Source organism: Sciurus vulgaris, assembly GCF_902686455.1.
Source record: "Sciurus vulgaris genome assembly, chromosome: 8".
NCBI classification, from domain to species: Eukaryota; Metazoa; Chordata; class Mammalia; order Rodentia; family Sciuridae; genus Sciurus; species Sciurus vulgaris.
In genome coordinates, this window is record NC_136468.1 from 16,208,171 (window position 1) to 16,332,469 (window position 124,299).

Sequence of the window (124,299 nt, forward strand, 5' to 3'; positions counted from 1 at the left end):
AGGTACTCACTGACTACAAAATGGAGACATGGAGGAAAGACTGAGAAGCAGAAATAGTACATTATGAGGAAATTAAACAAAAACCACAAATAGCCAGTTTCAAGCAAATGGTCCTTATGGAGTATGTGAGGGAAATGTATCTAACATTAAGTTATAGAAAGAAATTCTCACTAAACTTCTAGGGAGTCTGCCTGCACCCTCTGCTGGGATGTCAACAGTTGCTTGCATTGTGTTACAGCTCAACGGGGACATAGGACACAGCACCACAGTGAGAGAAAAGATGATGTGAGGGAAGTTTGACCTTTCCTCCCCAAACTCCTAACAATACGCCACTGGAGCTGTGGTGGAGCTACTGGTTGATGACATGGCTAATTTAAGAACTCACAGCAAAGGACAGAAGAACAAAGGGTAAAGGAAATGAAGAAAGAATAACTCCACATTACTAGTCAAAGCTATTTTTAATTGGAGTCTGATCACCTGTTCAGCTCTATAAACCTGAACACTGTATCACAGAATCCACACACTCCAGAATGGAACACTGGGACAATTTCATCCTAACAAACCAGACATTCCACAACACTAACTACACTTCCACACCAGTGAAAGGGTCTGTAGTTAGTATTTGAATATTAAGTTCACATTTTAGGATAAACACACAAAACATGTCTATTTTATACTTCTGTTAGTTTTCCCTGGAGGAACAAACACACATTCAACAAAACCCTTATGTCTTAGTTCTTTGGGTAAAAGTCTTAACATCTGTTATTTGAAGAATGGAGTAGGGAAATGTGAAATATAAAGAGTAGGGTTATCTGCATAGTCGATATTTAGAGGCTACTAACTAAGGCCTTATCTGGAAAGAGCAACAGAAGTCAAAAATGTGATTCAGAACAAAACCAAATCGTATCACTAGACATTAATGGGGTCTTGGCTGATTCTGGAATTAACCAGATGCTTCATCTGTGTGGGCCTGGTGCTTTCTCCTATACTCCCTTGAGTTGGAGCTGTTCCTCGCCCCCCCTGCATTCTCTTTCCTGACCCTGAATATATGCTACACTTTAAATTCACACACATCCTAACATTTAGCCCTAACCCAAAATGCAGCATCCATTTTTTTTCCTGTTGTTTTAAATGACAAAAGGAAAATTCTATGTTATTACTAGTACACAGGGATGGAAAGTGGGATGAAATGATCTTTATTTCCAACTGGAGTTGGGGAAGCCATGTTTCCTTCTCCCCTGACCATCCCCGCCCATGACCCAGCTGGGAAGCAAATCCTGCCTTCCCCGTCCCATTTTCCTACAACCTGAGCAGCTGATGGCTCCAACCCTTGTGTAGGCTGGAGAAGCCTGAACCACAAAGGTAGAACTGGCTGAAAATGTATGTCGCTGGCTACGTATGTGTAGTGCCTGCAGAGCTGGATAAACCTACAGCTTGTAGGTATTGCATGTTGTCTCTGATTTACAAGCATAAGGAGACTCCCCTTCATTCTTAGAAAGTCAAAACTTGGTTATCCATCACCAAACAAGTAATATAAGGAAATTAGATTGAGAAGATGGAAAAGTTATGCAGATAAAACTTTCATCCAAACTTAACTTTAGCTCCATAAAGACCTTTGCAAAAATCACATAAGCAATAACACCATAAAAAGCTTAAAAAAAAACCCTACTTATATTTAAGAAATTTAGTGTCATCATTTCGTTAATCTGAAACTAATCATTTTTTTTTTCCTGGCCACAAATATATTATGCTTGAATAGCAAATATGTATCTAAATTAGAGTTCCAGGGATATTTTTTAAAACTTAAAAATCATAGGGTGCTCACTATACCCATCGTAAGGAAATTTTCGGCCTCTGCAAGATGATAATAGTATTTTTAACTATATAGGACATTTTAGAAAAACTTAAAATATTTTTGAAAGAGTAAAGTCTCTGATATCCCTGGGAGGTAGGTGAATATTATTATACCCAATTGTTTCATGGGTAATCTGAGGCACAAAGGTTAAATGATGTCCCCGTCGACATAGTAATTTAGGAATTAACACTCACTACTGAACTCCGGCTGCCTGACAATAGTTTTGCTACCAGAAGCCTCTGCTTTCTCTTTTCAGCCACCAGTCTCCCTCTTCTCAATTAAAATTTCACTTAAAAGGGGGAACTTATTAGATACGTTGTACTGTTTTTGAGGATTGGTTCAATTTAGTCTCCCTTAACATGTCACATCTATATATTTTTCACAAGAAACAGATGAATCTTAGATACTGAAAATTAGATTATTTTGCTCAAGGGAGAAATCTAAACGACCAGAAGATCAGACAGAGCTAAATGAAATGTAGTTATCTGACTAAAAAAATAGACTGAAGAGCGCTCAAGAAGGCTATAGATTATATGAGTGTTGTCCTCAGTATCTGAAGTCTTTCTACTTCTATGTTTATTAGTTATAATAAATATGTAGCTATGATTTCTTAAAAAATCAGTTTTCCAGAAGAAAATATGATACATTTCCAATGTTGACAGTTGCTAACTTCCTTCCAGATGCACTCCGAGAGCACCTGCGGTTCTCCTCCAGCCCTCCAGGTCTGAGCCTTGCCTGTCACAGTGCACTCACCAGCACGACACACAAGATACTCTGCTCATTCCAGCACTTTCTCCTAATTACACATGCCAAGTCTGAACCGCATGGAGCAGTTGGCGACATCCAGGAATAGTCAATGAATCTGCTAAATTTATTTTACTTGTAAAACTATATATTTTTATATATATGTATATATTTATATATCTGTTACATCTACAAACAGATATTCAAAGGGGGAAGACAGCATCTTGTGAAAAGACAATTTCCCAATCCACCCATTTTGATCAACTCGACTAAAAGCAACAATAAACAAGGCAGAAGTTTTGCAGATGTTGAAAGGGAGTGTTCAGAGAGGGTGCAATGATACAGCAGCCACTAGATTTATCCACAAGTCTGAAAGTATCTTTCAGTATAGCCACAGACACATAAAGAAAAGGAAGAACATTACAGCATGACACAACATTGGCAAGTTTGACATTCTTCCTCCTGAATCCCCTGATTTATCAGTCTGCACTTTAGGAGATCTGAGAACACTTTTGAAAGAGGGGAAAAAAGAAAGAAAAAAAAAAAAGGCACTTAACAAAGACAAAGGCCTGAATTGAGCATGTTTTAGAGGAGTAATATAAGCATTTATCAGAGCTAAGAAATTATTTACAGTTAAACTTTTCCCTTAAAATTTTATAAAATAAAATTGCATAACATGTTTGTGATCAATCATTTATCTACTACTGCACTTTTCGTCTGCTTCATTTTTTACAAAACTGAAACGCCCCCCCACCAAAGCAAAAATAACAAAAAACAATCATACATGCAAAATAGAAAGTAAAAGTGCCCCTTCTGAGAACATTAGGTCAGCAGAAATCATGGTGCTGAAGCACAGGGAAAGTTCTCAAGTTTGGCCTGATTATAGATTTTTCTCATTCTTCTATTTTCAACTTGAAAAACAAAAGCCAACAAATGAAGCAAACAAATTCAAAACTAAATGATAAAAACAACATAGGGACCAGTGTGCTTTTTAATGGTACACTCCTAAAATAAAGTATCCTAATTCTATACATGGGTCAAATTACATGACAAAAATCCTAGAAATAAAGAAGTGTAAATTAAAGTCAACCAAATACAAAGTTCATTTTACAAATGTAGCAGCAAATATGATAGATAACTGGAGTTTGATAGATGATCCCAAAGGACATAAGAGTTCTCAATATCAATGGCAGTTTGAATAACAGTAGAATTTTCATTTCAGAAAATGTCTTGAACCAAGTTGAGGTGGAAAGGGGTATGGGAGAGGGCAACCAGAGGAGAGAGACTAGAGGTGCCTGCCCTTTCCATCCCTGGGTAGTAAACAATTTAGATCTGCTTTGGGAAACAAATATCCTGGGTTAAAAATCAGTTCCAATAACTTGTTTTCAAACAGGTGTCAAACCCACAGTATTCAAACTTGTCTGTGCCCGGTTCTTCCCCTTATGTTGGTGATCCAATAAATCCTATACAGTGTCTATGATACAAAATCATATAATTTGGGCTAACAACATCCATCAAAGGGGTGGTGGGCATAAAAGAATGAACTAGCACAATGCTCTTGATTTTCTCAAGATATCAGGATTTTGTGACTACAGATCAACCTCACTTCTTTTCCCAAAAACCTTTTCTTCAGGTTGTTTTAAAATCCTGTTTTCTAAATCTCTGATCTCAAAAGCATATGAGAAAGAATTATAATTAACTTATACTGGAAATTATTGCTTGCATTTACTTTGGAGGCTCTGAATGAGCGTGACACTTTGCTCCCAAACAGTCTCCAACTGAGGCCCAGCACTCTATCTCTGAGGACAGCTCTGCTGACCGTTATTGCTTGTGAATACTGAGGATTACCTAGTATGTACAGTAACAGCTTATATATCAGTGAAGGCAATTTCAAACATAAGACAGTTGGAAATAAACAGTTTAATCTTCCTGAATCAAGAATCCCGCTGAGTGGGATATAATTAAGTGTGCTGATTACTTTTGCATTTGGATGTTGCTAATGCTCTTTAGAAATACACATTGTTCTATAGATACCCTTTCCAATCACTCATCATTTTAAAAAATAACATAATTTGATTTTAAGTGCAAAAATACAGTATGAGTCACAAGTCTCTGTGTTAAAAAATAACCCATTTATATGTTTGTTTTTTAGTAATAAAAACTGTAAAGACAGGTGACCATGAAGCCTGGACACCATTTTCAATGTTATGATCTAGAAAAGAAATAAGTTTGTATTTACATGTAGAAATCTCTGATCATACTTTATGGAGAAGGATAAGGATCTTGACCCATTTGTACAACATAAAAGAGGGATCTTGATTGAAATGGATAAAAATTGATCAGTAAAATGGGGAAGGGGGTTGCTGAGGTTGGGATCCAATATAATTGTCAAGGATTCAAGACTGAATAGAATAGAACATAATCTTTATGTCATAGTCTCAGAGCTGAAGGCCTTCAAGTATTTGATTGGTTAGTGTAAAATGACACAGGATAGAATTAATCCTGATCTTTTCTAATGAAGGCAGAATCTTCAGGATCCTCATATAGCATGATTCAGAACTGGTGGATTTAAGAAATTACAATTATTATTCTTTGACTTATACTAGCAATTTATAAGAAGATGCGTGTGTCTATATGCACACACATACACACATGAACACATGTACAGCTATTGGCAGGAAGCGAGGTTAATATGCTCTCTAAATTCTCTCCAGGCAGAGGAAGTGAAGTAAAGTTCCCTTTGGGAAGGAAAACTCCCATCACCAACTGAGGGAGCATATGCAAAGGCAAAAGCAAGAGGTCTGCTACACTGGAATAAATCACAAGTTGAGTAAGCTTCCTTAATTAAAAAACCAAATGAGTCTTCATCAAACTTCTTGAATTCAAATCAAACCTCTCTACAACATCCCAGCATCCCTCCAAAATATCTACTGGGATTCATCCACATTTGTTTTATCGGTAAACTAGATTCTGAAGAGTTGAAATATTTTATCAATGATTCTTCTGAAATAATCATTTCTTCTTACTGTAACAAGTTCTTGGAACTAAAGTGTTCAGTTATTTATTAACCCTTTAGCTATGAAGCAAGCCAATGTGACTTTGAAGTCAAAATATAGGCATATAGATCTGAACAGATCTGTGGTTATTTATTTATAGTCCTGTAGGCTACTTGGGACTTCTGCTTATTAAAGGAAAAAAGGGCCTGGTTAATACTCTTAATTGAATAAACTTACTGGTATAGGGTAATGGAAACATGAAAAAAAGCTTGCTACCACCAGTTTAGTGCTGATTTTTTTGGTCAGTCTGTAATAAACTGACCAAGGTTACACCATGTAGAGATTACACCATTCTTGGGTATAGTTTGAAAATACTCATAAGTTACAACTCAAGAGATACCAGAATGATGAGGAGGCAAAATAAAAGGTATGCAAAGAGAACTACCCATTTCCCCTTCACATCCTTTGTTGACTATGCAATTTGCATAAGGAAGCTACAATAACTAAGGAGTCTTCTCTGCAGGCTTACTCGCTATCAACACTGAGAAATATTAGTAAAGCTTTAAAATTCCAAATGTTTGAACGATTTCACTACATTGGATAAAGTGAGTAAAACCACACTGTGATTGTTAAAAAGAGAATCCCTTGTACATAAAGATCCCTATGCAATTCCTCCCCTTAAAAATTAAAAAACAAAACCAAACAACTATATATGTGCTATTTGGATGACCAGTGAAGAAACACAGGTAGTGCTCACTGCCACCTGTTTGTATCCACAGCCAACAATCACCTGAAGAACCACTAGCTGAAAGAGGAGAAAGGGAAGCTGTGAGGTGGACTTGGGGGAGTTGACAGTTTTATTGGGAGGCCTGCAAGGGTGAAGAGCAGAAAAGCAGCAGCGCTGTGACCAAGATTCCCATTACTCAAGTGAAACTGAGTCACATTTTAACAGCAAGACTAGAAACAAAAATGAACCAGTCAATACCAGATGCACAAATCACCTGAAGAAAAGAGTTAAGTACCTACTTCTAAATGGAAGATGAAATTGACCCTTTTACAAAAAGGGGACATGTAGGTTTTTGTCTGTTAAGAGCAACAGGCTCAATTTCTTGACTTTTAAAAATCTAAATGATTTAGTAATATACATCACTGTGCTAAAATAACTTTCCTGAAGCATCTTCAGTCCACTGATTTACATGGGGAGTTGCTACATACTGGAGAAGATTCAAGTTTGCTCAGGATGTCTGAGGGTACAGTATTTCTTCAGCTAGTGTTTATATCAGACATAGGGTCAATCGTTTCGTGGCAAATTTGCTAATCGTCCACTTAAACAGGCATGATTACTACTCCTGACAAACTAGCCTAATTCCAGATCTATTGCTTTTATTATGCAATTATGTCTACAAGTGTTCAGATCCAACCCCAGGATGGATGGTGTTTACCCAAATTCTCTCAACTTCCTTCTTCCTTCCCCGGGGAAAAATAAAATTTGTACTTCTGTGGGTTTGACAACTGAGTCTCTTTCAAGTCAGGTAACATGGTAACTTTGTCTTTCTTTAGAAGAGACCAAAGGTCACTAACTTTGCACAAACGCATTTCTTCCTCCTGCACCTGGCTTTGCTCAAGTAACATTTTCTTTCCTTTGCCTCCTCACCACAGTGCTTGGGACGAGAATGTAAACATCGACAGAAACAGCAGCCCTGTGACCACATAAGGACTTTCCCATCAGGTAGATCCCGTCAGCCAGTTAAATGTCTCATCTCTCTGCTTGCTGGGAAGTCACTGAGATTTCCGTGGTAACTTAGTGTCCCCTTTACTTTGGCCTCCATCTGAGAAAAAGAGATGTTAAACTGGTATAGTTTGGCATGTTATAAAAAGCACATAAGAGAAACAGAACAAAAAGACAATTCACTTTAAAATTTTTATGTGGATGACCTCTCTCAAAAGATAACCTTTAATATTTCACATAGTGTAAAGCACTGTAGTGGCTGATTTTGTCCAATGCTGGAGGATTATAGAGGAACAAGATTATTCCCACCTTCTATCACAGCTTTTGATTCCTCTGGAAGAGAAAGTGAATTTCACTTTCTTGTAAGTGAAATTAATTTTTTGCTATGATACAGTATTTGATAATTAATTCCCAATTATTATGTAAATGAATGCAGTACATTGGAAGTGAAAAATTCAGCTGTATTTTTGTTTTGGTCCTAACCTAGCAAAAGTCTAGGTTACTGGGAACCTAGTCTGCCACTGGGAACAACGGTTTCTATTTCTACATTGTTTTACTGTTTATGTGTTGATTACTTTATTTAAATCTGAGCTAAACTACCTACAAATGCTGGGAGAGGATAGAAAAAGGGGATACCTGGGCAAGAGTAGGACCCAATGACCCGGAGAGCCAACGGAATATAGAGAAAGTCTCTAACAGGTTAAAGCCTTAGGCAAGGAAAACGAAGGCCCCAAGACAACCCAGGCCTGAGAGAGAAAGACGGGAAGGAAAGCTTTACTTCAGGGAAGAGGCATGAATGGCAGAAACACACAGGCGAAAAGGAACAAATCATTACAGACAGTAAAGAAATCTTAAGGCTAGAGAGGCCATAAATGCTACATGGCCAGGTCCACTCATGTGATACATAAATTACTTTGGAAAAACATAAAACCAAAAAACTGCCTCTCTTGAAGAAAAGCTGTTATCAATGAAATACATATCTATTTCAAAAGCTGTATTAACAGAATACTACAAAATGACCTTGGTGATAACACCTAAGTTTTTCTCATTTTTAATAGGCTATATTTACATTTGTAGAGATAAATGGTTCGCTCTGTGGTATAACTGAATTCATAAAATGGTATGGTAGGGTTTTTTTTTTTGGGGGGGGGCAGTATAGGGGATTGAACTCAGGGACCACCGAACCACATTCCCAGTCCTATTTTGTATTTTATTTAGAGTCAGGGCCTCACTTTTGCTGAGGTTGGCTTTCAACTCCCGATCCTCCTGCCTCAGCCTCCCTAGCAGCTGGGATTACAGACGTGTGTCACCACACCCGGCAGTATGGCAGTTCTTAAATGAGATTGAGCAAAGTAAAATACTCAGGAGTTAACTGGACTGATTTTTTTTTTTCCCCTCCTGTAATGGGGATTGAACGCAAGGTCTCATTCCATGTGCTAGGCAGGCACTCTACCACTGAGCTACATTCCCAGCCCTTTTTGTTTTATTTTGAGATAGGGTCTTGCTAAGTTGCAGAGGCTGGCCTTAAACTTGCAATCCACCTGCCTCAGCAACTTACAGCTGGAATCACAGGAGTGATTCACGGACCCAGCTTTGAACTATGAGATTCTTTACCTGGCCTACCACTGTTTTTGTAAATAAAATTTTGTTGGAACGAACCCCGTCAAACTTATTTGTTTACATACTGTCCATGGTTGTTTTTGTCCTGTAATGGTAGGGTCGAATAGTAGCAACAGACAACATGTACCTGAAAGTGTTTCTGTTTAGTCCTTTATAGAAAAAGTTTACTGATCTCTTGTTTTAAAAAAGAGAATTAACATTAATTGGGCTCTTACTATATATACAAGTTTCATGCTAGAAGCTTTAATCAGTTATTTTTATTACAGTCCTGTAAGAAGTGTATTTAAAACATCTTGTCCTGAGTTTATAAGCAAGAGAAATGATGGTCAAACAAGTTAAGAATCTTGCTCAAATCTGTGGTTCTGGAATTAAAAAATCCAAGTCTGATTCTCAAGTTCAAGTTTTTATAGTAAAAAGTATTTTTAAAAGAAATTTTTTAAACTTTTTAACTTCAGTTATTTGGAAACTACAGACAGTCATGTTTTCCTTCTGACTCTGGAGTGGTGGTATTGAGCAGATAATGATTCACGAGGAGTTGAATACTGAGGTCTTCTTGAGTCACAAGAATCCTGTCTAATTCCTCACAGTGATTACACTTGTGCCAGTTTGCCCCAGGAGCAGGCAGATGGTCTTCATCTGAATCATGACACTAAGCAGTTGTCCACACTCAGGGAGGAACCAGTTCAGTCACAGAGCAGTCCCACTTGTGAATTTAAGCCTTATCCAGTTCAGCAAGATCAGGAGTGCTGATATTTGTGACTACGTTGTATTGCCCATTTTGTACAAACTGGATGTGGTTGGAGCAGCATACCATTGGCTTTATTTATTCATTGATGGATATTTATTTATTTGGTACTGTGGATTGAATCCAGTGATGCTTCACCATTGAGGAACACCGCCAGTCTTTTTTTAAAATTTTTATTTTGAGACAGGGTCTAAGTTGCCAAGGATAGCCTCAAACTTGTGATCCTCCTGCCTCAGTCTCCTATTTCGCTGGGATTACAGATGTGTGCCACTGTGACCAGTTATTTTTTATTTTTAACTGATATACAAAAACACAAAAGATATATACATTAATGGGACAGCATGGAAGGTTTGATATACGTGTACAGTGTAATGCTCAAATCTGGTTTTTAAAAAATGAATTCTTGATAGGGAAAACCCTCAAAATTCTTTCTTCTAGGTTTTTGAAATATACAACATATAATTGTTATCTATGGTCACCAAATTGTACAACAGTACATCAGAGCTTCTTGCTTCCATCTACCTTCCATCTTTTATAGGATTAATGACAACTTGTTGCCTCAAGATTGCTATGCAGCTCCCATTTCTGCACTGTGGTCAATGGGAAACCGGTTCAAAGATCATTTTTAATGTAGTGGCCAAAAAGAAAAGTGAGGCTTTTCTTCATTTCCAAAGTAAAGAGGCAGGTAAGTAATTAATTCTCCTCAAAAGATCTTGAAAATTGGGTGTGGTAACAGAAGCCTGTAATCCCAGTGGTTCTAGAGGCTGAGGCAGGAGGATTGAAAGTCGCAAGGCCAGCACCAGCAATTTAGCGAGGCCATGAACAACTTAGGGGGAACTTGTCTCAAAATAAAAACATGAAAAAGGGCTGGGGATGTGTCTCAGTGGTTGAACATCCCTGGTACCAAAAAGAAAAAAAAAAAAAAGAATCTGGAGGCTGATGTTTTATACACAGGGCCTGCTATCCAATCTCAGATTTCAGAGTGGGCTAGTTGGGCAGCAATCAAGTATGCAATGCATAGTGTGGACCACATTAACTTAATGAAAGCTAAGATGCAGGAAAGTTTAATGCTTAAGAATACAAGCTGGCTGAGAGTGTAGTTCAGTGGCAGAGTATGTAGTTTGTATGCATGAGATGCTGGGTTCGATCTTTAACACTATTAAAAAAAGAAAAAGGAAAAAGAATATAGGCTCCTGGGTTTGTATCTCAGATTGCTTACTGGTGAGTTACCTTGGGCAAGTAGCTTATCTCTGATTATTTTCTGATCTGTAAAATGGGGATCATTATTTATCATTCATGGGCTTGTTCTAAAGATTAAATTAGCTAATCATATAAACAGACATAAGACTAAATGGCATTTAGTGAGCTTTTGACAAATATAAACTACTATAATTACTGCATGTGACTTCTGTTAACTATCTTAAGAATCTTCCTAGCTATCACTTCCATATAATAAATACCTTCTAAAAGGCTCTTTTCATAACAGAAGATCTCATTTAGTTATTTTCTTTCTTTTAAAATGAGTTTGTTGCCAATGAGCAGTCATATAAAAATTTTTCCTTTTATCATTCCATTTACATCATTTTTTGAAAAATATAATCTGTATCTATAAACCTATATAAATAATAAAGAGATGAAGAAATAGGCAGTTTTCTTACCATTAAATGTTTGCTGTAAATGTGTAGGCAGAGGTGAGTGGGAAAGTGTTGCTGCATGCTGAGCTCCTGGCTGTAAACCCTTTAGTAAATCTAAGAGGAAAACAGACTTGTCAGTGATCTTTCAACAAAGATTTAAGCCCTCTTAAAAATCAAACCTAAAAATAGTTCAATTTATCTAATGTCATCATAGCCCTGACTTCAAAGGTCTTCTAAAACTAGAGTATATACATTTTTTAGAAGCTTCCATATAGAAATATAGATAGGTATATGCAAAGAACCCAACAAATTTGAATTCCTCTTATAATTTCACTATGACAGAAGTATGATATAGAAGGTTCATCTTAAAATTGTAAATAAATCCCAGAGCCCAGTAAGTTGACTTATAGATGAAATCAACTGTATTTCTTTTTTAAAAACCTAGACTCTCCCAGAACTCCAACAAGTTCCCTGTTCTCTCACACTAGACAGCCAAGGAAAAGAAGGCCCCACTTACTCTGAGTGAGGCTATGGTGGAAAGCGGCTGAGGTAGTTCCCGAGGTGGCTGTCACTCCAGCTGTGTCCGTTCCAAAGCCAAGTAGCTCCAAGGGAAACTGGAAGGGCATGGTCACTGGAACAAGGCCACCCAGCATCCCAAAAGGAGTCACATTTTGATTTGTTACAGACAAAGGTGATGTCATGAGAGTCAGAGGTGAGGCATTAGCCAATAATGATGCTCCTGCTGTGGACTGTGCAGAAACCAGGGGTCAAAATAGATAAGAAATAGAGCAGTCAACCTAAATTGATTTATTGTATTTAATATCCTCATGGATGCAAGACTGTGTCTTGTATCTGTTCTAATAAACTCTGTGAGACAGAAATTAAGATTCAGGTGAAAAATATATTTTAAAGAGCTACCAATATTGGTTTTGAAAATCTGCAAACTGCATTTGGAATTTCTGTATACTCAGCTATTCACCACCTTAGACGCCCTATTAACTGGTCATCAAGGACTCTCCTAATCTAATTTCTACCCTTATGTTTCCACTTCTTCACTTCTGCTCCAGGCCCACAGACATGAATCACTACAAAAATAATTCCATGCAATTTCATACGGAACTCTGAGATGTTCCGTCATTTTCCAGCTTGTTACTCTCTCCTGGCACAAGGCCTGCAACTGCTGTTCTGCCACTGCCCTTTCCAGCCCTTAACCTATAGACTTGACTTCTACCACAACGCCTTTAAAGAGATGCGTCATCTGGATATTCTTCCTCTCCTTTACCTCACCGCCCTTCCCCCTATGGATGACTAACAACCACCTGACCTGCGCCACAAATTCACCTTGCAGAGCTTCCTATAGGAGTCTCTCCAGGTCCACCTTTTCCATGTTTCCTCTGCCTTCTCAGAAAGAGATTTCTAATTCATTTTCACAGTCACAGTTATTCCTGACTTATCTCCAACTCCTATTAAACTTGCTGAACTCACAGCTTCCTTTTCTACATCATCTAGTTTCTCCTTACCCTATGAAAGCTGATTTCCATATCACTGCTTTACTGAACTTAAGATTCCCTAAGGTAAAAAAGTAAATTAGTGTTTTCATGCTCTTTCGCCTGATCTTTGAGGCACTGTTTGTGAATAAAGGCATTTAGATCAGACATATGCTAACACTGATGAGCTTTCATTGGGAAATTACTTAAATATACCCCTTAAGCTAATTTAATTCTTTCAGCAATTTTGTATGCAGCAATTTAATGATTTTTCCCATTTTGACTCTTTTCTGTGTGTAATTATCAACATATATAAGATACCATCAAGTTTCTGCCACTGAATTTTCTTTTGCAATCTTATTTTATAGAATATAAACTTCACTAGTCAGAAATTTTACAGTTATAAATGTGGTCAGGAAAATAGAATTCCTTAATTTTTTTTAGTCAATAATAAATGTTAGCTACTTCAGTTTTATTTTGGATGCTATTTCTAGCAAAAAACCCATACTAATAAAGAGTGGTGGTTTTATTACATAGTTAACTATAAGGAAAATGTACACAATTTTTCTGTATGTGTATGGCACACTGCATGGATTTGTACACTTTAAAGACAAAACATGGAGAAGTAGTGGTCTTCTGCTTTGGTCACTGCACTCACCAATCTCCTCCCTTCTCTCATCTCCTTTACTAATGCTGACATAACCACAGTTGTGGCCTCTCATGCCAACTCTGATCCTGTGTATATGTGAGTTTAGTGACCAGTCACACTTGTGTATCTGACACTCACTGACATGATGAATCCAGAAGTGAAGTGAAATCATCTTCTCCAATCAGCCCCACCTTCTGCCTACCTGTGACCAAGTCTCCTTTCCAGCCACTCAGGCTGGGAACCTTATTTTTCAGGCCTCATAAAATGAAGGACAAGCTGAGCTCATAGTGAACAAACCCATTCTTTCTTTTTACCAGAACTACTTCTTAGATTTTAGTACAAATCTTCATCATTTTATGCTTGGACTTGACAGTTTTGTAAATTTGACAATTTTTTCCCTCTACTGTGCCAACTACCATACATAGTGGTACATTTAAGAATAAATTACCCAGTTAGAGATAACAATGTCTTCAAACAACTAGGATAAAAAGGATCCCTGTATCCATTTAAGAATCAGTAAGAGTTGTTTCTTCATTTTAATCATGATTTTATCATAGAAGGAAATGATAAGGATGATACGGAGTCTGCAAGGCTGTGTGCCCCAACTGGTGACCCCTAGTGAAGAACACTAAATCCTGCTAATAAGGAGAATCTTTGAAATTTTTTCTGGGGGAGTCTAATTGAAGTGCTAAAATAGATGGAAAATGTAAATCAGGGCAAATTCCAAAATTAAATAACTTTAGTATTAGCAACAACAACAAAATACCATGCTATAACTAACACTTTACACTTTCTAAGGAACTTCCATGTCCACCTTTGTTTATAAATCTAAATTGAAGCACCAAATAATTTAAATGTTACATGGGCAATTATAAACTTCTTGAAGACAGAGCTCTTTAGAGGTGAGGGGCCCACTGCTAACATTCAACATGAAGTAACTGAACAGTTCAGGATGATGCCCCATAGCCAGGGAAGATAGGAAAGGAAAGCTTTTTCGTTCCATGGGGGGCATGAAAGCTTTTTAAAGCATGCACTGTTTTGGTAAGTGCATCTGTCCTCTGTTCTCTACACCACCTACAGCGATCTTTCAAAACATAAATTAGACCACATCACTCCCTTGTTTAAGACCACCCTCCAAAAGCCTCCTGCTGCACACAGAATAAAATCCAAAAGCCTTCCTATAGTCAGTGCAGCCTGACACCATGACAGCCAGAGGTCTCTCCCCACAGTCCAGTCATGCAGGCCTTCAACCCAGGCTCTTTTCCACCTCAGTGTCTTCACAGTGCTATGCCTTCTCACCTGGACTTACTTCGACAAGACTAGCTCCTGTCATTTGCTCCTTAGTTTAAATGCAACCTCCTCAAAGAGGTCTCCCCAATCCCTTTCTATGTTAGCAGCAATCACTCTTTATCACACTTTTTTTTTCACAGTACTTGCCATTTTTTAAAAAACTTGTGTTTAGCTCATCTTTCTACCCAGAATACATGCAGCATGAGAAAGGAACAGTGTTCCCCAGTATCTAGAAGAATACTCGGCACATAGTACATATTCAATAAACATTTACTTAATGAATAAATGGGTTTTGGAATATAAAGTGGCAATGACAGGATTCATAGAAAATCTGTACATTGAAGGCCAGAAAGAAGAGAAAATCTCTGAGTGGAACATTGTTAAACAGAAATAGGCAGAGCTAATGACTTGAACCCAGAAAGATTTTAACTCATGTCCTTTTTTAAATGGTTTGTCATTTTCACTGCAAATGAGTAGACAGCTTCAGATGACTTTCAAACAGGAGGTGAATGCTTCATAGGCATAGATAAGAAGGCTGCTTTCAGGTAGGGTGCTATGACAGATCTGGAGGCTACAAGGTAGCTGATGAGACTTTAATGGGATGCTATGTCAAGAAAACCACTTCAGGTTCACAAAGAGTAGAAATGACCTTTTCTTCAGTCAAATCAGTAAGAGAAAAAAACAGATCAGATATGAAGGCAGGAACATTGGATTCTCCACATTATAAAGCCATTTGGAAAAGGAAGAAAACGAGGAGGGAGTAGTTACTTGTCAGAAACACAAATCCTGGCATACAGAGTTCTTGCTGGCAAACCAATTATTTCTTAGACAGTATCTGGGTTCTTTTGAAATACATGATCAAATACAGGAAGCTCTCTGGAGAACATATAGAACTGACAGATTCTGGCGATGACAAAGGATAAAATTTTAAACTTAAGCTCAAAGGAAAAGAAACAAGTAAAAAAAATTTTTTAGCTCTAGGAAACCTCCCCCCCCCCATTTATAAAGCAAGAAATAAAATCACAATTATGATATTTAATTCAAGAGAGACAATATTTACAGTCAAGAATTTGACCAAAAATTGAATTCCTCTTTGAGAAGAACAAGGCAGGTATAAGAGAACTATGAGTCTTATTTTTCATAATGAAAAGACAGAAGATAATATAGTACTAAAATTGATAAATTAAGAGTTTTCTAATCATTACTGTTATTTAGAAATACCTAGAAGAAAACAGTTAAATGTAATTGATGCTATGGGGTAGGGAAATGTTTTTTCTAAAGAATTATTCTACTGATTACCTTTGATAAAATTAAAAGTTAATTTTTTCAAAGTGTCAACTTTTTAGCAAAGGTAACACAAAAGTAATGAAGAATAATTCCCAGGCCTTACCTATAATTAAAAATTTAACATACAATCTCTAATAGTGATTTTATTGTCATTATTTCCTTTCTTTTCTTTTTCTTTTTTGTAGTGCTGGGGAACAAACCTAGGGCCTTGCTCATGCTAGCCAACTAAGCAACTACTGAGCTGCATCTAAAGCCTCTTCTCTTTTTGAGACAGGATCTCACAATGTCGCCCATGCTGGCCTTGATCCTGGACTCAAGTGATCCTTCTGCCTCAGGTTCCTAAGCAGCTGGAACTATAGGTACATGCCACCCCGGCTCAGCTTTATTTTCTTATTTTTGATTTAAGTAAAATTATACAGATAAAATAAGTTTCAATTACTGAAACACCAGTCAACTGAATTTGTTCTATATTAGAATTTTGGGAGTCACTGCTAAACTTACTTAAGGGGCACAATGATAACTTGGGTATTAAATGTGGATTGAACACAAACCCTCATATAACACTGAAGAGCAGGGTACCTCTACAAACAGCAGAGGGAAATTTGTTCATTACATGTTCCTAGTCAACATAAGTAGGAGGCAATACAAAGTTAAGAGTACTTTCTTAGACAACACAATTTCATACATCAATAAAAGTAATGTTTTCTAAGAATGATTATGAACCTAAGAACTTGCACATCATAAAATGGTACATTTTTTAAAAAAGCTGGTTATGAAACACAATATTATGTGAAACATACTTTCTTGAAGATTAAAAAAAATTACCTACAGAGCAAAAACATTTGGGATAATGGGTGATTTTTATTTTCTCTAAATTTGACAACAGTGAATGCATATTCCTTTCAGGGGGTAAGGTGGGCGGGGGCTGGGGAAGAATGTTAAAGAAACTGAGTCATTAAAGTGAAGGACAATCTGAGAAAGTCTCAGAATACAAACAAAGCAGAGATGAAAACAATAAAAGAAAATGATATAGAAGGCAGCAATGAAATATATAAATAAAGAGTTCTCAAAAAATGTAGGATAAATGAAACAAACAAAAATCAGACATAAAATAAGTGAAAATATTCTTGAGCTGAGCCAGGTCTGAGTTTAAAAGGTGTTACTATTTTAGGGCAATATTAATGAAAACTAGGCAAACCTGGCCATAGCCTACCAACACTTGGATATCAAGGAAAAAGAGAAAAATCTTACTAGCATTTAGCAGAGAAAACACATTACTTACAAAAGGGAATTAAAAAATCAGTATGGTTTCAGACTTTTCTATAATCTTAACACTAAGCAAGGGTCAGTGGAGCAATACTTATAAAATTTAGAGTGAAACAGTTAATGACCCAAGATGTACATATGTGACAACACAGAAAAGTGACTGTATGCAAAAGCTACAGTGAAGGGCCCTTCGCACAAAGATTCCTATGTAAGGCACTCTAGCTAACTTGAGAGGCAAGTTTAAGTTAAAACTCATGACCGGGGAAAGTGTAGTATAAAAGAACTATTAACACTATTTGACAGAGAAAACTACATATAAATAACTATAAAATTAAAAAAAAATATCAAGACAATAAATGCTTAAAGAAAAAAAAATAGAAATAAATAAATTTAACTAAAAATTTAAAAGTTGGCAGGAGAAAAGAGGAGAAAAGTGTATGTATGTTAAATTAATAAGCTACTGCTTTTTCTTAACTTTTTAAATCAGAGTTCTAAATATGTACTTTAGTTGTATTTGTCAACAAATGTTAAGGTAAACATGATACTTTGCAAGGAAAAAAAAAATCCACATGCTTCGAAAAAACCTTATCCACAGTGTGTTTATCATTGTGCTATCAACACCAGGAATATTCCATGGCCATTCTGTAATCAGCTTATAATAAACAGTGTATATATTACAGTAAGCTCATAAAAGTGACTCAAGAAAATTTGAGGAATCTTACATTTTATCAGATGAATATCCAGAGCATACATACCTGCACACTGGCTGTTACCACTGAAGACCCTGAGGCTGAGGATGGTCTATGTGGAGTAGACAACGGTTTAGTAGCACCCTGTGTTCCACTTCCTGTTCCCCCAGATAGACTAGTCCTATTAGTTCCGCTTGAGTTAAGGTTGCTACCTCTGCTGGCAGGTACATTCATTGCAATTCCACTCAAGCTGTTCTTCCCAACAGTTCCAGTGGATGATGAGTTTGTTAGCTTTGAAGGGGCCTGAAGATTTTTTGTAGATGGAAGGCCTGAAGTGCGATTAGAGGGCAATAAATTCAAGGTGGGAGACTGCCTGCTGATGCTGACTCCACTGGGCTGTTTATGGACTGGGTTACTAGAGGAGTGGCTACTCTGGGCTACTAGTGCACTTGGACTGGAAGAACTTGGGGATACAGTAGGCTTGGGAGTGGGGTTGGATTTAGAAATAAGTTTAGTTGATACTGAAGGCTTAGCTGAAAGAGAGGGCTTGGGTGAGGCAGAAGGCTTGGGTGAGGGCAAGGGTTTAGGAGATGTAGCAGGTTTGGGAGATGCGGCAAGTTTGGGGGATGCAGCCATTGAGAAGGGAGATTTGAAACCCTGCGTGGAGATTTGTGACACCATAGCCTTGGCTAAATAGTTACTAGAGGTAGTGGTGCTTGGTGCTGTCCTAGAAACCAGGGGGTGGGACCCCTGAGAACCATTTCCAGGCGAGGGGGTAGATAAGGGAAGGCGGTACATAAGTGGCTTATCTGAAGTCTTAATGAGAGGGGATGAACAGGTAAGCTGAGGATTATTACTTAATTTCACCACTGGGTTGGTCTGTGATTTGCTAATGGTTGCTTGCAATGGAGACACATAATTCTGTTGGACAGCTGAATGCTGGTGCACCTTTGTTACTTGTGTTAACGAAGAAGCATCTTGGGCCTCGGATGTTCCCAGAGCATGAGAGGAGGCAGCAACTTGGGCTTGGGAAGAGGAGGCATGAGTCTGTGAGGAGGAAGAAGCATGAATCTGGCTTGACCTTTGTAGTCCTTGTTGAAGGAGCCTGGCTGGCAAAGGTTCTAAGGAAACTTTAGGGTTCTGAATTGAAGAACCAGCAATAAGGCCTGAAGAGATGCCAGTATGAGCTAAATCCTGGGGTTTCTTTGGTACTGGCCCAGTGTGACCAGCAATAAGACTTGATGAATGTGCAGTCTGAGTAGAATCTAATTTTTTGGGAGTAGTCAGTGGCAGCTTACTCATGATACTTGCTAATTTTTCTTCTCTCAGTCCTGGACGAGGTTTTGTAGTTGGCATGCTTATTCTTGGACCAACTGTAGGACCCTTGTTCCCATTGTTGATGACAGCTAAAGCTTCAGAAACAAGATCCAGTGAAGGTGAGTGGTAAGAAAGGTCTTCGTCTAGGGAGTCGTCGAGGCAGATGGTTTCCTGGGCTGGTGTTGAGCTGGAGCTGGTTGAGGCAACAACAGAGGTGCTGGAGCTTGTGGAAGGACCACTGACTGAAGCCACCAAGGATGAAGGAGCTTTCTGGTCCTTTTTTGGACTACACTCCTAGCATAAGCAGCATTGTATTGGAAAGAAAAAATATGAACAGTTTAAAAAAAATTAGTGTTAGTTTTTAAAGGACCAAGAAATTCTCATGATGACTAAAAATTATTTTTCTATTAGAAATCTTGTGAAACTGTCAAACTCAAAATAAATTTCAAGAGGAAGGAGCTCCTGCCTGAGCTGTCCTCACTGGACAAAGAATCAGATATACTGCACTGCCATGCCCTTGACAGCCATTCTAAGACAACAGCTAAAAATGAGACTAATACATACCAGTGACTGAGGAACTCCCTTTCTACAGCCCACTTGTATCAGATCTTCAAATCCTACTGTAAATCCATCTGCTTAGAGATTCTTCTCTTTTTATTCTCCTAGTACTCAGGAGAAACTGTGCCTTAATTATATTAAGACTCTACCCTTCTCGTCTAGTGAAGTTTTTGAGGATGTCGACACTCTCTGCCTTCTATGTCCTTTCCTGCCGCTACCCACTAACAGTACATAGGGAAAATGGCACATCAATTGACAGATGAATCTTTCTGAGCATATTTAAATCACATTTTATACTCATCTGGTACAAGTCATTACATATAGTAATTTTTTTCAACATGTATTTACTGAGTGTCCACTATGAGCAAGGACCTATGCTAAGAAAATAAGGGTATATTAGAAGTTAAAACTCTGAATACCCAAAAGAATACTAATTTCCCCAAAAAATCAACTTTCTTAAAGATTTGAGGAAGAGATAAGAGAATTAGAATTCAGTTTAGAATATTCAAAGAGCAAAAGAAAAAAAATTAAAAAGCAACAATTTCTTTAAGAGGATTTGATTCATTTCATTTTTAAGATCGATAAAAATAAAATTATTACAAAAGTCATTTCAAACTCTCTCCACTTCCTTAAAAACATTCAAACCCAAAACCCGACCCAGAGTGTATAACAAACGTAACTGATTATTACAACCATACTACTTACCTTAAGCATAGTGGGGAAAGAATGGAGAGGAAGGGTCTTTCCCATCACCTCCTAAGGTATTACAGTAAGTAAGTTGTTAAGAATGCTGTTATACTCAATAATTTCCTTAGCATTTTTTTTCTAAGGCTCACAACTAAAAACCTCATTGCTTATCAGAAGCACTGCATAAAGTCACAAGCAGCTGCTGAGATGAATGGGTCATATAGATAAGACAGTCATCTGATTAAGTGATTAGTGAAAATTTCATCATTATAGCTTTTTTTTTTTCTTCCTTTATGGTGCTGAGGATTGAATCTAGGGCCTTAAATGTGCTAGGTAAGAGCTCTACCACTAAACTATCTCCCCAGTTCTAAATTCCATCATTATAAATGAATACAGAATTGAGGTGGGGGAATGTATCAGAATAATATTTAAGGTGTTTCCAGTATAAAATTACTGTTTTAAATAACTTTTTAAATTAATAGTTTTATAAAATACATTAAACCTAACTGTGTAGACTTATACTGTCAGAGAAAACTGTTTAGGATACCTGAGTCAAAACACAGGTTATCATACTTTGAATAAAAGAAGGATTGAAGGGTGGATGGGAAGAAATACAGAAGAAAGATCCAGAAGAAAGGGAGGGCAGATATAGACCAGGAAGTTTTTGCTTTTCCCTGTTACAAGAAATTTCTTGTACACTTTTTCTCCGGCAAGCATTTCCTTATACTACCTTTATAACTAAAAAAGGTATGAAGAAGATGGTTTGTAGCTCGGTGTAGAGTGCTTGCCTAGCATTTGTGAGGCCTGGGTGCCATCCCCAGTGCTGGAAGAAAAACAGAAGTTACTGGGATGGGGGTGTAGTAGGAAAAATCCAAACCAGCAATACAGCCTTTTTACTTTGGGAAAATGAAAAAAATTAATTTCATCAAAGAGCAAGGAAAACAAACCAGCCCCTCTCCAATAATTTCATATCATTCTAACACATCTTTATTAGAAGCCTGATCAATTTCTTGCCCTATTATTTCATTATCAATATTTTAATAGATGTGTCAAAATTTAAACATTTAAATAGGGCATGGGCATTAAGAGTTTAGTATTCTAATAAAAATAAAGTCATGTGTCAAAACAAAGCCCCAACAGGAAATTTAATGAAAGAGAAGTTTAACATTATTTGGATTAGGAGGCAAATAAGTTAAGAAAAAGAGGACTATTTACTGAATATTCAAAGCTCTAGCAACAACAGTTGAGAAGGCCACAGGCTGACATTCTCTCTGGCCATCACCTGATAAATAAACTCATCTGTTCAAAGAGATATGGAGAAAATCCAAAATCTAAGAGCAGCACAAAGATACTTTCATTAAAATTAAATTTCAAACGGCTGTAGGTTTTAATTTTAGGTGTTATACTTGCTTCTTTTTCAAATCTGGTTTGTCTGTTTTGATAGGAAATATTTTTACTCCATCTTCTACTTTATTTAAAAATCAAGGGGCTGGGGAGATAGCTCAGTCGGTAGAGTGCTTGCCTTGCAAGCAAAAGGCCCTCGGTTCGATCCCCAGCACCCAAAAAAAAAAAATAATAATAATAATAATAAATCAAGTGAAATTATTTTATGTTCTGAACCCACCACTTGCTCTTCTTGCTCTAACCCATGTAGCAGTCCCTCACAGACTCTGCATCTCGGACTGGAAGCTCATGCCGTTCTTGTTTGTTTTTTGTTGGTGGTGCTGTTGGGGATGGCACCAGGGCCTCTCCAAAGCCCAGCACAAGCTCGCTGGCAAAGCTTCACCTAAAGCTCATGTTTGACATAATTTTTAAGTAGTAAGCCTCTGAGACCAAGGGTGAGGACACATTATTCCAGAGAGAATTTTTGCTTTTGCCAGCTGACCCGGGTTTTTATTAACCAAATGATTTTAAGCTATTCTGTCAGTTTGGGGTTTTCCCGGATTATTCAGGTAATGTAAAACAAACTCCTAAACCAGGGAAAGTTTTAAAGGAAGACTTTCTTCCTCTAATCTAGAATCCACGCCAAGACAGAAAATGTTCCTAAATCTGCTAATGGTAAACTTTTCTTCTGGCTTTTTTTTTTTCCTTTATCTTTTTTTTAACTAAAGATGCTACTTTTGAAGGCCCAGCTTTATGCAGGTCTCATTCTAACTTCTGATCTGTACAAGCCTGAGAACACCCCATCTGCTGTATTCTGAGAAGAAATGTAAAAAGAAACCATAAGGTGATAGGCAGAAGCTCCAAGGGCAACCAAGATTTCAGTGATAGGTATCACCCCCAGCAGTTTCTTATCTCTTGTTTTTTTTTTTTTTTTTTGGCTGGGGGGTGGGTATTGGAGATTAACCCATGAGGCTTTATCACTTAGCTACATCCTTAGACTATTTTTTCTTTTGATAGGGTCTTGTTAAATTGCTGAAGCTGGCCTCAAATTTAAATCTTCTTGCCTTAGCCTCCTGAGTTGCTGACATAAGCCACCATACCCAACTTCTCCTTATTATTTAAAAATTTTTATTTTTTTATTTTTTTATTTTTGCGGTGTTGAGGATTGAACCCAGGGCCTTGTGCTTGTGAGGCAAGCACTCTATCAACTGAGCTATATCCCCAGCCCTATTTTTAAAAATTTTTTATTACTATTTTTTGATTTATTATACACAAATGAAGTACAACTTTTCATTTTTCTGGTTGTACACGAAGTAGAGTCACTGTGTAATCACACATGTACATAGGGTAATGACGTTTGTCTCATTCCATTATCTTTCCTCCCTACTGCCACCCCCCATTCTTTTTTTTTTTTCTCCATTTTTAAAAATTAAAAATCATAAATTTACATAGGGCAATGTTGTTTGATTCATTCTGCTATTTTTTCCTTTCCCCCACCCCCCATTCTTCTCCACACAATCCATCCTTCCTCCATTCTTCCCTTACCCTCTCCCTTTATTATGTATCATCATCCACTTATCAGAGAAAACATCTGACCTTTGGTTTTTTTGGGATTGGCCTATCTCACTTATCTCCCCTTTACTTCCTCCTTTTTTCTTTATTTCTTTTTAACTTTGGAACTTCTCTTGTATACTTGCACTTTTTTTTTTTTTTTTTTTTTTGATTGAACAACTGAGCCACAATCCCAGCTTTTTTAATTTTTGATTTTGAGACAGGGTCTCACTAAGTTGCTAAGTCTATCCTCAAGTGTGCAATCCACCTGCCTTAGCCTCCCAAGTTGCTAGGATGACAGACATGGGCCACCACGCCCAAATTGAAGGATATTTGAAAACAGTATTATATCCAGTATTTCTAAGAATTGTTAAACTTTACAATTTAATTAATATGTGTAAATTCCTACTGCTACATGGTCTTATGTTCTCCCAAATACAAAGGTTCCAAGATTTTTACAAAGTTGAAAATAACCAGGCTGGGACTGTAGCTTAGTGGTAAAGCGCTTGCCTAGTACGTGTGAGGTACTGGGTTCGATCCTCAGCACCATATATAAATAAATAAAATAATGGAATTGTGACCAATCTACAACTAAAAAAAAAAAGTTGAAAATAACCAACTAAAGGTTATTTTATTGATGATCTTTATTAAACACCATACATATTTTCCATCTTAAAAATGTATTTTAATATTCACTAATCATGACTATGATTTGTCAGATACTCACCTTGACTTTGGGTTTGGGTGCAGGAATCACCTTTTTCTTTGCCCTGAGATAAAAGATTAAAATAAAAGCCATTACAGTAGCAGTTATATCACTCACTAGGAAATGATGACAATTCTTATAATTAAGTAAATTTCTTCCAATATTTGGGAAGCTCTTTGAAAGAAGTAACAATATATAAGTACTTGGTGTAGATGCGAATATTCAGCAACACAATTTTCCCAATTCAGATTAACAAGAAGAAAAGGCCAATTAGTAAAATATGAAAAGTAGATGATACAGTTAAAGCAAATATAAAACATAAAACAATTCAAAAGTTTATTTAACAAAGCTGCCTAGGAAACTTATTTCAAATAACTTCTGAGAATTTACAATTATTTGTAGGAAAACAGCATCAAGAAACTTTAAACTAAAATTGGACAATAACAAGGAGCTGTGAATTGCATTTTACTTAAAAACAACAACAAACTATTAAGTTTTTGTATAGAATTACTTTTTAAATGTAAAAATTCAAATAAAAAATGTCAGAATAACAACAAAAAAAGGGCAAAATAAATACTATGGAACTTGAGAACCTTTGGAAATTGTGTGAAAAGTTTAAAGATTAAAACAATCTTATAGGTTCCATAGAAGAAGCACTCAAATGTTTTTGAATAATTAATGACTGACAAACTTAAATACCTCACCTCATCTGAGTGTTTTTATTTCATTAGGGTAAAATGTCATCAATTAGACTAAGAAGTATCTTGATTTAAGCTGTGAATCTACAGTTTCATAAAGGCAATGGTAATTTTCAAAGTTTTTTGGTAAAGGCCACTAGAGCAAAAAGACCTCCTTGTTTACTTATCTTATAGATTCCTGCTTACGAAACACAAAACTAGCAATAATAATTAACCTACTTTAACATAGTGAGGGGAGCTGGTGGGCAGTGCTATGTGCTTGCAGTTCGAGCTACTCAGAAGGCTGAGGCAGGAGAATTATTTGAGCTCAGGAGTCCCAGGATAGCCTGGGCCACATCAGAAGACCTCAGCTAAAAACGAATACAAAAACAAAAACCTGAGGGAGAGGAAATACACAAACACCTTTAGAATGAAAACATGAGTTAGTTTGTATTTTTTGTTTAGGGATGTCCTTTTTCAAAAATTTTGTTCTTTTTAGTTACACATGACAGCAGAATCTATTTTGATATATTTATATAAGCACGGAGCATATCTTATTCTAATTGGGATCCCAGTCTTGTGGATGTATAGGATGGACAGAACTTCTATTCTTTCCTTCCCTACCCCCACTTATTGTGGGTTAACATCCACATATTTGTTTTTTGGGGATTTGTTTATTTCACTTAGCATGATAGTCTTCAGATCCATCCATTTCCTGGCAAATGTCATAAAGTCATTCTTCTTTATGGCTGAATAATATTCAGTTGTGTGTATACACCACAATTTCTTTATGCATTCATCTGCTGGTGGGCATCTAGGTTGCTTCCATAGCTTAGTTATTATGAACCGTGTTGCTAGAAACATTGATGTGGCTGTGTCACTGTAGTGTATGCTGATTTTAAATCCTTTGGACATATCCCAAGGAGTGAGATTACTGGGTCACATAGTGGTTCCGTTTCTATTTTTTTGAGGTATCTCCACACTGCTTTACAGAGTGGTTGCACCAATTTGCAGTCTCACCAACAACGTATCAGTATTCCCCTTTCTTCGCATCCTCGCCAACATTTATTGTCATTTGCATTCTTGATAATTGCCATTCTGGTTGGAGTGAGCTGAAATATCAGTGTAGTTTTAATTTGCATTTCTCTAATTGCTGGTGATATTGAATATTTTTTCATATATTTGTTGACTGTAGTTTTTTGAGAAGTATCTAATTCCTTTGTCCATTTATTGATTAGGTTATTTTTTATTTTTTTGGTGCTAAGCTTTTTGAATTCTTTATGTATCCTGGAAATTAACATCTTATCAGAGGTATGGGTGGCAAAGATTTCCTTCCCCTTTTCTAGGTTCTCTCTTCACACTCTTGATTATTTCCTTTGCTGTGAAGCAGCTTTTTAGTTTGATACCATTCCATTTACTGATTTTTAAAATTTGTTCTTTTAAGTTATACATGAGAGTAGAGTCTATTTCGATATATTCCATTTATTGATTTTTGATTTTACTCCTTGTACTTCCTAGTCTTGTTGAGGAAGTTGGTTCCTAAGCTGACATGCTGCAGTGTTATCCTATATTTTCTTTTAGTAGGTCAGGATTTCGGGTCTAATACCTAGGTCTTTGATCCACTTTTTGAGTTGAGTTTTGTGCAGGGTGAGAGAGAGGGGTTAAATTTTATTCTACTACATATGGATTTCCAGTTATCTCAGCACTATTTGTCAAAGAGGCTTTCTTTTCTCCAATGTACATTCTTGGTGCCTTTGTCTAATATAAGATAAGTGTATTTATGTGGGTTTGTCTGTTTCTTCTATTCTAGTCCATCGGTCTTCATGTCTGTTTTGGTGCCAATACAAAGCTGTTTTTGTTACTATACCTCTGCAGTATAATTTAAGATTGGTATTGTGATGCCTCCACTTTGCTTTTCTCACTAAGGATTGTTTTGGCTATTCTGGGCCTCTTATTTTTCCAAATAAATTTCATGACCACTTTTTCTATTTTTATGAAGAACATTATTGGAATTTTAATGGGAATTGCATTAAATTTGAATAGTGCTTTTGATAGTATGGTCATTTTGCCTATATTAATTCTGCCTGTTTAAGAGCATAGGAGACCCATTCCATCTTCTAAGGTCTTCTTCAATTTCTTTCTTTAGTGTATTTTCATTATAGAGGTCTTTTCACCTCTTTTGTTAGACTGATTTCCGAGTATATAATTATTATTATTATTTTTTTGAGGCTATTGTGAATGGGACAGTTTTCCTAATTTCTCTTTCAGTTGATTCATTGTTGGTGTATAGGAACACAATTGCTTTATGGGTGTTAATTTTTTATCTTGCTACTTTGCTGAATTTGTACCTGAGCTGTAATGCATATGTGGTTTTAGAACAATAGGGAAACTAAAGGCCATATATACTATTGACATAAATTTATGTGTGTGTTTATTTACTTATAAATTTAAGTTACTGCAACAAAGTAAACCTGTAATGTACTCAAAAAACAAAAGCAAGGGACCAAGCTGGATGATGCATGCCTATCTATAGCCCCAACTACTTGGCAGGCTGAGGTGGGAGGATCACTTGAGCCCAGGAGTTCAAGACCAGCCTGAGAACAAAGCTAGAACTCATCTCAACATAAACACAAACAAACAACAACAAAACAACCAAGAAAAATAAGAACTTAAAACCACAACTCAATAGATCCCTGATAGTATACAAAGTGTTCTTCCTAAAAACTTCCATCTACTACAATGATATACAAGGAAAGGAAGAATTTTATAATGCTGTCCAGACAATATCAATCAGATATCTTAGCAAAATATTGAATAGAATGCTCAGTAAATTCTTAATAACTTGCTAATTTTATATTTTAATAACTCTTTAGGACTACACTTGCAAGCTACAGAAAAGTAGCCCTATGTTGTAGATACAAAAAGTTGTGGAGCTGACTAATATTCACTCAAACAGCAACAAAAGACAAAATGTGCCCTTTTACTCTATATAAGGTGGATAAGAGATCTTTACTAATCCTTTCACTGGGCTGGGGATGTAGCTCAGTGCATGGGCACTTGTCTACCATGTGCAAGGCCCTGGGTTTGAACCCACAGCATGTGCTTTAAGTAAGGCAGGGAACATTTGTATATGGAACTATCCTGGCACTCTAAGGGCAGCAGAAGGCCATAGGTTTCTATGCAGCTGGTTAGTAAGAGGGGAGGAAAAGGAACACAAGACTGCAGGATAAAAATCCAGGAACAAAGGGAACCCCGCGACCCCCTGTCCTGAGCTTGTCTGTTTTCATCATTCTCTATACAAGAATCCCAGGCAGTCTGTGTCACATCTGGATTCAGGAGGTCTTGAAAAACAGCCTGAGAACTATTTTAATAGACTCTGAGGTCCAAACAGGCAACAAGCCAATGATTTATTTTTAAGATAGTGGTAAATGGAAATTGCTTAAATAAGTCCTATTTCAACAGCATTTAATAAATGAAACATTTGCTTACTAAAGTTATAATGAGAATAAAAAAAAAAAATCAAGAAATCTGGAATCTGCATTTACTCACGGAGCAGAAGTAAGGTGATTATGTACACTCCGGCTTTCCTTAAAAAGCATTCTGGAAAAATTTAAAGAACACAATTTTTTTTTAATAGCAGATAATAACATAATCGCTCTTTTTTTTTTTTTTTTTTACAATTTAACTTTCAATAGGTTATCACTTGCATGTTTACCAAGTAAAGGTAATGGTATTAGTGTGCTCAATTATGGAGAGTTTTATCACCTCTACTTGTTAAAAATCTTTAATAAATGGAGCAATTTGAGATAGTGGGTAAGGTAGCCAGGTTTACGATGTTTCACACTCTTAAAACTCTTGAGGCTAGGGCTATTCTTAAGTTTCTCAAGACACGTCACCATAGAACCTACCATTGCCTGTATTTTTTTATGCTCTACTTCCTGTATTTGATTCCTTAACTACACGTTACCCATAGGCAGTTCCCCTCCTGAAGTTTATAACAATCATTCCTTTTCCCTTTTTTTCTACTAGCAAATTCAGGTACAGAAAAGAAAAATGATAGTAAAAAAATCACCTTGATGCCTATCTCTTTATATGCCCACAGACCTAACTGTTTTGGATTTTAAGGGTTTAAAAATTTCAAAGGAGAAACTACCTGAGATACTGTATAGGATGTTGAACACATTAAGTTCTTAGCAAAACCAATGTCAGGTATGACTGTGTGCATGAGTGCCCTTAATAATAATAATAGTAATAGTAAGAAAGTAAATCAGAATCCAGGAAGTCATTCTCTTACCTTGCCTGCATCCAGCCCTTAGGCCACAAGGGCTTCACCTCTGTCTCCATGAAGGATTTCAGATAATCCTCAGCAGACTGGCTTTTATTTGGCTCTAACTCATAGCATCCCAATTTGATCTCAACGAGGTTACATAATAAAGTTCTAAATAGATAAAAAAAAATTTACATATAGTCAGATAATAAACTATAGAAAATTAAGTTTGAAACAGAATTATCTTTATTCAAAGAACTCCTTGCCAGGCATGGTGGTGTATACCTGTAATCCCAGCAGCTCAGGAGGCAGGCAGGAGGATTACAAATTCAAAGCTAGCCTCAGCAACTTAGTGAGGACTTAAACAACTTAGATCCTGTCCCTAAATAAAATGTTTAAAAGGGCTGGGGATATGGCTCAGTGGTTAAGCACCACTGGGTTCAATCCCCGATACCAAAGAGAGAGAGAGAGAGAGAGAGAGAGAGAGAGAGAGAGAGAGAGAGAGAGAGAGAGAGAGAGAGAGAGAGAGAGAGAGGGAATTCCTTTAGGCTCACTTGACTAGGTTCCATTGTTTTTATACAAGTATTACTCATAAATTAAAAAAAAAAAAAAAGAAAAGAAAAAAAGAAAAAGCAAGCAAAATAAATTAACTGATTTGTTCAGGTATTCCTAAAACCTCTTCCTATTTACAGTCCAGAATGAGTCACTTGACCACACTGTATCATCCTCTGTTCCTTCTAAGGCAATGGTGATTCAGTCATTCTTAAGAGTTCTCCACTATTATTTCTGGAGTTTTCTTCTAAGGCACTGATGATACACTTTTTTTTTAGTTGTAGATGGACACAATACCTTTATTTTGTTTATGTATATTTATGTGGTGCTGAGAATCAAACCCAGTGCCTCACACATGCTAGGCAAGTGCTCTACCACTGAGCCACAACCCCAGAACCAGAGATGTTTTGTTAAAAGCAAAAAAAATCTGACAGTTGTAATATAGAATATTATCTGAAGAATTCAGACTATAGCAAGAAGATAATTTTTAAAATTTGTCATTCACTGCACTAGTCAAACCCCTAACATGAAGCAATTTCCTTTGATAAGTACCAAAGATAGGTAAAAGAGCTGTCTCTGTGGGGTATACAAATACTAGTAAGAAAGGTGGTTGAGTTATGCAAGTATATTGCATAGTTCACCTTCTGAATCCAGTGTAACTTATTCCATTCTTAGATCAGGTTATAAAAAGAATTACATGAAAATGAAAGTGATAAAAATCTAAGGATATCAGGACCAGAATAATGTTCTCTTAAATATATACACACTAAGCTTTGGTTGTTTCCAGTCTAGTCTTTCATTTACTGCATTTTTCTCATGGTGTTGGGGATTGAACTCGGGGTTTAACACATGCTAGGCAAGTGCTCTACCACTGAGTTACATTCCCATTCTCACTCCCTACAGATTGCTTTTATGAGTAACCTTACTTCTCCACTGTATATTTGGTTAAGAGTGAAGACTAGCTAAATCCTACCTAATGGTGTCATCCCAGTGGAATTTCTTTCTTGGTCCTATGACACGCTTCCCTGGTTTCTCATCATCATCTTCCTCGGATCCATTTTTTTCTCGTTCTTCATCTGTTTGCAACCTAAAAATTGGAAAACCTTTTATGAAGCAAAGTTTTAACACAAAATTGCCTGCAATATGTTCTATAAACACTTCCTAAATCACTAAATTAAACTTTTACTCAAACAACAGAGTAAATAGGGGATCTATCTTTTTACATAATACTTTAAGTAAGTTATAAAGTACTTGGCAAATTAAAGTATCCAAACTATAATAAAGGCATATTTGTCTTTCAGATCAGAAAATATCTGTGTCCAGAACCAGCTAGTCAAATTAGTCAATTTGTGAAATGTCTGACCAGCCAGCTCTTGCTTTGATCACATTCATACAGTAAATCAACAAAGCCTTTTTGCCTTTGACACCAAAGCAATTGGGGTAGCAACCTATCATTTAGAAAACATTCAACTTATCATTTCAGTGGTGTATGTGGATTTGTACTTGATGATGAGATCCAGTTAAGACCACACCTAACACCTAAAAGTGTTTCTCAAATGCCAAAGCCCGCCATCCAATCAGGAAGAGGTACATACTTGGCACACTTAGCTTGACTACGAGCCTGGCAGTCCTCCTGGTATTTAAATAGCTGTTCAGGCATAACATTGCTAACAGCCAGTTTCAGTTTTTGCAGAGGTTCTCTTAAACGATCATCCTGAGAAAAAAACATATTGAAAGTTTTTCAAACATCTTAACAAAATTTATTCAAAGAGTAGATTCTCAAAAGGTGTAATTTATGTTTAAGATATTGATTACAGATTTGAAATGTTAGCATATCTAAATATGGACATTTCTTCTACAGCACTGACTTCCCTTAATTAACACTGGTTATAAAATTAGAATGATAAAATTTCCTAGTTTGCCAAGGAGAGTCCCAGTTTTTATCTTCTGCCCTTCCAAAATGATCAATAGTATTCCTTTACATTATTAAAAGTGCCCCATATTCTAGGCGCAGTGGCACATGCTTGTAATCCCAGTGACTCAGGAGGCTGAGGTAGAGGATCTAGAGTTTGTAACCAGCCTCAGCAACTTAGTGATGCTCTAAGCAACTCAGTGAGACCCTGTCTCTAAATAAAATATAAAGCACCCCTGGGTTCAATCCCTGGAACCAAAAAAAAAAAAAAGCCCCATGTTTTAACCAATAAATTATATATACTTTATAATAAAAATGATGAAAGAGAGAATGAAATCTACATTGTGCAGATTACTATATAGTCCCTATTACAATGGGAAAGCATTCCCAAAAGAAGGCAGTTCTCTGGAATATGGAACATATGATCCACTTCATCTTGTTTGGGTAGTTACCAACAGGATGTTGGCATCCTGTTCTCTTGGTTATTGTTAGTAATTGTGACTTATGCTGCAAGCAGAAATGCAAACTCAAGGCCAAAGTGAAAGAGGAAACTGGGAGAGACTTATCCATATGTGTTCTGGGTAAAAAGGAAAGCAAGTAGGTTTGTATCTGACAGCTCTAATCAACCAACTTATTATTTTCATTCTTGCAAAATAACATAGGTATGGAAATATTTTAAGACTTGGTTTTTCCACTACAACAATAGGGTTTTTTGTTTTGTTTGTTCTTTTTGCAGTGCTGGGGGACTGAACCCAGGGCTTAATACATGCTAGGCAAGTACTCCACTACTGAGTTACATCCATAGCACTAAATCAACTGTTTATAAAATATACTTTTTTGTAGAGAGATCACTTTTTACAGTACAAATTTATTACTAATAATCAATTTAACCTATCCCATATGTATCAATTAATAAATATTAAGCCATGACTATCTGCTATAATATCCCATTTTGCTATAAAATCCCATTTTTAAATGTTGACATTCAGTATCATGGTTCCTGGATGATCACTTTTGAAGAATTATGTAGCTGAGACCATCTGCCTGGAATGAACTGGAATATACTCATACAATAGAACACTATATATGGTATTCTGTTTACATGCAGTAAAAATGAATAGATTTCCATTACATATACACATACATAAATCTGAAGCACATAATGTTCATTGTTAAACAGCAAGCTGCAGAAAAAAAAAAAAAAAACAGACAATACACCTCCATTTATATGAAGCTCAAAAAATGTAAAACAAAATAATGTTCAGGGATACAAACTATGTGATAAAACTACATTTAAAAAAGGATAAATATCTTCTATAATTAAAGGAAAAGAGCTTTAAATAACTTCAAACATCAAACTTTAAATGTTCCTTAGAGAATATTTTACAATGTGAAAAAAGCTATTTTCCTACTTCTAGTATCCCCACCCCCTCCCTTTGGTAACCATTTCTGCCATTTCAATTTATGACAGCAAGCTCCCTCCAACTGCCAATGTGTGAAAGAGTCAGGCAAAAGCACAAAATCTGAGCTATCAATAAATTTCATTCATTCATTAATTTGCTCTGAATTGAGAAAGAACTAATGCCTCTCAATTTACCTGTATGAAGAATTCTATGCTTGTTAAGATCATGCCTGCTATACACTGACTTATCAGCCTTAGGAAATATTCACATTTAGACCTATTGATTATTGAGAAGTAACTATTTTTCAAGGAATCCAAATGCCTTCAATTATTTCCAATGATTATTACATACATTCAATCTGAGTATAAAGCAATTAATGTACAAAGGCCCTAACTAGTATAAATTCTTATTTTGTAGGTTGTGAAACCTTAGAGGCAGATATTGTTCTTCCTCTTACCTGGACATTGAGATGTAACTTCCTTAGACGTTTTACCAGTGTTTCTTTATTGCATGGCACAAAAGCTTCAAGGTGGGAGTAGACACCACTACGAATGACAGGGCCTAGTTCTTGTAGCTGTAACTCAATGCTGATCAAAAAAAAAAAAAAAAAAAAAAAACAATCAACAACAAACAGTATGGGATTTCTTTTAGGTGGCATTACTCAAGCAAGAAACAAAGATAGCTGATTGTTTTTCTCAATTTATATTCCCATGATTTCCCAGACAGTATTTTTCATAGAATTTACCTCCTTATCAATAAATAGCATACTATAGAAGATAGTTTGAGTTCAGAGTAGAATTTATATGACCACAATGAGCTGACAATACTTTTTTGATGACAGGAGCCAAGTATTTTCGGGTCAGCCAAAAGTTCATTTCTTCAGAGATACTGTGCCAGACTTCCACACTCTGGCAATCTCTATAGTAGCCAGTGACACAGTTTTATTTAATTCCTACAATATTTTTCTCAAAGATAGTTGAAAAAAGTAGAGATTCAGAAAAAATACCCCACGCCCAGCTATAGACATGAAATAATTTATCCTTCTTTGTTTCCCTTTTTGTGCTGGTATTACAAGATAAATATTTAGTAGTTTGTTCAATATTAAGATTTCCCAGTTTCCACTTCTACTATTAAATTAGTTAAGATGGAGGGAGAAGAGGAGGAGTAGTGTGAGGAAGAAGAGGAGGAGGGGAAGGGGGGAAGGAGAAGAGAAAGAGAAAGAGGAAGAGAAGGGAAGGAAGAAGAGGAAGAAGGAAGAGGAGGAGGAGGAAGAAAAGAGAAAGAAGTTTTCAATAGTTCCATTTTTGGCAGGCAGGACAAACCAATAACAGAAATGTCTCCCCAAATGGAAGATTTAATTACCTAGCCACTAGCACTATAGAAAGATAACAATAGATAAATTTGAAGGCCATGATCAAATTTGGGTTCTTGGCAACAATCTATGACCAAATCATCACATTCTATTATAGAAGGTAAAGACAGACTTTGTTAAAAAAAAAAAAAAAAAAAAAAAAAAAGTACTTTTAGTTGCAGATGGACACAATACCCTTATTTGTTTCTTTTTATGTGGGGCTGAAGATTGAACCCAATGCCACATACATGTGAGGCAAGCACTTTACCACTGAGCCACAACTCCAGCCCCTAAAGAAAGACTTTGAAATACTTCTCACAAATGTAAGACGCACCCAAAGATTAAATTAATAGTTTTTTTGGGGGGGAGAAAAGAAACCATATCATATCAAGTACATCCATCACTTACAACACAGACATATTGCAATTTCATTGAAGATGAGATGTGGAAAATTATACTCCTTGGAATTGGTAATAGAAAATTCATGGTATTGGAGGTCTTCTAGGCTTGCCCTGTCAATGAAAGTTCTTTGAGGCTGAAAATTAAAATAGAAACTCTAAGTACTAAGAGATTCCAGATAAGGATAGACTGACTCAATGACCTATGTATATAAGTCAGTGGTTTCCAAAGAGGTTAACTAAGATATAAGAAGAGTTGACTCCCTGAAGAGAAACTCTTTATACTGAGATTCAAATCACTACTCATTGATGCCTCCTTAAAAGAGCATCTAACAAAGAGATGGCAGATAAGTTTCATTTTAAGTGTATAAAAGGATTGATGGTACAAACCCAGAACAATTTGTTAAACAGAATGTTTATGCAAAGAGTATCATGATTTATTAGCAATTTCTGCTTCAGGTAATTGGGAACAAAATCAAGTCAGCATGTTATGTATTTGTAGATTCAGGTCAAATTCAATTATGCAAAAGGAAAAGGGTTCCCCATTCTAACGAGCTGATCTCCTTTCCTCCCAGGCAGTAAGCAATAGTGAGGCAGAGCCAATACACCTGGATAATTTCATGGGGATGACTACCCACCAAAATCATTGTATGTCTCTCTTAGAAGCAACTCAGGCTGGGCATGATGGCATGCATCTGTAATCCCAGCACCTCAGCAGGTTGAGGCAGGAGGATCACAAGTTCAAGACCAGCCTCTGCAACTTATGAGACCCTAAGTAACTCAGTGAGAACTTACCTCAAAATAAATAAATAAAAGGGGAGGGCTGGGGATTTAACTCACTGGTTAAGCACCTCTGGGTTCAATACCCAGCACCCCCAAAAAATAAAAATAAAAAGAGAGCAACTCAGTCCATAGAATTAAGGCATGTTTGTTTAGGAAAGTGGAAAAAGAGGGCAGAGAGAATAATATAACTAAAAGGAAGAAATCAACTCTGAACCTAAGGGCTTAAAGAAATGGAAGCACATTTTCTGTGAAGACAAAAAAAAAAAAAAAAAAAAAGTAGCTGGCTCCCTAAAACTTCAAGATTTGTTTCCTGATAGACATGGAAGGACTGAACAAAGAAGCCTAATGGTGAAATGTTGCTAGTCTGCTTATTTGAGATGCCATGTCCCAAGGATAGTCTCTTGACCCTCTCAGGGGAGAAATAGTTATTCCCTCTCACCGAAGAGTAAAACAAAAAGAAGTCTCAGTCACAAGAGCTGATCTAACACTTGGGGCTTTCAGGTGGAAAGAAAAAGAAGAGTCAGTCAGATCCCTGATTATGGAATCTGGGACAGCTCTGAGGACTAATGGCAACACTGTATAGTGAATCTGGTGTTTGAAAAGGAGGGACATAAAAGGCAGAGGCTCAGATAGAAAGCATTTGTTTGCCTGTTTTTCCAGGCAGACACATCAACATAGCTAACCTAAAGGACATAAAAAAGAAGCTCCTCTGCCCAAATACTAGCAGAACACTGGGTTACATATTTTCTGAGTTCATTTTTAAGCAATATAGGATAAAAATATTTCAATTAATTACAAATAGTAATCAGAACTAATCAACCAATTGATCCTTCTTTAGATCTCACAAGAAACTGTCTCAAAGACAGACTCATAGTACTTAAAAGACAGAATCATAGTATTTTACGTTGTTGTCCTGAATCTTTCTGTATGGTGCTATAAACCATCAGAATACGAATACATCATTATCATTGTTGTGATCATTATCACCATCATCACTGAAGTACTTAGGATTGAACCCAGGGGCACTATACCACTAAGCTGCATATCCCCAGTCCTTTTTATTTCTTAACTTGAGATAAACTTGCCAAGTTACAGAGATTGGTCTGGAACTTGTGATTCTCTTGCCTTAGCTGCCAGAGTGACAGGGATTACAGGTGTGTACCACTACAACTGGTCATGTTATTTTTCATCAGAGGAGCTAGATTTGTTGCTTTCCTTATGATCACTATTTGCCTACTTCTCCCTGAAGTCAATTATATACTTGATTCTTGTTATCAATGGTTAAAATGTGAGCTAACAGCTTTAAAGCACGGCTTATTTGACCATAACCTCAGAACATACAGATTCATTACTATCAAAAAATTTTGCACTCAAAGTGCAAAATTAGTTAAGTATAAAACCTAATGTAAATACAATCTAAGATGGGCATGGTGGCACACACCTGCTACTCTGGAGGCTGAGGCAGGAGGATCAAAAGTTCCAGGCCAGCCTTGGTAACCTGCCCAGACCCTACCTCAAAATAAAAAAATATAAAGGGACTGCAAGGTAGCTCAATGGTAGAGTACCTTGATTTCAATCTCCAATACTGTAATCAGTATCAATAATTTATATCAGTCTTTACCTTCCCTTTTCCAAACTAACCTGTTGCCTTCACATTACTTCCATCCTATCCTACAACCAGGATTTCTTTATTGAACCATAATTTTCATTTGGCTGCAAAAATTTGTATTAATTATAATTAATCTCAATAGATATCAATAGAAGTGTTTTTCTCAAGTTTAAGTAATGAAAATAAGAGGAAAATTAAGCCAATTTGTATAAACACTAAATTTCAGAAAGATATTTTCATATAAACTAGTATGTAATACTTTTAAGTCCAGGTTAATATCCATCCTGCACAATGGTCATTTGCAGAGAACCAATACCTGTAGATGAATAATTCTGCTAAGAGACAAAGGTAAACTGCATGCTACAGGATTAAAGGGAAGAGTAAATGTCTGAGACCAACCATCATTCAGTTTCTGTATCTCACAGGCCTAATGTGTGTGGGGTGTGTGTATGTATCTGTCTCAAAGTTTTAAAAAAAATATGTGTGTGTGTGTATATATATATACACACACATATTTATATATATATATATATTTATTTATTTATTTATATTTATATTGTACTGGGGACCGAACACGGGGGCGCTTAATCACTGAGCAACATCCCCAGTCCTTTTTATTTTGAGACAGGATCTCACTAAGTTGCTCAGGCTGGCCTCAAATTTATGATCCTCTTGCCTCAGCCTCCCTCCTGCTATATTTTAAAATGAATAATTCTTAAGATTTTTTAGTAATTAAAATAGAGAAATACTTACTCCAAAAGAATATTATTCATATCCTGTGTAAAGAATTTTTTTCTTCCTTCTTCATCAAAAAGTTTGGCAGCCTAGAGAAACATAAGAAAGACTGTCAATATACTCACAATACAAAAGAACTCTGAGAAGAACTGCCTAATGCGGGGGAAGAAAGGAACTTAACAGCAGAGTACACATACCAAATGAGTTAAGATACACAATGAGGTAAAGTCATTTGAGAGATCCAAATTTAACTGGATATGTGCACAGAAAGTTTGCTACAGTTACTACAACACATTACCACTAACTAGGTGACTAAATAGAAATAAACAGGAATTTTTTCTTGTAATCCAAAGCCCAAAGTCACGTCACTGGGCTGAAATCGGGGTGTGAGCAGGGCTGTGCCTCTGGAGTGCAGCCCTGCTTCCACCTGAATTTCAGTCTACTGATTTGGACTTGGGACTGAGACTAAATTTGGATTTTGTTTTGTTTTGTTTTGTTTTTGGTACTGAGGATAGAACTCATGGGTGCTTTACCACTAAACTACACTCCCAGTTCTTATATTTTTTATTTTGAGACAGGGTCTTGCTGAGTTGCTGAGGCTGGCCTCAAACCTGCAATCCTCCTGCCTCAGTCTCTTGAGTCACTGGGATGACAGGTGTATGCCACTGTGCCCAGTTAAATTTCTATTGTAATCTCCCCACCTCTAGACACTTAACTTCATATCTTCAGAACCCTGTCTCCTTTTTAACATAAATGGTAATATTCACAGGTTCAAGGGATCAGAATATGGATCTCTTTTGGGACTCATTTTTCAGACTACTACAGATTAAATTCATGTGAGTGTTAAGAATATCAAAGAATGAAAGATCAATTTCCTTTGGTGCAAGGTATTCAGAATCAAAAAAAGACACTTAGAAATATTATATTAAAGGTTATTTCAAAGAAATATAAAGGCTAATCATGTGATAAACTCAACATAAAGCTGCAGACTTCTATGAGTAGACAAAAGTATTTGGTAATCCATCTAACTTGAATCCAAGATACAGACTCTATATGACCACTATGCTTTTAAGTTATAGAGTCAATGACAATAGAGGTTCACAGAATTCTGTCAAGATTTCTGATTAGAATACAACCAATGATCCAGATCAAATGGGTGGTTGGGGGCACCCAAATGGGTGGTTCATATATATAGGAACAAATTAACTTTATATGTCAATAAAAGAATTAGTAGAGTTGGAATGTCCAATAAATGCCAAACAGGTAGTGAATAAATAAAGTAATATGGAACTGATGGTATGAATGTTGGGAAAAAATTAAAGAATTTTTTAAAAACTCATTTAAAATGATGGTTCAGCAAAGGGAAATACAATATTCAAAAAGAAGCAATGTAGGGCTGGGGTTGTGGCTCAGTGATAGAGTGCTTGCCTAGCACATGGGAGGCACTGGGTTCAATCTCCAGCACCACATTAAAACAAAATAAAAAATCCCTAAATGAACAAAATAAAGATATTATGCCATCTACAACTAAAAAAAAATTTTTTTTTTTTTTTTTTTTTTTTTTTGTGGTGCTGGGGATTGAACCCAGGGCCTTGTGCTTGTGAGGCAGGCACTCTACCAACTGAGCCACATCCCCAGCCCTAAAAAATATTTTTTTAAAAAAAGAAGCAACGCAATAATAAATCAGCATTGCCTATTTATAGATTCAATGATCATCCCAGTTCATAAAATGTATGAAACTGGAAGTTAATAAACTCTTCATGCCAATTTGGTGGTGTACACCTGTAATCCCACTGACTTGGGAGGCTGAGCCAGGAGGCATGTTCAAGGTCAGCCTCAGCAACTTAGCAAGACCCTGTCTCAAAAAATAAAAAGGGCTGGGGATTTAGCTCAGTGGAAAAGTGTTGCTGGGTTCAATCCCCATACTTAAAAAAAATAACAACAATATAAAAAAGCATCTCTTCATGACGTACTTAAAAAAAAAAAAAACCTACAGTGAATAGACATATTTCCTTTGAGTAAAAGTAGATATAAGAATTTTTGATGAAAAGTTAAACTTTAAGAATTTCTGAAAAAATTTAAACTTTATAACCTTAAAAAGTTAATATAGTTTTAGAAAATTAGATATAGTCACCTGGTAGTCACAATGTGTATGTTTATTAAACAAAACTGTCATGCATGCATCAGTACTTATTGGCCCTACTTTTAATGTATAAGTATTTCCATTTTATTTCAAGTTTTTAAAATACTGGTCTTTATTAAATGATTTAACAACTAACTGATAATCTTATGCTTTAAACTGTAGGTTTACATCTATTTGTTTCTGTTTTTACTTATTAAAGAATAAACTCTTTGAGGGTGCAGCTATAGTTATTTAAGCTTGTATTCTCCAGTTCTATTACATACTTAATAATTATTACCATGTTTAATCCTCATAATGGTCAAAGACTTTGGTATTATAACTCTCATCTTACACACAAAGACCTTAAACCTTAAAGAGGTTTCATGCAATGGCCAAGACCATTGGTTTGGAAAAGCCAGTTTGGGTTTTACCCCTTTAACAACAATGAAAAACTAGATGAGATTATTATCAAGGGATAAGCTCTTAAGGATATTTTCATCACTACAATTCCCATCGTAACCAGATGACCAAATAAAAAGGCTTTTTAAACCTGAACACTCTGTCACAATCTTTGGGACAAAATTTCCAAGGAAATTAGACATATTCCTTTTTTTCTTTTTTTTTTCTTTTTTTTTTTTGGTACTGGGGATTGAACTCAGGGGCACTCAACCACTGAGCCACATCCCAGCCCTATTTTGTATTTTATTTAGAGATGAGGTCTCACTGAGTTGCTTAGTGCCTCATTTTTCCTAAGGCTGGCTTTGAACTTGTGTTCCTCCTGCCTCAGTCTCCAGAGTTAAGATTAGAGGCATGTGCCACTATGCCCAGCAACACAGTCCATCTTAAAATTCAAAAGATATAATTAAAGAAAACCTTAGAAGATGGAAAGATCTCCCATGTTCTTGGATAGGCAGAATTAATAGTCAAAATGGCCATACTACCAAAAGTGCTATACAGATTCAATGCAATTCCAATTAAAATCCCAATGACGTACCTTACAGAAATAGAGCAAACAATTATGAAATTCATCTGGAAGAATAAGCTAAAGCAAGAATAGCTAAAGCAATCCTTAGCAGAAAGAGTGAAGCAGGGGGTATCGCAATACCAGATCTTCAACTCTACTACAAAGCAATAGTAACAAAAACGGCATGGTATTGGTACCAAAATAGAAAGACAGATCAATGGTATAGAATAGAGGACACGGACACAAACCCAAATAAATACAATTTTCTCATACTAGAGAAAGGGGCCAAAAATATGCAATGGAGAAAAGATAGCCTCTTCAACAAATGGTGCTGGGAGAATTGGAAATCCATACGCAACAGAATGAAACTAAACCCATATCTCTCACCATGCACAAAACTAAACTCAAAATGGATTAAGGACCTCAGAATCAGACCAGAGACCCTGCAGATTATAGAAGAAAAAGTAGGTCCAGATCTTCAACATGTTGGCTTAGGACCAGACTTCCTCAACAGGACTCCCATAGCACAAGAAATAAAAGCAAGAATCAAAAACTGGGATAGATTCAAACTAAAAAGCTTTCTCTCAGCAAAGGAAACTATCAGCAATGCGAAGAAAGAGCCTACAGAGTGGGAGAAAATCTTTGCCAATCATACTTCAGATAGAGCACTAATCTCCAGAATCTATAAAGAACTCAAAAAACTCTACACCAAGAATGCAAATAATCCAATCAACAAATGGGCTAAGAAAATGAATAGACACTTCACAGAAGATCTACAAGCAATCAACAAACATATGGAAAAATGTTCAACATCTCTAGTAATAAGAGAAATGCAAATCAAAACCACCCTAAGATTCCATCTCACCCCAATTAGAATGGTGATTATCAAGAATACAAGCACCAACAGGTGTTGGTGAGGATGTGGGGAGAAAGGTACACTCATACGTTGCTGGTGGGGCTGCAAATTAGTGCAGCCATTCTGGAAAGCAGTGTGGAGATTCCTTAGAAAACTTGGAATGGAACCATTTGACCCAGCTATCCCACTCCTTGGCCTATACCCAAAGGACTTAAAATCAGCATACTACAGAGATACAGCCACATCAATGTTCATAGCTGCTCAATTCACAATAGCCAGATTGTGGAACCAACCTAGATGTCCTTCAATTGATGAATGGATAAAGAAACTGTGAAATACACACACACACACACACACACACACACACACACACACACACACACACACGTAATGGAATATTACTCAGCCATAAAGAATGATAAAATTATGGCATTTGCAGGCAAATGGATGAAATTGGAGAATATCATGCTAAGTGACATAAGCCAATCTCAAAAAACCAAAGGACAAATGATATCACTAATAAGTGGATGATGACACATAATGGGGGGTGGGAGGGGTTAGTGTTAGGGTTAGAGTTAGGGTTAGGGAGGGGGGCAAGAATGGAGGAAGGAAGGACTGTATAGAGGGAAAAGAGGGGTGGGAGGGGTAGGGGGTAAGGGAAAAAATAACAATGAATCAAACAACATTACCCTATGTAAATTTATGATTACACAAATGTTATGCCTTTACGCCATGTACAAACAGAGAAACAACATGTATCCCATTTGTTTACAATAAAAAAAATTCAAAAGATATAAAACATTAAGAGAACTGATCCAATAACTTGAGCAAACCATGTGTTGACTGTCCATCTACCAAATCATTTGACAATTTTACATGCTATGAGTAGAAGAGATAAATTTCTGAGACATACTTCTTAAGATAGAATGAAGATTGGATGTGTATGGGGCAAAAATATAGGAAGAAAGTCAAAGTAAAAGTCAAATTTCAAGAAATGAAATTAAAAAGTCAAGAGGTTGAACTTGGAAGAATATCACGAAGTGAGAAAAAAATAAGAACAAACTGCTTATCAGACAGGAGCATGTGAGTTGAAGATGAATGTTCATCTCCTGAAAAAAAGCATCATTCAAAAAAATATGGAGAATTTTTTCAGTAAGTAAAATGAATCTTTTTTATTGATAATTTCCTAATAAGGGCTTAGGAAGAAGCCATGTTAATCCTGGCATGGCTATTACAGAGACAGATATTTTTTCCTATAAGATATGACAGAGCCTTTGATGACTGACCAGTTAGTTTATGAAGTGAGATAAATGATGCATAACCTGGTAGACAACACATAAGCTAGGAAGTGCAATGATCCTGACTTTAAAGCTGAAGTCTGAATTTTGGCTTGGTACTTAAAAATTATGTGTCTTCAGAAAATTTCTTAACCATCTCGAACCTTAGTTTCTTCATCTATTAAATGGGAAAAACACTGCCAACATGTTGCTCTCATGTTTCTTGGGAGGACTGTATTATGCAATAAGTAAAGAACAGCAAACCCAGTCAGGGACTGCTGTCTCCTGAGAGGCAAAAGGGACATTGTGAAGAGCGGTACAGCAGCACCATACTCAGTACACAGTGTTGAATCTTGCTCAATAAACAGTAGTTATTATTTATTTATTTATTTTTGCAATACTGGGGATTGAACTGAGGAACACTGAGCTGCATCCCCAGCCCTTTTCACTTTTTATTTGGAGACAGTGTCTCACTGAATTACCCAGGCTGGCCTGGAACATACAATTCTCCTGCCTTAGCCTCCCAAGCTACTGGGATTATAAGCAAGTGCTACGATGCACAGCCCAGTAGCTATTATTAATAATTATATCTTGAAAAACCTGAGTCATATCACTTGTACTTTTGAAAACCTAGGGAGGGGGGAATGAAGAATTCAGTAATAGGGGAGAGTAGGGGAAAAAGAAAGCATGTATTTTGGAGTCAGGCAAATCCCACTGCTTAAACTCTGGCTTTACCACTAACAAATTGTATGGCCTTGATCAAGTTTTTTGACCTATCCCCACTTACATTTCTTAAAAAGGAAACAGTGCCTACACTTCACACATAGAAATGTTGAGAAGATTAATGGAAAAAAGCTCAGATTAGGTCAATGAGCAAATTTTTAAATTGCTAAAATAAAGGAACTCAAAAAGGTTAAAGGCAATCAATGAGAAAAGCCATACCATGCAACAATAAACAAAGAGGACTAAGTAAAATCATACAAAATTAAACTGAAGTTAAAAGCATTAATAGGACAAGGATTACCTTCTCATGATAATCATCACACTGAAGGTACAGCCATCACAATCTTATGAATAATACAGCAAAAGTGATGGCAAACTCAAGTTGTAACTAAAAGAAATACTGGCAATGAGGAATTTTAACGTACTTCCTCTAAATCCTGAACTGATGATGGAGAATAAAATAAATTAAAAGTACAAAGGAAGTAATTAAAAAGTCATGACCTTGGAAGAAACAATATAGGAAAATAGAATTGATTAATAAAATCCAAGAGCCAGTTGTTGGAAAAATTAGGTAAATCTCTTGCTTCCCTAACTCAGATATTCAGAAAGAGTTATAAATATATATATTCAGAAAGAGACAGAAATAAATGGAGAAATGGATAATGGAGAAATTCTAGGGGGAAGAAGTAGGGTGTAAAATAATCAAAATATTATAATCCCATTAATAATAATTTTTAGAAATAATATTTGAGGATGTATGGATTAAAATGCAGAAAAATAGCAGTTTTATAGTGGTTATTTCTGCTGTGGGTAGAGAATGTCAGGTAATGTGGGTCTTTTACTAAGTATATAATATATTCTGTATTTTGTTACTTTGTAATCAGGAAAAAAAATTCTGAAATGACTAAAATATGGCATAGGCTCAACAAATACACATGACGAAATAATCAGAAGCATTTTAAGCTAGGTTTGGCACATTTTTAATAAAAAAATTATCTCTCTCTTTGTACAATATAACTGGATTAGAAGCTAATTAATGAAGATTATGAATCCAAGCTGATGAGGAAAGAAATCTATCATGACAGACCAGTCTCAGCTCTCAGCTTTTTCTTTGGTACCAGGGATTGAATCCAGGGGCACTTAACCACGGAAGCACATATTCAGGCCTTTTTATGTTTTCTTGAGGGTAGGTTGTTGAGGCTGACTTTGAATTTGCGATCCTCCTGCCTCATTCTTCCAAGTTGCTGGGATTATAGGCAGGCGCCACCAGGCCTGGTCAAGCTCTTAGCTTTGTTTTACTGGGAACACAATGCATGTGTACTGATCAGCTGGGAAAATAGGTCATAAAAACTGGATGTCAATACAGTGTGGACCAAGTTCAGGTACACTTCTGCAACTTCTTATTTGTTCCTTTCTTTGATCTATTTTTTTGGAGGAAGGAAGGAGTACTGGGGATTTAACCCAGGGGCAAATTACCACTGATATACATCCCCCACCCTTTTTACTTTTTGAGACAGGGTCTCACTAAGTTGCTGGGGCCTCACTAAGTTGTTGAGGCTGGTCTTGAACTTGCAATCCTCCTGTCTCAGCCTCTGGAGTTGCTGTGATTACAGGTGTGCACCACTGCATCTGGCTGCCCTATTTTCTTTCATAACTATGTAGCTAATAAAAATCATAAAATCTATATGAAAAAATTCTTATAGGTGAGCTGAAATAATAAAAGAATCACATATATCCATGTTGTAACTATAATTATTTCAATTTAAAAGAAAAAGTCTATGCAGATAACCAATGTCTAAAAGGGAATATGGAAAATAAAAAGTTGTTGCTACAAGAGCATTGGGATTATGGGTAACAATTTTTGTCTTTAAAAAAATGAAGCATTTATTGCTATGTTTGTGCCAGCAAATAAAAACCAAGAGAATTATTATACTTACTACACGGAGGTCCTCGATGCGTTTTTCAAGAAGTACAGGTAGACCCTCTGGGAGTGTAGGTACCACCTTAGGCATAACCTGAGAGGTGAAGGTTGGCAGGGTGGTGTTTCCATTTTCTCCCCCTGACTCAGACAGGGGGCTACCATCAGAAGCAGCATCCAGTAATCTGTCAAAATCGAAATCATCCAGTATCTCTAGGGCATTTTCAGCTTCCTGAAACAATTCGTGTTCATTTGTGCTAACAAAAATGGGGAGTTCTGGATCAGTGCTGTTCAGATTTAATTCTGGGACATCATTCCCCAATGCTGTAGCAGGACAGGAAGGCTTGGTAAGAGAGGAGGTCGATAAGGTCACAGGAACTTTGGGATTAGACTCTGTCTTTAATGCATCCTTCTCTTTCTGAAATTTTCGTATCATGGCAGCTAGAGAAAGAGAATCTTTATATCGTTTCTTCTTTTTTTCAGATTTGTGTGAATTTAGAGCCACAACTCTGTGAAGAAAAAGTGATCAGTGAGGCTAGGTATAACTTTAAAGGTTAATGCCACATGTAAATATAAAGATATGATACTAAAATAATCATCTGATAGTTGACAGAGTAGTTTTCTTAATTTTGCATTAAATTATACTCTTACAACACATCATCATTGTACATTCAACATCATCTGGATTATCACCCATGAAAAGCAAATAGATAAACAGTCAATACAATAAAGAAAAAGAAAGAAATAAAGACAGCAGAAAGAAGTAAACCTGTAGCTCGGGTTTATTAAAGTAAATAAAGTTAAATTTCTATTCTTTTTGGAAGGTTCACATTCTTTAATCCATCTATAAAGTAGTCACCTAAAGAATTAATGCAGTAAAGAAATGCACTTTTGCTGAAAAAGAGCTGCCTTACAAGCAAAAGTTCATTATCGTCCCCCTTCACCTATGGGAGCAGAGGTAGTCTGTGTTACAAACCATCAAAGAAATAGAAAGTCCACCGTCTTGATCTATGAGCCTTTATCCACCATGTTGTCTGCTTAGATCCTCTTCTAACTGCTACTATCTTCTGATCACCTTTCACTTTCCATTCTAGGACGAGTTATGTGAGGCAACCAGATATGTGTAGTTCTCCATGATAACCTTTTGCTTACATGAACTATGGGGAAAGGTCTCAATTTAGCTATCACTTCCTCTAGAAATCGTCTCCAAATCCCATGGCTTAGGTGTTTCCACATGTGCTACAAAACCTAAAGATTATTAGTACTCAAAGAGAGGTCAATGTTTCAGTTTCATATACCCCAAACTTACAACAGTGCCTAGTGTATAGGGAACAATATTTACTAAATAATTTATAATTAGAAAATAAATTCAATCAAAGGTATTACTCATACCTTATGTTTCACAAGAAGTTTACTTGTAAATAAAGAATATTTAAGATAACCATTAGTAGGCTGGGGTTGTAGCTCAGTGGGGTTGTAGCTAGTGCTTATCTAGCATGTGAGACACTGGGTTTGATCCTCAGCACCACATAAAAATAAATAAAGGTATTGTGTCCATCTACAACTAAAAAAAAATATTAAAAAAAAAAATCTGTAAAGACAATTGTTAGCAAGGCACACATTTTTTTTTCTAATCTCTTAATGACTCCAGGTCATGATTACAACTGAAATCCCAAGTTCACATGAGGAGAAATACTACTATACATCAATCTTTTGGATACAGACAGCCTCAAATGAAGATATTCCTCCCTGCTAAGGAGGGACAGAAAACCCAGCCTTTCATAAGTCTTTCCCTTAGATCTACAAAAAATACTACTGAGAAGTAGAGACAATGACAATTTTTTAATTGTATCACACAAATATTTTATTCTTTGGATGTAAGACTTACTTGTTTTTGGGACAGAGGATTGAACCCAGGGGTGTTTTAATACTGAGCTACATTCCCAGATCCTCAGCCCTTTTTATTTTTTATTTTGAGACAGGGTCTGTCTAAGTTGTCCTGGCTGCTCTCAAACTTTCAACCTTCCTGCCTTAGCCTCTGGAGTCACTAGGATTATAGGTGTGCGCCACCACACCCAGTTGATTTAGGCTTTCGAAAAAATTCTATTTGGTTTTTAGTAGCAATATGTCACCTAAAATCATAAGCATTAATAATAGCTAAACAGGGCTGAGGATGTAGCTCAGTGTTAGAGTGGATTCAATTGCTAGTATTGCCCCCCCCCAAAAAAAAAAAATCAATGACCTTTTTTTCTCCTTTTACTCTTTTTTTGTTTTTGTTTTTTTGTGGTGCCAGGGATTAGACCCACAGCCTCCCACATGCTAGGCAAGTGTTCTACCACTAAGCCACACACACATGCCATTTTTTTTTTTAAGATTAAAACAACCTAAATTGTTCACACACAGGCTACTAGTAATCCTTAATCCCTAAGCATCACAGCTTAGTGTCAGCACCAAAAGATTAAAAAAAGTAATTTGATCTTTATACCATCTTCTTAAACTGGCTCTTGCTGGTTTAAAAAAAAACAAAAAAACAAACAAACAAAAAAATCCAAAACTATAATGAGAAAAATGCTCAATGTACCACTCTAAAAATCTGATTTTTAAAAAAATATTATTAGATGTTGATAGACCTTTATTTTATTCATTTATTTATATGTGATGCTAAGAATCGAACCCAGTGCCTCACATATGCCAGGCAAGCACTCTACCACTGAGTCCCAACCCCAACCCATAAAAATCTTGAAACCACAAGTCTCTTAGATGACAAAGCCTTCTACTTATTAATATATAATAAAATATTATTAAAAAATAACTAAGTTAACAGTATTTGAAAATATTTTATTAAATTAGACTTAGCTACTCTTAATTAATTAGTGGGGAATATGTCTAAAAGGAGAAACAGACTATAACACTAGTTCCCTTATTAGGTTCAACTTACCCCAGTTGTTTGGGTACTTTTTTCCTTGGTTTCTTCTCCTTTTCCCCTTCCTCTTTCCGTTTTCGCTTCTTCATTTCAATATCATCTTCTTTTATTTTGGGAACCTACAAAATGATTAAAAAGAGGAATGCATTATTTATATATTTATTTTAAAATTTATTTTAAGAAGGCATCATTTACTTAAATATCAATATTCTCCTCTTTGATGTTAGCAGTGGTTTTTCTCAACTGTCAGAGCGCAATAGAATTACTTGCTTCATGGGCAGATTCTTGCGGTCCATGAGCTCTTTTAGTTCTGTAGAATAGGGCTTTCAAATATGGATTTTTTTTTTTTTTTTCTCTGTACTGGGGATTGAACTTAAGGGGCACCTGACCACCGAACCACATCCCCAGACCTATTTTGTAATTTTTAAAAAACTTTGTATGTGGACACGATATCTTTGTTTTATCTATTTATTTTTATGTGGAGCTGAGGATCAAACCCAGTGCCCCACATGTGCCAAGCAAGCACTCCACCACTGAGCTACAACCCCAGACCCCTATATTTTGTATTTTATTTAGAGGCAGGGTCTCACTGAGTTGCTTAGCACCTTGTTTTTGCTGAGGCTGGCTTTGAATTCACAATCCTTCTACCTCAGCCTCCGAAGCCACTGGGATTACAGGTGTGCATTACTGCACCTGGCTTTGAATATGGATTTTTGACAAGCATTTTGGTGATTCTGATACAAATAAGTCTTTGGCTCTCACATCAGCAAACATTTACCTATGTATATTACTCATTTCCCAAATGCAGTGTATCTGATTCTATAGAATTTGTTACAAATTAGACCTCAGGAATGGTAACAGTTATAAATAGTCATTTCTATAGCAAGTCTGAATCTATCCTAGAAATTTAACTTTATCCCCAAAACAATAGACTATTAAACCACATCATAGAGAGTAACAGTAAACGAAAACAGTTCTGTGATATAAATACCAATTTCCCCATATCCACATACTTTTGTTTTAAAGCATGTAATTAAATATAGAATCACTGAGCAATGGTTAGTACTTTATTTTTCCTTATATTCACAGTTGTTGATCAAGTAAGATTCAAAAAGTATATCCTGTTAATTTAACGTTGTCCTTATCAGTGCAATGCTGGAGAAACTCACCTTGGATGGCTTGTGCTTTTGGTTGTCTGTGATATCATCTTCTTCAGTATCTGAAGCTTGGCGAAACTGCAGAGTGCCAGTGTTGATATAAAAGCCTCCATATTTTGTTGTTAAAGAAGCAGGAACTAATTCATCATACTAAATTTAAAAAAAAAGTTTAAGATATCCTATTGTCTATAAATGTCAAAGAAATTAATTCATCATGAAAACATTTTCCTTATATACTGACTGCAAAACTGACTGCAGACCTAGCAATCCCACTGCTGGGTACATGCCAAAGGCATCATGTTTAATCACGTTTAATTAAAAAGAAATGAGTGGAGAAAAAAAAAGAAATTAGGATATCAAATTAGGCTATCAACTGGAATGCCGGCACTCTTATGTTCAAGGTAGCATTATTCACAATAGCCGAGATACAAAACAATCTAAGTGTTTATTAATGAATGAATGAATTTTTAAAATGTGGTCCATCTATATAGTAGAATACTATTTGGCCTTAAAAAAACAGGAAATTCTGTCATGCAATAACACAGATGAACCTAAAAAATACCATAAAATCACCCTTACATGTGCAATCTAAATGAACTAAACTCAGATGTAGAGAGTAGAATGATTGATAGATGCTTGGGGGAGTGGAAGAAAAGGAAATGAGAGATGCTGGTCAACAAGTTCAAAGTTATAGGCAGACAGGAAGAATATGTTCTGGTATTCTATTGCATTGTAGGTTGTTTATAGGTTATGTATATTTCAAAATAAATGGAAGAGATAAGTTTGAATATTCTCACTGAAAATAAATGATGTTTGAAGAGACAGATATTACTCTGATCATTGCAAAATGTATATGAGCGTCAAAGCATTATGTTGCACTCCATAAATATGTGCAACTATTATTTGTAAATTAAAAATAAAAGTAAAAAGATAATGAAACAAGGACTGCAATGAGGATGCTAATGGAATACGTACAAAAAAAGTTCACTATCTGGAATAAAAGTTGGTTCTGACTGTGTGGCATACTTAAGACTGGGGATGGCCTGATGAGGAATGTTAAGGAGCACTGCCACCGTTTCCTTTCTCATTCCCATTGCTACTGTTCTTAGGGACAAAGGTTTTTGATGAGAAGTTGAAACACAATAAAACAGATGACTGAATGACCAGATGATTAAATTTCCTAACATATCAATAGGTTAATTTTATAAATAAGGAGATTATAATCATATAATTATCCTTACTGCTGTATTTTAAATGGGAACATTAAAAAAATGTTTAGAAGAAAAAATAACATGTAATGTTTTAAAGGGAAGCAGAAAAACTGCCCAGTCTACAAGCATATACTGGAGGACCTGGAATGAACCAGGCGCTCTCCTTGGAGCAAAAAGACTCAAACTGCCTAAATCAGACTGTGCCCTCAAAGCTCAGGTTGTAAGTCGTTATCTCACACATTAGAAATGGACAGAAAGTAAACATGATGAAAGCCAATCTTAACCAAATGAAGGTGTTTACATGGGAATGAAAAAGGGAAATACATATCTAACAGTGCAAAGATACTCCAGAACTCTGCTTCTGGAATTTTTTTTATATTATATAACTAGGTTTTAAGTGAGTTTTTTTTTTTTTTTTTTTTTTTTTTTTAGGAAGAAGTCTTTTCATGGGCAAGGAATATACATGTTCTACCGATTATTGAAAGAATATTATGACTAAATATAAAAGTTGTGACAACTTTATACCTGTGATCCTAGTGATTTGCAAGGCTGAGGGAGGAGCATCACAAGTCCAAGGCCAGCCTGTGCAACTTAAATGAGGCCCTGGCTCAAATACAGTGGTAGAGTACTCGCCTAACTTAAATGAGACCCTGGGTTCAATCCCTAATACCATAAAAACAATAAAGAAATAAATTGTGATTTTAAATTGTATTACTTCAAATTGTATGGAAAATGGGAAAAAAGAACCCAGTTCAGCAGGCAGAATTAGAAAGAAATGAGTAAAAGAAAAAAATGAACCATTTTATTGCTTTACTTGATACCACTATTTTAAAGATCCCTACAGATCCTACAGAAAACAACCAGTATATCTGCAAGTATAGAAGTGGTGTGAGAAGAATTAAAAAACTTTGTAGCAATTAGTTTGAAAATGTATAAATGCAAAAAGATAAATACACCTATATCCTCTGTTTACATAAGCTTGTATAAGGTTTTCTAGTTTTCAATGCTTCTTCATATAGATGATTTCTATTTAAAAAAAAGTTTTTTTGGTTGTCAATGAATCTTTTATTTATTTATAAGTGGTGCTGAGTATTGAACCCAGGGCCTCACACATGCCAAGCATGCACTCTACTGCTGAACCACAACCCCAGCCCCTATAAATGATTTCTTTTGGTCCTTATGATACTCTTGTGAGGCAAGGAAGGAAAATATTATTTGCAAACCAGGTAATTACCTTATTAAGGAATTTTTTGTTTATGACAAAGTCACTAACTGACTCTTAAGTCATGCACTGCACCAAGGAGGAAACATATTCGTCACTAGGTATTCACAGTAATTTTGATGTGCTCCAAGACTGTCTTCCTATGTAGAATTCTGCTGAGCTTTCTCTATCGTAACACTTCAGGAGTATAAACTCCTTATGAATATTTAATTTAGCCACTTAAAAGTGTTAAGAGGCAATGAATACTGAACTTGAGAAACCAGAAGTTCTGCATCTAGACCCTTTGCCAGTGACTAGCTATTACAACCCCAGGCAAATCAACATCAATTTTGGGGAGGAGGGATTATCAAACAAGGACAATATTACTTACCTCACAAAGTTCTAGGGAAATTTAAAAGGGACAACCTGCGGGGTTACGGTTGTAGATCAGTGGTAGAGCACTTGCCTAGCACGTGTGAAGTACTGGGTTTGACCCTCAGCACCACATAAAAATAAATAAAATAAAAGGTACTGTGTCCATCTACAAGTAAAAATGTTAAAAACAAAAACAGAAAAAGGACAACTTAAATATAAAAGTGCTGCTCATACCTGGTATTATTTATTAATAATAAATAAAAAACATTTTTTTTCATTCCTTTTTCAATTTGTCAGGCTAAATGTGAAATTTTTAATGCTTCAAAAGCATTTATTTCCAGATATTTTTAGTAATAAGTAGCACGTGACTCTAAAAATTAATTAGAACCAGTTTTTTTTTTTTGTTTTTGTTTTTGGGGTGCTGAGGATCAAACCAGGGCTTTGTGCTTACAAGGCAAGCACTCTCATGACTGATCTATCTCCCCAGCCCCACCAGATTATTTTTATTGTTTATGAAATAATTTGTAAATGTGGAAAGTTTACTGACTGTACAATCAATAAGAAAAACAGGGAACATCTGATTAGATTGTAATTGTTTATTATCTAAATTAGCGCATAAAAAGAAGAAAATAATTTTTTAAGGGTAATGATAGTAAATTACTCTGCAAATCAACCTGTATTATAGTTTGATTTTTCCCTTCAAAAATAGGGACCTACATTGTCTTATAAGTGTTAGTAACTAACTATATAACTATACCTGCAAAAATTATCTTTAGGGGCTGGGGTTGTGTTTCAGTGGTAGAACACTTGCCTAGCATGTGTGAGGCACTGGGTTCAATTCTCAGCACCACATATAAATAAATGAATAAAATAAAGTTCTATCAACACCTAAAATTTTTTTTTAAGTTATCTTTATTAGAGCAATAGCTTTCAAATTTTCTTCCCCATAACTCAGTGGAAAATGCATTGCACATCAACACCAAGCATATGGGGCTGTGGTTGTGGCTCAGTGGTAGAGTGCTCACCTAGAACACGTGAGGCACTAGGTTCGAGCCTCAGCCACACAAAAATAAATAATCAGCATACTACAGTGATGCAGCCACATCAATGTTTGTAGCAGCTCAATTCACAACAGCCAAACTACGGAACCAATCTAGATGCCCTTCAAAAGATGAATGGATAAAGAAAATGTGGAATATATACACAATGGAATATTACTCAGTCTTAAAGAAGAATGAAATTATAGCATTTGCTGGTAAATGGATGGAGCTGGAAAAGATCATGCTAAGCAAAATAAGCCAATCCCCCAAAACCAAAAGCTGAATGTTTTCTCTGATACGCAGATACTAATTCACAATAAGTGGGGGTGGCTAAAGATAGATGTACTTTGGATTAGGCAGAGGGAAGTAAAGGGAGGGGAGGGGTATGGACGTAGGAAGGATAGCAGAATGAATCAGACATTATTACCCTACGTACATACATTACATGACCTATGTGATTCTACATCATGTATAACCAGAAGAACGAGAAGTTATCTCTAGTTATGTATGATGTGTCAAAATGCATTCTACTGTCATGTATAACTAATTAGAACACATTTTTTAAAAAAAGTATTATGTCCATCTATAACTAAAACAAATTTTTAAAAACAAGCATATACAGACACAACAAAAATTACATAATCTATGATAACTCCTAATCTATTTGATTTCATTTTCTTTGAAAATACTAGTCATACTCTTAAATAGACCTATAATCCAATTATAGCTTGCAAAAGTCAGTTTGTAAATACTTTATTTAAAAATATTCTAAATGCTACAAAAGAAGTTATTAAAATTAAGATTATATATGAAAGTCTATATACTTTAGATTTCAACTATTAAGGAAAAGGCAAACCTGTGAAGACAGTTAAATGGTTGCATAGGCTGGGAGAGAAGGGGGGGGGATGAATGGGCAGAACACAGGATTTTTAGGAAAGTATAACTACTATAATATCATACTATATATTGTATATACTATAACGGTGGATACACATCACTATACATTTGTTCAAACTCACAGACTGTACCTCAGGTGGGAACACTAATGTGAAGTATGGATTTTGGTGATACTGGTGGATCAATGTTGGGTTCCTCAATTACAACAAATGAATGACTGTGATGTAGAATACTGATAAGGGAGGGAGGGTGTGGGGTGGGCAGGGTATATATGGATGTTCTCTGTACTTTCTGCTCAAGTTGTCTGTGACTCTATAACTGCGCTAAAACATAAAGCTTATTATTTTTTCTTAAAAAGTTATTTATGTAAGCATGCATACATGTTTAACCATGAGTAAGTTCCTTTATGGGTTATTCAGAATTTAAAATCTGCATATAATGTTAACACTATAACTTTATAATATAAAGCTAATGCTTTATATTTGCTTTCTGTTTCAGCATGTTTACATTCTTTACCTTATGTGGGCCTCAGAATAATTCTGGGCAAATCATGGCAGAGAAAACCAAGTGATGCTCTAAGACCTGCTCCTGGTTACATGGTGAGTTAGAAACTGATGGAGAACTAGAATCTAGGACTTCTGTCTTGAGTTCCAAATCATAGTCAAGACTCTTGAAACCCACACCCACACTGGCTGTCGACCTTTTTGGTAATAGAAAGGAATCCCTAGTCCAAAGGGCACTACTGATATGTTATATTTAGTCAGGACACCAGAAAAGACTTGTAAGTATGACAGGGTATTCAGTGTGCATCATGCTGGACAACTTTCCTATCACTCTCTTACCTATATAAGATTTGTCATCGACTATACAAGAAAGCACCGTAACCACAGGCAAAAGACATGCTAATTTGTGAGTAGTGTAGAAATTAAATAGTGTCACTCTGTATACCCTAAGTAATTACTGTACCCTGTATAGGATATTATAGTCCCAGAGATTAGATTACTCTAATACACAGACAAGAACAGAAGAACATATTCCCTAAGGCAAAACGGGAATGCCCTCATTCATTTGCTACAAGATCAAGAGACTACGAAAATCCTTATGAAATGTTCCAAATCCCTCTTCCTTTTAGTAGAGAAAGAGAATTTCAGTAGAAAAGCTATAGGATTTGATCAAAACCGACTGGCAATAAAGGCTGAAACCACTGTTGTAGTAAGGCATACAGCAATTTAAACATTAAGTGTATTTTATAAATGTCTGCCAAATTAACTTCAATCAAGTAGCACCAAGATTGCTTGGTCTCATCTTCAAAGTCATTTCAAAATATACCTGCCCAAAGTTTGGGAATATCAATAAAAATTCAAGATGAAAATACCATTGGACCAATAAATTCCACTGCTAGAAAGTTAACCTACCCACATAGTTGTACTCTATAAATACACTGCATACACATTTACTTAAGCAGATAAATGCAAATAATATGCTCAACTATTTGTAAACACATGACACCAGAAACAATTTAGATACACATTGACTAGGACTGGTTAAATAATTATGCAATTTAGGTATATCGCCAACAATGATTAAAAGGAATATATCTCAATTCTAATATGAAAATATTAAAGTATGCTATATTGTAATAGAAAAACAAAATTTAAAATATGATATATATAATGATCTTAATTCTGTTATTTACCTTAAAGGATATATAGGTTGTATGTTTACTTTCATGGAAATTTACAGACAGCTATACATAAGCTTAAAACAGTGTTTGACCTCTTGGGAGAGAAGTTTTTTAGATATTTTCTACTTTATAATCATCTTGTGTTTGTTATTTTATCATAATGAATAGTAATAAATTGGTGGTAATCAATATACCAATGTACCATATATTTGTTTTACTAAAAAGATAACAAAAAATACCAAAAATCTCTGAAGCCTCACCTCTAGAAATTCTAATTCATTAAGTCTGAGTTAAGACAAGAATCCCAAAATTTTTACCCCTGATTAGGAACCATTTGTTTAATATGAAGGTCTTCAGTATTAAACCATTGTTTTTTCCTTTTCTTTATTTTTAAAAAAGATTTTTTTTTTTTTTTTTTTGTAGTTGTAGGTGGACAACATGCCTTAATTTTTGTGTGGTGCTGAGGATGGAACCCAGTGCCCCACACATGCTAGGCAAGCACTCTGCCACTGAGCCCAGTCCCAGCCCTCATTTTCCCTTCTTTTAAACTTGTTTTCTTTCTTAGATTGGGCAAGGGGCAATGACAGAATTAATGCTCACTACACATGTATGGAAACAAGCATCTACTAAATAATCCACAAGATTCTTGCAGGACCTGAGAATAAGCATACCTTATCAAAAACATCAATCTAGTACAAGGTCAACAAACCATGATTGCCCACCAAATATAGCTGCCAATAAAAAGAATTTTAGATTTTTTAAATGGTTGAAGAAAAAAGTGAGAAGATTCTATGACACATGAAAATTTGGGAGTGCTCTTGCCTGACCTACGTGAAGACCTTGGTGTGAGCCCCAGCACAAAAGAGACAAAGAGAAAGAGAGAAAGATATAAAATAATAAATAAATTACATGAATTTAAATTGCAGACTTCATCGATAAAATTTTATTACAAATGCCAAACTCATTTGCTTAAATATTGTCTGTGGCTGCTCTCACACTATAATGGCAGAGTAGCTGTTACAGCACCGTATGACCCAAAGTCTATAACACTTACCAAGTGGCTTTTACAGAAAAAGATGTTTGCCAAAACCTGGTCTAGTACAGTAGTATAACGACCCATTGTGAGTCAACCCAACGTTACAAAATTTTAAATTTGCAGTATTCTTTAAAAAGTTTTAAATCTTTAAGCAGTAAACATGGTTTTAAAAAGCACAAAAGAACACATTTGTTGAGCTAGTTAAGTTACCCTTGACTTCTACTATCCCAATAAATTAGCTACTATATTAAAAGACATATTACTAAATAAAAACCAAAACTACCCTAAGATTTCATCTCACTCCAATGAGAATGGCTATTATCAAGAATACAAGCAACAATAGGTGTTGGTGAGGATGTGGGGAAAAAGGTGCACTCATACATTTGCTGGTGGGGCTGCAAATTAGTGCAGCCTCTCTGGAAAGCAGTGTGGAGATTCCTTAGAAAACTTGGAATGGACCCACCTTTTGACCCAGCTATCCTATTCCTTGGCCTATACCCAAAGGACTTAAAATCAGCACACTACAGAGATACAGCCACATCAATGTTTATAGCAGCTCAACTCACAACAGATTGTGGAACCAACATAGATACCCTTCAACTGATGAATGGATAAAGAAAATGTGGTATATGTACACAAAGGAAAAAGAAGAAAACATCCTGGCATTTGCAAGTAAATGGATAGAGTTGGAGAAAATCATGCCAAGTAAGACAAGCCAATCCAAAAAACCCAAAGGCCAAATGTTTTCTCTGACAAGTGGATGATGATACATAATAGGGGATGGTGGGGAGAGTAAGGGAAGAATGGAGGAACTTTGGATTGAGTACAGGGAAATGTGGGGTGGGGAGAGGGTGGGGAGAAGGAGAGATAATAGAATGAGACAAATGTCATTACCCTATGTACATGTGTGATTATACAAACAGTGTGACTCTACTTCATGTACAACCAGAGAAATGAAACCCATGTACCCCATTTGTGTACAATAAATTTAAAAAAATTAAATAAAAAAAGAAATTATCTCACTTTAAGGCAGTATCAGGGGAATGAATGTGTATAGCTTGCTATATTTAAGTATAAGTTTCTTTTCTCTAAGACATTTCCTAGAGAGTCCAGTACAGGTTGGTCCCTCATTTTCTAAACTCAGAGGGCAGTTTTCACCTCTGCTCTTTAATTTCTGCATTTATTCATATACTCTTCTACTTCTCTTAACAGTTTTACGCATGGACATTTGGCCTAACTAAAGTATAGATCTTCTGTTGTATGTATTTAATATTTAATAAATATTAAATTGATTGGGGAAAAAAAAGACATATTACTCACAGCCTCTGAATTATCGATAAATGGATCAGTTTCATCATAGCCAAAGCCTATGTCAATTAAATCTTGTAGTCGATCCTTCCGGTGCTTACGGGATTTCCCACCCTGCAAAGAAAAGACATATTAGACTAATTTAGTACTCATGCTGTTTCCATAAAGTTTTAAAAGATCTATTAGAAGAATTCAGATAATTTTTGTAGATAAGTCCCTACAGAAGGTTGAAGTTAAGTTTCCCTATACCTTGCATAATAAGCTGTGCTTAGTGACTTGCTTTCACAGCTCAGAGTCAGAAGAGAACAAAGTAACTTTGCAATAGAAAACCTGCCCAACTTTATCTCAGTCAGGTGACATCAACAGGAATAATGATACGTCATACTGATGACATGTCCTTGATATAGTCTTGATACATGATAAAAACTGCATTTCACCTCTGTGTGTCTTCCTCTCAAATGCCTATAACACTAGCCCTGCCATGAGAAAAACATCAAACAGACCAAAGTGAAAGTCTACAAAAAAAGTTCTTCAAAGCTGTCAAGATTTTCAAAAATAAGGGAAAAATCTGAAAACCTGTCATAGTCCACACCAGCCTAAAGATGCAATGAGTAAATGAGTTGTGGTATGATGGATAGGATCTAGAAACTGAAAAAGTACATTAGGGGAAAATAGTAAAGTCCAAATAAAGTTTGGAGTTTAATTATTGATAACATACCAATGTCAGTTCCTCATTATAACAAACATACTACATGAATGTAAGATATTAACTGGGGTTAGTGGGTGAGGACTATATGAGAACTCTTTGTATTATCTTGTTTAATTTTACTTCTTTTGGAATTTGAAATTGAACCCAGGGATGCTTTACAACTGAGCTACATCCCCAGCACTTTTTATTTTTTATTTTGAGACATGTCTCACCAAGTTGCAGAGGTTTGAGATCCCCTTGCCTCAGCCTCCCAGATCACTGGGATTACAAAGGTGTGCATTGCTGTGCCCAGTTCTATATTGTAACTTTTCTGTAATTCTAAAACTATGCTTAAAATTATTTTTAACTGTACATAATTACACACGTAAACAGAAAAAATGATAAATGAGTGCATACAAAAGCTGGTGAAATCAGCCAGGCATGGTGGCTCATGCCTGTAATCCCAGGGGCTCAGGAGGCTGAGGCAGAAGGATTACAAGTTCAAAGCCAGCCTCAGTAATGTAGCAAGACCCTCAGCAACTGAGCAAGAGCCTGTCTCAAAATAAACAGGTTGTGGATATGACTCAGTAGTAAAGCAACTCTGGAATCAAAAACAAAAACACAAAACAAAAACGCTGGTATCAAAAACTGGTGAAATCTGCTGAATAAGGTCTGTTGTCTGGTTAGGTGTATTGTGTAAATGTGTATTTCCTAGTTTTGTAACTGCAGTGTATAAGATATTACCACTGGAGAAGTTGGGTGGTAGGCAGAAGGGTCTTCTTTACTATATTTGCAACTTCTTGTGAGGTCTTACTCCTTTTTAAATAAATCCTTTTAAAAGAGTAAAACAATGTCAAAACAAACTAGTTCCTGTAGATTCCATTATTCAGATGATACCTTATGGAGCCTTTTGACTGACTGATCACTCTATAAAGAACTCATATTTCAGATATAAATTTACATGGATTCTAAAGTTCTTATATAAGCTTGGCATGAGTGATTTAAATAAGCTGGGGATGTGGCTCAATGATAGATGTGTGAGGCTCTGGGTTCAACTGTCAGAACCATTAAAAAAAAAAAAAATTTGTGCCAGGCATGGTGGCACACCATAATTCCAGTGGCTCAGGAGGCTGAGGCAGGAGGATCATGAGTTCAAAGACAGCCTCAGCAAAAGCAAGGCACTAAGCAATTCAGTGAGACCTTGTCTCTAAATAAAATACAAAATAGGGCTGGGGATGTGGCTCAGTGGTGGAGTGCCCCTGAGTAACTGGTATACCCTACCCCCTGCAAAAAAGTTTAAAAAAATTGTGTGTGTGTGTGCACACATGAACATATATTAGCTAAGCCTTTAAGTCTCATTTTGGACTTTTAAATTTACTCACTTATATTCAGTTACACCTTATAAGCATCCTTCTAATGCCTCCCTACCGCATTTCTTTCAGTGTGGTAGTCAGGGATGAAGAAAAGGCTCAAAGAGAGAGAAAGGTGGGGTAAGGGGTTGGGAAGAGAAAAAACAGTGCTAAGGACTCCGCCTACCAACATGCCCCTGGGCTACAGCAGGCTTGTGGCGAGCATGAGGTATAAGGTGTGAACTTCTATGAACTCATTTGGTTTCAGTCCTCACAGTGAATACCTCTCAATGCAAGTGTAATTCTAAATGTTAAAGAGGGACATTTTAATGCCACATGGCCCTTAAATAAAAGCTAACTGCTTGTTTCCATGTAAAGAAACAGTGATCTACTCTAGTGCTTGGGAGAAAAAATGATGATGCTAGATTTACTGAGATCGAGGACAGGGTGCCATCCCTTTCTATGTGATTTGCAAATAAGCAAATGCTGTTTGCATTCCATACTATTGCTGAAAACCCTAATCCCAACATAAGCTACGACTCTACTCTTGACTTTCCAGTGGTCAAAACACTATTACTATCCCATCACTACCAAGAAATTACTAAGGTGTGAGGTGAAGTGGTAGTTCCCTTATTTATTAATTATTATTATTTTAATGAGATAAGGTCTTGCTAATCTGCCCAGGCTGGCCTTGAACTCATTACCTGAAGCAATCCTCTAGACTAGCCTCCTTAGTAGCTGCGATTAAAGGTGCATACCACTTTGGTTCCCATATATATAAATTTTACAATTTAGTAAGTTTCAAAAGTAATTCTGGATCTAACACATGGTGGCAAACTTTTTATTATGCTAAATAAAGCAAGTTGAAAGCATCATTTCAGAACAACAATCTCAAGAATAACCGTTGGCATTCTTAAGCACAAACATGCATATGTATTAAACATACATAGAAACACACAACATACATACTAAATTGTCCCTATTTTTCCCATTTTGCCAGATCTGCAAACTGGGACCTTCACTCCAGGTTATAGAATTACAGTAAGAATCAGATGTCAGGCAAGGTAAAGAGTTATTTCTAGGACAGGAGTTATTCTACTGAGGAGATGTTACATAGGAATAGTGTTGGTACACTTGTCTGATATCTTTTTTTTTTTTTTTTTTTTTACAATAAGATGAGGGAATTAGAGTTGACATGTATGGGATTACTCAAATGTGTTTGTTAGAGACATGTGATTAATTTACAAAGTTAAAATGCTAATTATTAAATAACATCAAGTACTCTCAACTCCTTAAATTCCATGGAACAACATACTTAAACATTATTGGTGTTTCCATAATTGGTAAAATTTAATATGTCTGTTAAGTTCTATTCCTCAGAACAACTAGTCTTAAAAAAGGTACTGTACTATGTTACAGATACTAAATGTGTTCATATTTTCCACGTATACAAGCCTTTAAAGCAGAAAATTTATCAAGCAGCTATTCTCCAAATTAAATTTGTCTGTAATAATAATTTTAATCTTATAAGAGTAAATGTTATTGGGGATTTATTTCTATCATTTAATGTTCTATTATAGGACCTGTCATCAATAGGGTATATGTAAAATTTGTTACTTTTTACATTGAGATAAAAAATTTAAATGTAAATGTATTTCTAAAACTTAGTGAGAGCCTGATTTGTTTAAAGGTTAATATCGTAAAACATGAAAGCATTTTGCCACTTTGCCACACAAAAGCAAAGTTAAAAGCTCTCTCAGCCTTTCTTTAATTCATGTTTTAGATATAATGTTAAACTGTGTTAACTAATGTTCATATAGACTCAGGAATCAATATATGTAAACTTCTTAAAATGACATTTAAGAAAGGAGTAAAGATCAACATCAGAATTAGAACACTTAAGATTTGTAAAGAGCCCCGCCTTACCTGAGATAAGGCTCTGCCTCCCCTCTCACCCTGCTGCATGTTAGAATGACTCCAAAGTAAGCCAGACTTTAACCTATTTAAAGTTGTGTTCAAAAGTTTAATGTTTGTTGTAAAGATTACTGTGATCTCAAACAGGGGATATAATTAATAACTCAGCCAAAATTCAGGATAGCTATTGCATAAACTGAATGTTTTACTGTTGGTGATTCCATTTTGTATTTTCCTTGTAAACTCTAGCTGTTGCCTGATTTAATATTTTGCATAAGTACTGCTTCAAGAGCAAACACCATAAATTCACTTGAAATAGTAAGGCATCACCTATAGTACACATAATGTAGACTCCAATTAGATAAAAGGGGGTAAATAACTGTAAAGTCATAGACATTGAAATTAAAGCCCAGCACTCTTACTTTATGACTGGTGAGACTGGCTTGCTGGATGGGTTAAAATCAAACTTAGAGATTGAGATTAGAGGCCAAGAAGAAACCAGTATCTTGCCCTCAAAGTCAGCCTGAACCCAGGGAACAAGAGGACTTCTCTAAGGAGCTTTGAAACTCTGGGTCACCTGACCTCCCGATCAAGGAGATTGATGAGGCCACTAGAGGATGAAAAGCCAATCAGTCTTGCTGTAGAGGAGGGTCATGGAAAAAGGGAGACATCCCTGGTGCTTACAAGGAAAGCTACCTCATCCAGGAGACACTGCCTAACAGATGGCACAAAAGCTAAGAAGCTGCTCTCAAGTTCTCTATGAGTGACCCCTGTGGGAACTCAGCTGACTCTTTGACAGGAACAGGTCACTTTGACCAGTTTGATCTTAGACACCTAGCAAACAGTTAAAACCATAATATAGCCATTCTTGGACATTTAAAAGAAATAAGTTAAATGTAACTCAAGATGTACACTTGTGTTCCCCCACTAGAATAAAGACTAAAAGCTACAAAAGAGAGATGTGCCTTATAATTATCAAGAGAACTGCCAGAGTCAGAAGTTTTTAGTCAGTTTAAGGCCGACAGACACAGGAAAGCTTAATCTATGTTTGCTAGTAACAGAAATATAGAGATCTCTACTAAATGTTGGGTTTAAAGTTCCCAAATAAAGGCCTTGTCCTCTCCAGCCTTTGCTAGGCCTTGTTATGGGAACAACATCTCAGTTCTTCCACCCCCTGGTGAGGGATTATTGACTTCTGTCACCTTCATGATATTCATTGGCATATTCCAGATTCTGCAACATTTATCTTGTACTAATCTCATTTCAGTACTCATATCTTTTTGTTGTTCTCTTATAGAAGCACCCATCCTCAGATGCCTTTACAACCTGTTCTTCCCCAACCAGACTTCTACCATGGACCCCTCAATGACCCGATTTCTAGAAAGGGAAATCCAAACTGCTTGCCCCACACTTCCCCCTTCCAGCTCGAAGAAGCCAGAGCAGTCATCGCCCCCCTTTTGCTACAGCAATAAAGGAGTTCCTAAAACTAGAGGGGGGAATGAAGCCAGAATTGGGGACAGGCAGTTAGTGTAGAAATAGGGGATTAGTCAAATCGAGGAAATGAAGTCCATGAAAGTCATCTGCCTCTGGAAGTCTGGAAGTTGAAGACTGCCCCTGGGAGAATGGACTTTTTACATCTCACCTGCAAAACCAGGTCTAGTCACGTAGGTAGGAAGGAGAAATAAGGGGGTTAAAAAGATCTTATAAAAACAGAAACAGGAGAATGTAACATAATATAAAGCTGATCCCCCGCCCTTTCTGCTGAAGTCATTTCCCCACCTCCCAACTACTTGTCAGTCTGTGAACATCCTAGCTAGCTATTGGTTCATCAGTCAGCTTGCAAGTATACTTCTCCATTATTGATCCTGTTAACCCGCGGAATCTGACTGCTTAAGGGTAGCTCCCCGCCATTTTTCTCTTCTCCTCCTCGCTTTCATGCCTCTCTCTCTCCTCCTCGCTTTCATGCTGTCTCCTCCATTTCTCTCTCTCCTGCGTGTGCGTTCTCTCTTTTCCTCTCATTTTCTCACTTACCCTGCAGAGAGACACTCTGTGTGTTTAATAAACTCCCTTATGTGAGTTCCCGTGTCCGGCGTGGTTTTCTGGGTTCTTACAAATAGTCTATGAATATGTGAGGGATAGTTTCACCCTCATAGTAGGGATTTGCAGAGGGAGAGAGAGAACTGGAAAGTATATAAAAACTCATAGACAAATCTAATGAAGTCTAGGCTTCCCACATATGAAGTACATTCAAGGTACAAAAGAAAAATAGTTATGGCAGGAATATAAGAGTAAATATCTGAGTGGATGCATTGAATAGAAATGGAAAAAAGCAATATCAAAATTCAGAGGGGGAAATGATTAACAAATCAAAAAGAATTTAAATAAGATAGCAATTTTACCTATTAAATTATAAATTCATACAGATGAGAATAGAACTGCTTAAACACTACTAAGAACATACCAATTAAATATCTTTAAAAAGCAATCTGAAAGCCTCTGCCAAAATCATAAAACACTTTTTTTTTGAGTACCTCCTTTCATTTCTCTGGTTGTACATGATGTAGTCACACAATTCGTGTAATCATACATACACATAGGGTAATGATGTTGTCTCATTCCATCATCTTTCCTATCCCTTGCCCCCTCCCTTCCCCTCAATTCCCTCCACACAATCCAGAGTTCCTCCATTCTTCCATTATCGCCCCCCACCCATCTGTATCATCATCCACTTGTCAGAGAAAACATTTGGCCTTTGGTTTATTGGAATTGGCTTATCTTGCTTAGCGTGATTTTCTCCAGCTCCATCCATTTACCAGCAAATCCAGGATTTTCTTCTTTATGGTTGAGTAATATTCCATTGTGTATATATACCACATTTTCTTTATCCATTCATCTATTGAAGGGTATCTTAGGTGGTTCCACAATCTAGCTATTGTGAACTGAGTTGCTATAAACACTGATGTGGCTGCACCACTGTAGTATGCTGATTTTAAGTCCTTTAGGTATAGGCCAAGGAATGGGATAGCTGGATCAAATGGTGATTCTATTTCAAGTTTTCTAAGGAATCTCCATACTGCTTTCCAGAGTAGCTGCACTAATTTCAATCCCACAAGAAATATGAGTGTATCATTTCCCCCACATTCTCACCAACACCTATTGTTGCTTATATTCTTGATAAAAGCCATTCTCATTGGAGTGAGATGAAATCTTAGGGTAGTTTTGATTTGCATTTCTCTAATTACTAGAGATGTTGAACATTTTTTCATATATTTATCAATTGTGTATCTTCTGTGCAGTGTCTGCTCAGTTCGTTAGCCCATTTATTGATTGGGTTATTTGAATTTCTGGTGTTAAGTTTTTTGAGTTCTTTATATATTCTGGAGATTAGTGCTCTATCTGAAGTGTATGTGGTAAAGATTTTCTCTCACTATGTAGTTCTCTCTTGATGTTTTTGTTTCCTTTGCTGAGAGAAAGCTTTTTAGTTTGAATCCATCCCATTTATTGATTCTTGTTTTTTTCTTGCACTTGGGGACTCTTGTTAAGGAAGTCAGGTCCTAAGCTAAAATGATGAAGATTTGGGCCCACTTTTTCTTCTATTAAGTGCAGGGTCTCTGGTCTAATTCATAGGTCCTTGATCCATTTTGATTTGAGTTTTGTGCAGAGTGAGATAGGGGTTTCATTTCATTTTACTGCATGTGGATTTCCAGTTTTCCCAGCACCATTTGTGGAAGAGGCTATCTTTTCTCCACTGTATGTTTTTGACTACTTTGTCTAGTATGAGAGAACTGTACTTATGTGGTTTTGTCTCTGTCTTCTATTCTGTACCATTGGTCCACCTGCCCATTTTCGTGCCAATACCATGCCGTTTTGTTACTACTGGTGTACAGCATACTTTAAGGTCTGGTACTGTGATACCTCCTGCTACATTCTTCCTGCTAAGGATTGCTTTGGCTATTCTGGGTCTCTTATTTTTCCAAATGAATTTCATGATTGCTTTCTCTATTTCTATGAGGTATGTAATTGGGATTTTAATTGGAATTGCATTGAATCTGTATAGCACTTTCAGTAGTATGGTCATTTTGACAATATTAATTCTGCCTATCCAAGAACTTGGGAGATATTTCCATCTTCTAAGGTTTTCTTTAAATTTCTTTCTTTAGTGTTCTGTAGTTTTCATTGTAGAGATCTTTCACCTCTTTTGTTGGACTGATTTCCAAGTTTTTTATTTTCTTGGAGGCTATTGTGAACGGGGTAGTTTTCCTAATTTGTCTTTCAGAGGATTCATCACTTGTGAATAGAAATGCATTAGATTTACGAGTGTTGATTTTATATCTTTGCTCTTTGCTGAACTCATTTATTAGTTCTAGAAGTTTTCTGGTGGAGTTTTTTGGATCCTCTAAAAATAGAAACATGTTGTCAGCAAGTAGTGATAGTTCTTCTTTTCCTATTCGTATCCCTTTAAATTCTTTAATCTAATTGCTCTGGCTAGAGTTTCAAGGATAATGTTGAATAGAAGTGGTGAAAGAGGACATCACTGACTTGCTCCAGTTTTTAGAGGGAATGCTTTCAATTTTTCTCCATTTAGTATGATGTTGGCCTTGTGTTTAGCATAGCCTTTACAATGTTGAGGTATGTTCCTACTATCTCTATACTTTCTAATGTTTTGAGCATGAAGGGGTACTGTATTTTATCAAATGCTTTTTCTGCATCTATTGAAGTGATCATATGATTCTTAAGACTTTTGATGTGATGAATTACATTTATTAATTTATAGATACTGAACCAACCTTGCAACCCTGGGATCAACCCCACTTGATCATGGCGCACTATCTTCTTAATATGTTTTTGTATTTGCCAGAATTTTGTTAAGAATTTTTGCATCTGTTTCATCAGGGATATTGGTCTGAAGTTTTCTTTCCTTAATTGTCTTTGTCTACTTTTGGTATCAGGGTGATACTAGTTTCGTAGAATGAGTTTGGAAGGTTTCCCTCCTTTTGTATTTCATGAATACTTTTAGGAGTACTGGTATTAGTTCTTTGAAGGTCTTGTAGAACTGGGCTGAGAATCTGTCTGGTCCCAGGCTTTTCTTGGTTGGTAGGCTTTTGATGGCGTCTTCTATTTTATTGCTTGAAACTGATCTGTTCAAATTGTGTATGTCCTCCTGATTCAATTTGGGGAGTCACATGTCTCTAGAAATTTGTTAATGTCTTTGAGATTTTCTATTTTGTTGGAGTATAGATTTTCAAAATAGATTCTAGTTATGTTTTGTATTTCAATAGTGTCCATCATGATATTTTCTTTTTCATCACAAACTTTAGTAATTTGAGTTTTCTCTCTCCTTTTTTTTTGGTGTGGCTAAGGGTTTACCAATTTTATTTTTTTCAAAGAACAAACTTTTTGTTTTGTCAATTTGTTCAATTGTTTCTTTTCTTTCAATTTCATTGATTTCAGCTCTGATTTTAATTATTTCCTCCCTTTTGCTACTTTTGGTGTTAATCTGTTCTTTAGTTTCTAGAGTTTGGAGATGTAATGTTAGGTCATTTATTTGTTGATTTTTTATTCTTTTAGTGATTGAATCAGTGCAAGTGAGCTTTCCTCTTAGTACTGCTTTCACTGTGTCCCAGAGAATTTGTTATGTTGTACTGGTGTTCTTGTTTGGCCCTAAACATTTCTTTTATCTCCTCCCTGATATCTTCTGCTATTCATGTGTCATTCAATAGCACATTATATAGAAGAAATGTCAGAAAAGGAGTTCAGAATGTACATAATTAAAATGATTTGCAAAGTAAAGGATGATATAAGAAAGCAAATGCAGGCAACAAAAGATCACTTCAATAAAGAGTTAAAAGAGCAAATGCAGGAAGCAAAAGATTTCAATAAAGAAAGATTCTGAAAAAAAAAAAAACAAAACAAGCAGAAATCCTTGAAATGTAGGAAATAATAAACCAAATTAAAAACTCAATAGAAATCATTATCAACAGAATAGATCATTTGGAAGACAGACCCTCAGACAATGAATACAAAACATTTAATCTTGAAAATGAAGCTGACTACACAGAGAATCTGGTAAGAAATCATGAAGAGAACCTCTAAGAGTTATGGGATAACATGAAAAGGCCAAATTTAAGAATTACTGGCATTGAGGAAGCACAGTGAGACAAACCAAAGGAATGAACAACCTAATCAATGAAATAATATCAGAAAATTTCCCAAACCTGAAGAATGAAATGCAAAATCAAATACAAGAGGCTTACAAGACCCCAAATGTACAAAATTACAACAGATCCACACCAAGGTACATTATGATGAAAATGTCCAGTATACAAAATAAATATAGAATTTTAAAGGCCATGAGAGAAGAGTACCAGATTACATATAGGGGAAAACCAATACAGATATCAGCAAATTTCTCAGCCCAGACCCTAAAAGCTAGGAGGGACTGGAACAATATATACCAAACTCTGAGAGAAAATGGACACCAACCAAGAATTTCATATCCAGCAAAACTAACCTTCAGATTTGATGATGAATAAAAACCTTCCATGATAAACAAAAGTTAAAAGAATTTACAAATAGAAAGCCTGTACCACAAAACATTCTCAGCAAAATATTCCTTTAGGAGAAAGTGAAAAACAAAACTACAAGTCAGCAAAGGGAGGAACTATACAAATGAATAGCCAATCAAAGGAGAAATCAAGTCAAGTTAAAAACTGAAAATAAGCCAAAATGACCAGGAATACAATCATATCTCAATAATAACCCTGAATGTTAATGGCCTAAACTCATTAATCAAAAGACACAGACTGGGGCTGGGGAGATAGCTCAGCTGGTAGAGTGCTTGCCTCGCAAGCACAAGGACCTGAGTTCGATCCCCAGTACCACAAAAAAAAAAAAAAAAAAAAAAAAAAAAAAAGACACAGACTGGCAGATGGGATTTTTAAAAAAGACCCAACAATATGCTGCCTTCAAAAGACTCATAGGAGAAGACATCCTCAAACTGAAGGTAAAAGGATGGGAAAAAACATACCATGCACATGGACTCAGTAAAAAAGCGGAAGTTTCCATCCTCATATCAGATAAAGTGGACTTCAAGCTGAAGTTAGTAAGAAGGGATAAAGAAGGACATTTCATATTGCTTAAGGGAACCATAAATCAAGAAGTTATAAAAATCACAAATATTTATGCCCCCAAATAATGGAGCATCTACATACATCAAACAAACCCTCTCAACTTCAGGATTCAAATAAAACACAACACAATAGTACTGGGTGACTTTTAGACACCTCTCTCACCACTGGATAAATTTTCCAAACAAAAACTGAACAAAGAAACCATAGAACTCAATAATATAATCAATTATTTAGACTTAACAGACATATATATAGAATATTCCATCCATCACAAGTGAATACACTTTTTTTCTCAGCAACACATGGATCCTTCTCTAAAATACTTTATGTTATGTCACGAAGCAACTCTTAGCAAGTACCAAAAAAGAAATACTACCTTGCATTCTATCAGATCACAATGGAATGAAATTAGAAATCAATGATAAAATAAAAAATACAAACTACTCCAAAACCTGGAGACTAAATAATATGTTATAAAACTCTTAAATTTTTTTTTTGCTTCTTTTGTTTTCTAATTTTTCCATAAAGTATTACTTCATAATGGAGTATGCTAAAACAATTTTTTTAAACTCTTTATCTTATATGACCCAATAATTCTACTAAATTACATAGTTTATTGCAAACTGCTATTTAGATTCAGAAGTATCTGTTAAGGGTTGAGACTGCAGCTCCGTGGTAGACTACATGCTTAGCCCATTTGTGAGGCCCTCCCTGGGTATGATCTCCAGCAACAAAAATAAATAAATAATTTCATAAGACTAATGCTATACAAAGTAATGTTAAAATATCAAAATATTTTCAGTGAAAAGTTCTTATTTTCAAGGATCTTACAAGATAATTATTCAACGAATTAAATTTACTGAGCATTTACCACATGCTGGCCTTATGGATTTTATAGTATTGTGAAAAGGAGAAAGATTAAACAAATAACTACAGCAGTGATAGACAGCAGAAAGGAAAAACGCAGGTTATACAGAGACCTTTCTAACAGAGGCCGTAGTCAAGGCTTAACTAAGTTATTTATACACCAACAAGGCAAACAAAATGAAGCACTGAAGGGATCAGAATAGGGTAGTAACCCCCCAAGATTAGTGTTGAATAAAATCAGTATGGGTATCATATAAGGAATGAATGCCGATAAATCAGAAAGGAAAAAATACAGAGATTTGGAAGTCACAAGTTACTAAAGGCTTAATGTATATGTTTACATTCCATTCATGATGTTGACGGTGTGATGACACCACTTACTGAGTGTTAACTTTGTATTAGATCCTATGTAAGTACTATCATTTTTTAATTTCACATTCAGCAAATAGGAAAACCAAAGCTTACGAAGGACAAGCAACTTGTCTACAGTCACAAAGAAGTGAGCTAATCTTCAAACTTATACATGTCTAGAAAAATTCTGTAAGAGAATTTATAGAGCCTAAGGGGTCACTTTTTAGATGGAGACACCTTAATCTCAATACACCAAACTGAAATCAATGTTTGCACTGACATCTGTCTCCAAATTCATTTTTCCCCTTGACATTCCCATTTTGTTTACCCTCACCATTTTTCTGCCTTCAAACTTCAGATTGGCTAAAACTGAAGATTGATAATACCAACCATAAACAAGGATGCAGAGCACTTTGACATCTTGTATATCACTGAGAGGAATACAAAGTGATATAGACATTTTGGAAAACAGTTTGGTAGTTTCTTATAAAGTCAATCATACAGTTATACCTTATGTCCTAACAACCCCACTCTTACATACATATACCCAAGAGAAATGAAAACTATATCCATATAAAACTTATACAGTAATGTTTAGGGCAGCTTTATTCATTACAGCCCAAAAGTGGAACCAATACCAAGCCCATCATGTGATGAATAGATAAATAACTGTGGTACCTAATCCATACAACAGATTATTACACAGCAATAAAGAAGAAACTTCTGACACATGCAACACATAGAAAAATTTCAAAAGTACTATGCTAACTAAAAGAACCCAAACACAGAAGACATAAGATCTGTTGATAAGGAACTGCAAAAACAAAGAAAACACTAAAGTAATAGGAAATAGACCAGAGGTTGATTTGTCTGTGGAGATGTACAAGGGAACTTTGTGGGATGACAGAAATATTCTATATAAAGACTGTAGTAATGGTTACAAGATTGCATGCATTTGTCAAAATTCACCCAGTTGTACACTTAAAAAAAATGAATTGGGGCTGGGGCCTAGCTCAGGTATAGCATTTGCCTATACTGGCTTATTCCCCAATGCTAAAAAAAATTGATATATATAGTATGCTTCAATAATACACATCTTAAAAGCCCATCAGTTATTATTATTATTATTATTATGCAATGCCTGGAATCAAATCCAGGATTATTATTTCTACTTCAAGTCTCCCCTCTATTAACTTCTGTTCATATAATTATTCACATCTATAGCTTATTTCCAATTCTAACTCCAAAGTTATTTCGCCCAAATGTAATGAATACCCTAATTAACCTCTCAAACTTATCCTGCATAATACCAACTAATTAATATTCCTAAATGCTATTTTATATCATTTCCCTTCTCAAAATGTGCCAAAAGAGTCCTATTTATTACAAGATAATTCAAAACCCTTATATGGTACCAGGTAAATACGGTCTGCATGATAACTCAACCTCCTATCCAACTTTTTTCTTACCATTTTCTAACACAAACACTTGGATTCATTCAAACTACATACTGATGCTCCCACAAACACACCTGCTTATCTTATCTTTCCTCATGTTTTCCCCTCATGTAGAACAGATTTACTCCTCACTGAATTCTCCTGCCCTTCACAGTTCAAAACTGGAAACAATACAATGCCCATCGTGTTTCAAATTTTTCTTCCTAGAGGCCTTCTAATTCAAATCACAATGACTTTTTCTGCTCTCCTAGTCCATTTTTTGTTTGTTTTGATTTTGATGTATGCGCAACTAGCTGCCTGTAAGATTCACCTGGGGAAAACTAAAAACAGAACAATGAACAGTTTCTGTTGTAATAAGCTCAATCAGACATATGCACAAGAGCAAACAGTTTATAGGTAATCAGATTAGGAACAGCTAGCTTAGTCAAGATGACCAGTTTGTTGCACCAGAAACAATGACTGCTGCTAGTAGTTCTGAGCTCATAATCAAATATGTGAAGTAAAATGGTAGTGCTATTAAATGAATAAGTGTAAATCTTATCAATGAGAGTGAGTACACAAGAGTTAAAACTTTACTTGATCTTAATAGTATTAATTTGGTCAAAATGCATCTCAAAACATGATCTTACAAGTATCAGATCTTCACCAAGCATTATACCAATGACAGCATCATAACAATGACAGAAGTATAAATCATATAAACTGACATATCCATTCAACGTTAGCAGACATTTAAAGACAATACGGCAGAACAATAGTTATAAATACAGAAGGTAACAAAAACAGTTTACCAAATGTTATTTATAGGTCACTTTATTCACAGAAAAACACAAATGGTATTTACTAAACATTTGAAAACATGTTCAATCCAACTGGTAATCAAGGAAACAGTATTTAAATAACCAGACATTCTTTCCTCTATCATGAGCAGGATGATCTCATTTATGAAAAACAGCAATATAAATCTATAGATAAATACAAAATGCTCAAAGACTACATAACCATGGTTATTATTGATAGGAAATGATATAATTGAGGGCAGTGGTGAAGATGATTTTGGTTTAATGGGTATCATCTGAATTTGTTTTTAATAATAGGAACATCTTCATGTATTATTCAGGTGACTTGAAAACTTTTTTTTTTATTGCAAGAGTACATATGCAATTGCATGTGCGTTTTTTAAAGCCCTAAAAGGACACACGTCAAACTATTATCAGTGGTTTTGCCTGGCACTGGACTTATGAATGACTAGCTGATTTTTATTTATCTATTTATTCATTCCTTTATACGAACAAAAAAATCTTTGAAATACGTAAATTCTTAAGTACACATAGTTCCCTAGAACAGAAACAAAAATAGTGGCTGTCTCTGAGAAGAGAAATGGTTAACTGGGAGTCAGGGATAGGAGGGACGTTTTAATTTTTATCATATTACCTTTCATAACTTTTGAGTTTTTATTAAGTATATATACCACCCGTTTAATAAATTCTACTTTTTTAGGTGTAACCCACCAAATGTTCAACACCAAAGTTCTGGACTCTATTCTAGGTTCTGCCTCCCATCTACTCTAGGGAAAGAATTCTGGGCTACCTGTGTTTGCCACAACTCTACCGGAGACCAACTTTTTCTCAAATCATAGGTTTGGTTCTATCTATTAATAGCTTTCTATCAAAACATTTTCTTTTAGGCAAATCCCAGTTCCCTCTAGCACAGAGGTCACTAGGGTACATTTTTCTAGCCTCAGTTTACTTTTCTTCACCTCTTGGTCTCTGGGAAAATCACCCTTGACCTACTTTTTGCCATACCTCCCCTTTTCTATTCTCCAACCTCTAGTTTCCTAATTCTGCTAAAATTCAATTATGTGCAAATTGTATAAACAAAAACCAAGTTTTTAACAATTGTCAAAAAGAAACATATAAATTAACTTATAACATTAAAATTTTACCTAAAGGAACTCGAGACAGATTGGCAGAGAGCTATACAAGTGTCTTTCCTATCAGACAAATCCATTTTCAATTGCTCTCCTTTTCAGCATCCTTAGTAAACTTTATACAGTAAAATCAAAGTATAACTTGATACATTTTCTGAACCTTTGCTATTGTTGATATTATAGCTTATCTATTAAACAGAACTTATAAAAATCAAAATTTATTTCTAAACAAAAACCCTCAAATTTTGCTGAATCTAAAATGAAGAAACCCCTTTAAATCATTCTAGGTACTAGTTCACTATGACTCAGAATATTACCGAGTCATTAGTATCTGCTTAACTTGATAATCAGTGTATCAAGACAATGCAGTATGATTAGTAAATTGGAAAACAAACACGATATACTTAGAATAGTACTCCACTGACTCTAACTAATGGTAAATGAAACTAATAATCAATGTTCACTAATCACATATGGCAAAAGAAGCAATTAAGACACTGATTGCTAAGAAAGACTGCTATCTTATAACTAAGAAACATCCCTTAGTCTTGAAGCTTCCCTATTTGCCCCAGCCCTGCCAAAACCTTCTCTCTTTCTATCTATGGGCCTGCCAATAAAAATGGGTAGTTTTAAGTCACTGGAAAGAAAGCCAAAAGTTGATTACATAGCATAGTTATACTGTACATAGATTTCTTTTTTATGGAGTGGGGCCGGGTACCAGGGATCAAACTCAGGGGCACTCAACCACTGAGCCACATCCCCAGCCCTATCTTGTGTTTTATTTAGAGACAAGGTCTCACCGAGATGCTTAGCACCTCAACTTTGCTGAGGCTGGCTTTGAACTCCTGATCCTTTTGTCTCAGCTTCCCAAGCCCCTGGGATTTCAAGCATGTACCACTGTGCCCAGCTCTATACACAGATTTCTATAATCACCACTTAGGGACCAAAGTCCTTCCTCTCAAATATCCTAAAACTGCAGATTCTCAAGAGTTCTAAAAGAGGGTGAAAAGAATTTGTTTAGCTCAAAAAAGAGACCATGGAATTAAAAGGTCATGTCATAGCAAGCAATCAGAATCGGTAACTGCAATAAATAAAACTATTTGAGTTAGGAATTCTTCCCTTAAGACCCCTCTTCCCACTCCAGTTTATTTTAAAAAGTTATTTTATATTTTTACTATATAGTCAGTCATCTCTTGGTATCCTGAATAGGTTCCATGATCCCCCCCAGATACTCAAAATCAACACATGCTCAATCTCTTATATAAAATACCAAAATATAGCTAACTGGGTATAGTGGGGCACTACTACTAACCTAGAAACTCATGAAGCAGAGGAAGGAGGATTCTAAGTTCAAGGTGAGACTGGACAACTTAGCAAGTTAGTAAGCTCCTGTCTCAAAAAAAATAAAAAGAACTAGGGATGTAGCTCAGTGATAAAGCATTCCTGGGTTCAATTCCCAGTACTCACCGCCCTGAAAAAAGCAAAGTACTTGTGTATAACCTATTCACATTACCCTGTATACTTTAAATTATCTCTAGATGTCTATCATAACTAATAAAATGTGAATAATATGTAAATAGTGGTTGACTATATTGTTTAGGGAATAAAACAAGAAAAAAATGTCTTTACATGTTCTGTACAACTTGGAGGGGGGCTGTATTTTTGTTCTGTGGTTGGCTGAATCCATGGATGCAAAAACTGCAGATATGGTGGGCCAGTGGTATACATAATGTACTACTGCTGATCTACAGAACCCTAAATACACTGTTATTTGTGTTTTGCAAATAGAATTTATTTTGTGCTAATGTTACCAAGCATGCCCAAACTCCTTTACCCACAGACCTACAAGTTGATCCTTAGAAATCAGACGTAACATTAAGGCCAACAAGGAAAACCAGACCTTAGGAAGTTCCCAAGAAAGTATTAACTCCTTAGCAAAATGATTAATTAATAATGAGTAACTGAAATAATTTTCAAAATTCCCAGAAAGAAAACATAAATATTTTCATAATATCCAATTATATCAGTACCATATTAAGACATTTAAAAAAAAATCCATAATTATTTTAAGTACAAAATTACATTTATTTCCATTCAACTGAATAGAATTTACTGTGAAGAAGTCACTTATTAAGTGTTGTAGAGTTATTAAAATATTACCATTCTTTAAAATCTATGTGAACCAAATCAATTTTATAATCTACATCAAAAGAAAATCAAGGGACTGGGGTTGTGGCTCAGTGGTAGAGTGCTTGCCTAGCATGTGTGAGGCACTGGGTTCGAGTCTCAGCACCACATATAAATAAATGAATAAAATAAAGGTCTATCAACATCTAAAAAATAAGAAAAATTTAAAAAAAAGAAAATCAAGATTTTAGAAACATAATTTGCCTTTCAGTAAAATTAGTATTGCATCATCAACTGTTCTATTTATAAGCCTGTTCAGAATTTCTTTAATATCATTAAATCTATCCTTGCCGTGTGTGTGGGGCGGGGTAGGGGGGAGTACTGGGGATTGATCCCAGGGGTGCTCTACTACTGACTGAGCTACAACCCCAATCCTTTTGTAAATTTTTAAGCAGGGTCTTACAAAATTGCTGAGGCTGGCCTTGAAGTTGAGATCCTCCTACCTCAGCCTCTGGAGTTGCTGGGATTGCAGGCACATACCACTGTGCCCAACTTGTACTCTCTTTCCAAATAAATATAAAGTTACTAGGGCTCTGAGAGTCCAAAACCACACAGAATTAAACAGCAGGCAGAATACCTACCAGGGAGTCACTCAGAATTAGTCTTAACTGAGCCCCTGCCAGGCACCAGTAGTGTGCTAGACAGACACTTTTACTCAGATTACTGAATTTATATCCAACTCTAGGAGCATGATCTTTCATGACAGCTGGGATTAAAGAAGCAAAATAAGTCACAGAGAAAGCTTCCAAGCATCATAGGTTATCCTATATTCTAGGAAGCTATGAAAACATATCTATAACCGTTAAATTGAACCTCATTCCTTGTTCTAGAGCATAGATGACCTCAAGAAAAGGCATATACCACCGAGAAATCATCTAAAAGCTGCATGGGAATCTGGAATTTTAGCCTAACTGGGAGAATAATGCTCCCATGCCTTCTGAATCCTGCTCGTAGTAACCAATGACACTAATCTGGAGTTTATGGAGAAGTAGAAATATTAAAACTTGGACTCGCCTATTTAACAAGATTTACACCCAATTAGCATGTAGTCAGTAAACTCTAGTAGTCCTATTAGTATACAAATGTCAATAGGTACCAGTTTAAGTATTTAATAACATTGCCCTTTACCCAAAAAAAATTTACAAATTGTTGGCAAACGTGAATTGTCACGTTATCTGAGCATAAGAGCAATAACAGGAAATAGGACACAGGCCATAAAAATGGGATAGAGTACCATAGCAGGAACCCCATAAATTCAATTTTACAATTTTTATACTTCCTATATTTTCTGATATCACTGATTTTCAACTAGCAAAATATCTGTATTTGCTACCCCTAAATATCCATTTAGGAGATCTTTTGTGATGACCTAGAGCAAGATGAATTATCTTCTCTCAGGTTACTCTGGTCTCATAATTTTTTAAAAAGTTTTCAAATAATGTATACACACACACACATATAAAATATAACATGTATAATATAAATTTAACACAGACATGATAATTATGACATGCTTTTAGGTTAATGCATATAAAACTTTCACAATGCAGATTTACATTGTAAATCTCTAATTAGAATGGAAATGAGAGTAGGAAAAATAAAAATCTAGAGAAGAATCATAGCACATTAATTTGGGCTCTAGCAGTATTTCAGGTTGGATGCAGTGGCCCCTGCCTGTAATCCCAGTGACTTTGGAGATTGAGGTAGGAGAATCACAAGTTTGAGGTCAGCCTAAGCAACTTAGGGAGAGCCTGGCTCAAAAAAAGAAAACAGTATCTTATCTGGGCATATCGTCAATGTCTGGACATGTTCAAGTTGTTTGGAACTCAATCTTATACATCACACAACTTTTTTTTTGGGGGGGGGGGGTGCTGGGGATCGAACCCAGGGCCTTGTGCTTACAAGGCAAGCACTCTACCGACTGAGCTATCTCCCCAGCCCCTACATCACACAACTTCAGAACAGGTTTTCCTATGCCAAATGCTAACTCAGGGGACCCCAATAATATTAATGCTAACTTGGGAGGCAGCACATCACATGCTGAATCACATTATAAGTTAAATCATGAGTCACACTGAGTCACATTATGTACAGGATCTTTCCAATTTGCAGAGGGAAATTCTAATATTGGTTTTTTAATAATCCATGGTTTTAAAAAAAAAGAAAACACTCTAATTATCAAGCTGGAAAAAGTGGAATATGGAAGCTGATAATTTAGTGATATATAGCAAAATTATAAATATATAAAATATTTGATCAAGTCTTCCACTTGTAGGAATTTGTCTTGTAGTAAACTTGAAAATTTGTAAAATGACACTTCACAAAGTAATTTACTGCATTATTTGAAAGAGCAAAATTTTCTTATAGAAAATGCAAAAAGTAAAGAGCAGAAGGATATATAGTATTCTGTAATATGTGTAAAAAGCGGGTGGGGTAGAATAGAAATGTGTGTGTGCTGCACTTCAGACAGAGCACTAATCTCCAAATTTAAAAAGAACTTACAAAATTTTACACCAAAAAAAACAAAGAACCCAATCGATAAATGGGCCAAGGAACTGGACAGACACTTAACAGAAGACGACACACAGGTGGTTAATAAATACATGAAAAAGTGTTTAACATTTCTAGTAATTAGAGAAATGCAAACTAAAACCACCTAAGATTTCATCTTACTCCAATTAGATTGGCTGTTATCAAGAACACAAACAATAATAGAAGTCGGCGTGGATGTGGGGGAAAAAGGCACACTTGTACACTGCTGGTGGAGTTGCCAGTTGGTGCAGCCACTCTAGAAAGCAGTGTGGAGAATCCTCAGAAGACTTGGAATGGACCCTCCTTTTGACCCAGTTATCCCACTCCTCAGTTTATACCCAAAGGACTTAAAATTAGCATACTACAGTAACGCAGACACATCAATGTTTATAGCAACTCAATTCACAATAGCTAGATTGTGGAACCAACCTAGATGCCCTTCAACAGATAAAGGGATAAAGAAATTGTGGTATATATAGATAATGGAATATTATTCAGCCATAAAAATGAATAATATTATGGTATTTGCAGATAAATGGATGGAATGGGAAAATATCATGCTAAGTGAAATAACCCAATCCCCCAAAAAACAAAGGCATGATAAGTGGATGATTACACATAATGGAGGTGGGGGTATAGGAGGTGAGAGAAGAATGGAGGAATTTTAGATTATATAGAGGGAAATTAGAGGGAGGAGGGGGCAGGGGTATGGAAGATGATGGAATGAGACAGACATCATTACCCTATTACATGTATGATTACACGAATGGTATCAATCTACATTGTGCACAACTATAGAAACAAAAACCTATACCCCATTTGTGTACAATGAATCAAAATGCAGTCTGTAAAAATAAAAAAATAAAAAGAAATGTGTGTGTGTTTTCACACACACATATACACAAACACACACACATATATATGGGGGGGAGAGACATGCACATATTACATCTCCAAAAGGACCCACCCAAATGTTACCTGCCTAGGAAGTGGGATTAGATGAGTGGGAAACACAATAAAAATAAAATTAAAAAAAAAAAAAGTTACTCTATAGTTTTTTTTAAATTTTATTTGATTTATTCATGTGGTGCTGAGGATTAAATCCAGTGCCCCACACATGCAAGACAAGTGCTCTATTACTGAGTCATGAAGCCAGTTCCATGCTATAGTTCTTAAAATTTTGAACCATGTAAATGTAGTGCTTGAGCAAAACATTAAACCAATGTATACTTTTTTTTAACAAAACAGTATTTTAGGATTTCTACATTGAAATACAGTATAATCTCACACTATAATTAAAAATTACAAATTAGAGTAATAATTTTTGCTTTTCTTTTTATTAGAACACAGTTCATCTCTAGATTTATAATTACATAGTCACAGAATACAGAGCTAAAAGGGTCTTTAAAAATCTTGAATCTCTCGATTTCCAAAAAAGTTAACTGTGACCCTACAAGGCTAAATAACCTCACCTGAAGGACAGAGTCAGTAGGTGGCAAAGTAAGCCTAGAGCCTGACACAAATTCCAATCTTTTCTCAGATATTTCTATCACCCACAAATGATTTCTTAATTACTACAAGGAGCCACCAAATGTCAGCCACGATCCTAGTTGCACTCTGAGGATAATATAATGGCAGTGTTAGTGTGAGCTGATATCCTATCTCTATAAAACACTTGTCAATGTTCATGGAAGAACCAGAAGGGATCTGATTTTCTCAACTGGATTATTTTTGAGCAAAGTGCCAAGAGTAGTTTAAGTCATAGGATAAATATGGGGCTGGGGAGCTTCCTACAAATCATACTAGAAAATCTGAGAAAAATGTTAAGCAATTTATCAGGTAATTAAAGATTATTTTTGTATTAAAACAAGAACTAATAATATAGTGTGGCATAGAATGTAAAATGTACATGAATATTTAAGATAAACAGGACGCTTTCAAAGAAATTTTGTGTTGCTTCTGATTGAGACTGATCCAGACAACCTGGAAATATAGCATATACATTAACTCTCTTAAACTCTTGAAAGACAGGTTGGAAAACAACTACACTAAGGAAATTAAGATACACTTCCCCATAATGGAGAAGGCACAAGATTAGAGCTAGACAGCGTGGATGTGCTGCCTATTCTTGCCACAGTGTAACACAGATCAACTGGGCTCAGAGTCTATTTCTTCATCTGTAAAATATGGTTAATGTTACTTATCTTGTGGTATTGTTATAAGAACTGGAGGTAATATATGTCAAGCAAGCTTTCTGGACTCCAGAAGGACTATAACAAATGGTGCCCACTACTATAGCCATAACAAACCTAATCGAACTCGGTCTAACATTCATTTGGTTTCAATTTGTGGCAACAAGATAAGGCAGGCAATGGATATTTATAACTCCTCCCAACCAGCCATGGAAAGAAAATAGGACAGAAGGATAAAATCACCTATCCAAACACTGTTTATTATACTCACATATTTCATTTCAAACTTCTTAGCCAACATTTCCACCTCTTGCCTCTCCTGCTGCTCATCATTAAATGGGTCTTCTGTATGAACAATCTTCTTCTGATTCAAAGGAAATAGGAAAAGAAATGAAAGTATTAGTATTACAACTATTATTGTTGCCATATATTACCTACTTCAATTACCTTTCAATATAATTGAATATGCAATTATAATCAATAACATCTAATGTGTATTCAATAATTATACATTGTATAATTATTACTTCAATTATTATTCATAGTTGAATATATTCTGAAATTTAATCAATGAGAATCACTTTTTCCTACTGCAAACAAGCAAATTAGAAGGATTAAAAGTAACTAAAAAGAACTATTGATTCACAACAAGAAAATGTTTGCAGTTTTGATAGACTTATATACATTCTAGCTTTTTGGTGGCCAAGAATGCAATAATCCAAACTGACTCTACCTGCAAAATGGTCATGTGATCACACCATCCAAAATAGTAAGGTGAAAATTCTCCAAAACATTAGGTAAAAATGAAAAGATGTATAACTCCAGTTTGATGTCTTCCCTAACAAAGATTAACTGTTTTGGTCAGGAAATGCCTTTAAAAGGATGTCTAGAACATTAATTAGAGTCAACATTTAATCGTTTGTCTATGAGTTATTACTTCAGTAGCTGCAGCCCTCCCTAGCTTCCTGATGAGACCCATAATCAACTCTCTATCTCCTGTCAATGCATATCCATTCAAGGAGTATAAACTCTTTTTGTTTTTGTTTTTGTTTTTTTTTTGGTGGTACTGGGAATTGAACCCAGGACCTTGTGCATGCAAAGCAAGCACTCTACCAATTGAGCTATATCCCCAGCCCCCAGCACACACTCTTTTTAAACAAAGCCAGAAAAGAAAAATAATTGCAGAAAGATTACATTACCATGGCTTTCTTTTAGTAGGAACAGTGAAATTTTATTGTAAAATACACAGTTCTAACACATGCACCTGCACACACACAGGCAGCGAGAGTGCGTGCTTGCACACAACAGCTAGGATCCTATATTTATCATCTATTTGCCAAAACAAACAAATCACATCCTTTACTCAGGTTCACTATTTTAGCAGACACATTTTTATATATGGTTTTCAATTCACCAAAAAAATCCCAGCCAAAACACACAGCTACTTTTTAAAAATATTATTTTTATCTAATTTCAAACAATTAATTTGAAAGTAAATTTTTAAAAAGGAAGGCTAGATGTTTTGCTAAAGTAGTATCTTTGATTACTTAAAAATGAAAGTATGGGCCAGGTACAGTGGTGCACGCCTGTAATCCCAGGGACTCAGGAGGTTGAGGCAGGAGAATCACAAATTCAAGGCCAGACTCAGCAACTTAAGAAGAACCTGTCTCAAAATAAAAAAAGAAAAAGGGCTAGGGATGTGGCTCAGGGGTTGAGCAACCCTGGGTTCAATCCCCAGTACCAAAAAAAAAAAAAAAGTATATTACAACTCAAATACTGTATAGATTTGGCTGATCGTGAAGGGGGGGAAATGCAGAAGAGGCACAGATTTCCATACTTTGGAACTGAGACGCTCCATCCTAGATATAAAGGTTGAGATATGATCAGTCTAAAACACCTGATAGGAAAACATGGGCAGAATGAACACAAAACAATCCATCATACTTAGGACATTAAAATAAAAGGATGGGGCTCAGGTTGGAGCTCAGTGGTACAGCACTTGCCTTGCACCTGTGAGACACTGGGTTCAATCCTCAGCACCACATAAAAATGAATAAATAAAAGGCATTCTGTCCATCTACAACTAAAAACAACAATTAAAAAAAATAGGATACTCCTCTTAAGGCTTAAAGGAGTTAACTTTAGAATAAATTTTTAGAACTGTAATAAATAATAAATTTGTAGAATGCCTTATTCCAGCTGGAGTTATCAATGGAAAATATAAACACTATCCAAAAGAAATAAACTAGCAAGAACACACAGGTAAGGAAATAAGGAATAGTAGACATGTTCAGGTACAGCCTTAAGGCTAAAGTTAAAGACAGTGAGCGATCACCATGTTCTGCTATATTTTCAATAAGAATCCTATTTATATGACATTCTAAAGTATTTTATGTTCTTTATGCAGGCTTCAAAGAACATTTTTTACTTACTTCTGAGGTCTATAAAAATAAATTTAAGAAAATGGATTCATTTTTCTTTTACTGTTAAAAATAGGTCCCCTCTTTCAAACTTTTGTATGATTCTTTTATGATTTTTTTTCCACCTGAAAAAATTACCAACTACCCTAACTATCCATGTGCAAAATTTTGCCCTTTGATCTTATTAACATCATTTCTTGATCTATCATACATCTTATCCAAAATATGCAATGTGACAAGCAGCGGGATGCCAGAGAATTCTTACACTACAACTACTTATTTTTCTCTTTACAGTAAACATCCAATTAATCATGTTCACAAACTGGTACTTCAGTTAATGAATTTTCTGTTTACTTTTTTCTTTTCTTGTGTTCTGGTTTACTACAATTCTTATTTCTAAAATGCACTATCACTCTTCAGACAAAAATGGTGAACAAATCAATCTTTCAGGATAGAGATGACTCCAATGCATTGGTCTCATCCGGAACCACCTCATACTGCACAGAAGCATCAAGGAAATCTTTAGTGGACTGCATCCAAACAACCTGGGAGGTGGCTTTGCACTAAGTTTTGCCAGCATATTCTTATTTAATTGTGCTTTTCCTCATTTATAAAAACTGGGCATAGAAAATTTTTGATTGCATTTCAGTTGACTGGTATTTAACTGTTCATTTAGCATTTAAGGGGACAGATTTATTTTTCCATGTTTTTTTTTTTTATTGGTGCATTATAGTTGTACATAAAGGAAGGGGACTGATTGAAATGCACCCCAATACAGATGGTATCCACATGTACCACTTTTTCCCCCCTACAGTTAGTTCCACATTTATCAACTTCAAGATCTAGAGCTGAAATCTTATTCCATGATAGATGGCTGCTTCAAAAATTTGGAGACTGTTTTCTTCTTCTTTTATTGAAAAAAAATTTTTAGTTGTAGATGGACACAATACTTTCTTTTGTTTATTTTTATCTATGTGGTGCTGAGAATGGAACCCAGTGCCTCACACATGCTAAGCAAGCCCTCTACCACTGAGCCGCAGCCCCAGTCCATGGAGCCTTTTTTCTTCTAATTTTACAAGACCTCTTTTTCCCCTTCTCAGTCTATTTACAAAATATGTTCAATTACAATAACCCAAAATTAAAACTCTTTTGAAAATATTATAACATCTCTCAAAATATATGGAGTATTCCCAGAGGGAGAGGAGAGGAAAATTTGGGAGTCATTACTTTCCAGGCCAAAGCTAATCATTTTGCTTTCTGACGGCCTCTCTTTAGGGTTTCCTATCATGGAACTATGCAATTTTACTTAAACAAGTGTTTTCTACTATTTCTTATGTAAAAAATATACTAGCTGGAATAAATCATAGGAAAATCTAGTAAATCTTTGTTGCAAAAGTATGTTGTATTAAACAGTGGAGCAGAAAAAAATTTGTGGAATGATAAAAGGCATATGGCTGAATGTACAATGATAAAATTGGACCAATTTACCCCTAAATGAACATAATGTATGGAGTAAACATAAAAATTATTCATCTTTCTCCTAAAACATGAAAGTATAGACACACTCCACACAACAATGTCCTGCTCAACGACAAAGCACACACACAATGGTATAGACCACATGCCAAGGTAAAGTAGTAGCTATACCACCTAGGTGAGTTAAGGACATTCCATGCTGCCTGCACAATGATGAGATTGCAAGTATCCTGTCATTAAGCAGTGCGTGACTGTTAATAGCTGTGATATCAAAATGTTAACAAAGCTAGGGTGTCAAAATGAGCTTTTCCCTCTTGTTTCTTTTTGAGAATTAAAAATACATAATAATTTATCATGGCATGGACAGTACAGCATAAAGAGGATTATAAAAAAGGACTCCATTTGTACTATGACTAACTTGATTTTGACAGCATGCTGTAAATTTTAACTGCATGGGTTAACTGTAAGACATTTTGCTGTTCTATATGCATCCATATTACAATGGAAATAAATGCTAATAAAATTAAGTATAACCCTCTGTGTTAGCCTCATTTGTAAAATGAGGACAATAATTCTTACCTCATGAGTTCTGCAGCACTAAACTAGATAAAACAATATACTCTGCTGGCAACTGTGTCTAGCACATAGTAAGAACTTAGTATACACTAGCCAGTATTATGTATTTTTACCCAAAGATAATGCTTTTCAGCTGTAACTTATGAAAATTACAAAAATTGCAAGCCTACAATTTCTTGAAAAATGCTCCAAACATACATTTTTAATTTTCTTTGGAAAAAATTACATCACATTTATAAAGATGAGGACACTAGGTGAAGACAAAATGTTATGTGACAGTGCCCAAAATAGTCTTGTACCCTTAACAAAATTCATTTTCATTAAAATAATTTAGTAATGATTTGACCACACAACACTATTAGTAACTAATGATCAAAAGATTACCTGGCTACAATATAAATAAAATCTAGCGACATTGTTTAATATGATACTTTTTGACTAAGGAGTCATTCCTTTTAACTACAAAGATAGTTAAGAAAAACAAAACAAGTGACTTCTGGAGTCCATTAGAACCATGCTAAAGCAAAACCTAATAAAGGACATAATCTCTAAGAACAGAAGACAATGTTCTCTCCCTCTCCCTTCTCTCTTTTTCTCGCTCTGTTACTCTATCATCTCCCTTTCTGACTCACTTCTGAAGATGAACCCACAACAATAAAAATTACAATTACCAACAAACCGCTGTTCCAATCCCCATTGTTCACCAGTTCCATCAAAGGTACACCTATGTCTTTTAAATAAAGTTTTTAAAAATTCAAAGTCAATATTTTTTTCAACAAAATCCACAAATTACAATGGCCAAGTATAATATTCTCCAACTCAGGCTCATAAACTAATGATACTCAAATAAGAATACGATGAGTAGGCACCAGACTCCTTCCCATTCAACGACAACATGAACAAATACCACCAGAAACAATTTTTCAAAAAGATGCTAAAACGTTTGTCAATAGGAGAGGGGGGAAAAAAAAAGTAATCAGATAACCAAGAGCAATTTCTCCATGCCTAAAGTGGAATCCCTAGCCTCTGAAAATGTTAATTACTCCTAAATCCCCTTCAATTAAGAAAAAGCCCCCCCGCACGCAAGCCCAGCCCAGCAGACCCGCGCCCTGCGCCACAGTGATGAGGACGAGGATGAAACGCGAGGGGTTACACAATCTCTCGGCTCCAGCCTGGGGGGCGTGTCCCCCAAGGTTTTCCCTTCCTAGCTACTGGAAACACAGCGGCAGCGCCACAACGAGAACCCAGACACGCCACTCGCAGGGCCCCAAGATTTTGTGTAGGGAACAGAAAGGAAAAGAGGAAAATTCGAGGTTTCGAAAGGTGCTGAGGAAAACAGGCGCGGTGCGGGGTCGCGGGGAGAGCCTCGGCCACCCCGGGGAGCCGAGCTGCGCCGCGCTCCCGCCCGGTCCACCCGCTCGGCCCGGGCCCTCCACCCCACCCTCGGGGTGACCAGGACGCGCCCGCGGGCCGTCCCGGGGTGCAAGCCAGCCGGGGGAGGCGGCGGGTCCTGAGGCTGCCCGGGTCTGGGGCGGGAGGGAGGAATCCTCTGTACCCGTTGTTCTCCGCACAGCAGCAGCTCCGGGTAACTGAACTCCACGCAGCTTTCGTCGGTGGGGTCCTTGAGCACCAGCTCCAGGCGCACGGTCTCCCGCGGCGGCGGCGGCGGCGGCGGCGGCGGCTCGGCCCGGGAAGCAGACTCCCGCGGCGGGGGCGGCTGCAAGGGCAGCTGAGGCAGCGGCGGCGGCGGCGGCTCGGGCCGCGGGGGCTCGCGCTGCAGCGACATGGGCGGCTCGGCGCGGCTGACCTCGCGCTGGGGGAGCGGCTTCTCCCGCGGCGGGGGCTGCGCGTCCGAGCGGGGGGCCGGCTCCCGCGGGGCCGGTGGCTCCGCCCGGGCCGGCTCGCGGTACGGCTGCGGCTCCAGCCGGGGGGGCTCGCGGGGGTACTCGGGCTCGCGCTCGGCCCCCGGGTACTCGGCCTCGCGCCGCCTCACCGGTGACAGGCTAATGAACGCTACTCTGCGCGGCTCCGCCATCCCCACTGTTCTGGCCCTCCGCTTTCGCTCGAGCCGGCGCTCGCTTCTACGCCGCGCTGCGTGCCTGCCCGCCCTTCCTCTTGCTCTCCGTCGCTTTTCTTCCCTCCACCTCCTTCAGCCGTCTTCGTCGACGCCACCGTGAGCGTGGACCGTGCCCCCTTCCCCGCTACTATGTTCTGATGGGCTCCACCGCCATCGCCAGGGTCGCCGCAGCCGCCATGTTGGATCCCCCACATAAATAGAAGCAGGCCGCTGAGCGGGCGCATGCGCAGAGAGGAGACGCTCGCGTCCACCGTCGTGGCTGTTGCTCAGTTTTCCTCTTTTCCTTCCAACAGTCTGGAGTCCAGACAAGCCGGCGGAAGTGACGTCATGACCCGGCATGTTTCCTTGGAAACGGGGACGCTATCGGCCCTTTTCCTCTAAGGGAGGGGTCTGGGGTTTCCCGAGTAGCTTCCTACTCTCACCCGGAAACCGCGGCGCGCTTGGGGCTCTAGCAGGCGAGCATCGGGATGTGCCCGGGACCAACCTAGCCATGGCGCCAGGTCCCGCCAGACATTTGCCTTCTGCTCCCGGCGCGAAGGAGTCGGGGTTGTCAGCTGAGTGTTCACGCGTTCCCGGAGTTCGGGAGAGAGGAAGGAGACGCACCACCCGCCCGCTGTGCCTGCGCGCCGAGGGCCCCGGCAGCCCGACGTATCCCGGGAAGAACCCAGGTGGCCCGCGCCACCAGACCCCTGCCTAAGGCGCGGCGCAGACTCCCACGCGCGTCCCCTTTCCAGACCCGCTCTCGCCCGGCGGGGGCACTACGTAAAACTCAGTAACGCTCTCCTGTTGGAAAATTGAACGAGCAGATGGACACTGGGTTTATTCGTAAGGCCTACACTGTTGAAATCAATAGAATTAAAACTGATTGAGGAGGGTTGGTGTGTTTTAGCGGACCCACCCTCTGCAAGTATGCTAAATGACCCACTTCAGGGCCGGGAGGAGTGGTGATTGGGCACGCCTTCCTGACGCACCCGGAGAAACTAATTGAAATTCAGATTTTAAAGGGTGAGAATCACTGGCAATTTAAATTCATTCAGTAGAAAGTAAATTTGAAGTCTCGCCCTCCACATTCTCGAAGGAATCTAAACCCTCCGTAAATTGTACTCACTGGATTAACTATTGAGGATTCTGAGTCAGTGTGAAGTCACAGACATTCTGAGTAGGTTTTCATTGTTCTTTTATTTCCCCATGTTGAACCAACATCATGATGGAACCTGTGATTCCAAAGGTCCCTCCTAGCTCTGAAAAGCTATCATTTTTCTCTTGGCACTGTGTTTAGCTCCATGTTCTCCTTTCCCTCCACTCTTCTGATTGCGATTAGGATCTCATTTTAGGACTGTCTTAGCACTAGCACTTTAGTGACCTTTCTGCCCTCAAACTTTCTGCTTTGGAGGAAAATGTCGGAAGGGACATATTAACGCTTCTAGAACACTTTTTATCATATCGTTTTCTATCCTAGGTACAATGTACCTACAAAATAAATTCTATACGTATATGCAAAATCCTCCACAATTTAGCCTACAGATTGCAAACTGGTGGTCTTGGGCCGAACCATTTGGCATTTGTGTGACTTACGCAACATTATCTTCTGCTAACTATTAACCCACAAGGTATTTTCTCAACCTTTTGAACCATAACCCACCATAAGAAACAGATATTACATTATAACCCAGTGTGTACACACATATGTACATACCTAATACTTGTCTTCCTGAGTGGAAGTAAAAACAATACAATATAAAAATATTTTATAATACAACGTAGAAACATTGTATTATTAAGATGTAGAAATCATACAGAAGCAAGTTAGGAAAGATTTTAGTTCATGCAATGTCCCTACGTTTATTCCAGGCCAGAATGCATGAAGACATGCCCCATGCACAACTAAGAGAATGTCCAACTTGATCTTTTATTTTTAAATGGATCAAAGCTAAACATTCTAATTCACATACTTAAACAGTTATAAATCATAATGTATGCCCATGTTTTTCATAGCAATAAGTTGTTCTTTAATCTTTATCTGACCTGATAAATGTCTGGTAACCATTTTTCTGTGTAAATAAAGTATTAATCCACAATAGTTTATCCTCTTTATTCATTTAAGGTTTTGAAAATCAAATTAATCTTATATACATTTGTTTTTATGTAGTGTCTCAATTTATCTTGTTTTTAGTAGTTTCTTCCACTTTTTGCATTTCTACCTTGTTTGCTGATCATCTTTGCTGTTCTATCAGTTGAAATTCTATAAATAAATTATATAGGTCAATTTTTGTTGACCTAAATGCTATTTGTGTGTGTGTGTGTGTGTGTGGTGCTGGGGATTAGAACCCAGGACCTTGTGCTTGTGAGGCAAGCACTCTATCAAATGAGCTATATCCCTAGCCCCTAAATGCTATTTTCTAATTTTAAATATATCATTCTCTATACAAACAATCCCTCTATGAAATTGTCTTACTACATATATCTGGCATAAAAGTTACACAACTTGCAGTAGTAGGAGTTTCTAAATGTTCTATGGTATTACAATTGATATTGTGACATCACCAAGAAATATGATTTTCCTTTATCAGCCAATTTGTCACCAAAAGCACATGTACCTGTACCATATCCATCAGTGCTGAATGAAGAGGAGTTTGACCTCTTACCATGATCCACTTTTCTTTTTGCTACAACAGTAGGCTACTGAATATGAGGATTATCTTTCTTTTTGTGGAACAACTGAGAAATTATGCCAATGACTTTGCCTTTTCTAAGCATGTATTTGAGGGGTTTGTTGATAATTTCATCCTGCTATATCTTCAGATGTCATTTTAGTTCTGAAGGGAGTATGTTTTCATCTTTAGGAAATGCAGTTTTCCTTTCTGAATGAGCTGTAAAATCAACATTTTTTTGGACTAGAGTGAATACTTTCTAAATATTTTCACTATTTACAATTCAAGATCCAGCAGCTAAACCTGAACACATTTCTGTTTTTTTTTTTTTTTTTTCTTTCTTATTTCTTTTTCTCTTAATACAACCTCTTGCAGTTTATGCTAGTTTGTATAATATACTTGATACATACACACACTATACTGGTGATATCCTTTTTGAAAAACATCAAGTTTTCCCCTGGAACTCAACTGAAAATTCTGGGATTTCTATGAGCCAGTAAGATTCTCATGTACTTCATTTCATAAGTTATACTGAGTTCTGATAATACAAAATTGGAATATACAATGCTATCTGTCCAAAAAAATGAACCCAGGAAATTCCAGTGTATGGACTTCCCCTCCTTCCCTGACCCTGCTCTTTACAAATAATTAAACTATCAGAAGTCCTAGACAGGAAATGTGGTGCATTCTGATATTTTCTATTAAATTGTTGTAGTCTATTTCAACTTTTTTAAAAGTACTCCTTTGACCCTTAAAATTGATCCTACAATCCTCTAATTGGTTGCAATCATCAATCTGAAGTAGATGTTCAATCTAGTACTTAGAGATTGAACACATGAAGAAAAAGTAATTTTGCTCTTAGGGACTAGGCATAGAAAGTGTCTACCTATACATTTCTATGAGAATTTGGAAAATCCTGATTGATTTTGTTCGGAGAAAAGGCCCTCAAGTTGGATGGGGAGAGGTCAAAGTCAATTCCCAGTGCAGAATCAGAGTGTTTTTAATGTTATTTATCTGTATGCTGTAAGATCAGAGATAAGGCACTCTTGGAAGGGGGGGTGTTTACAGAAATTACATAAAATTATAAAACTTACATAGAAGGTATGATAGTAAACTACTAAGCCACTTACACCTTCTTGACAATGTTTTCACGAAGACCAGAATGTCTTATGAACATCCAAAGGAAGAAAATCACAGAGAAAAGCAAGTGCAGAGTCTGTGGACAGGGTGAGCTTGGAGAGGTGGAAGAAAGGTAAGAGAGGCAGGATCAGCATGGGACAGGTGCTAGAGATGAGGAGATCTGAGTGAGGGAGCAAGGGGCCAGGTCATGGAGTGACATTGAAAGGCTGGTTTTTTAAAAAATAAATGAAACCAGAAGCCACTGGGAAATATTAAGTAGAGAAGTGACATAATCTTACAGGAAAAACAGGAAAGTGGGGGCCATCAGCTGACCCATGCCCCCAAGAAGTCTAGCGAATGAGGGCAAGGAGATGGCTGCTGGGTTTGGCAAAATGTACATTATTGATGACCCTAAGGAGCCAGAGGCATGTTCTCTTCATTTCAGGCAAAGAAGGTTGAATCATTGTTTATTCCAGGCCCTTTTAAATCTCTGTCTCTGACATCTGTCTCTCACTTCTGTGTGAGTGTGTGTGCGTATTTATCTCTTTTCAGTTCCTCACTTCCAATATAAAAATTCTAAGTTTGATGGACGCAGTGGCACAGGCTATAATCCCAGTAACTTGCAAGGCTGAGGCAGAAGGATCGAAAGTTTGAGGCCAGCCTCAGCAACTTAGTGATATCTTGTCTCAAAATAAAAAATAATAAAAAGGAATGGGGATGTAGCTCAGTGGTAAAGCACCTTTGGGTTTGCTCCCTGATACTGAAAACAAAATAATACTTTTGTTTGTATGTGACCTTGTATATATTGTATTATTTCATGTGAATATATCTTTAATTTGTAAATGTGTTATCTTACATACCTAATTCTGTTTCTCTCTCTCTTTTTTTGCTCAATACTATTACTTTTAAGATCCACACAGGTATGATATAAGCTGGATACAATGCATCCAGTTTATAATTTCTGAGTGATAATCTACAATGACAGGGACACTATGTGGCCCACCTTCAGAAACAGATACAAAACCCACAGGTGTAATATGGAGATAAGCCCAGTGGACTTGTTTTGTCTTGGAGTCAACATGATTAGCTGAGCATTTGCATTTTAATTTAATTTTTAAATTAAGAAATTGTTTTTTAGGGATGAGGAGATAGCTCAGCTGGTAGAGTGCTTGCCTCGCAAGCACAAGGCCCTGAGTTCGATCCCCAGTACTGCAAAATAAATAAATAAATAAAATAAAAATTGTTTTTTAAAGAAAAATATCTTTATTCAAAGATACATGATTACCTACACAGGAAATTCCAAAGACTCATGAAAACTAGGGCTGGGGATGTTGTTCAGTGGTATAGAGTGCTTGCCTAGCATGCTCAAGGACCCAGATTCAATCCTCAGCTCCACAAAAAATAAAAAGAAAACTAACATGAGATTATAGCAAGAACTTAGAATACAAAGTTAATATAGCAGTCAATTACTTTTTTTTTTTTTTAACAATAGCAACAAACAACTGGATTGGAAATTTAAAACTGGACCACATATGTAGTGCCAAAAAAGCAATAGTTCTGTATAGTTTGATGAAAATCTATGAGGAAAAATTAGAAATTTATAATGACAGAATCAAAGGCAACATAAATAAACGGTGAGATATTTTAGGTTCATAGATGGAAAAATCTCAAAAATATTTAATTTGGCTCATTTTTGGTCCTTGGTTGCTTGGCCTAGTGGCTTTGGCCCTGTTGGGAGGTCAGACCTCATGGCAGGGAACATGAGGTGGAGCGGAACTGCTCATGTGGTGGGGCTATGAAGAAAAGGAAGTTATCTTGTGATTCACAGTCTGGGTTCCATCTGGAGAGAAGGGCCTTTAAGAATGATTTGGCCTTTAAGAATGGTTTCAAGTGGAAAATATTGTGACGTTTTTTTACAAGCCTTTGCCTGATTTTCATTAAGCAAATGTTCTCTTTGCAGTGTTTTAAGTTAACAGTACAACTGTTTTCTCTATTTTCTGCATATGTGAAATTGGCAAAAATGCAAACTCACTATAGGAATCTCAGTGCATTTTAAAATGCAGGGCGCACATTTCTTGCCTTCTGCAGTGTCCTATAATTCTCCCTTTGGATTGTGCAGCACCATTTCTGGTTTCTGGGGTGACCCATGGTGCTTTTGGCAACAGTGGTTGTGCAGAGCCATTTGGGCCTCTGGAGCAGAGTTCATGGAGCCTGACGATTTTCCTTTTTTTTTTTTTTTTTTGGTACTAGGGATTGAACCCAGGGGTGCTTAACCAGTAAGCCACCTCCAACTCCAGCTCCACCATTTACTAGCACAAGCTCTTTGACCTTGGCACAAATAACTTAAGCCTGTTTCTCCACCAGCAAAATGAGGATAATAATACATATATTTCAGAAGTTTTTGGAATTAAGTGAGTTAATAAATGTGAAGTGTTTAGAAGAGGGCCTGGTGCATAGTAAGCAGCAAAATAAATGTTTGATGTTTTTTGTGATGTTGTTCTAATGAACAGTCAGTTTTATTGGATGATTGGTGAGTCCTTGAAAGGGAGGTCCAGTCTTTGTTTTGAAGGCATAAACCATAATAACAATCTATTCCTTTTTTTTTTTTTTTGATAGATTACTTGCAAATTTTACTTATTTTAAAAAAATTTCACCTCATGGACTGTAATCTTCTGCTACTAAGGTCCTCGTGATCGCATCATTATTGTTTTTAGAATAGCAGTGCTGTTTTCTTTGTTGTGTATTCATAACTGTTATATCTTCATTGAGAAATGAACTTCTTATCATTCAAAGTGTGCTTCTTTGATTTAATGATTTTGACCTGGATTCAACCTTGTTTGATTATGACACCTGCTCTCTTTTTATTTGCATTTGCCTAATTGTACTATTGCCCATATTTTTATTGTTAACATTTATGCATCACTTTGTTCTAAGTAAGAGCAAATAGCCCAGAATTCGATTTTGCTGTGTGAATCTATAAGCCAATCTTTTTCTTTTAATAGGTGACTGAAGACCATTTACATTTTTGACAGGAGAGGTGTGTTTGAGCATAGATCTAACCCATTATCTTACGCCATTCTTTCTCCTTCAAATATATTTTTTTTAATCCTCCATAAAATTACCTATTTTCTTGTTCTGTGTGTGTTACTTTTGATAATTTGGACAGTTCACATTTTTGTTGTAATGAAATATTTTTAAAATGTCCTTAATCCTCAGTTGCTTTGGAAGTTGTCTATAATGTCCAATGATGAAATTAATGTATTTTTTCTTTCTCTCCATTTTGCATTTAACTCGATATTGTAAAATGCACTTATACACCTGTGACATGATCTGTCAGCTTCAAATGATAAAAATACCAGTCATAATACTACTTTCTACTTTTTTTTTTTTTTTTTTGCTAGAATAGAATATTTGCCTATAGGTTCCATGTATGTGCACCAATTCTCTTAGTCATCAATTTTCTGTGATATTCCTAACATTTGGTTTTCTTGTTCCTTTCCCTATTTCTCCCTTGCTTTAATTTTCTGTAAACTCTAAGCTGTGTTGTCTGTTTGGTTTGGTTATTCATCTTTGAGAAAGATGAGTTTTTGTGGAGCAGCTGTTTGATGAATATGCATGTCAGGGGACCCCAGGGCCATGTACCCACCTAGTTGGCATTTACCTTCTGACACAGAGTTCTGCATTTGCTCTTCTCCATCTCATTTGATAAACAGCTGGGAGCTGTTCACAATGCTGCTTCTGTGCTGCAGGGCCAAATGCTTTCTAGCAATCTGGCTATCTCTGATTTTTTTGTTTTGCTCAGTCTCCTCTGCTTCTCAAAACTACATTTTAGATACTTTATATCTAAACAGATTGCATGTATTATAATGCAACAAAACATGAGGATTTAGCACTCTTTCACAACAAAATATATACATATACATGTAAAAACACACACAGTTCAATGTGGACACTTCCCATCTTCTCATCCTCCTAATACAGTTGCATCACTTTTAGGTTGAATCAGTGTTCAGTGCTTACAGTTTTGTGACCACATACATGCTTTCATAGCTCAGCCTTGAAGTATGAATAATTTCTTTTCCTGAACATTTTAGTAATTATCTTCTCATTTGTTTAGTTTTCTAGCATATATATATATATATATATATATATATATATATATATATATATATGAGACCTCCAAATTCTCCCCGCCGCCCAGCGCATTGATAAATGAGGTATTCTGTGTGTTTGATCTTGAATTCTTGAATGAGTGTCTTGGAGCCCTGTATTATGTCTGAAAACATTGCCCAGCTGCCTTGAAGCTTGCTCTCCACCATCATCCTGGCATTCCTGTGACCCCTTGCTTAAGTTGGAGCCTCTGTCTCTTATGATGTCTTCTTTTTTTCTTTTGTTTGTTCCCTTGTTTCCATGTTTTTGATGGAGCACATTTTTAGGAGTTCGTTTTTTTTTTTTTTTTTATGCTAGAGACTGAACCCAGGGCCTTGAGCATGCTAGGCAAGCACTTTACTCTGAGCTGCATCTCCAGTCCCTTTCATTTTTTTTTTTTTTTTTTTAATTTTGAAGCAGGGTCTCAACAAGTTGTCCAGGCGGCCCTGAGCTTGAGATCCTCCTACCTCAGCCTCCAGATTTGCTGAGATTACAAGTGTGCACCACCACTCCCAGGTGGGGATATTTTTATGTTATGTACATGTCTGAAACATATTTTTTTCTATTACATATTTCAATGGCAACTTTTACTTGGAAATACTTCTCAGAATTCTTAAGACATTGCATCATAATGAAGTGTCCAGAGTTGCAGTGGAGAAATCCAGTGTCATCTATTGATCTAACTTAATTGTTTGCAATTTGTGCTCACCTCCCCCCATCAGAAGCGTTCTTGTCTCTTGTGTTCCTATAACTTTTTTTTGGGGGGGGAGGGGTAGTTCTAATGACACCCTGGACTGATGCCCAGGTCTAATTCCAATCTCTGAATAGTAGTTGTGTTCATAGAGAATGAGCACAAATGCATGAAAAACCTGAGATTCTTTTTTTTTTTTTTAAGCTTATACAAAATTGCCTATTTTGAATGTCCAGCTCCATGAGTTTTGGAAGAGGTACAGTCATGTAATGATCACCATATGCATTTACTTTAATGATTTCTCTAGTCATGTCCCAAAAAGACCTATGCCCGTTTACTCAGGTGGCAGTACATTAAAGGCTACTCATCTCTCTTTTTTTTTTTTTTTTTTTTTTTTTGCGGTGCTGGGGATCGAACCCAGGGCAAGCACTCTACCGACTGAGCTATCTCCCCAGCCCTCATCTCTTTTGAGGACTGTCATGCACACAGTCTTAGTAGACAGTGGTACACAGTGTCCATCCTCATGGTCCCCAGTTGGAGCTGGGGGACCAGGTAGTAAATGCAGTTTGGGCCAAATTCCATCTTACTGTGGGCTCACTGGATAATGGCCTGGTGGCCATTTTCCCTTCCATTGAACTCACATTAATAACCACCTACTTCCTGTCTTTTGATTATTTGAGAACAACAAACTTCATTTTTTCTGCTACTATTAGCTGTATATTGACTATTAATAAATATCTAAATTTAATTTTTCTTGACCATCTTTCCTGACATCTCTAAGCACATACAACTCTGCACAAAGATGGAATCACACTTTAGTCCATTTTGTACTATGACAGAAGAGAGATAGGGTAATTTCTAAATAACTGAAATTCATTGTCTAACAGTTCTAAAAGCTGGAAGTCTAAGATCAAGGTGCCAGCACCTGGCAAGGGCTTCCTCCTGTGTCCTCATGTGGTGGAAGGTGGAAGCCCTTTAATCCTCCTCAAAGCCCCCACCTTCTAACACAGTTCCATCCGGGTTAAGTTTCCAACACTTGAATTTTGTATGATACATTCAAACCATAGTGACATAAAAGGGTTATTTTGTAACCTACTTTTTAAATTCAACATTGTGTCTTATAAATGTTTCTATGTTGTATTAGTTTCCTGTTGTTGCTAACAAATTACCACAAACTCAATGGCTTAAAGCAACACAAATATATTTTATACTCTGTAACTGAAAATGGGTCTAACAGGGCCAAAACCAAGTTGATGGCAGGGCTGGATTCCTTTCAGGTGCTCCAGGGGAGAACTCACTTCCTGCCCCTTTCCAGCTTCTAGGGGTGGTTTGCATTGCTTATTCATGACTCCCTCTCTCCATCTTCAAAGCCGCAGCTATGGCCAAGTCACTCCCATGCTATCATCTGTTCCCCCTTCTTCCTTTTCAGTATCTCTGTGATAACAGGGGGACCACCTGGATACTCCAGGCTAAGTGCCTTGTTTTAAGGCCAACTGATGAGCAATGTAGTTCTGCTGGCAACCTTAGTTCTCCTTTGCTGTGTAGCTCCACATGGTCATGGGTTCTGCAAATTCAGATGTGGACATTTCGAGGGACCATTATTCTGCCCACAATGTAATTAAATAGTATATTAACCACAACACTTTTTAATGACTTCAAAGTATTATATTGTGTAGATGTACCTGCAGTTATTTAACTGATACTTTGTTGATGGATATTCCTTTTTTTTTTTTTTTTTTTTTTTGCGGTGCTGGGGATTAGAACTCAGGGCCTTGTGCTTGCGAGGCAAGCACTCTACCGACTGAGCTATCTCCCCAGCCCTGGATATTCCTTGATTAGTTCACTTAATAAATGTTCATTGGGTATCTACCATGCTCCATGTTAGATAGGAATATATTTGTGAGCGATCATATATGTTGCTTACATTTTAATTGTTATAAGCAATATTTCAGTCATCAATCTTGTGCATGTATCTTTAAGTAAGTCTCCAATTATTTCCTTAGAAAAAAATGCCTAGATTTGGGAATGTTTTATGTATTTTATTGCAAAATTAAAATATTTTTTAAAGTTCACAGGAGTCAAAAGATCTTTTATTGCCCTAAGATTAGACAACTCAAGAGTATGAAAATGAAAAATGTTTTCAATAAATTGATCATATAAAATATCTATGATTTCAATAATAATACCATAGAAGTCTGGGGCTAGAGCATAGCCCAGGGCATAGTGCTTGCCTGGCCCAGGAGCAGGGCAAGCCTCATTGATTACTATGGAGGTAGCTAGGGCACCAATTCATTTCTTTAAAAATTGTAAAAAATAATTTTATTCTCTCACCTTTCCATATAGCTGATTTTGAGAATAATTAGTTAAATGAGAAAGTTCTGTGTAGAACTTTAGAGCAGAGGAAAAAATCTGGACTAGGAAGTCACCACTTTGCAACCCTGAATGAAACAATGGGTCTTGGTATGATCATCATGGCTGCTAAAGTCATTGAATCAAAGACCCCTGTGACTCACCACTCACATGAAAACTAAAACTAGTATTTGCTGATAATCTATCTAATCTCCACCTATCTGTATGGCACCCTCTCCATCCAAGCCCTTGGTGCTCCCTTGGAAAATCCACCCTGACTTCTGTGTTCACCACTTCTATGCTTTCCTTTCGAGTGTATATTTTAGTTGTTTTAACTTTAAAAAGTTATTACTGTAAGCAATATATTGCTAAGATGCATTCACAATGTTGCAAGAAGCTATAAATTATAGTGTACACTATTTCATTGTGATTTCACCAGAGTTTGTTCATCCACTCTTCCATCTGTGGTATTTGGGTTGTTTCTAAGTTTTTCCTAGGTACAGTGCTGAGAGGATCATTCTTGTGTGTGTGTGTGTGTGTGTGTGTGTGTGTGTGTGTGTGTGTGTGTATTACTGGGGGTTGAACCCTGGGTGCTCTGCCACTGAGCTCCATCAAAAGTTCTTTTATTCACTTTGTGACAGGATTATCTTAAGTTGCTGATGCTGGCCTTGAATTTGTGATTCTCCCACCTCGGCCTCCCAAGTTACTGGGGTTACAAGCATGGACCAGGTGCTGGGTCTTAGAGGATCACTCTTGTACCTATGTCCTGAAACACTTGCATGGGAGTTATCTCTTGGGCATCTAGCCCAGAGTGAAATTCCTGAACAGAAGCATGAAACTCACTATGGCCTTATTTACAAGATAAGGTCATACTGTTTTTCAAAGAACACATTAATCTCTATGTGCAGATGAAAGAACTATTAAAGTTGGGATTAAACATCTGTAAATTTCACTCATGCTTTTATGCTGCTATCTTCTAACATAATTTACTTCTTTACTTAGCTAAACTCTTTATACTTTAAGTTGTGGCATAAAATTCTCTTGTGTAGCCTTTTCTTTTTCTTCTTTTTTGTACTGGGACTTAAACTCAGGGCACTTTACCACTGAGCTACATCCCCAGCCCTTTTTATTTTTCATTTTCCAACAGGGTCTTGCTAAGCTGCCCAGGCTGGTCTCAAACTTGCTATCCTCCTGCCTCCAGCTTCCAAATTGCTGGGATTCGGCATGCACCACTTTTCTAGTTAACCTACTCCACAAGTGCTTTTCCCCTTTGAGTTTCTCAGTAAATGTATAAGCTACACTATCCCATCACTTCACTGCATTTATCTTCTTTTCAATTTATTCTTCAGGCCATTGTTACTTATATTTTAATCCTAGCATGTGCTTGTAGTTTTAAAAACTTTAATGACATCTTAGCTCCACCATATTAATTACTCCTCAGTTAATAACCAGCAAAGGAGAGTATAACTAATTATATGTTTACAGAGAAAATCAAAAATAGAAAGACGGGTATAATTACTTACTGTCCAACTATCTTTCAGTAGGATAGACCTGTGCATGTTTAAGAGGAATAATAAAATTTCCTTGGAATTTTTTCAAGCATTTAGTTATGTCCAAGTTTAGTATAGAAAACCTAATTTATAAATCCATGAACAACCAGAAATCTCTGAAAATCAAGTTCTTTCTTTCCCTTAGGTAGTTCATTCACACAGATGAACTGTGAATTTTGTATCTGGTTGTGTGTGACCCTTACTTTTGGTTGACAGGAAGCTTGAAAGGAATTTCTGGTCCATCTTTAGCAATTATTCTGTTTTAGTACTGAGTATTGAACCTAGGGGCACTTTGTCAGTGAGTTACATCACCAGTCCCTTTTTATTTTTCATTTTGAGACAGGGTCTTGCTAACGTGTGCAGGCTGGCCTCAAATTCGCAATCCACCTGCATCAGCATCACTACTCTCTGGGATTATGGGCCTGTGCCACTGTGCCCAGCATCCTTCCTTTACTCTTATATGCTTTCTATCTATTGATGTTTTGATTTACCTCAAATCATTTCTCAAGCATAGTGGATATAAATAACTGATCAAATAAGTATACATAAATATACATAAATATGATAAACAAATTAGATAAAATGTACCCACAGTTTATGCCCCTTGTCTTTTCACCAAAGTTTAGCCTAGCAAGGTCCTTATTTCTTATATCTGAGGTTTGTAAATTGTGTTACCCTATGAGGGACAGTTGAAGGATGAACCTACTGTATCTCCATTTCTCCTTTGATCCAACCACTGGAGCAGCCTCTGGGTGTACACTGGACATTCAGAATTTAAAGAAACCCTGTTGATGCTAACAAATGTGCCAACCTGTCTTTATACTACATACTCAATACAAACACATCAGCTGATGGTATTCATTGAGCATTTTACTGCGTGTTCTCTTGCATTCTCCTAATCCTAAAGTCTAAAGTTAAGGTAGGTTTCAGGTACATTACTAGGCCTCTTGCTGCTCTGAGACCACCTCTCAACAGGTAGGACTATGGTTTGAGCATTATCATAAAGTACATATAAACCTTAGTGCAGAAGTATTTTATAGGGTAAAGAAAAGGGATGACTGTTCATCTAAGTCACATTGAGAGTTCTGCCTCTAGGAATAACTAAGTCACTAATTCACATTTCCCGTAGAAAGTAGATTTCCACTTGATAATGATGCCTGCTTGCTTGAAAGTTTTCAAGTGTATTAAGCCACAGAGAAGTCCTTCGGCTTCTGAGTACTTGGAAGTCTGTTGTGTGTGTTGAACACAGGGAAGAGCTTGGGCATGTTGCTAGATGTTGAGCTTCTGATTGCTTCTCCCAAATGAGGCAGGAGGTATCCCACTTACAAGGATATAAACATTCACATTAACCTTCTTTTATCTCAATACTTTTTGTTTGTTTGTTTTGGTACAGGGGATTGACCCCACGGGTGCCACATTTCCTGCACTTTTTATTTTTTATTTAGAGACAGGGTCTTGCTAAGTTGCTTAGGGCTGTCTTTGAACTTGTGATCCTCCTGTCTCAGCCTCCTGAATCAGGGGGATTACAGGCAGGTACCTTCACTCCTGGCTATGTAATACTTTATTGATGCTGATGATATAAATCACTTCTTATTGTGTTTAACTTGTATACTTTGTTAGACTGACTTTTTTTTTTTTTTTTTGGGTGCTGGGGATCGAACCCAGGGCCTTGTGCTTACAAGGCAAGCACTCTACCGTCTGAGCTATCTCCCCAGACACCTAGACTGACGTTCTTAAGGGCTAATATTATGTACTACTTATCTTAGCATCCCTAGCACCCAGCAAAGGCTTAGTGCACAATAAAACAATAATTAGATGGGAACCAAAATTTATGAGGTGAGATCTCACAGGTCCCTTGCACTACCAGTTATTATATATTTGGTTACACTTTATTAATAAGTATTTAAGAGATTTCCATGTGTGAAGCATTATACTTTGCCTGGTCATATAAATTCTGAATGGGCTACAATTCAGCAGAGAGCCAAATTCTAATGTGATCAAGCAAGAACCACCAGACTCTTAGTGGAAAGGGCTTAGGGAATATCTACTTCCTGTCTGGTAAACAGTAACTCATGGGGCCCAAAACTTTATTTTTCTACCTTCACTCTAGGGCCAGGAAATAAAGAGGGGATGCCATATGACATATCCAAGTCCTGCACTCACCACATCAACAAAATACCATGATAAGAACCACATAATAAACTTTAATTTGGATATAATACAATGGTGTGTAATTCTTATGAGGTACAAAAATAATTGTAAAAGATTTTTTTCCATTTGCAAATAATTATGCTGTGGACTATAAACAGTACAATGATGCTATAAACTATACATTATACTACATTCCTAAGCCTGGGCCTTCCTCTCTCCTATATCACAACATGTAAGAAAAACAGCCATGTAGCTTAAATCCTGTCAAGACATTTTAGAAGTAGTAGTTACCCTTAATAACAGAGTTGGATGATACTTCTCTTTAAACTAGCCTTTATGTTTTTGGCTCAATCCTATAGATCAAAAAAATTTTTTAAAAATTAGTGTAAAATTTTGCTATTTTTTGGAATATGTATTCCTTCCACCCCCACAAGGCAGGAAAATATCAGGGGGAATCTTAAGTGTTAAACTCAACAAAAGCTCATTTAAAGGTAAATCACCATTAATGGAAAAGTTGTTCAAGTATAAGAAATTTGAAAATAATAGCAATTCACTGGAAGACAAATTTAACTGCCAAAAGCTACCGAGGAGTTCTATCTGTCTTTTCCACTATTGTGTTTCTTTTCTTTTTTGTACTAGGCATTGAACATAGGGATGTTTTGCCACTGAGCCACATGCCCAGCCCTTCCTAATATTCTAAGCAAGAAAAGATTTACAAGAATGATTCAAAAAAATTATAGCAAGTTCTGCCCAGATCTGATCTACTAGTGCCTTTGATGCTGAGAACCAGTCATTATTGAAAGAGTAGAAACAAAATAATGAGGAAACAGCAGCTTTGGCATATGAAAACTGATGTATCTTTGTTTGCTAGAATCCAGTTATTCAGGCCAGTTTATTGTGATTTGTGCTCTGAACTGATTAGATCTGAGTCCAACATAAATGATAGGAAAACTGGCCATCTTCCTGAGCAGAGCTGAAAGAACTCCTTGTAACTGTCCTGAGGTAAATGGCTATCTTTGGTGACTGATCTTCTCTCCTAGGCAGCTTTAACCCCCGTCATGTTCCCATCACCCATCTATACAACTCTCATCCATAGTGGGATGCTGGGGGCAGGAGGAAGAACTAATGTAGTGCTTGTAGGAATTCTTTCTTCCTTTCAGTTCTCTTTCCATTTGTGCTGTATAGGGAATGCTCTGCATTTTCTAGACCTATAACATGGAGTACATTAAATTTATAGAAAAAAAAATACATAATGTAGAAACAAAGGTAATCCAATATGTAAAAAAATGTGGGTCTACTTCCAGAAAGTAGGCTGTGAGCCTTAAAGTGCTCAGCTGTACTTCAGGTTTATGTTGTGAGAGCTCAGAAACATCGGGCTGGAACATGACTGAGGGCAGTCCAACCACTAGGAGCCCCCTGAGGGCTCTACACAATCTATGGTTTATCACCATTACGTTAATAAATGCCCACAACACACATATATAAAACCTCTGTAGCTCTGCTTTCAAAATATGATGCTTATTCAGCAGATACATTAAGAAAAACACTAACCTGCTTTGTTATCTAAAGTATGATGGAGAAGTGAGTCATGAGATTTGTTTCCTGAATACTTTCAGAGGCAGCACACACATTTTTTCATAGTACTCACTTTTTTAAAAACTGCAGTACTCATCTTACTCCACAGTAAAATATTATCATCAACAATTCAATTACTGAAAGAGAAATCCCATAAGTCTATTATCTACTAATGACTGGATGGCTTGATAGAGGATTTTACTGCCATTCTTAGAATCACACTGCTACTTAAAAACCTCTGTTCTTCAAGATTCAGAGATGCATTACAAAATCCTTTATGGAATCTGTGCTAAAATGGGATATTGTACAGAAATGGCTAAAATAAGATGATAGAATGATAGTGATTCTAGAGTATCAAAGACACCTGTTATTGCAGCTGGGAGAAAATGCCATGAAATGCTAAATGTGAAAAGAAAAAAAAATCAAAAAGGATATGCTGCTTTCCTTAAAGTCAGTAAACTATCTAAGAGTACTCTAAGTATTTTTGGAAGAAAGGCACCAGATAAGTCCAAAGTCTTATTGCTAGTAGGATCATACAGGGGCCACAGCACAGACAACAGTACTTTGTTCGGTCAGCAGGCAAACTCTTAGTCACTGATCTTGAGGCTTGAAGAGCAAGGAAGGAAAATGTCAATCAAATAGAGCCCTGTGTCTTATATTCAACTTGAGGAAAATGATTTCCAATTTTAAGTCGAGGTGGAAGCTGATTCTTAGGATTAGGACTCAAGCTATTTAGATAGGCACTCTGTTTTCCTTGGCCCATTTCTTCATGATTCGGATGATGTATTCTACTTGAGTGTTACCTGTGCTTCTCAGTAAATGCAGTACTTCTCGAAGGGTCTCTCTGAGGAAAAGATTTGAAAGAACAAAGTATTTCAATAAATATGAAAATTAACAAAATAAACTAGTGATTTCAAACTGTGATTTCGGGGCTGGGGAGATAGCTCAGTTGGTAGAGTGCTTGCCTCGCAAGCACAAGGCCCTGGGTTCGATCCCCAGCACTGCAAAAAAAAAAAAAAAAAAAAAAAAAAAAAAGTGTGATTTCAAGCGGGGCATCTGTGAATAGAATCCTTCATGGTGTACTGATAAACTGAACTTCCTAGATTTCTATTCTTACATAGTAAAACAGAAATCCTGCAAAATACTCCTTGTCAACCCAAGTTCTTCTTACTTATCTATATTGTCAAAATACATACTACTAATCTTTTTGTCCTTCAGATGATCTAAATATTCCTACTTCTACACTTAATTTGCATGACAAGGTAGAAAGCATATCTATATCCAGGAGTCAGATTCAGGGAGTTGGATTCAAATTCTAGCTCCACTGCTAATGAGTCAATTTGTCTGAGCCTTAGATTTCTCCTTTAAGGTGAAATTAAAGGAGAACTGGGTATCACTACCATATTTGGAAAATTTTTGTTTTTCACATTTTTATTGGTGCATTATAGTTATATGTACTGATGGGATTTGTTGTTACATATGCAGCCATTTTTCTTTATGGCCAAATAAAACTCCATTGTGTATATATACCACATTTTCTTTATCCATTCATCCATTGATGAACACCTAGGTTGGTTCCATAGTTTGGCCATTCATACATGCACAAAACATAACAATACAATTTGGCCAATATCACTCCCCAGGTCTTCCTGCCCCCTCCCACACTTTGATCCCTTTCCTCTAATGACTCCCTTTGATTTCTAGGAGATCCATCCTCATATTTGTTTTCCTTTTTCCTCTTCAGCTTCTGCATATTACAGAAAGCATAAGAACCTCAACCTTCTGAGTTTGACTTATTTCACGTAACTTTGATGGTCTCTAGTTCCATCCTTTTCCTGCTAATGACATAATTTCTCTCTCTCTCTCTCAGAACTGGGGCTTGAACCCAGGGCCTTATGCATGTCATTCTTACTGGTGTGAGATGAAATATCAGTGTAGTTTGATTTGCATTTCCCTAATTCCTAATGATGTTGAACACTTTTTCAAGTATTTTTTGGCCATTTGTATTTCTTCCTTTGACAAGTATCTATTTAATTCATTGCCCACTTATTAATTGGGTTGTTTGATCTTTTGGTGTAAAGTGTTTTGAGCTCTTTATATATTCTAGATATTAATCCTCTGTCAGAACAATAGCTAGTGAAAATTTTCTCCCATTCTGTGGATTCTCTCTTCACATTCCCAATTGTTCCTTTTGCTGGGCAGAAGCTTTTTAATTTGAAGTCATTCCATTTATTAATGCTTAGCATTATTTCCCAAGCTTTAGGGGTCCTATTGAAAAAGTCACTGCTTGAACCTAAAAGCTGGAGTATTGACCCTATGTTTTCTTCTAGGAGTTGCATAGTTTTTGGTCTAATTCTGAGGTCTTTGATCCATTTTGAGTTGATTTTTGTACAGGGTAAGAGATAGGGTCTAGTTTCATTCTTCTACATATGGATAATCAGTTGTCCCAGAAACATCTCCAGTGTATATTTTTGGCACCTTTGTGAAGGATCAGAGATTGTATCTGTGTGTGTCTATCTCTGTGTCTTCTATTTTATATCATTGGTCTACGTGTCTGTTTTTATGCCACTACCATGAAGCCTTTGTTACTATAGCTCTGTAGTAAATTTGAAGTCAGGTACTGTGATGCCCCCAGCATTGCTTTTTTGGTTTAAAATTGCTTTGGCTTTTCTGGGTCTTCTTCCAAATGAATTTTAGGATTGTTTTCTTAGTTCTGTGAAGAATGTCATTGGTATTTTGATGGGCGCTGCACTGAATCTGTATACTGATTTTGGTAGGATGGCCATTAAAAAAAATTTTTTTTTAGTTGTCAATAGACCTTTATTTATTTACATGTGGTGCTGAGAATCGAACCCAGTGCCTCACACATGCTAGGCAAGTGTTCTACCACTGAGTTACAACCCAGCCCCAGTATGGCCATTTTAACAAAATTAATTCTGCCTATCCATGAACATGGGAGGTCTTTCCAGCTTCTGAGATCTTCAATTTTGTTCTTTAATGTTCTATAGTTTTCATTATAGAGGTCTTTCACCATCTCTTTCAACTCCTTGGTTGGATATATTCCTAGGATTTTTATTTTTTTAAGACTACCGTGAATGGAATTAATTTCTGGATTTCTTTCTCAGCAGATATGTCCATTGGTATATAAGAAAGCTATTAATTTTTATATGCTGATTTTGTAACCTGCTACTTTGCCAAATTTGTTTATTAGCTCTAGCAGGTTTTTGGTGGAGTTTTTTTGTTTGTTTGTTTTTCCATTTTCCAGGTATAGGATCATATAATCTGCAAACAGTGGTAATTTGACTTCTTCCTTTCATTGCTCTGGCTAGATTTTTTAGTACTATATTAAATAGGAGTGGTAAGAGTAGACAGACATCCCTGTCTTATTAATATTTGTAAAATTTTATAAAGCTAGAGGAATAGGTGATTACTTCAAGAAATTTGGTCAGGAAAGCCACAGAGGAGGGAAGCATAAAAGAATAAGATTTGTGGGCTAGGGATATAGCTCAGTTGGTAGAGTGCTTGCCTGATATGAATAAGGCCCTGGGTTCAAACACAAGCATTACACACACAAAAAAAATTGGCAAATGACCAGCATTTATGCTTTAACTAATTAAGTTTGATTAAAATTAAAACATTTAAAGTAATGCTTACTAAAACCTGCTTATTGCTTTGCCAGACCTATATGTAACTGTCTCTGGCACTTCCCTAACAATATTTTCATATTTTCTGCTTCTTTTCCCCCACACCTTCTTTCACCTGACTAAATGCTTTTAAATTTTTGTTTAGGATTAGATATAGGTACAAGGCAGGAAGTAATATTTGATAGATTATTTGCTTACAAAATTATCATAATTTCTATTCACACATGAGTAACAAATATATTCCATTAATTTATTTTAGAACACTTAATTTAGCTTTTAAGTGTCTTAATTTTTATTCGAATGAAGCTATGAGCCACTTAATTTATTGTAATCTAATGTCTTAGTATTTCATGAAACATCAAAAGGCAAAAGAAAAAACAGAATTATCAACCATATCCACTTCATTCATAATTCTTTGAGGCCTAAACTAAGACATGAAAAAGCCAACAGTTGAAAAAAAAAAAAAGAGAAAAAAGACTTTGCTTATGAAAATGGCTATTCCAGCACTGTGAACAACAACAAAAAGAAAATGGCCATTCATTTGGATCAAAAGATACATCTTGCCCTTCTATGTAAGAATTGTAGCATATTCAGTGTTCTAGTATATATAATTTGGAATGATTTGATTCTATAAAAGCAAGACATTTCTGGAGGATGGTCAGAAATGACATCTTTATCCATTCATCTGTTGAAGCATCTAGGTAGGTTCCACAATCTAGCTATTGTGAATTGAGCTGCTATAAACATTGAAGTGTCTGCGTTACTGTAGTATGCTAATTTTAAGTCCTTTGGGTATAAATTGAGGAGTGGGATAACTGGTCAAAAGGTGGGTCCATTCCAAGTTTTCTGAGGATTCTCCACACTGCTTTCTAGAGTGGCTGCACCAATTGGCAACTCCACCAGCAGTGTACAAGTGTGCCTTTTTCCCCACATCCACGCCAACTTCTATTATTGTTTGTGTTCTTGATAATAGCCAATCTAATTGGAGTAAGATGAAATCTTAGGTGGTTTTAGTTTGCATTTCTCTAATTACTAGAAATGTTAAACACTTTTTCATATATTTATTAACCACCTGTATGTCGTCTTCTGTTAAGTGTCTGTCCAGTTCCTTGGCCCATTTATCGATTGGGTTCTTTGTTTTTTTTGGTGTAAAATTTTGTAAGTTCTTTATAAATTTGGAGATTAGTGCTCTGTCTGAAGTGCAGCACACACACATTTCTATTCTACCCCACCCGCTTTTTATACATATTACAGAATACTATATATCCTTCTGCTCTTTACTTTTTGCATTTGCATATATGGAGGAACTTTAGAATGTACATAATGCACAACCATAGAAACGAAAAGATGTACCCCATTTGTATACAATGAATCAAAATGAAGTCTATAAAAATTTTTAAAATATTCACAGTTAAAAAAAAGAAATAACATCTTAACATTTTTTCAGTATTATAAAATGTCATTATAACCTTAAGTTTTTAGAAGATACCATCCAAGAAAACAATTATTTCCCTTCACACACCAAAAATGAATAGTGGTAATATCTTCTCTCTGTTTACTTACTTGGGTTCTCGCCCCGCTAAGATCATCTGGAAAATGCCCACACACGCACCCCTTTTGCCTTCCCAGTATTCAGGGTTGGGATCTAGCCTCTCTAGGACATCAAAAGCTTTGGCTGAGTAGTAAAACTGGCCCATCTAAATAAAAGAAAGTGTTATGGTAATAATTATGGTGAAAAAATTAGACACTAAACATATAGATAACATAAAATAGAACCGTGTGAAATAAGTGATATGGGTAATGACAATATTTTCAGTTAGCAAATTAAATTTCAACTAACTAAAATGAGAAGGAAAAGCACAGTTTGAAGACAGATTCAGTTTAAATCCATTTTAAATAGTGCAACTTTTTTTTTTACATATAGCCAAGTTATACTGTCATCAAGCCTTGTTATTTCTTCTAATTATATTCCAATCTTGAGGATAAACCCTAAGTGACTGATTGAACTGGGGATTTTTCAAGTCTCTTTAATATATTCTTTTTATATTAGTACTATGATTCATTTTATGTTAATCTGATCATGTTTAATTCAAGAGTGGTCTTTCCCTATTCTTAAATTCTCAAAATGCCTAGATGTATACTGACCACTAGTCTAAACACTCAGTTTCTTAACTATGCAATCCATTTTGACAGACACTAGTCTAAACACTCAATTTCTTAAATATGTAATCCATTTTGACAGACATCTTTCCTAAGTACACTGCACATTCCTTGACCTCTTGGAACATGCTGAAGACCATTAAGTCTTGCTTTGATGAGTTTTTTTGAATGGCAATTGTAAATGCATATTGCCAATAACTTAGGCTTCCAAGTTGCTGGGCACCCTCTTTACTCAGTGTGGTTTAGGTACTTCTCCATTCCTTCTATTAATATTTGTCTAAAGATTTGGCAATTTCCTTAAGGCCTCTACTGCATTCTTAGTTTAGCTCAATTTTCTACTTTACAGAGAAAACATAAGTTTCTTCCCTTCACTTCAAATAATACTTACACCTTCATTCATCTTCCCCTTCTTTCTGCCTAGCTCTCGCTCTTATTCTTTTCAAGGTTATTCCTTCTACCTACATTCTCTTAAAATATTTTATTATAAAATGTCACGAATATAGAATGGCACAGGAAACATACATGTACAGCTTACTACTATAATGTGAATGTGAATGTGTCCACCACTCAGGGTCAAGACACTGAAACAAAATAAAAGCTCTCTGTGTATCGCTGCCAGACCATAATCCTCTCCCTTCCCCATCAAAAGGTAGCTACTATTCTTTTATGGTCCATTAATTTTTTACTTTCTTTTATAGTTTTGCCTTCAGTCCATATATTTTTAAACAATATAAACTGAGATAATACTACAATATTCTTTTGTGTCTTGCATCTGACTCAACATTATGTTTGTTAGATGCATTTTACATTGCTCTAATTGGTTCATTTCTTTAAAAAACTTATTTTGAAATAATTACAGCTCTGTAGATAGTTACAAAGATAAGATAGAGGTTATCTGCACCTTTATCAGACTCCCCCAATGGTTATGGCTTATGTAACTACACTACAGTATCATAATATCAAAACCAGGAAGCTGACATGATACTGTGTGTTGACTTGTCATTTTGCCACATGTGTGGATTCATGTATGTACCACCACCATTAAGATAAAGAACTATTCCATCACTACAAAGATTTGGTTACCATTCATAGTTACACGCATGCTGGTCCCTGCTCACCATCCCTAACCTCTAGCAACCACATATTTGTTTTCTATCTGTATAATTTTGTCATTTCAATAATGTATATCTTTTCTTTCTTTTTTGGTACTGGGGATCAAACCCAGGGGCACTTAACCATGAGTCACATTCCCAGACCTTTTTAAAATATTTTTATTTAGAGAACAGGGTCCTTGCTGAGTTATTTAGGCCTTGCTAAGTTGCTGAAGCTGGTTATGAACTTGCAATGCTCCTGCCTCGGCCTCCTGAGCCACTGGGATTATAGGCGTGTACCACCATGCCCGGCAAGAATGATATATATTTCACATACATATTAAAAACACAGTAGGGGACCTTTTGAGATTGGATATCTTCACACAGGCACCATGTCTTATCCTTGTTAATCCAAGTTACTCCATGTTAACAATAGTTGGGTATTGTTCTGGTTATCCTGCAAAAAAAGCAGGAGGGGACACCCACCAAGTTTTGATTTTGGTATTGAGAGTGGGTGATGTCACATATACCCAAGGGTATCACATATATAATTGAGGGCTCTCTGGAGAGCAGAGCAGACCTCTCAAGCACATCTGATATGACCTGGGGAAAGCAGGACAAGGATTCTTGGCCTGGGGGCTAGGGGTGAAATCCAGGTGAGGGATCCTGAGCTGGGTCAAGGCTTGTGTGGTTTGAATCACCCAATGGCACAAAGGGAGGCAGCATCCAGGTTTTCTCATCATTTTGTCCAGACGTGGAGACCAAAGGGAAGAGGCAGGAGTGAGGCTTAAAAGCCATCAGCACTTAAACATTAGGAAATGAGTCAGATTCCTCAGCATAGTTTCTTTTTTTGTTTGTTTGATGATTCACCTACATAAAGACTTTGTTTCCAGTTTGAGACTATTAAAGCTAAAACTACTATTAACATTTGTGTGTTTGTGTGGGTAGAGGTTTCCATTTCTCTGGGATAAATGTACAGGAGTGCAATTGCTGGGCCATCGTCGTGTGTGTGTGTATGAGCCCTTCTTACTGAACCATCAGGCTTGTGGGAGGCTATGAGATGACAGATAGCCAAATTGCTTTGCACCGTGGTTATTTCTTCTTGACTTTAACTCTATCCCACTCTTATCTCCTCTACAGCTTTACTCCACCAAAAATGCCTGTACTCTGTTGAATCTTTAATCTCCCTTTTCCGTAGCTTACAGTATAATTTTACCCATCATTGTAAAAGAAAACGAACTCCCCAACCCCACATCCCTAAATTCAAAACCCCTGTTTTCCCTTTTAAGGTGACACCATAATTTTTTTCCTTATCCTCAAAATCACAGATTTAAAGTCTCTCGTCTACATGATCCTCATTGCACCTTTTTCCTAATTTGACTTTCTTCTCTACCAGTTACTGTCATCTCAGTTCTTGTATATTACTATCTAGGTGCAGAATTAACATTCCCCTTCCTTGGCTTGTGATAAATAGGAACTAGAAAAAGAATAATGAAAATCATTTTTCCTCTCCTGATTTTTCTAAATACTTTTCTGGGTTCACTCTGTCAATTTCCTATTCATATTCTCTCTATTGGGAGCTCCAATGATACTTGGTATTTAATACATATAAAATTGAAATCATTTCCTGTCTCTTAATGTTTTCTTTCCCTCTGCCTCCCCTAACTTACTTAACCACATTGCTGCCCACCAAATCATGTTAAACCATTATTTTCAAGTTTCCAGTGTCTTGAATCCTTCTCTACTGGTGATTCGCTTCTTTTTTTTGGTAATGATTCACTTTGAAACAAGCTGTTATTGATTAGCTTAACACTACATTCTCTTTATCTGACATTTTCCCATCTTTTCAACAGGATGAGATATTCTAAAAATAGAAATTTCTAGGATTTGAGGCTAATTTTTTTTTAATTTATAATCTATAGGATAAGACCCCAAACTACTTTTCTCTGTCTTTTCAACTGCCCCCAACACATCTCCCCCCAATCTCTCTCTATCTCTCTCTCTCTCACACACACACACACACACAAACCAGTTAACTATGACTATTTTCTTATCCCCTTTTTCTGGTTCCTTTGCATTTTCTGTCTAACACTTATACCTTAACATTCCTCAAGGTCTGGTTTGTAACTCTTCTCACTTTATTTCCTTACTTGGTAAATCTCACTTTCTTTAAGGCTTTCAATTACTACTTAAATGTTGACAACAATTCCCAACCTATGTCTCTAGACATTATTTTAGAATCAAATTTTCAACCACCAGCTGAATACTTGAATGATATATCTATAAATATTGTCCACCTCTGAGTTCAGTTAATTTATAAAAGGACATTTCTGATATCACTATGCAAAAATCTTCTCACCAATAACCACTTCGGCTCCAGGATACTTTTCCCTAATATTCAGCTGCTGTGGCAGTGTAATGCTCATCTTCAGTTTTCTCTTTACTAGACTCAGACTTACCTTGTAACAGTCATTAGCAATGAGCTGTAAGAGACTAAAGGACTCGCCAGAGGTTTCCATCTTGAGATAAAGTTCCCAGGCTAGTCTTGGTTTCTTATTCATGATATCTATAAAAGCAAACAAATATTTATGGTTTTTAAGTGAAAAAGAAGTAACTTCTGGTCAGGTGTGGTGGTGTACACCCATAATTCCAGCTACCAGGGAGGATGAGGAGGAGGATTGCAAGTTTGAGGTCAGCATGGGCAACTTAGGGAGACCCTGCCTCAACATAAAACCTTAAAAGGGCCGGGGATATAGCTCAGTGCTAGAGTAGTTGCCTAGTATACATGAAGCTCTAGTATGCATGAGGTCGTCAATCCCAGTACTGAAACAAAACAAAACAAACAAACAAACAAACAGAAAGAGGAAAAAAGAAAGAAGAAAGGAAATAACTTTTACATCTTGTTATTCTATGAATTTGTATCTATATCCTAAATATATAATGTAGTTGTAGAATAGCCTTACATGGAAAGCTAGCAATGTTGGCATTAAGCTGGCTTCTATTGGAATTTTACATTTAAAATATTTCAGACTCACATATCTTTTAGATTGGGTTGATTTCTTGTAGTTTCCACTTTGCCAATTTGCTTAAAAGAGGACACCTATCATTCATTCAATCCTATTCACAGTTTCAGTTCACTTAGAAAACCTAATTGCTGGGCTGGGGTTGTAGGTCAGCGGTAGAGCACTTGCCTAGCAAGTGTGAGGCACTTGGGTTTGATCCTCAGCACCACATAAAAAAATAAAAATAAATAAATAAATAAAGGTATTGTGTTCATTTACAACACAAATGTTGTAAATGAATGTTCAAAAAAATGTTCAAAAAAGAAAACCTAACTGTTAAAAAATTTTAGCAAAAAATCAGTGGCATATTTGAAATCTGAATGGAAAAAGAGGAGCAAGAAAAAATAATGAGAGAGCTTATACGTTATATAGTGTATTAAGAAACTGCATTTTTTACATTTTTGGCACTTTTTGGGCCTACAAAGTGAAAAGGTAAAATCAGAGTGTATCATTTCACACAAAAAACACTGAACACTGAGAGTCTGGAAACCTTAACGAGCTAGAAGAACTTGACATTTTTCAGGACTATAAGTACTAGGTCAGTAATGAATGGTGGAACTAATCATAGGGTGACTTACATAACACATTCACATGGCAAACTCTTACTGAGTAGCATTAACAACCTTTAATTTCAGTGTTTACTCATTCTATAGAACAAAATACAAAAAAAAATTTAAAGATTAGAAAATGCTTAATGTAATTTTCAAAACATAGTAAAATAAGAAAAATAAAAGGAGAATTATTACTGTATATTTAAAAGAAGACTCACAGCACCGAGCTAACCAACTGAGGTAAATGTAATCATTTTTCAACTTCTCGCTTTGGATCAAGAGAAACACCTGCAACAAGAGGAAAGAAAAGGAATAAAATGGAGAATGGTTTTGTAGTCAAAATATACATTATCAGCTTGCCTTAGACTGATAATCACTGTACTTTTATAGATTAATATAAAATTAAACTGAAGAATTCAAATGAATTATTTTGAAAATTTCAAACAAATCAATCTATAGAGTTTGAAATCAGGACAGTGATTGGCCCTGGGGGAAAGGGGACTGACTTATAAAGGAGAGGAGGGGTTTTGAGGGTTATGATGATATTGTTTCATGATCTAGGTGATGGTAATACGGGTATGTCACTTCATGAAAATTCATCAAAGGGTATAACTTGAAATTTGTATACTTTTCTATATATGTTATACTTTTATAAAACTTATCAAAAAGAGGTAAATATTAATGTCATAAAACCTTTGTGTCTAGTCACATTGTAGTTTTAAATGTAATCTAAGAAAAAAAGAATCTTTAATATTCTTTACCCTTGACCATTAATTTTATGAGAAAAAGATAAAGATGCTTTTAGATAGAATTATTCAAATGTCTTCAAAAGCAAGTGCCTTGCCAGGTATGGTTGCTTACACCTGTAATCCCAGGGCCTCGGGAGGTTGAGGCAGGAGGATCGGGAGTTTAAGCCAGCCTCAGCAACTTAGTGAGGCCCTAAGCAAATCAGCAAAATCCTGTCTCTAAATAAAATATTAAAAAGGGCTGGGGATGTGGCTCAGTGGTTAAGCACCCCTGGGTTCAATCCCTGGTACCTAAAAAAAATCTGGTGCTTTAGAAAATGTCATTCTTTAAAAAAAAAAAAAATTGGTACCCACCTCTTCACCCTCACTGGTATTACCTGTTGCTGCTTTGGCTTGGGCATAATTAAAGTTAAAGATGTCATCATTATAGAAGTAACTCTGAAAAATATCCCAAGGGTGGGCATTATGTTAAAAAGCATTAACATATAAAATATAAAACCATTAGTTACATTGGATAAATATAAAATAATCTCAAGGAATTGGGCTAATTCCTTGATGTCACTAATGCCACCAGAGAAAAAGGGCTATCTTATCTATAAGAGTATTTTAACTTCTGACACTTTATTTATAGTATTTCATACATGCAGTCATTTAGATAATTCTATACTGACCTTAAATGAATTGAGGTAAATCAAAACATCATCAAACTGCTTAAGCAGGAAGAAACATGAAGCCATGCATTGCCTCCCTGGTATTGTATCTGAAATGGAGGGGAAAAAGAAACCATGTAAGTTAACGAAACTAAAAGCTTTCTTTAGCTGAAATTGAGTTATTTTACAACTTAGATATAAGAATATATTCCAAGACATCTTTCTAGATTCTGTAATTACAGATTATGTTTAGTGGATCAAGCCCCAGAAAAATAGAGGGCACAACATTTGAGTGACTAATAATCTCTCTGGGGGTTAACTCCCAAAGTACAAAATGAACAAGTACTCTGCAGGTACACCGGCTATAGTATTCCCTAGATCATTTTTAGGGACTTTGATTCTCTTGTCCAACTCTAACATCTATACACTTAATGTGTCTTGATCTCCTTTATCACTTGTCTAAGACAACCTAGCACTTCCAATCTCAAATGGAGAAATAACTTGTCATAGAACCAGTTGATTCTTATCCCAATCCAACTTTCTGTCTGGTTATCAGTCTCCTATTTGAGGTAGCAAAGGACTAGTATAACCCTGACCCCTGCCACTGGCATTCCCAGACTCTACCCAGTTCAATATTTTTTTTCATAGCACTTATAACCTATTTATGCCTTATGTTCCCAGTCTATCTGTTCCACAAGACTGTAAGCTCCATAAGGTAGGGAGTTTCATTCATTTTGTTTACTGCTACATCCATCCCCAATACCTCAATATAGTTTTGTTAGATGAATGAATGAATAAAGCAGGGAAAGGAAATGTTATTCCACAAAACAGTATTGATGAAACAGTTGTGAATATCACAGGGGCAATAAAAATATCTAACAATCAGTTCAGCATGAATAACATTAATCAGAATAGATGTCAGTTATAGACCACTGGTATATGCAGCCAGATCAATTCATACTGTCTGTCATCCCTTTTTATAGTCCTTTCTCAAATCTTAAACTGAATTTTGAAATCAATACTTTCATAAGACAAATGAAAGACCATTACTTGGAAATATATGTGAACATAGGTTGCTACAACAGTAAAAAAGCACTCTCTGAGTGCTTTTATCCACTATTTATCTAAGCTTAATATCCATGTGAGAAATTATTACAGAAAAGATAAACTTAAATATTTTAATTTTTTTATATGGGCAAAAATGCCACATATTTTTCACTCAAAAAATATCTGCAAGATGATCAATTATATAAAGAACTGTTGAAAATTCAATAAAAAGTAACAATTCACATCTAAAACTGATTCAAACTTTTAAAACACTCATGATCTAAAGAGTAAATATTTATTTATTTATTTATTTATTTATTCATTCTCATTCCACTTTAACTAAGATATTCAGAAAAGATAATTCCAATATTCTGACCTTCTACTTCATAATGTGAAATGTATGTATGTATGCATGTATGTATATATATCCACTTGTGTGTCATGGTCATTAGTATAAATTTCAAACATACCACATTCGCTGGCCGATCCTCCCACCAACTGGAAGAACTGCTGGGCAATTTTCATATGATCCCTCTGAAAAACAAAACAGCTGATGCAGAAGATATGGTAAAACTATTTTATTTGTATTACACTTGATGTTTCTACCATATTTGTCAAGATCTAACATATATCCTTGATTTAAGTCATGACCAAAACAATATTGATTCTTACAAGCATAAGCAACTATAAAATGATAACCTGAAACTGAATGACAACATTGTCAAATTACAACTAAAAAAAAAGAATAGGACTCTTTTTATACAAAGCATCAATTTTTAGGGTTAAAGCTTTCTTTTTCTTTTTCTTTTTTGTCTCTAACAGATTTTTTTTTTAAACAATGGAATCTGGATTGGAGATTTTGAAGAACTAAAAGGAACTGTAGAAGAGCCTGGGGGTAAGCTTGTTACTGGTGCACTTTGATCCCCGTTTTGGTCTTTTCCACACATCTATAACTTTGCAAACTATGGATTACCAGTAAATTCATACTCACCGAACCCATTTCCTGACCAAGGGCTGCATTAACCACTCCTTTGAGGATATACTCCTGGAAATGTACAATAACACTGATTAAGAAGAAGTACAGTGGTAAGATAGTTATCTTTCTAGTTAATCCCTTATAGCAGCATGGTACTCCATACACTGAGTACTTTTCTCTGTTCTATCCCTGGCTTGAATGAAAGAAGTAGGAGACTTTCATTTCATTTCCAGTAGGTATGTATCCATACAATAGAATTCACTATTATTTGTAAACTCCCAACCTATTTTTTTTTCTTTGTACTGAGGATTGAACCCAGGGGTGCTTAACCACTAAGTCACATCTCCAGCCCTCTTTTTTTCTTTTTTTTTTTCAGTTTTTTTGTAGTTGTAGATGGACAGCATACCTTTATTGTATTTGTTTATTTTTATGTGGTGCTAAGGATCGAACCCAGTGTCTCACAAGTGTTAGACAAGCATTCTGCCACTTAGCTACAGTCCCAGTCCCAGTTCAGCCTATATATATATTTTTTTTTTAAATTTGTTTTATTTTTACTTTTTGCGGTGCTGGGGATTGAACCCAGGGCCTTGTGCTTGCAAGGCAAAGACTCTACCACCTAAGCTATGTCCCCATTCCCTTTTTATTATTTTATTTAGATATATCCCAGTCCCCCTTTTTTATATTTTATTTAGAGATAGCATCTTGCTGAGTTGCTAAGTGCCTTGCTAAATTGCTGAGGCTGGCCTTGAACTTGAGATCCTCCTGCCTCAGCCTCCAGAGCCACTGGGATTATAGGCGTGCACCAACACACCCAGCTAAACTTCCAATCTTAATAACAGTGGAAACTCCAGGAGGTAAGTTTTGTACTTCAATTAAAGGGGGAAAAAACCCCAGTAAGATGTTTTCTGTGATCATTTTTATTACCCTGTCAGTCACTGCTATTCTGTGTTCAAATCATATATATATTTTCCCTTTCCAATGTTATAATACCTTCCTTTGCTAGTGATCCTTTTCCAAAAAAAAAAAAAAAAAGAAAAAAAAAATTCTTTGATTCATATTTGTAAGACATTCTTTCTTTGGGAGTCTGGGGCCTCATCTATATCCCTGTTTTCAAACTTGGTTTAATTCTTTAATAGATACCTTCCTTAGCAGGTTTATCAATTTTTATTTAAAAATGTTTATTAAAAAATAGCACAAAAGTTGCTGAAACTTTTTTAAAGACATTTTTTTAGTTGTTGATGGACCTTTATTTTATTTAGTTATATGCAGTGCTGAGAATCGAACCCAGTACCTCACATGTGCTAGGCAAGTACTCTACCACTGAGTCACAACTCCAGCCCAGATGGTGAAACTTTTAATACATTTGAGACACATAATTGTCTATACTCCAAGAAGTCTGGCAATATTTTCATTCAGTCCTTCATTCAATAAAGGGAATACCTACTATGTACTTAGCATATATAATGTTAGAGCTACAGTACAGATAAAGTCCCTAACTATAAGAAATTACCAACCTAATGGGGGAGAAGGACAAGTTGCAATTATACTCATGAGATAAGTGTATATACCTGTTAGTTTCATCAAAATTATATATTTTAATATTTTCAAACTTTAACTTTTTGAGGAATCAACTTCATGTAAGGGAGTTTTAACCACATCAAAAAGCCCAGAACATTGATTCTCATATCAAGTCTCATAAAACATTCCTAGATCAATATACATGGTTTCTCTGGGGATTCTACAAGCAGGACTTTTCTCTAATATGCCCAGCTATAGTTCCAAAGTTCTACTTTCCACATTCTCAATTACCTGAGGAGTAGTAGGCTCCAGATCCTTAATTAAGTTATAAGCTTCCTGTACATCATCTGAAATTTAAAAAATAAACATATCAATGTATTCAAGCAAACCCTTTTGAAGCAGTCCCAAGAAAGGTAAGATCTTCAGTATTCAAATTTTCACAGAAAATAGGATTGAACATATAGCTCAGTGGTAGAGCACTTGTCTCACAAGTGTGGGTCCTGGGTTTGATGCCCAGCCCTGTGAAATACATTTTCACAGAAAGTATAATCTGTTTCATCTGCCCTCTAATTCTCCATCAATTTGTTAGAGAATCTTGCATATTTATACTAAAGATAACCAAATATCCTTAGAAAATTCATATTAAACCATGAGACACCTAAAATATGTTAAAGCTAAGAATATGAACTGGGTATCATATGGCAACGGCATTGTTTTTAGGTAAGAAAAATGACCATTTTTTAAAAAGATATATATTAAGTATATAGGAATGAAATGATGAAGTCTAAGATTTGCTTTAAAATTTTCGGGAACAAAAAATTAAGTGATGGATACAAAAGATTGGTAATATCTTAAAAATTGTTGAATCTGGAGTATTTGGGTATTTATTATACTATTTACTTCTGTTTCCATTTAATATTTTTCATAAAAGCTGGGAATGGTGGTGCACACCTGTAATCCCAGCAGCTTGGGAAGCTGCGGCAAGAGGACTGCAAGTTCAAAGCCAGTCTCAGCAACTTAGAGAGGCCCTAAGCAACTTAGCAAGACCCTGTCTCAAAAAAAAAAAAAGAAAAGAAAAAAAAGAAAAGAAAAGGGCTGGGATGTGGCTCAATGATTAAGTGCCCCCCGAGTTCAATCCCCTGGTACCAAAAAAGAAAAAAATATTTTCATAATAAACTAAATTAATAAAATACATATGTTTCTTTAATTCTTGTCCAAAAGCATTTCTTTTTACTTCTATATAAAACAGAGGAGTCTGCTTACAAGTCCATATGATCATTTTAATGAACACATTTTCCTCAATGAGGGACATGTTGTCTGATTGGCTTCTACCATGTACCTAAAAAGGCCCACACTGTTGTCTGAAGTTCATGACAGACTGCTGCCACCAATGCATGGCAGCCATTACCCTGTACTGGTAACTCAGGCATGTGTCCAACAGTCTTAACTTTGCTTAGGGTCAATAAATACCACATTCTCTTTAAAATCAAAATGTTTCTCATAAGATGCCTGGGGTACAAGGAAACAGAAAGGCAGACAATTAGAATAGATTTTAAAAGTTAATGATTGTTTTAAAAAGACACAAGAAAATGTGAATATGTATTATATATAAAGAAGAAATAGAAAAAGGAAGAACTACTACAAGGGAAATGGAAGAAAAACAATGAAAAATCAAAAGAGAATAGATAGAAGGCAGAACAATAGAGGAAAAAAAAAAACAAAGGAGAAGTAGGTAACAACAGAAGAGGAAAGAAGATAAAAAGAAAAAGCACTGCTGGGCGAAGTGGTGCATGTGACTGGGGAGGCTGAGGCGGGAGGATCAAGAGTTCAAAGCCAGCCTCGGCAAAAGCAAAGAAGGCACTAACCAACTCAGTGAGGCCCAGTCTCTAAATAAAAATATGAAGTAGGGCTGGGGATGTGGTTCAGTGGTCGAGTGCCCCTGAGTTCAATTCTGGTACCAAAAATAAAAAAGATGATAAATAAGCACCAATAAATTCGTTATGTCCTATGAACTTGTTGCAAATGTTACCTTTGGAAGTATTACAGATTTAAAATTTAAGCAAGTAGTTCAATCTGAGGTTAAATATTCTAAAATATCTCATTATAATACCATAACAAATTTTTTCTTACCTTGACGAGGTAGTAAATCACCAGGTTTAGCCTAGCTTCAGGAATGACATCAACCAGGGGTGGTAAAACCTGTAAGGCCCCTTCACCTCCTCGGAAAACAACCTAGCGATAGAGAAATGATGTTACTGTGGCATGTATATATTTATTAGTGAAAATGTTTAAAAATTGGTTGACTTACTGCCTAACTAATTCCTATGCTTCTTACTCTCTCCTCTTTTTCCTCTCCTCTACTTTTGATTCTTCTTAACACCTCCACCATCACACTCTTAACCCTTTCCTTTCTTCTACTTTGGCTTTTTGTGGTCCTGGGATTAAACTCAGGGGTGCTTTACCACTAACCTTGCTCTCCAGCCCTTTCATGTTTTTTTTTTGAGATAGGCTCTCACTACAGTGCCGAAGGTGGCCTCTAACTGTGGGTTCTCCTTTCTCAGCCTCCCAAGTAGCTGGGATTAAATGAGTCAAAGTGGGCTAAATGTGTGGCACATAGCAGATAATATTTTTTTAAATGAATTCATTAGCATCTCCTACATGCCTGCTTTCATAATAAGTACTGGGGTTACAGCAGGAACAAGTCACTCACTCCCCTGCTACCGTACAGACTGTTCAAGTGGGGAACAAATAAATGTTATCAGATGATAACAGGTGCTATAGAGAAAAGCTAAGAAACAAAAAGCAGAAAAACCATCCGTAAAAGGACAATTGGTTTTGTACTGTTGCATTTCCAGAGCCTATCTGCAGTAATTCCTTGTTTTCCCAAGATAACTCCTTTTGTCTGTCTTCTTACTTTATTTATGTATATATGTATGTATGTATTTACTTATCTATTTACTTGTTTATTTATTGGTACTGGAAATTGAACCTAGGGGTGCTCCACCACTGAGCTGTAACCCAAACCCTTTTTATTTTTTGAGACAGGATCTTCCTAAGTTGCTAAGATGGACTTGAACTTGTGCTTCTCCTCTCTTAGCCTCTTGAGTAGCTGTGATTATAGGCAGGCATCACCACAGCAGGCTCTCCTGCCTTTTAAAAATACACGTGCGCACGTACGCACACACACACACACACACACATTTAGTTGTAGATGGATACAATGCCTTTATTTATTTTCATGTGGTGCTGAGGATCAAACTCAGTGCCTTACACATGGTAGGCAAGTGCTCTACCAGTGAGTCACAATTCCAGTCCCTCACCTGCCCTCTTGATACCATGACTCCTGACTCCATCTGCACCTTGTTTCTCCATTAATCAATGCATCTTCACTCTGGTCCTACTTCTCAACTTTAAACACACACAGGAGTTTTTGTTCTCCTGAAAAATCTTCCACTTGGCCCCACTGTTCCTTCAGATGGTGCCCTATTTTTCCTTCTTTCAATGCTATGGTTCTAAGTACGTAGCTTACTGCTTCTAATTTCTTCTTATCTTCTCATTCCTTAACCTCCTCCCCAAACTGGCTTTTTCTTTCAGCACATTAGTAAACATACTCCTCAAGTCACAAATTAACCTATTTAACCAAATGCAAAGAACTTTTCTGTCTGCTTGCTCCATGTGTGTCTGCAGTTTTGACACTGTTGACTTCAACATGACAATATGAATAACAGCACCATTTACTAAATGCTTACTACAGACTGAGCATCCTTAATCTACAAATCCAAAATCTGAAACTTTTTGAGTACTGACATGATGCTACAAGTGGAAAATTCCACATGTGATCTCATGTGACCAGTCATAATCAAAATGCAGGCTCACTAAAAATACGATATAGGTTAACTCCAGGCTATCTATAGAATGTGTAAATGAAACATAAGTGAATTTCAGGTTTAGACTTGGGTTCCATCCTAACACATCTTGTGTAAGAAAATATTTAAAATTCTGGAATCTGAAACACTTTTGATTCCAAGATTTTCAGATAAGTGATAATCTGTATTTGCTACATACCATGCAAAGCACCTTATACACATTACTTTATTACTCTTCATACGAGTTAAGTACTTCAATTTTCCCTATTCTACATATGAGAACACTGAAACCCAGCAATGTTAAGTGACTTACCTTAAGTTACAAAGTTAGTACATGATACAGTTTGATTTTGACCTCAAATCTGACTTCAAAAGTTGATATTCTTCACAATTATTTATATTGCCTTAACACTTTTCACAGTTTTATTTTTTAAAATATAGAAATAATATATGGTTATTGGGGAAAAACGTAAAGGCAAAAAAAAAAAAAAAAAAAAAAACCAAAAAAAAAAAAAAAAAAGTAAAGGCAGCATTTCAAAAGAAAAAGGGGAAATTTCTATATTCTCACTTCCCTCTCTAATTTTACTCCTCAAGGCTAATCCCTGTTTACTATCTAAAGTATTCCTTCCAGTTCTATGCACATATAGTGTTTCTTTACCTTGAGTGTATATGACATCCATCTAGGAAGATTTTAAGAAAAACATGAATGGTTGGGCCCCAATTCAACCATTAAATAAGAATCCGTGGAAGTTTGGGTGTGGTTGTATATACCTAAAGTCCTAGCTACTTGGGAGGCTGAAGTAGGAGGATCGTTTGAGCCTCAGAGTTCAAGGCCAACCTAGGCAACATAGAAAGACACTCCTACCCCAGTATATATATAAGAATCCCTGGGGATAGAGCCCATAATTAGTTTCAAGAGCCTCCCAGGTGATTAAAGTGTGTAGTTTTAAGTGACATGACATTATTTAGGTTGGCCCTTCTTGTCTGCCCTTTCTTGTGTCATCTGCTGATGCTCCTTTCTCCAGCACATTAAAT

The 124,299-nt window shown here is 36.3% G+C and overlaps 2 protein-coding genes and 1 long non-coding RNA gene across 5 annotated transcripts; 1 reads left to right on the forward strand and 2 right to left on the reverse strand.

Moving 5' to 3' along the window:
- Nucleotides 1-1,623: 1,623 nt before the first annotated feature.
- Nucleotides 1,624-89,879, reverse strand: UBN2 (ubinuclein 2). Of its 3 annotated transcripts, none has more exons than XM_079150079.1 (18): nt 87,197-89,879; nt 81,441-81,530; nt 58,585-58,686; nt 49,833-49,970; nt 48,679-48,782; nt 45,760-46,249; nt 37,899-37,969; nt 33,462-33,591; nt 31,285-31,403; nt 30,663-30,776; nt 29,165-29,308; nt 28,420-28,470; nt 24,215-24,257; nt 20,572-20,622; nt 18,058-19,602; nt 11,841-12,072; nt 11,348-11,437; nt 1,624-7,424 (listed from the first exon to the last, which is right to left on the reverse strand). In XM_079150079.1, exons 1-18 carry the CDS (start codon nt 87,674-87,676, stop codon nt 7,375-7,377), a joined length of 4,044 nt encoding a protein of 1,347 aa, XP_079006205.1. In that variant the 5' UTR covers nt 87,677-89,879; the 3' UTR covers nt 1,624-7,374. The 3 variants fall into 3 exon arrangements, with proteins under 3 accessions (XP_079006205.1, XP_079006204.1, XP_079006206.1); XM_079150078.1 differs by having other exon boundaries at nt 1,625-7,424; nt 81,441-81,533; nt 87,197-89,878; XM_079150080.1 differs by lacking the exon at nt 20,572-20,622 and having other exon boundaries at nt 1,625-7,424; nt 81,441-81,533; nt 87,197-89,878.
- On the forward strand, nt 49,985-52,811 carry LOC306667497. The gene is made up of 2 exons (XR_013765576.1): nt 49,985-51,258; nt 51,367-52,811. It is a non-coding gene; the product is annotated as an uncharacterized lncRNA (long non-coding RNA).
- A 12,532-nt stretch (nt 89,880-102,411) lies between the features above and the next one.
- LOC306667482 (intraflagellar transport protein 56) lies at nt 102,412-119,946 on the reverse strand. The gene is made up of 9 exons (XM_079150147.1): nt 119,690-119,946; nt 117,896-117,949; nt 117,375-117,438; nt 115,879-115,967; nt 115,562-115,645; nt 114,680-114,749; nt 113,308-113,414; nt 109,161-109,294; nt 102,412-104,797 (listed from the first exon to the last, which is right to left on the reverse strand). The coding sequence occupies exons 2-9, from the start codon at nt 117,902-117,904 to the stop codon at nt 104,686-104,688; spliced, it is 669 nt and encodes a 222-aa protein (XP_079006273.1). The 5' UTR covers nt 117,905-117,949; nt 119,690-119,946; the 3' UTR covers nt 102,412-104,685.
- Between the last annotated feature and the right edge of the window lie 4,353 nt (nt 119,947-124,299).

Excerpts from the sequence above, each read along its gene's own strand:
- UBN2 (XM_079150078.1), bottom strand. The coding sequence starts at position 87,676 with ATGGCGGAGCCGCGCAGAGTAGCGTTCATTAGCCTGTCACCGGTGAGG. Across the intron at positions 37,970-45,759 it reads GCATCGAGGACCTCCGTGTA|GCTGCCAAACTTTTTGATGA; the intron begins GTAAGTATAATA and ends ATGTTTCTCTAG. Across the intron at positions 30,777-31,284 it reads AGTCAAGCTAAGTGTGCCAA|GTTGCAAACAGATGAAGAAC; the intron begins GTATGTACCTCT and ends TCCAATTTTTAG.
- LOC306667482 (XM_079150147.1), bottom strand. Across the intron at positions 113,415-114,679 it reads CAGTTGGTTAGCTCGGTGCT|ATATCATGAATAAGAAACCA; the intron begins GTGAGTCTTCTT and ends TTGCTTTTATAG. Across the intron at positions 104,798-109,160 it reads TTAGCGGGGCGAGAACCCAA|AGAGACCCTTCGAGAAGTAC; the intron begins GTAAGTAAACAG and ends TCTTTTCCTCAG.